Genomic DNA, 144179 nt, shown 5'->3' with positions numbered 1-144179 from the left:
TTCTCAGCATAAATAAATGTGTCAAATGAAATGAAACTATATGTAAGCGAAACATTTAATTATATGTTAACGAATCATTTTTGAAAAGCAATGACACGTAATTATTTTTTGCTCTCTATGGAGGGGAGGAGTAGATCAGTGTTTTAACGTCCCGTCGACAATGAGATGATTAGAGTTGGAGAAGAAGCTGTGCTTAGGGTAGGATGGGAAAGGAAATCGGCTGTGCCCCTTCAAAGGAACCATCACGACGTTTGTTTGATTTAAGGAAAACATAGAAACCTAAATCGGGATGGCCGATCATGAACGGTCGTTGTCCCGAATGCAAGTCCACTGTGCTAACCGCTGTGCCGCCTCGCTCCGTGCTTTCTATGGAACAAGAGAGCCGACTTCCTTCTCTTGCCTCGAGTAAACTCTCTTCTTAGGTGTCGTAGCAGAAGTATTTCGTCAATGTCTCATGTTTTCGTATTTTAATTGAATAATTTTGGTGGATTGTTGTAAAGAAGCCGTATCATTATTTCAATACCTCTTCCTAGCAGTGGCGGATACAGAAAAACCTCAAGGAGGGGACGCCAAAGATATCTTGTGCTACCTTTACTTTCACTGCAATAAAAAATAATCAGGTCACATGTGCAAAGTTTAAGAAAGTTTTATTTAAACCGATTATACACATATACAAGACAGTACCATGTTATGATATAAAAAATTTACAATTGTGGTGCTCTTCTTTAAATAATGAATTCTATGTGCCTATTCTTCCTGGCAAATTGGTTAATTACGTCGTTAATAGGACAATCAATATCAGCGTGAGTGTTCAACAGAGCTAAGCCATTAAAGCGATCCTCCTCCATTGCCGACCTCAGCCATGTCTTTGTACGCCGCAATACTGAAAAACTTCTTTCTACTGTAGCAATAGATGCAGGCAGATAAGCAAATATTTTGTACAGCGTGTGCAAAGTACGATAGTCTGATCTGGGACAAACAGACAACGCTTGCATAACAGAATCACGATCATTAATGGCGTTTATGCTCGTTTGCTTGTATTGAAGATTGGTTCAAATGGCTCTGAGCACTATGGGACAACATCTGAGGTCATCAGTCCCCTAGAACTTAGAAGTACTTAAACCTAACTAACCTAAGGACATCACACACATCCATGCCCGAGGTAGGATTCGAACCTGCGACCGTAGCGGTCGCGCTGTTCCGGACTGAAGCGCCTAGAACCGCTCGGCCACACCGGCCGGCTTTGTATTGAAGAATCTCTCCCATTAGCCTCTTTTTAATCACAAAGAGTGATTCTTCTTCGAAGAACGATAGTTCAGTTAAGCACTGATTCAATTTACGTGCCAGGTCATTGTCGTCATGTTTCAGTAGTTGTGAGGGCAAAAGTGTGTTGAATTTTAAATGACAAATATTTTCTTCAGCAAAACATTCTCTCATGTCAGTCGTAACATGGTCCAGTGTTGGAATAAAAGTAGTTCTTTTCCAATATGTAATGGCATCATCATTATGATCGCAGTTTTCCCTGTGTCTTCGTCTGCCTGTAAGACGACGAACACTCATCTCCACGTCTAACTCTAACTGCCTTCGCCTCTTCAACAATACGAGCAAAGTGGCTATCAGCATTAGCTCTCATGCCTTCGTACACCTTGAGCGTCGAATCTAATTTTGCTTTTGTCATCGCAACGTCCAGGCTAGGGTCTTGTAAGATTTTGCTGACTGAATATGTTATGCTCATAATGTCACTCATTGTAAACAGAGTGATGATAAACTCGCAATTAGTGAGAGCTCGAAGGAGAATATTGGCTTTGGCAGCCGTTGTTCTATCCTTCCAACACTGTACTTCTTTAAGAACTGCAAAATCTTCCGGGATCAGCAGCGAATTGAGTAACAGCATCATGTCGCTCAGCCCATCTCGTTTGACAATGTGACTTCAATGTTGCGAACTGCTTGCTAGACGCTGTAAATAGTACCGAGTGAGTTTCTCACACTTGTAACTTTGCAACTGCGAGAGACAGCGAGGTTGAGCTGGTGACTTCGACACGGAGCTACTTTCGCGTTGATAGTCTTCTTTCTTATTGTAGCCACAGCTCCTTTCAGTTCTGACATATTAACTGAGCAACCATTACAGCCTATACGCACACAGTTCTCCTGTGACAGAGAAAGGCTTTCAATTCTCCTTAGAATCGTACTACCTAATATTTCACCAGTAACGCTACGCTCTTCATCTTAACTCTCTTGAGGTTCGTCGTCAATGTTTCCACTACAATCATTGTCTTCATGGATGTTAACGAAACCCAAAAATCTTTCGTGTAATTTGCCATCACCATCAACATAGCTTGCAGCTAAACTCAAGTGGGCGATGTGCGCTATGTCCGTAGTGTCTTCGAAGATTATGCTGTAATAAAGAGAATCTTTGAGTTCCTCCGGTATACTCGATAACATCACTGTTTCACACCATGAAATAAGTTCGTTACATGTTGTTTTATTTATGTAAGTGGCGTTCGCTTTAGTGGTCTCAAGGTGATGTTTTAGTTGCTAGTTTCCAGCGTCAGTTCCAAATCTTAGAAGAGATCTAATGTTTTTCTCGTTACTCACTATACTTTGACAATCATTTTCGTTTTCTAATAGACTTCGATCATCTCTATGCCCTCGCAGAGGAATATTTTGCTTTCCATGAAACATGATTGTTTTTATTATAGGTACAAGATGGTCTCTGTTTTCCCTAATGCTTTCCATTCTCTGTCCTGACAATTGATTTACGACCCCAAGTTCGCGGTTGTCTCGTGTCGCCAAAAAATAATTTTGCATCTATTGACGCTTCAACGTGTACTTGATCTGAGAGTGGGTATAAAGGTCACCATCTTTACCAGTACGTTTGGTCAACTCTGTTAGTGGTTCAGTCACAAGTTTCTTGGCGATAATGGATTTCTTTCCTCCAACCATTTTATTATTCACAAAAACTGAGAAAAAGTGATAACACCAGCCATGGATACTGTTCAAAGTGAGTATCGTGCATTTGTCTGCATTCAACCCGTCCCCTCTTGTTGTGCCCGGAAGTGGGAAAGATATAACCTTTTTCAGGTTTCCTTGAAGCTGTGAGAAGCTTGTGTTTTATATCATCACTAATATTTCCTGACGCTAATATACCCAAATAATTTCCCATATCCGCGGGACTAAAGGAATCAGTCGAAGGACTTTGTTGTGGAAATTTCGACGAAGTGCTGGGCTCTGCCTGTACATCTGGTGGCGTTTTTGCGGCTGAATGATGAATGGAATTTTCAGGTGTTTCTATTTTTCTTTTTCCTATTACATCCATTTTATTATATTGTTACGACATAGGTAAATTAGATGCCAATTACTCTCGAATAAACACTTTATTCGTACTGAAAAATGCAACGCTAGTATACTTAGTTAGCACTAAAACACACACGGTCACACTCCGCGTATTTCTAGTATCACTAAGCACAACACTGACTGAAGTCCGTAGTAACAGCCAATTATCGCAATGGTTGTCTGCCCCGGTAGCTGAATGGTCAGCATGACGGACTATCGTCCTAAGGGGCCTGGGTTCGTTTCCCGGCTGGGTCGGAGATTTTCTCCGCTCAGGGACTGGGTGTTGTGATGTCTTCATCATCATTTCATCCCCATCCGGCGCGCAAGTCGCCCAATGTGGCGTCGAATGTAATATGACCTGCACCAAGGCGGCCAGACCTGCCCCGTAAGGGGCCTCCCAGCCAATGACGCCAAACGCTCATTTCCATTTCCATCGCAGTTGCTCACTTTTTATCACTCCCAAGTTATAGCGACGATTGTAGCTTTCAAACTGACTACCCGGCAGCGATACTGCTTCCCTTATATATGCGGTTCAGTTGTTTCGAGAACATTCGTTGCCAGAATGTTCGCTTCCAGGCTTTTATGGAGTGTGACCAAGTACCTATTGTAAAAGCGACAAGTCAATAGGTACCTTCTCCCTCTCCGTCCGAACAGGCCTAGGAAGGCCCAAGGGTTCCGACCGGCCGCCATGTCATCCTCAGCCTACAGGCATCATTGGATGAGGATATGGAGGGGAATGTGGTCATCACACAGCTCTCCCGGCCGTATGTCAGTTTCCGAGACCTGAGCCGCTACTTCTCAATCAAGTAGCTCCTCAATTTGCATCACAAGGGCTGAGTGCACTCCGCTTGCCAACAGCGCTCGACAGACTGGATGTTCATCCAACCAAGTGTTAGCCCAGCCCGACAGCGCTTAACTTCGGTGATCTGACGGGAAACAGTATCACCACTGCGGAAAGGCTATCGGCAATATTTATCTTACGACACATAATATAAAAGCAGGTTTCAAATGATGACGTCATAAGGTAATTTATGTGTGTGGAATTTCTATTGTCGATTCCGTTCCTTTCTAGTCCATTCGATAGAGGGCCTATATAGTAACAATGCCTTTTTAGGAATCTTCTCGAAAGTAGGGAAGCAGCCTACTCCCGCCATATAGAATTCATATGCTTTCCATTGTGTGCCAGCCTAGTCTGCTCTAACTAGCTATGATGTTACGAATGTTGCGCAGTACCTTAGAAGCAAAGTAAATAATCTGAAAAGTTTATAGCATGTAAGGAGTGATGCTAAAATAATATTTTGTTAAGTTTCAGTTTAGTAACTTTAACAGTTTTCGAAATTTGGACATTTTACATAAAAATCATCATCATAACAAATCAAAAATGGCTCTGAGCACTATGGGGCTTAAACTTCTGAGGTCATCAGTCCCCTAGAACTTTGAACTACTTAAACCTAACTAACCTAAGGACATCACACACAGCCATGCCCGAGGCAGTATTCGAACTCGCGACCATAGCGGCCACGCGGTTCCAGACTGTAGCGCCTAGAACTGCCCGGCCCCCCAGGCCGGCCTCAGCACAACAGGACAGAGCTAGAAACTCAACATTTATATTCAGATTCCTTTTTCATTGTAATTTAATGGGAACAGCATGCTGGATCTCACAAACTAATATTTTGGTTGAAATTCACGATTTTCTGTTTTTGTGCCCTGAAAGTACGGAAGCAAGATAGATTAAGTAAGTGATTAGATAAAGCTAGGATGTCTAGATTTAGGTAGAATGGAGATACGCTATAATAACAAAGATGTGAGAAGTTTCCAGAAGGTGGCTATGAAACTATAGCTGTAGCGACTCTCAAAGGGCAAGTTCAGAGCTCATCTATTGCGTGCAGTGCAACTAAAATAATTCTCTCGCCAAAAGTATTTAACATAGGCACATCAGAATTTTATTACCGATACTTACTTGTGTGCTGACAGCACAATTAAATTGAGAGCTTCATTGGCCTTCAGCGAATGAAGCAATTAATTATTTAGTAACTTGAAGTGGTGTTCTGCTAGCCCCAGCAGCTAGTCAGCAAGGCAAATGTTGTCGGCTGCGCCTTCGGCTGTCCACACCGCAGCTATATACTGTAAATAAGACTACGGCGAGCTAGAGTCAGGCCTCAGTTCTCTTCTAGATTCGTATCACCGCGCACTCCGTGTCGGAAGCCGCGTCACGTTTGCGCAGTTGCAAGGAACAGCCTTGGATGTCATATTATGTAACTCGGTACGCACGTAACAGTGAGGTCGCATTGTGGTAAAGTGTTAATTGCAGAACGACTTCAGTGATTTATTCTCAGTTTGCGTATGTCGTATTTTCACGTGTCGCCGCAGGAGAGACCTACAATTACTGGCGTGGCATTTGATGAGTATTAACATCGAATTTTGGCGAGCATCCACTTTGAACATTTACATCGATAACGGTTATTGAACAGTTTCGTTATCTAGGGATAATAGGATCTGCGCAAAAGACTGAACAGCTCTGATAGTACAATAGCTGATATGGGTAATCATTTGTCTGGAATTTTACTCGTCATCATTTTCAGAATATAGTGAAAATTATTATAGTAAACTGCATTTCCTATGAATCCCAGATATCATCCTAAATCCTCAGTGTAATGAACTTCAATGATCAATAACTTTATTTCTCCATCAGAGTAGGCACGGTGAACTTTAACTACAGGCATCCCGTTTTGCTAATCACTTTCTGGTCGCAAACATTGTAATTAGAGAGCGACAACAATAGACAAAATTTTCTACGTGCCGCCCCACAACTATTACCTCGTGTTACGTTACTAGTAAAAATATTATCATGAGTCTTTTAACAATGTCTTTACTGAGGAATTACTATGAATTACTATTATTAATACTTCACAATCGACTGATCACTCTCACTCTTGACTAATCTTCACACATGCACTTGCTACCACTACCAAATGGTTCAAATGGCTCTGAGCACTATGGGACTTAACTACTGTGGTCATCAGTCCCCTAGAACCTAGAACTACTTAAACCTAACTAACCTAAAGACATCACACACATCCATGCCCGAGGCAGGATTCGAACCTGCGACCGTAGCGGTCACGCGGTTCCAGACTGTAGCGCCTATAACCGCACGGCCACTCCGCCCGGCGCTACCAGTGCCACTTTTTACTTATTCATTCTTCAGTCTTAATGTTTCTGCTTCTGAATGTAAACTAGCTTCCTATTCGGCGAATAGTCCGCATTTATAATGCAACGTATAGAAGGTTCTCTGTACAAGAAAACAGTAGAATATTTGCGATTTTTCTCGAACAAATGTCAGACAGAATAACGTATCGAGATCACTAGAATAGCCGCGACTTTTCTCGCAGGTACGTGGCAGCTACAAGTATCTATGTGCCAGACAGAAACGTATAAAATACCGGTGATGCTGTAATGTAACTTATCACCACGGACTACAAGTCCATATTTAAAAAAAAAAAAAAAAAAAAAAAAAGTATAAAATACGATGACGCGGACACGCGTGCTATGTAGGAAAGTACAACTACTCGATAATTCGATTCAGTCACGCCGACTGACGAAAGAAACGAATGAATAGCGTGCGGGCTGAGTGTGGCGCGGGCGGCGCGGGTGGTAATGCGGTCGGGGGGGGGGGGGGGGGAGTTGCATTTTTATTGCATGTATTTTTAAAGCAATGTTTCAAGCCTCATTGGAGACAAGTTGTGGGAACATTGTTGGATGGTGACAAACAAAACCTGATAGCGTTCGTTCGTCACTTAATCCAGCATTTCAAATCCATACGTCACTGAGATGATTTTTTCCTATTTTTTCTATTCACGATCCGGGCTATGTTTCCACGTGAAAGGCGTACTGTTTTAGATCTGTTACTAGCCGCATCCTTAGTCTGATGCAATGACTCAGCTGGAGTGTAGAAATCGTCGCAATTAAATAAGGGGTAAAACAATCATAAAAATTTATCGTTTCATGTTTTATTCTGCTGAAGCAGAGTCTCCAGCGAAGCATTAAATTATGTTGTTTCACGTCCAGCCAGATTTACTTCTGTGTGAAGGTTTCTTAATTCAAATTCATACAAAATTTTCATAAGATATAAACTATATGAAATCCGTGAAAGAAACACTACAGTATGTTCATAATTTTGATCCCCATTCAGTTTCAACGAAGCTGAATATTGCTATCAAAATACCGGGTGATCAAAAAGTCAATATAAATTTGAAAACTGAATAAACCACGGAATAATGTAGATAGAGAGGTACAAATTGGCACACATGCTTGGAATGACATGGAGTTTTATTAGAACCAAAACAATACAAAAGTTCAAAAAATGTCCGACAGATGGCGCTTCATCTGATCAGAATAGCAATAATTAGCATAACAAAGTAAGACAAAGCAAAGATGATGTTCTTTACAGGAAATGCTCAATATGTCCACCATCATTCCTCAACAATAGCTGTAGCCGAGGAATAATGTTGTGAACAGCACTGTAAATCATGTCCGGAGTTATGGAGACACATTGGCGTCGCATGTTGTCTCTCAGCATCCACAGAGATGTCTGTCGATCACGGTACACTTGCGACATCAGGTAACCCCAAAGCCAATAATCGCACGGACTGAGGACTGGGGGCCTGGGAGGCCAAGCGTGACGAAAGTGGCGGCTAAGCACACGATCATCACCAAACGACGCGCGCAAGAGATCTTTCACGCGTCTTTTTTTTTTTTTTTTGTTCTAATAAAACCCCCTGTCATTCCAAGCATGTGTGTCAATTTTTACCTCTCTATCTACATTATTCCGTGCTTTATTAAGTTTTCAAATTTATACTGACTTTTTGATCACCCGGTACACTTAACAACAAAGTAGCTTTCGCATGATGTGTCACAAGTAATACAACGCGATGAAACTTGTACCACAGATGGAAAGAACTACTATAGTACAGTACAGAAGGTAACTGAAAGAAATACGCAATGAGACGGACAGAAATAACACATTTATTCAAAGATAGCAATTACAGTGAACTCACCGCAGTTTATGATAGTCCCCTGGTCATTACAAAAGACCAGAAGTGGTTGTTAACAGGGTGTGTGATTCCCACAGACAGCATCGTATGCTCTGCAACGGGCTCCCACGCTGGCAATGCGGTCACCGCACCCCACAAGTGCTCGATGGGATTTAAGATGAGGGAACGAGTGGTGCAGTCCATTTGCCGAACATCCACTCGTTCTAAGAGGTCCTCCACCTGCACTGTTCGATGCGGTTGCGTATTGTCATCCATAAAAGGGAAGTCTGTGTTGAAATTAGCTCTGAGGAGATGCACGTGGGGAAGGCGGAGAGTGTCACACTAACACTGACTGGTGAGTGTGCCGTGGTCAAACATCTAGGGGACAATACGCCCAACCAACATTACGCCTCCCCACACCGTGACATGTGGCTATGTTTGACAGTCTTCCTGGTTGCATTGCAAGTTTTCCACCTCTCGCCAAATGGGGGCATGGTCTGAATCATTACTCATACGGAATCTGCTCTCTTGTGAGAACAGCACTTGAACCTACTCCTCGTTGGTACAGTCCCTATGTTCTTGGCACCATCGTAGGAGGTGCTGCTGATGTATGGGTGTCAATGGAACACAATGCGCTGGTCGTCGGACAAAGTGACCGTCCCCATGCAGTTGTCATGTCGCCTGTGGAGGGTGAGATTGCGTGCCCTGCTGTCCCGGTAACGTGGCTACAACTACACCCGCTGTTTGACGTGACCTTCTTGCCTACTGCACACAGTAGCGGTCTTCGGAATTTGCAGTTGACCATGGTTGACCACCAAATTTCCTCTCATCCACCAGTGTACTGGACTACACTCGTCACACTTCGTCCTTCTTCTACTTTCCCGAGAATCTTCCCCATGTGAAGGCATCCTGATGCCTCCAGGCCATGATGTAATGAAGAACACCACCAAGGGTCACTGTAACTGCTCACTGATTGACGCAGATTGCCTTTTCCTGTTCCTCCAACAGTCTCTTAATGGGGGCGGCCCCATTTAGTGCTGTAGTCACACTGACCTCACAACATGTAATGTCCAGTTTTCTATGCACAGCTGGATTACCTCGGAAAACATAATCCTGCACTTCCATTCATTTCCACCAAGTATTCATAAATTAAGTCAGTAGGTATTTGCAATAAATTTTGTAATTTGAATTTTCTGTAATTACATTTCACTTTCAAGATAATGCACTGCACTCACCTTGTATTCTACAGACACTAAGAAACTACATTTTAATTAAAATAAGCAAATAAACAGAGTTATTACTCAAAATAAACAAATAAAGAGTCTTGTTAAGCATTATTGTCCAAGTCTTCGTCTTGTACATTACAAAGTATGTTAAATATATCTCTCTTAGCTTCCATCACCACAGTTTTACTTTTTATTTGCTATACAGAAACAGATACATATGAACGAAATTCTTCAACATCAGCTGGAGCAGTTTTTGGTTTATTTACGCTGGTCGGCATATTGTCAGCTCTTCTCAAAACAGCATTTTCTTCTTCTTTTTTTCATCTTGATCACACCATTCTCACGCTGTATGATGATGACGATGACGCTCTTTGAAATGGCTGGGCATCTTGTGCAACATCACATTTTTCTATAATTATGAACATCAACGGGAGAGTTTGGGATCTCACTGACAAGCGAGTCCATCCTAAAAGATAATGATAACAATTGTACACAACTTGCAGTGTGCGCTTTATACTTTTTGTGATTCGATCTTTATAGCGAATACGAGACAACGTGCAAGATCATGGATCACGAACTCTATTCACGTAATATTTTAAGTTACAAAGGAAAAAAAACAATCATAGTTCTTGGGTTCGAACCCACGTTCTTCGAATTTCGCGCCAAACAAGTGAGCCATTTTGACTCACTGTATGTATCCGAATAGTGTGTCACAAGCGTTTTGTGTCTTGTGCGTTCCGTCAAGAGAGATAAGTTGCCAGCCTAGATTTTTTCACCTACTATACTAACCCAGTTCTAAGCAAAGAGGGGAAAGCAGAAAGGTGGAAGGAGTATATAGAGGGTCTATACAAGGGCGATGTACTTGAGGACAATATTATGGAAATGGAAGAGGATGTAGATGAAGATGAAATGGGAGATACGATACTGCGTGAAGAGTTTGACAGAACACTGAAAGACCTGAGTCGAAACAAGGCCCCGGGAGTAGACAACATTCCATTAGAACTACTGACAGCCTTGGGAGAGCCAGTCCTGACAAAACTCTACCATCTGGTGAGCAAGATGTATGAAACAGGCGAAATACCCTCAGACTTCAAGAACGATATAATAATTCCAATCCCAAAGAAAGCAGGTGTTGACAGATGTGAAAATTACCGAACTATCAGTTTAATAAGTCACAGCTGCAAAATACTAACACGAATTATTTACAGACGAATGGAAAAACTGGTAGAAGCCGACCTCGGGGACGATCAGTTTAGATTCCGTAGAAATATTGGAACACTTGAGGCAATACTGACCTTTCGACTTATCTTAGAAGAAAGATTAAGGGAAGGCAAACCTACGTTTCTAGCATTTGTAGACTTAGAGAAAGCTTTTGACAATGTTGACTGGAATACTCTCTTTCAAATTCTAAAGGTGTCAGGGGTAAAATACAGGGAGCGAAAGGCTATTTACAATTTGTACAGTAACCAGATGGCAGTTATAAGAGTCGAGAGGCATGACAGGGAAGCAGTGGTTGGGAAGGGAGTGAGACAGGGTTGTAGTCTCTCCCCGATGTTATTCAATCTGTATATGGAGCAAGCAGTAAAGGAAACAAAAGAAAAGTTCGGAGTAGACATTAAAACCCATGGAGAAGAAATAAAAACTTTGAGGTTCGCCGATGACATTGTAATTCTGTCAGAGACAGCAAAGGATTTGGAAGAGCAGTTGAACGGAATGGACAGTGTCTTGAAAGGAGGATATAAGATGAACATCAACAAAAGCAAAACGAGGATAATGCAATGTGGTGGAATTAAGTCGGGTGATGCTGAGGGAATTAGATTAGGAAATGAGACACTTAAAGTAGTAAAGGGGTTTTGCTATTTGGGGAGCAAAATAACTGATGATGGTCCAAGTAGAGAGGATATAAAATGTAGACTGGCAATGGCAAGGAAAGCGTTTCTGAAGAAGAGAAATTTGTTAACATAGAGTATAGATTTAAGTGTCAGGAAGTCGTTTCTGAAAGTATTTGTATGGAGTGTAGCCATGTATGGATGTGAAACATGAACAATAAATAGTTTGGACAAGAAGAGAATAGAAGCTTTCGAAATGTGGTGCTACAGAAGAATGCTGAAGATAAGGTGGGTAGATCACGTAACTAATGAGGAGGTATTGAATGGGATTGAGGAGAAGAGAAGTTTGTGGCACAACTTGACCAGAAGAAGGGACCGGTTGTTAGGGCATGTTCTGAGGCATCAAGGGATCACCAATTTAGTATTGGAGGGCAGCGTGGAGGATAAAAATCGTAGAGGGAGACCAAGAGATGAATACACTAAGCAGATTCAGAAGGATATAGGTACTGGGAGATGAAAAAGCTTGCACAGGATAGATTAGCATGGAGAGCTGCATCAAACCAGTCTCAGGACTGAAGACCACAACAACAACAACAACAACAACAACTAACCACAATGGAAAACGGAAGGGTAAAATGTTATTTAGTTTGACGTTAGTGTCTTTAATGCAGTCGACGCTTTCTTGTGCGAATTCTGCGCTGCATGTCCCTTTCCTTGCCTGAAGGTGGTCTCCCAAAAACAGAAGTTTCTCAAAATACCACACTTTCCGTTCTTACATGTCCACAGATCCATTACCATTCTTCGTCGAAGATTTTATGTTATTAAGCTCCAACACAAACGTCGTTCATAAACTTTTCATCTTCTCTACATTTTCAGAATGAGACGAAAAACTAGCCTCCTTCAGTGAATCAGCTGTCGAGTGAGTATTTCCTGGCGTGTTGGTTATGATATGTGAGTGATTTTGTGTCATAAAGACATGTTTCGTGTCTGTATGCTTCAATAAGTATTTCTATACCTTCCTTAGACCACTCCATTCTCATACAGTTCAATACTGATAACAAAAAGAAACAGATCTACGCACTCAAATAGCAGCCATACGGCATAGAGTGCAGCTTCATTCGATTTCATGCCAGTGCGATGCCACGCCACCAGATGGTACGCAAGGTAACAGTTCACACGAAGCAATTTACTCGCTACGCCAGTCATGGCACAAGAAATATCTCCGTGTATACAGGGCTTTAGTGTGTCCCTCGTGTTCACTACCATTCGCTGTGGCCCTCTCGTCCTAAGTTGTCCCTGTCTCCAAATTACTCAGTCAGATATAATTCCCTACGGGACAGAGAATGCAGTTCAGGTTCTTCCTCTTGCAATACTGGCCCGCTACAAAAGTTTTGATGTGTCTGAAAGCTTTATAACAGAGTACACTGCTCTGCATAGTGGAAGTTTTACTCTTCTTTTTGAGGCCTCGTAACGTATTCTGCGGGTAGAAAACAGCTAAAACCAGTTAATATTTTATGCTGTGGCTTTTCATTTTCCACTTAATTGTTACGTAGTCTCACCACTGAACACTAAACGAAAAATGAAATTGCCGTCTTTCATTTCCACGTCGGTTATAAATTCCAAAAGCCTCTACACGCTGTCCTTCATTAGCATGATAAAGGGTTTGTAAAAACTGTATACTCTGTGGTTTAAGCACAAATATCGCTGCAAAACACGCCAGGCACACAAAGTTGATCACTAATTTAAGAGCCGGCCCCTGTGACCAAGCGGTTCTAGGCGCTTCAGTCCGGAACCGCGCGACTGCTACAGTCGCAGGTTCGAATCCTGCCTCGGGCATGGATGTGTGTGATGTCCGTAGGTTAGTTAGGTTTAAGTAGTTCTAAGTTCTAGGGGACTGATGACCTCAGATGTTAAGTTCCATAGTGCTCAGAGCCATTTGAACCATTTAAACTAATTTAAGAGCTTCTTTGACTAAACATGTAGCTTCATTGCTGACATAATACTAAATTTTTATATTACGGTGACCTTGGCGACATTTTCACGGTAAACGGAGACTCGGATATGAAGTTATTGATAAAATACGACTACAGTCATCAATATCTTATATTACTAGCCGCGCGACCGCTACGATCGCAGGTTCGAATCCTGCTCGTGCATGGATGTGTGTGATGTCCTTAGATTAGTTAGGTTTAAGTAGTTCTAAGTTCCAGAGGACTGATGACCTCAGATGTTAAGTCCCATAGTGCTCAGAGTCATTTGAACCATTTTTATTATTAGCCAAGGTACGTTTGGAAACGCAGGTTAAGAGTTTCTGAGAACTCTTGGAACACTTCCACTGCGATGTCAAGAGGACAGAAAGATAACCTTTCTTTTGTTTGGTATCGTAATGATATTACTTACGCTGCACACGTAAATTTTATAGGAACCAGTGCTATCATACACTAGTATTATTTTAAAGTCGATTTACTACGGCGACATCAGAATACCTTTTGGGTCCGAAAAGTCGCCGTATACACGGCATTCAACTTCCTGCTTCCTCGAATCACCTGTCGGTTAATGGGCGAGCCATACTTTCGACGGTATTTGGGTTACAGATTGGTCCTACCAGATAGACGGCCCGTTAATTTGTCGGAGAATATGGTTTCAGGATTCGCAAGGCAGGATATATGCTGGATATGAGACTTTTTGCGTGCCTAGAAGAACAACTCGAAAATTTCATGTTTTATCAGCACAGAGCACCGCCGCCGTTGCACCTGCGTGTAAGAGCATTCTTTAGCAATGACGTACCTCAACGGTAGAGGGGGCGTGAGCGGCGTAGAAATCTCACATTGAGCCACTGTTCTCGAAGATCACCTAACGGTGCGTGTTCTTTCTTTTGTGGGCGTTTGTAAACGCTGACAGAATACTAAACATAATCCCTGAACAACGAATCACACCAAATAGTTCTCCGTACCCAAGTATCAGCAATACAGATAGCCGTACCGTAGGTGCAACCAAAACGGAGGGGTACCTGCTGAGAGGCCAGACAAACATGTGGTTCCTGACAAGGGGCAGCAGCCTTTTCAGTAGTTGGCAGGGGCAACAGTCTGGACGACTGACTGACCTGGCCTTGTAACATCAACCAAAACGGCCTTGCTGTGCTGGTACTGCGAACGGCGGAAAGCAAGGAGAAACTACAGCCGTAATTTTTTCCGAGGGCATGCAGTTTTACTGTATGTTAAATGATGATGGCGTCCTCTTGGGTAACATATTCCTTAAGTAAAATAGTCTCCCATTCGGATCTCCGGGCGGGGACTACTCAGGAGGGCGTCGTTAATAGGACAAACAAAATTGGCATTCTACGGATCGGAGCGTGGAATGTGTAATCTTACCGTTCGACGTATCACTATGAAAATTCTCTGTCTCTGCACAAGTTTTGAAATCTTCGAGAGGCGTAAGATATACAAAAGAAAAACTTTTTACTTATCTTAATTTTCTCTTCTTGTTGTTGGCTGCAGTTATTGCGTCTAGGAGTACATTCTACTGACTGAAGTTTTGATTTTATAGGTTCTTGTTGAACTGAATAACTGATAGAATTCTTTTTATTTTATACCATTCTTCTATACCACATGGACTTCACAATCTCCATTTTCAAAAAACATCAATTACATTGTTGTAGATAAAATTAAAAAACATCAGAGGCCTGTCCACTACCTCTACTTACATTCTGTGATAATCACAATATTCCAAAGAGTTTATAAAGCCAAAGAGTTTACATACTTTCTTGACAAAAGAAGAATCATCACCAAGATATAACATTATTTTATAAATTAATCCAGAAATAAATCCAGTAATCAGCATTAGACTGCGTAAATAATACTAGCAATTTCCCATATGCCAGATATATCGCTATTTGAAATATGTTTAAAGAAAAAGTAATTTTAGCTGTACAAATTTCGATTGTAACAAATTAATTTATTTTTATACATTTAGCCTGAAACATAGTACAACATATACAAAATCAAATTAAATTCTTTCAGTGAAACAGCCAAGAATGTTCACCTATACCAGATTCGGAATTAACCCTGGTATCAGCTGCTTTCATAAGAGTGTCCCATTAAAAATGTCAGATGCCTTAATCGGGCAAGTAGGTTAGAAAATTTAAAAAGAGAAGTGGACAGGTTAAAGTTCGATATAGCTGGAATTAGTGAAGCTCGGTGGCAGGAGGGACAAGACTTTTGGTCAGGTGAATACAGGTTTACACATACAAAATCAAATAACGGTAATGCAAAAGTGGGTTCAATAATGAATAAAAAAATAGGCACGTGGATAAGTTACTATGAGCAGCATAGTGAACGCATTACTGTAGTCAAGGCAGGCACGAGCCCATGTCTACACAGTAGTATAAGTTTATATGCCAATCAGCTCCGCAGATGTTGAAGAGATTGAAGAAATGTAGGATGCGATAAAAGAAATTATTCAGATAGTTAATGGAGAGGAAAGTTTAGTATTCATACAGGACAGGAATTCTATAGTAGGAAAAGGAAAAGAAGGAAAAGTAGTTGGTGAATATGGAAAGGGGGTAAGGAATGAGAGAGGAAGCCGCCTGGTAGAATTTTGCACAGAGAATAAATTAATCACGGCTAACACTTGGTTTAAGAATCATGAAAGAACTTTGTATAAGTAAAGGGGCTTGGAGACACTGGAAGGTTTCAGATACATTATATAATGGTAAGACAGAGATTGAGGAACCAGGTAATTAATTGTAAGGCGTTTCCAGGGGCTGATGTGGACTCTGACCACAATTTATTGGTTACGAACTGTATATTAAAACTGAAGAAACTGCAAAAAGGTAGGAATTTAAGGAGATGGGACCTGGATAAACTGAAAGAACCAGTGGTTGTAGAGAGTTCCAGGAGAGCATTAGGAAACGATTGACAAGAACGGAGGAAAGAAACACAATAGAAGAAGAATGGATAGCTTTGAGAGACGAAACAGTGAAGCCAGGAATGGATCAATTAGGGAAAAAACCTAGTAGGAATCCTTGGGTGACAGAAGGGATATTGAATTTCATTGATGAAAGGAGACTATATGAAAATGCAGTAAATGAAGAAGGCGAAAAGGAATACAAAAGTCTCAAAAATGAGATCGACGGGAAGTGCAAAATGGCTAAGCAGGGATTGCTAGAGGACAAATGTAAGGATGTAGAAAATACAGGGTATATCGCTAGGGGGAAGATGGAAAAGGAAATGATCCTATGGCATTGCTGGCCGTGAGGCCCCATTCAGGCGAGTTCGGCCGCCGTATTGCAAGTCCTTTTTAGGTCACGCCACATCGGCGACTTCCGAGTCAATGATGATAAAGGACACACAACCCGTGCGTGGTAGGTGGCAAGGCTAACGCTACGCTAAGGAGGCGTACAGGAAGATAGATACTGGCTACAGGAAAAACTAAAGAGGCCTTTGTAGAAAAGAGAACAACCGGTATGAATATCAAGAGCTCAGATGGGAAACCAGTCCTAAGCAAAGCAGGGAAAGCGGAAAGATAGGACTATACAGAGGGTCTATACAAGGGCGATGTACTTGAGGTCATTATGATGGAAATGAAAGAGGACGTACATGAAGATGAAATGAAAGATACGATTCTGCGTGAAGAATTTGACAGAGCACTGGAAGACCTAAGTCGAAACAAGGCCCCGGGAGTAGACAACATTCCATTGTAACTATTAATAGCCTTATGAGAGCCATCCATGACAAACCTCTACCATCTGGTGAGCAAGATGTATGAGACAGGCGAAATACCCTCAGACTTCAAGAAAAACATAATAATTTCAATCCCAAAGAAAGCAGGTGTTGACAGGTGTGAAAATTACCGAACTATCAGATTAATCAGTCACGGCTGCAAAATACTTACGCGAATTCTTTCCAGACGAACGAAAAAGCTGGTAGACGCCGACCTCGGAGAAGATCAGTTTAGATTCCGTGGAAAGGATGGAACACGCGAGGCAATACTGACGCTACGACTTATCTTAGAAGACAGGTTAAGGAAAGGCAAACCTGCGTTTCTAGCATTTGTAGACTTTGGGCATGGTTGGCTGGAATACTCTCTTGCAATTTCTGTCGGTGGCAGGTGTAATGCAAGGAGCGAAAGGCTATTTACAATTTGTACAGAAACCAGATGGCAGTTATAAGTGGGGTATGGAAAGGAAGCAGTTGTTGAGAAGGGAGTGAGACAGGATTGTAGCCTATCCCCGATGTTATTCAATCTGTATATTGATCAAGCGGTAAAGGAAACAAAAGAAAAATTCGGCGTGGGATTTAAAATCCATGGAGAAGAAATAAAAACATAGATGCTTGCCGACGACATTGTAATCCTGTCTGAGACAGTAAAGGACCTGGAAGAGGAGTTGAACGGAATGGACAGTGTCTTGGAAGGAGGATATAAGATGAACATCAACAAAAGCAAAAGGAGAATAATGGAATTTAGTCGAATTAAATCAGGTGATGCTGAGGGAATTAGATTAGAAAATGAGACACTTAAAGTAGTAAAGGAGTTTCGTTATTTGGGGAGCAAAATAACTGATAATGGGCGAAGTAGAGAGGATATAAAATGTAGACTGGCAATGGCAAGGAAAGCGTTTCTGAAGAAGAGAAATTTGTTAACATCTAGTATAGATTTAAGTGTCAGGAAGTCGTTTCTGAAAGTACTTGTATGGAGTGTAGCCATGTATGGAAGTGAAACGTGGACGATAAATAGTTTGGACAAGAAGAGAATAGAAACTTTCGAAATATGGTGCCACAGAAGAATGATTAAGATTAGATGAGTAGATCACATAACTAATGAGGTGGTATTGAATAGAATTGGGGAGAAGAGGAGTTTGTGGCACAACTTGACAAGAAGAAGGGACCGGTTGGTAGGACATGTTCTGAGGCATCAAGGGATCACAAATTTAGCATTGGAGGGCAGCGTGGAGGGTAAAAATCGTAGAGGGAGATCAAGAGATGAATACACTAAGCAGATTCAGAAGGATGTAGGTTGCAGTAGGTACTGGGAGATGAAGAAGCTTGCACGGGATAGAGTAGCATGGAGAGCTGCATCAAACCAGTCTCAAGACTGAAGACCACAACAACAACATATTTGAGCCGTGCGAGCCCGTACCTCGATTAATTAGTACTCGATTATTTTTGCCGATCGATTTAAGGAATTTCTCTGTTCTCCCGAACGGCGGCAGGCGAGCGGTTCTGAAACATGGGTCACTGGCAGAGAGCTAAGGCAAGGGCTCTAAGGCGGTTGGACCCTTCTCCTCGTGCCGGGGGTGCAGCGTCAACGAAGAAGCTAGGGCCGCGTCGCGACTGTGTACAGAGGATGTTGGAGTACCTGCTGCGGAAGCGGAATGGATCTGTACTTCAGTGGGGAAGGATTCTAAGCTTATTTATATTAGTCGACCTTCGTTGCCCATACGAAATCTGTGGCACCGAGAGCAACGTTTCGGTGAGCAAAAACTGAATGCCTGACGTGATCTCAGCCGGAAGGTTCCAACATACCTTGTGTGGCTCCAAGTGACTGTTTACTTTGAATTATAACGTTCTTCCATGACGAACGTTCATAGTCCCTTGTCGGTGGATGGGTTTCAACATTGCAAAAGAATATAACTGTATTTGAACTGGCTAATTCCGTTTCTCCCGCATCGTTAACATGCTGCTCGTCAACCGTTTCCGTTGTGGTACTATTTAAGACTGAATATTTGCCTCCTATTTTATGTTGGATCTATCTGTTGTAGTAGTGACCAGTTTTAAGCTAACATACGATTGTACTTGTATTGCGAGGGGTCGGTTGAGCCACCCTGGGAGTCAGATGTAATTAGAGTGGGGGAAACCGTGAGGGGCTTTTTGGTCGGTATTTGTGTAATGGCTCAACTCAATTTTAGTACGAAGTACAAATAGCGTTATTAAGTCAATATTTGGTCGTGTGTAACTGTACACCATAAGATAATTTCTACAAAATTCTTGACTGGTATTTAATGATATTTTTAAAAAATATTGAAAATCTATTACCGGTATTTTGGTGCCGTGTCGTATTGAACTGTTTAGTTGTAATTACTCAGAAGTATGTAATGCGATAAATTACTCCTGGAATCGGCTGATTTCGCCTTTAATGGAAACTCAGTTAAAGAAATATTGTTTTCAGAAATCATTATTATTGCCATTTCTGCACTGTGTCTGCTTTTGCTAATTTTACAGCCACTTCTCATTATAATTCATTGCTGAGGTTTTCAGGTACTGTTTGACTTGCCTTAAGGAAAACTTTTCAAAAGTTTTTTTGCCATTTTGCTCCCGTGTTATAGTCCACAGTTTACCTTAATCCGGCGTGAATGAGGTGAGAAATTATTACACCAGCTATGAGGTGGGTATGAGCTACCCGAAACTGTGACGATGAATTTTAGATACTATAACCCTGTATTTTTTCCTTGAGATATTAATAATGGTGTCTATTTAACAAGATCAGTAAGTATAATACTATGTTTAAGATATAAAACCATTTTTTGGGTGAAATAATGAAGTGTCTATATTTTCTCAGAAAAATACAAGTTTCTGAAGTTTAAAATTTTTTAATACAATTAATTAACATTATCTTCTAATTATAAACAGAAAAATAAAATAAAAGGTCTTATGAGATCAATTAGCTCAGCACCAACATCACACCTACAAATCAGCAATTTCTCCGCACATAAAAATCGCGTGCTCCATACATATTGACTTCTCACACTTCGAGCAACAATGTTTTGTTTTCCTGTCATCTCTTTTGGATCTGGGGTTGAAGTTTCTCCCCGTTGATCAGCAAGCCTCTTTCGAATTTCCCTTGGAATACGTACGTTTTCTTGTCTAATCGGAAGACTGTCATTTATCAGAATCAAATCAAAATTACGAAAGAAATCTAGTCGCTTGATGCGTGTTTTGTCACCTTTGTTGTTTTCTTTGTAGAATGTGATGGCATTTATGCCAGCCATATTCAGTATACCATAAGAAATTGTCGTAGCCCAATCTTTGTTGTTGTGCGCAACCTCGTAAGTGGCACTCAGTTCATCTGCAACATCGACACCGGCTCCAGTTGCATTGTAATAAGTAATCATTTCCTGTTTTCTTTTATCACCTGTGGGTTGGTCAATGGTTTTATCATGGTGTGAAGTTGACATAACCAGCACAACTTTACTCTTTTTTAGGTACGTAGGACACCAATCCAACGTCATTCTGGAACCCATATCGAGAACTATATACTTCTGTTGCTTTTTTTTAACTGTCGGATACACTTGTCTTGTTTTTACGGACTGTGCCGACAGAAGTCAATTAATGTTCTCTCAAGAGATGGATCATAAGGGGGCAACTAGTAAACCAATTATCGAACGTCAAATTCCTATTTGTTTTCGTTATTGGCTCCACTAAGCGGTTTACAATATGGTATACTTTATTACTGAGCTGGTAAGGTCCTGGTGGTTGTTTTCCCAAGTATACTTCCAGTTTGAGGATACAGAATGTCTTCACATCTACAAGAGTACATATTTTTATGCCGTATTTGGCTAGTTTTTTGGCATGTATACACATACCTTGGGAAGATAACAGCTTCTCGTCAGTAGGAAGGTTCTCAGACGGCATATAGTGTTTTTGAATATTTTCAAAAAAATTTTGAAAAATATAGCAGCCAGATTGTCAGTCTTTTTCCTTTCATCCCGGGTGTTCTTGTCATCGAATCTCAAACAATTCTGAAGAAAGTAAAACCTCTGCAGTGACATTGTAGTCCGAAAGATTGCAACTCCAGTATCATCTGTACGCCATGAAATGTTCAAGTTTTGTCTATTTGAGCGGTTTAGGCCGGCTATGTACTAAAGTCGCATAAATGCCTTCAAATCCTCCAAAGTTGCATCGTTCATGTGGTACTGCTCTTTATTTTCTGGATATTTTTCCCTCATATTCCTTATTTAATTATTTATATGTGTCAGTATAGTATTCAACACACTGTCTGTTATAAAAAGATTTCAACATTCAGTCTCTGTTTTGGCGTGTTTTACAGCATCTTTTACGCCTGGAGAATTGGTAATAATATCCTCTGAACAAATACGAACACTTTACCTAGGACAGTCCTTCATCCATTTTGTACCATTTTTCGACGTATAAAAAATCCCACGTATCTCAGGTGACTGACTAGGAGCCGCTAACGCAGTTTTTGGCTCTTCCGAATCATCCAAAATAAACTATTGCTCCGATCACTTTCTTCGCTTCATTAAGAGTGTCAGTCTCTTCTTCGCTCTCGGAGTCCCAGGAACTTGCATTTGAACAGTTTTCTAAAAGTTCTTCTAGTAGTACTTGTAGCCGACGTTCATTTTCTTCATAAGACATCTTAAGAAGTATAAAATCTAATAATAAATCGAAGAGAACTATATATATATATATATATATATATATATATATATATATATATATACTCCTGGAAATGGAAAAAAGAACACATTGACACCGGTGTGTCAGACCCACCATACTTGCTCCGGACACTGCGAGAGGGCTGTACAAGCAATGATCACACGCACGGCACAGCGGACACACCAGGAACCGCGGTGTTGGCCGTCGAATGGCGCTAGCTGCGCAGCATTTGTGCACCGCCGCCGTCAGTGTCAGCCAATTTGCCGTGGCATACGGAGCTCCATCGCAGTCTTTAACACTGGTAGCATGCCGCGACAGCGTGGACGTGAACCGTATGTGCAGTTGACGGACTTTGAGCGAGGGCGTATAGTGGGCATGCGGGAGGCCGGGTGGACGTACCGCCGAATTGCTCAACACGTGGGGCGTGAGGTCTCCACAGTCCATCGATGTTGTCGCCAGTGGTCGGCGGGAGGTGCACGTGCCCGTCGACCTGGGACCGGACCGCAGCGACGCACGGATGCACGCCAAGACCGTAGGATCCTACGCAGTGCCGTAGGGGACCGCACCGCCACTTCCCAGCAAATTAGGGGCACTGTTGCTCCTGGGGTATCGGCGAGGACCATTCGCAACCGTCTCCATGAAGCTGGGCTACGGTCCCGCACACCGTTAGGCCGTCTTCCGCTCACGCCCCAACATCGTGCACCCCGCCTCCAGTGGTGTCGCGACAGGCGTGAATGGAGGGACGAATGGAGACGTGTCGTCTTCAGCGATGAGAGTCGCTTCTGCCTTGGTGCCAATGATGGTCGTATGCGTGTTTGGCGCCGTGCAGGTGAGCGCCACAATCAGGACTGCATACGACCGAGGCACACAGGGCCAACACCCGGCATCATGGTGTGGGGAGCGATCTCCTACACTGGCCGTGCACCACTGGTGATCGTCGAGGGGACACTGAATAGTGCACGGTACATCCAAACCGTCATCGAACCCATTGTTCTACCATTCCTAGACCGGCAAGGGAACTTGCTATTCCAACAGGACAATGCACGTCCGCATGTATCCCGTGCCACCCAACGTGCTCTAGAAGGTGTAAGTCAACTACCCTGGCCAGCAAGATCTCCGGATCTGTCCCCCATTGAGCATGTTTGGGACTGGATGAAGCGTCGTCTCACGCGGTCTGCACGTCCAGCACGAACGCTGGTCCAACTGAGGCGCCAGGTGGAAATGGCATGGCAAGCCGTTCCACAGGACTACATCCAGCATCTCTACGATCGTCTCCATGGGAGAATAGCAGCCTGCATTGCTGCGAAAGGTGGATATACACTGTACTAGTGCCGACATTGTGCATGCTCTGTTGCCTGTGTCTATGTGCCTGTGGTTCTGTCAGTGTGATCATGTGATGTATCTGACCCCAGGAATGTGTCAACAAAGTTTCCCCTTCCTGGGACAATGAATTCACGGTGTTCTTATTTCAATTTCCGGGAGTATATATATATATATATATATATATATATATATATATATATATATATATATATATATATATATATATATATATAAAAATCACAAACTTGCTGACACCTCAAAAATGTACACCGACTACGAGGTCGGGTCTGACGTACCCTACTCACCTTTGCACACGTGTACCTCCATGTGATGCGGGCGCAACAATAAACTAAACACATCTTGCTACCCTCTCTCTCTTACATCCAGCTACTGTGACAGCAAGTTGTGTGTGGCAACTATGACATTTAAAAATGAGCGCTTCAAAACACCTCGGGTATGACATAATCAACCTCACTCACGCTGAGTTAACGGTGACTACTCATTTGTGCTTAAGCTGATAAGCCACTGCCGAGAATGTAGAAGTACTATTTACCTTGCAGTAAAACAAATGTTTCTTCTAAATTTTTAATGTCATTTTCGGGCTGTGCTACATTCCATAGTCAAACTGTAATCATTCATTATTTGTGTTCTTTCGGATTTTACTAAAGTGTTGGGTCTAAGGCTTTCATCTGTAGGTATAAAGTAATTGTCAATGAACCCTGGTATTCCTATTAAATAAAAGATTATTCCTGGCACCTATCAATTCCCATACAGCCCTCCCCCCCCCCCCCCCCTCTCATATCAACATTAACAACTTGGTGAAAATAAAATGGAATTGCAAGAGCATGCTTCCCAAGGCAGTCCAGTTGTGCCCAGAAGCTGGATGTCACATGTGACGTCAGCGAGGCTATAGCGCCAAATGGGTGTGGCCCTAATAAGGGGCGGTTGAAGGAACGGGAAAAAGACAGTTTGCGCCAATCAGCGAGCAGTTATGGTGAACTGTGACGGTGTTCTTCATAATGGTCCGGAGACAACATCACGATGCCTTCAAACGTGGAAGATTCTCGAGAAAGTAGAAAAAGACGAAAGTGTGACAGTGTAGCGCAGTAGCTTGATGTTGCTCACGTGCGTGTGGAGCTTTCCGAACCATGGGTACTAATGCCTGAAGGAAAGGTTGGTAGTCGACCATGACCAACTACAGCAGGAGAAGACCGCTACTGTGTACTGCAGGCAAGAAGGGACACACGTCAAACAGCAGGTGCTGTTGTCGCCGCATTTAACAGGACACCAAGGCACGGAGTCTCACCCTCCACAGATGGCAGGCCACAGCACTGGGGTGGTCACTTTTTCCGATGACCAGCGCATCGTGTTGCATCTGCGGCATCGTCTGCGGTGGCGCCAAGAAGACAGAGGCTGTGCCAACGAGCAGCGGGGTCGCGTGCTGTCCTCACACAACAGCAGATTCAGTCTGACTGGTGACTCAGCCCATACCCCCATTTGGCGAGAGCTGAGAGAACTCGCAGTGCTTCCGGGAACACTCATCATCATTTAAGACTGATTATGCCTTTCAGCATTCAGTCTGGAGCATAGCCCCCTTATAAAATTCCTCCGTGACCCGCTTTTCAGTGCTAACATCGGTGCCTCTTCTGATGTTAAGCCTATTACTTCAAAATCATTCTTAACCAAATCCAGGTATCTTCTCCTTGGTCTACCCCGACTCCTCCTACCCTCTACTGCTGAACCCACGAGTCTCTTGGGTAACCTTGCTTCTCCCGTGCGTGTAACATGACCCCACCATCTAAGCCTGTTAGCCCTGACTGCTACATCTGTAGAGTTCATTCCCAGTTTTTCTTTGATTTCCTCATTGTGGACACCCTCCTGCCATTGTTCCCATCTACTAGTACCTGCAATCATCCTAGCTACTTTCGTATCCGTAACCTCAACCTTGTTGATAAGGTAACCTGAATCCACCCAGCTTTCGCTTCCATACAACAAAGTTGGTCGAAAGATTGAACGGTGCACAGACAACTTAGTCTTGGTACTGACTTCCTTCTTGCAGAAGAGAGTAGATCGTAGCTGGGCGCTCACTGCATTAGCTTTGCTACACCTCGCTTCCAGTTCTTTCACTATGTTGCCATCCTGTGAGAATATGCATCCTAAGTACTTGAAACCGTCCACCTGTTCTAACTTTGTTCCTCCTATTTGGCACTCAATCCCCCACTGACATTACTTTCGTTTTGGAGATGCTAATCTTCATATCATAGTCCTTACATTTCTGATCTAGCTCTGAAATATTACTTTGCAAACTTTCAATCGAATCTGCCATCACAACTAAGTCATCCGCATATGCGAGACTGCTTATTTTGTGTTCACATATCTTAGTCTCACGCAGCCAGTCTCTTGTTTTCAACATATGATCCATAAATAATATGAACAACAGTGGAGACAGGTTGCAGCCTTGTCTTACCCCTGAAACTACTCTGAACCATGAACTCAATTTACCGTCAACTCTAACTGCTGCCGGACTATCTATGTAAAGACCTTTAATTGCTTGCAAAAGTTTGCCTCCTATTCTATAATCTCGTAGAAAAGACAATAACTTCCTCCTTGGAACCCGGTCATATGCCTTTTCTAGATCTGTAAAGCATAGATACATTCTCCATTATTTGCCGTAAGCTAAAGATCTGGTCCTGACAACCTCTAAGAGGCCTAAACCCACACTGATTTTCATCCAATTTGTCCTCAACTAATACTCGCACTTTCCTTTCAACAATACCTGAGAAAATTTTACCCACAACGCTGATTAAAGAGATACCTGTGTAGTTGTTACAATCTTTTCTGTTTCCATGTTTAAAGATTGGTGTGATTACTGCTTTCGTCCAGTCTGATGGAACCTGTCCCGATTCCCACGCCATTTCAATTATCCTGTGTAGCCGTTTAAGACCTGACATTCCACTGTATTTGATGAGTTCCGACTTAATTTCATCTACCCCAGCCGCTTTATTGCACTGCAGTCTATAGATCATTTTCTCCACTTCCTCAAATGTGATCCTATTTCCATCATCATTCCTATCTGATTGTACATCGAAATCTGAAGCATAACTGATCGTATTTTCACCTACATTGAGCAATTCTTCAGAATATTCCCTCGATCTGCCCAAGGCATCAACAGGATTCACCAGCAGTTTTTCTGACCTGTCCAAAATACTTGTGACTTCCTTCTTACCTCCCTTTCGAAGACTGCTAATTAAACTCCAGAATGGTTTCCTGGAACACTGTGGAACATAATTGCATTGGTAGTCCAGATGTTACGATGTGGGGGTGGGGGGGGGGGCGTGATGTTGCTTGGCCGTACTGACTCCTTGATGTCTGAACAACATACACTGACCCGTCAGTGTTGTTGTGACACTCTCTTCTCACCCCGTGTGCGTCTTTTCAGGGGTGAATGTAGGCAAGACTTCGTTCTTATGAATGACCATACGCGACGGCATCGAACAGCGCACGTGGAGGACCTCTTGGAACGAGAGGACGTTCGACGAATGAAATGGACCACTCGTTCCCCCCAACTGAAATCCCATCGAGCACTTGTGGGATGCAGTGAGGAGTCGTACTGCAGCACGCACACATGCACCAACGACCATCCAGCTCTTGTTAATCGCGCTGGTTGAGGAGTGGAACGCCCTACCAGAAGAACTCGTAGACAGTACTGCTGGCTGTGGGAATCACACTCTATTAACAACTACATCCAGCCTTTTGTAATTTCCAGGGGACCATCACAAGTCACCGTGAGTTCAGTGTAATTAGTATCTTGGAATAAATGTGTTATTACTGTTCGTCTCATTGCGTATTCCTTTCAGTTACCTTCTATACTATACTGCAGTAGTTCTTTCCATCTATGGTCCAATCAAGCTATATTTCTTGCAGGTGAGACATCTCGCGAAAGCTACTTTCGTTGTTAAGCGTATTTTGACAGCAGCAGTCAGCTTCGTTGCAAGTGAACGGGGATCAAAATTATGAACATGTTGCAGTCAAACTGCGTCATGTTCAAAAAAGAATACTTGTCAGACTGATTCACGTTTTTTCACAACACATATTCAGGCACTGGTGGTACTGATAGACGTTTGGCCCATTGAAATAAAAGTACGGTATCTAGTACTTTGTCACTGACTGTGCGGATTCAGTGTAGCGAAGCTGCAAGACTTTTTTGGACAGAACATCGCTGACAATGAGCAATTAGAGGCGTGGATGCTCGCTGAATGACCACCACACTGGAGCATGGGAAGTTAAGCATGGATCTTCCAAAGAGACGATGCGTTTTGTGGAGGACGAGGAGGAGATTACTGTTTAACGTCCCGTCGACAACGAGGTCATTAGAGACGGAGCACAAGCTCGGATTGGGGAAGGATGCGGAAGGAAATCGGCCGTGCCCTTTCTAAGGAACCATCCCGGCATTTGCCTGAAGCGATTTAGGAAAATCACGGAAAACCTAAATCAGGATGGCCGGACGCGGGATTGAACCGTCGTCCTCCCGAACGCGTGTCCAGTGTGCTAACCACTGCGCCACCTCGCGCTCGGTGATGCGTTTTGTGAAAGGTCATTGTCCATATCCCTTATTTTTGCGTAGAATTAGTAAAATTCATCTTCAACATTTTGTATCCATCTTCTAGGTAATCTACTATTTTTTTTACTCAGCTGGTGTGCATTCATAAATTCTTTTTGGCTATCGGTTATCATCCATACCTTAGAGGTGGTCATATCATGTTAATATTTTGCTATCTATCGCGTCTTGAGTAACGGTTTTTTTTCTGGAACTGCCTGTATTCTTTCATATCGTTCATGATTCAGTCTAGAGATACAACTATTTCTTTGCCCGACAGAATCTTTCTAGCCAGTTCGAGAAAACGCTTAACTGCTCCTCCAATGAGTTCTGGATGTCTGTTCCTAGCTCCCACCATGAAATTAAACATGGATCTGCCAATGAAATACGCGTACACGGAAACTATAAACGAGTGTCGCCCCATTCCCACGTCCAGGCTTTTCTGAAAATATTGTTTAAGTCCGCACATCATTCCCACGAGAAGGGCAAGGGTTGGAAATTCGCGGATGCGTGAGTGGCTGCATATTATGCTTGAAGAACGGTGCCTCGAGGGTGACGTCAAGTGGGAGTGGTTTCCCGTTCTGCTACTGAGGGCGCCAAGCTTGCGCTGTGGCGCTCATGTCTGAGGCACCTCCACATGGTGGACAATCCCTGAAGGTCTCGCCTGGTTTCAGCTCTTCCAGAGCTAGCGAAAGGTCCGCCTGTTTTCGCGCCAGCAATAACAAGTTCCCCTAGTCAAGACTACATGCATTTGAGGGGAAAACTACTGCAGGTATGTGAGTTAGCTACATTGCCTAGGTTAGGTACAGAGATGTGAGTTACCTACATTACTGCAAGCTACGCCCTAACCACGCTTATAATCACCGCGCAATACAGTTGTAAAGTCGACATGTGAGAACCGAATCAGAAACTAAATGAGGTCAGAAAATCTCGTTTGCAAACTGGGTACCTCCAAAACCGTCCCCTGTTGCCATTAGCAGCCAATATTGGGGCTGAATGGTAGAGAATGTGGGGGCGTCGAATATCATAATCATTGGCCTTCTGCGACCTCGCGCTCACGAGGATCCTCGTAAGTGACTCCTTGCACTCGGCAGTGCTAATCTGCTGTTTAGTAGAATCACAATTTCTAGAACTGTACGACAATTCTATAATGAATAAAAAGCCTGTATCTCAGTTTCCAGGTATAGGGTCAATTACTGTTACGATTAAAAATGTTTTGCGGAAGCCGCATCAGGCAACAATTTAATTTTTAACAGCAGTGAAAAAGGAAATAAATATCTGGCAACTTCCCTATATTGTACAAATTTGCAAGGGGAGTTCCTTGCATGTGCCAAGCGAACATTATTTAGCTTGTGTATCTGTATCATGGAGACATTTCTTTGTCGAAGTTCTGTGAAAATTAGGCCGTGAATGTCGTCTGTACAGATGAGAGCGGTGCTTGTTAACTGTATTTGGTCCACGTGTGTCACTTGGCCAGCAGGACAGGGAAGAAAAACAGAATGTTGACTAGAGGCGTTCGTATGTGCTGTACTGCCGTGGGGGGGATCTGGAACCCCCTGGAATGTCTGTTGGGGGCTTAACCTCTGGGATTAGTCGGAGTGCGGCGCGCTGGTTTCATCTTTTGACAGACGCTGTCTGTCTGTTAATCTGAAGATACGGGTGATGGACGGAGCAAGTGAAAAACACAACAGAGCTAACGCAGTCCGCCAGATGAGCTAAACAAGTCGCCCTCTGACACTCACTTCTCAGATGTGTTCTCTCGAATATGCCAAGCAAACTCCCCACTGGAATAGTACCATGAGCCTCAAATGAAAGAAATGCCACACATGTCGGGGAATTTCAGCGATGTTCAAGGCTCAGAATAAACGAGAAGTAACTTGAGACAAGTCCCTCTGTAAAGCACCTTGGATGTTAACTATTGCAGTACCTGAGGCATGGCCAGGGTCAGTGTGGGACAGTGAGTTGACTACTAAACTGGAGAGGCTAGTCAAAGATGTCTTTGCCTAGAGAACTATGTTAGTCTTTGGTCGACTCCAAATGTAACGGTGGAGTAGTATTTCTTGTCATTTTTCTGCTCGTGACCTTAAAGTGATTCTTCCTCTTCTTTAGAATACATTGACAAGAATTGTGCTGCATACAGATGCAGTAACAGATACACGACAGGAAGTGCTATTCTGCTGCACTTGTAACATACATATGGTTATATATGTGGCAAAGGAAACGACATTCGAGAAACTCAAAAATACACTACTGGACATTAAAATTGCTACACCACGAAGATGACGTGCTAAAGACGCGAAATTTAACCGACAGGAAGAAGATGCGGTGATATGCAAATGATTAGCTTTTCAGAGCATTCACACAAGGTTGGCGCCGGTGGCGACACCTACAACGTGCTGACACGATGAAACTTTCCAACCGATTTCTCATACACAAACAGCAGTTGACCGGCGTTGCCTGGTGAAACGTTGTTGTGATGCCTCGTGTAATGAGGAGAAATGCATACCATCACGTTTCCGACTTTGAAAAAGGTCGGATTGTAGCGGTTTATCGTATCGCGACATTTCTGCTCGCGTTCGTCGAGATCCAATGACTGTTAGCAGAATATGGAATCAGTGGGTTCAGGAGGGTAATACGGAACGCCATGCTGGATCCCAACGGCCTCGTATCACTAGCAGTCGATATGACAGGCGTCTTATCCGCATGGCTGTAACGGATCGTGCAGCCACGTCTCCATCCCCCAGTCAACAGACGGGGGCGTTTGCAAGACAACAACCATCTGCACGAACAGTTCGACGACGTTTACAGGAATACGGACTATCAGCTCGGAGACCATGGCTGCGGTTTGCCCTTGAGGCTACATCACAGAAAGGAGCGCCTGCGATAGTGTACTCAACGACGAAACTGGGTGCACGAATGGCAAAACGTCATTTTTTCGGATGAATCCAGGTTCTGTTTACAGCATCATGATGGTCGCATCCGTGTTTGGCGACATCGCCGTGAACGCACATTGGAAGTGTGTATTCGTCATCGCCATACTGGCGTATCACCCTGCGTCATGGTATGGGGTGCCATTGGTTACACGTCTCTGTCACCTCTTGTTCGCATTGACGGCGTTTTGAACAGTGGACGTTACATTTCAGATGTGTTACGAGCCGTGGCTCTACCCTTCATTCGATCCCTGCAGCAGGGTAATGCACGACTGCATGTTGCAGGTCTTGTACGGGCCTTTCTGGATACAGAAAATGTTCGTCTGCTGCCCTGGCCAGCACATTCTCCAGATCTCTCACCGACTGAAAACGTCTGGTCAATGGTGGCCGAGGACCTGGCTCGTCACAGTACGCCAGTCACTACTTGTGATGAACTGTGGTATCTTGTTGAGGCTGCATGGGCAGCTGTACCTGTACACGCCATCCAAGCTCTGTATGACTCAATGCCCAGGCGTATCAAGGCCGTAATTACGGCCAGAAGCGGTTGCTCTGGGTACTGATTTCTCAGGATCTATGCACTCAAATTGCGTCAAAATGTAATCACATGTCAATTCTAGAATAATATATTTGTCCAATGAATACCCGTTTATGAGCTGCATTTCTTCTTGGTGTAGCAATTTTAATGACCAGTAGTGTAGTACAAAGACATCGAAAATCAGGTTACCCTCCATTGGGAAAGTGGCTGCACTCAGCGACTGTTATGTGATTTATAAATTTAAGAGCGCAGGTATCAGTCGTACTTTTTTTATAGGTTTTATTACGCAAATCCAGATTTCGGCTACTGCGTAGCCCTTATCAATGCAGCATTTTCTAATCTCGATGCATGTTAGTTCCTTGTTGTTCGGGTGTCAGTCACAATTATTTGAACTAACATGCATCGGGATCAGAAATTGTTGCATTGATAATGGCTAGGCACTAGCCGAAATCTGGAATTGCCTAATAAAACCTATAAAAAAAGGACGACTGATTGTTGCGCTCTATAATTTATAAAACATCTCAAATCTTTCCAGTTTTCGTCATTCGCGTCCGGAATTTTTAAAGAAATGAGTGCACACAGTGTGAAGGGAATACTGGACTTTATGGAAGAACAGCGTCATCTGCAGCGCTGATTTTACAAAGGCAGCCACACGTTTCGACCAAAAACTGATAGACAGCTGCTGAAGGATGATGGTGTGCCAAGTTTATTCAGTTTGCCGGACCATTTGCAACTGAAAATCAGTGCTAGAAGGCATTTTTTTCGGAATGAAGCGTCAGTTTATGAGGTAAAGCCACGTATGTAACTAGCAAAGAGGATGCACTTTGGTGATAATGTATTTTTCTGTTTTTGTAGCAGCTGGTAATTATTACTGATGGATTCTTTTCATTTTTTTAGGAAATTAATGAGATCCAAACGACAAATCCGTCGTCTGAATCTGATTTTAATCATGAGAAGTGTGATGCAAGTGTTCAGACTGATGTGTCTCATACAATTGTGGCCCTTAGCATAAAATTGAGACAATTATAAATAATACTTTAGCGGCTTGAAGAAAGGTGGAAAGTTGAGAATGTCCTGGTGAAAAGCAAGACAGACGACACATTAGCCCGCAGTGTGTATAAGAAACCAACACACACCTACTTATATCTAGAGGCTGACAGCTGCCATCATCGGGTGCAGAAGAACGGGGTGCAGAGAACACTTGTACCCCGAGCCAAGACACTGTGCGATACAGACGACTCGGTAGCAGAGTTAGAACATCTACAGCAAGTGTTTACAGACAACGGGTATTCAAACAGTGACATCCGCAAAGCGCCATATCCCACCAGACGATCTGACATAACGGGAGAAGAACAAGGAGACGGGACGATAAGGGTAGCCTTTCTACCGCACGCAGGGCCTGTAACTGGTAAGATCAGCATGATCCTGAAAAAACACGAAATCAAAGTGTGTTACGTCCGGCAAACAAGGTCAGGGCGCTCCTTGAAACGGTCAAAGATGATCTGGGGTTAAGGAAACCTGGTATCTACCATATACCATGTGAATGTGGTATGTCTTACATAGGTCAGACCACCAGAGCAGTTGAAATAAGATGCAAAAAAAAAAAAAAAACAAAGACATACCAGGCTACGACAGACCACTAAATCAGCGTTAGCAGAACATTGCCTGGAAATTCAACACATCGTGCACTATGATAAAACAAGGATCCTGGCTCAGACCCCTATATTTTGGGACAGTACGATTACTGAATTTATTGAAACTAAAATGACAGAGAACCTGATCAACCGGGAAGCAGGATACCAGATCAGTGCAGCGTGGAATTGCTAGAGAAACAACGGAAAAAAGTTCCATCCTCTGGTAACGAGCCTCAGACAACAAGGGGCGTAATTAACGGGATCGAATCTCTTATGGAGCATCAGGCGGCAGCTACCTCGTCGAGAGACAAATGTAGCGTTCATGGACAAGAGAGAGAACAACATCAACCACGCGAATCGTCAGGCGGCTGACATCCTAAGAACAGACACAGCACAGAACTCCAGACGGCGGCCACCGACGCGAGAGATTGCTTCGGCGTCCACGCACAGAATACACAATTCCGACAGCAGCTGGATTAGGCAGGCGGTCCATCTTCTAGCGGCGTACCGAACCAACACCGACTGAAAGGAAGGCCTCGGCGCTTGTTGGTGACGTCACGTCAGCTAGGCACGGCGAACGCCAGGTCTGTTGCAGGCAGAAACGCCTGGGCGTGCTTTCACTATAAATCACTTCTTTTTGGTCAAAACGTTTGGTATTGTTTTGGATTCTGCAGTTTCATTTAGATGAAAGATTTTCTTAGTATCGTAAAGCTATAAATGAAGATCATAGTTCTGTGTTACTGAATTCTGTCGAAACAAACGTAGGTCAATATGAGAAGATGCTTTGCCCCATTGCAAGCTTCGGAAATTTTACATTCATGTAACTATATTTACTTGATCCATTTTGTTATCGAAACTTACCCCAACCCCCTTACAATTAACTCGTTCCTTTTATTTATTTATTTATTTTCGTTTGAGATCGTCACTGGAAATGTGAACTAATTTACATGTGTAAATGTCCAACTGTTGCCAGTCATTAGATTACAGTCGTTTTAAACGAAAGGAATTCTAAACAGGAAACAAAATAGCTTCATACATCGAAAATACTGCTGAGCTTAAACTTTTTAAAACATGCACATTAGAAAAGATAAATATTCCTGTCTTGCAACTGAAAGGAGAAACCTTATAAGATAAAAAAATTTTATTTGATAAAACAAGTATCTCTCTTTTGCCTCTTCTTCTGTCCCCCACCCCCTTCCCCGACGTGTACAATCGCAAGATATTTCATTAACATTCAGTGCTCCTCACCCCATAGGCAACCGAGATACCTAAAGAAGAGCACCAATGTGTTCACAGTTTCTTGTAAAAGCAACTCAGTACAAACGTAACTTCCTCAGATTTACAAATAAGGTAAAGAAGCACGAATTCTGTTGCTGCTGGACCACGAAGTTGTTTTTGTATGTCAATCCTTAGAACAGGTGCAAATTTAAGTTCAGGAGTACACTATTTGTTAAGAAATGTAACGAATTGCACAATTAACTGATTGCAGAGATCTCTCAGAACAATGTGTGTTGGTCAACTACCGCCAATAGTTTCACATTTTCCTGTGTCAGAGAGGGACACACCATCATTATGAGTATGCCTGCAACAGACCTGGCGCTCGCCGTGCCTAGCTGACGTGACGTCACCAACAAGCGCCGAGGCCTTCCTTTGAGTCGGTGTTGACCGAACCCACGAGGCCAGGAGAATAGCAGGGGCACGACAGAAATCCGGAGCGGTCGCTAACAGCATAAGAAACGCCTGCAGCGTATCGACAGTGATGTGCCGGCCGTGGTGGCCGAGCGGTTCTAGGCGCTTCAGTTTGCAACCGCGTGACCGCTACGGTCGCAGGTTCGAGTCCTGCCTCGGGCATGGATGTGTGTGATGTCCTTAGGTTAGTTAGGTTTAAGTAGTTCTAAGTTCTAGGGGACTAGTGACCTCAGCAGTTAAGTCCCATAGTCCTCAGATCCATTTGAACCATTTGACAGAGCTGAGAACGCGTCTGGTGGGCGCAGAATACAGCGAAAACGGGCGCATACGGAAGACGGAACGCCTAGAGGTAAACAGCACCGCCAGAAACAGCCGCACCGGGCGTGGACGGCGTAGGCCGGAATACTAGACACAGCCGAGGCATAAATATGAGACACAGTCAGTTTGTCGACTAGTCACAGGAAACACCTGATCAAGACGCTGGGTTGCGACGTCGAAATGTTGTGTTGGGAAGACGTAGACCAACGGCAGTCACGAGATGACAATGGCAGAATTGATTACAATGCTGAAGAAAAAAAAAAAAAAAAAAAAGAAACTGTATAAATAACAATCTGGAAAGTATCCTTCAGGAGCATTTTAGTGGCTTTGCTTTAGATTTTGTTGTTATCCAATTGAAAAACAGTGGTGCAAAGAAGCAATCCAGATGATACAGCGAATTAACCAACCGATTTGCCCTAAAAAAAATGGTTCAAATGGCTCTGAGCACTATGCGACTTAACTTCTGAGGTCATCAGTCGCCTAGAACTTAGAACTAATTAAACCTAACTAACCTAAGGACATCACACACATCCATGCCCGAGGCAGGATTCGAACCTACGACCGTAGCGGTCGCTCGGTGCCAGACTGTAGCGCCTAGAACCGCACGGCCACTCCGGCTGGCATTTGCCCTCGCTCTGCATTTCTAATCCCATAGGACATGTAGATTCCTATGCTCTACGTTTCTTTTGTTCCAGCCCATTGAGCCTAGTTTACACGACGACACTAGGTTGCAGGCAACTGCGCTACCGACCACTACGCATGTGCGCCGCGCGATTGCGCAACTCTTTGGTGAAACTAAACACTTTCGACGTGTTCCAACTTTGGCGACACTAGTTGCACGAGTTTTGAGGTTATGTGTGTTCGTAGAGTGTAGACAAACTGAAGTATGAAGTGGGGAACGGAGAATAATGTTCGATTTTTGGATATCTATGCTTTGCATAGGTGTTTCTGAGGTTTCGGTGATGCTGATTACAAAAATAACCAACATATTACTGCCGCTGAGACCGTCATGGGCGATCATAACATAGGTGGTTTGACAATATCTGAGCTGCAGGGCAAAATTAGAGTTAAGAGCACATATACAACTGAATTAAGAAAAATACAAGCAAGTATAATTCTAGCTGTTGTAAGACGTGTATATTTCTATTGTCTATTGTCAAATCACAATTTATGAAAGATGGTTTATATTTTATTAATAGGATTAAGTAAGAATAATTAATATTTGTCATGTTGGAAATAATTATGGTAGCAGGGAATGTCTGCACCAAAGTATTGTTGGCAAGAGAGACCGCAAACTGATATAATTTTTGAAATGGGCGGGAGAGACCGCGTTTGGTTACATTTTAAGAAAAGAGCGGGGAAGACTGCGCATTGATACATTTTGTAGTGGTAGCAGGAATTGTCTGCACCAGAAAGCATTGTCGGCAGGAGAAACGGCACTTTAGCGTTCGTAGGAAGTCAGTAGTAAGCGAGATGCGAAGCGAGTCGGTAGCAGGTCTGAAGCGAGAGGTTGAGAGGAGCGGTGTGCCTGCCAGCCACCAGCTACGATTTATAAGAGATTATAAACGGATGTACAGAGACTTCAGCTAACTATTATAATAAGAGAAACTAATATTATTGAATTATTTTCTTTGCGAAACTCAAGACTACTGAAGGTATGTTTGCGCAATGCTAGTTGTAAGATTATTGTAAAAAGTAAGTCCCATTTGAACGTTTGTAAAATCATTTCATTACCAGGAGTAAATATTTGAAGAAACGTTTTCAGAATATATTTAATTTGTGCTAGCAATGTTGCATTAGTGATTACAATCCATCCCAAAAACCATCAACATAAAACTTTGCAAAAATTTTATTATTGTCCAGAAAAAGTGTAACTATGAATTACGTAACTTCAATCAAATTAATTAAAGAATAACGTCAGCTTTGCTATTAAAGAATAACGTCAGCTTTGGTAATAAATACAGCCACTTACTATGAGATCCCACCAGCAGCTAATAGAGTATAGTAAAACAGAGTAAGTATATTCATGTCGCAGTTCGATGTAGCAGTCAGACGGCGATCCAGTAACAATAAAAAAAGGTAAGGAACAGTTTTGGGTTATTGCAGGTAACGACTGAGGGCCACACGACGACACATTCTATGTTTCGTCGAAATAATCCGAAAATCACTTTTAAAAAGCAGCAATTAAATTTGTATGCGAAGATTGAGAAAGAGAATAAAAAGGGTAGATTTCATTTGTTGTTATTAAGCAAGAGATAGAAATCCTAAGGAAAGGTTACATAGGTTATTGTAAAAGGGAAGGTTATCAATAACAAAAGAGGTATAGAGGAGACGGGAAGGTTTCACTGTGGCAATGCTCACGTCTACAAGACGTGGCCACCTCTTTGTTAAGAAATGTTGTTGACAGGAGAGAAGGCTGTAAAAATTCGAGAAGCTGCATTCCTTATTTATTCATCTATTTAAAACGTCGCTGCAGTGCTCCCCATTCAAATATGTTAGAATTTTGAAATATTACCACTGTAAAGATCTATCTTCAAGATAGTACTTTGCAAACCATTCTCTTCTTAATGCGGCCTGCTTCGAGTAATTATTGTTGCTAATGTTAATAATTATTACTGTTAATGTTCATAATTATTGGTGTTAATGAAATAGCGTCATCACCGTCTCAAACCGTATCGTATAACGTGCCGAGTGTTCTCGATTGTAATACACGCAATATGACATATAATTTCTGTTCTGGCGACAATGCTTCATGCATTACAGTAGCTTTATTCCTTATCGCATAATTAACTCTAATTAGAAGAAAGGTGAACAGTTCTGGTGACGTTCTAAGATAATTAAAAGAACTTCTTGTATCTTCCGTTATCAATTATTGCAGCAAGGATCCTGAGCAACCGAGCTGACGTGTTTTCTTCATCCAGTCACGAATCGAAACACGTTTCTTGTATTTTTCTTATGCAGCGATTCCACGCAACAAGCTTTAACCTCATCACAACTCGTGCGACGTGCAGCTGCCAAAACTTTCATTTCAGGCACGACTCAGGGACCCACAAAACGACGAAACTGAAGTGCATACTGGCGTCGCCGTGCCTACAGTCATATATGAAACCACTTGCGTGCAACTCATTCCACGTAACGAGTTGCTCAACCCAATGTCGTCGTGTAAAGGAGGCTTTATTCTTCACGGTTGGGTATTACCAGTAAATTGTGAACCTGGCTATGTACAAGAGGCTTTCAACTACCTAAAACATAATATTCTTGTATTCTTGACAAACGATATCTTAAAGAGTGTGCACTTATTTTTGATGGTATGTCAATTAGGAAGCCGCTTCTGTGAAACAACAACAACAACAACAACAAAAATGTATGCAGGCTATGTTGATTTGGGAAACGTTATGAATACAGATGCCGAAGAGCTGACTACTGAAGTTTTATTTTTTCGGAGAGTGTCATGCAGTGAAAAGTTGAAGTGCCCAGTTGCATATTTCCTTGTGAATAAACTCATCAGATGTAAATACTGAAATTGTGAGAGTTTATATATTAAAATTGTTTTCTGTTTGTGTTCTTTTGACGTCAGTGACATACGATAGTTCTGCTGTCAACATTCAGACACTGGAGAATTTATCTTGGGCGCTCACTGAATCTGGAAAATTTCGGTCCTTACCTCAAGAATCCTGCCAATGACAATTACGTCCATGCAATCCTTGGTCCATGCCATATGCTGCAGTTAATTCATAATACTTAAGCTGAAAAGAAATTATTAGCTGTGAAGCTGGGGATGTGAAGCGAGACTTCATCTTGAAGTTACATTATCCGCAAGAGTTTGAATCTTCAAAATTTACCATTTCACTTTCTCGTTAACATATGAATTTCTATAACAAGAAATTGAATGTCTCTTTAGCGCCCTAGACAGTGAGCCCCACCGTTTCTGATGCCATTGAATTTCTAGACGGTTACCAGCATCCAGATTTTCAGGACATATCTGCCACTATAGAATTCATCAGAATTATTGATGAACTGTTTGATGTGTGCAACTCTACGAATGTTCATATTAAGGGCTCTAAACAACCACTGAGAGCTGAAAATATAAACTATCGTCGCGCAAAAAACATCCTTCAGACATTGACTGATGCTATGTACCGCTTAGAACATCCATGAAAGATATTTGCGCTGGGAGTTTTGATATGCCTGCATGGAGTTAGAAGACTCTCCCTGGAGTTATTGCTTCAGTGTACTGTACCTCTAAAGTATTTTTTAACATACAAACTCTCACAAGATCTTCTCCAATTCTTTTTTGCTTGTACTCGATATAGGTCTGGTTGCAACAATAACCACTTCACATTACAGTTCCAGTCTGCTCTGAGAACAATGTTGCTCAAGAACAACGTTACTGCAGACGACAAGAGTAATGTAGATGCATTGAGAAAGCGAGCTCTTTCAGTGTTCATGAATTCATGTGACAGAAGAAGCAAAGGGATAAGTTCATTCATGACAGAAAAGAAACTAGTTACTTTGAGGCTCTTGATTGAAAACTACTCAAGGCATGCCACGAGAATATTATTTGCTATATATCAGGATATACTGAGATAATTATTCAAATGTTAAGATGTGTTGAGTGCAAAGAACTTATTACTGTTCAATACACGTGCACAGATAATCACACATACTGCAAGATTCCTATGACAAATCCATCTGCCTTCACTATCACGGTTAACAGAGATGACGAGCTTCACCCATCTGTAGCAATGTTTAAAACAGTGCAACACACAAAAAAATGATTTCGTTCTGCTTTAGTGACATTTACCTCAAACTAAAACCAATTTTATAACAGAATTATCAATACTGTTTGTTGTCTCTGTGGTGAAGCTGGCGATGTATTTGGCAAAGCGCATACGCTAGTTTCTGCCATCGACTGTGAAGACACGCATGAGTCACAGTCGATGCGACATATTGCTACTGTGTACCTTCGAAGTAGATTAGAGGTCCACACAAAAGAAGCAACAGCTGCTCCAGAGGGTAAGTATTCTGGCATGAGGGGAATGTTGGGCTAGTTAATTACATTTGCCAATGTATGACATGTGAATATATATTAAATGAAGCAAACCAATAAATAAAAATAAAATTTGATGTTTACGTATTACTATTTTCACCACCTCCTTCCCTTCCCAAAAATTCTTGTTTGTAAATTGTTAACATAACAACCCCCTTAAGTGATTCATATTAGCGTTAACGACTGTTTCCTGTATTAGGAGCTGAAATGAGCAACAAAGCAATTGTTCAGCAAATTTGTTGCCTAAAGATTTGTACAGAACGTTTTTTTCGTTAGCTGTAGAGAGAAAAGCACTTTGCATCACATGTGCTTCTCTATGAAAGTTCACCACATATCTGATGAGATAACTACAATAAAAAGTTTTTCATGTCGCTATATACTTCCGTCATTCAGGAAATTGAAGGAATAAATCTCTTGCACACAGGTAAGATTTTTGAGAAGTATAATTTGTATCTTTAGCGACAGTACGGAAAATATTTATGCAAACAGAGGAGAATAATTGCGAAAGTGATTAGGATTAGCAGCACAAGACACACATCATATAGTATACGTAAAAGGTAATTGTTTTTTTTTCATATATCAGAAGAATTGGTGGGGAGGCTTGCGTGCCTCAGCGATACAGATGGCCGTACCACAGGTGCAACCACAACGGAGGGGTATCTGTTGAGATGCCAGACAAACGTGTGGTTCCTGAAGAGGGGCAGCAGCCTTTTCAATAATTGCAGGGGCAACAGTCTGGATCACTGACTGATCTGGCCTTGTCACACTAACCAAAACGGCCTTGCTGTGCTGGTACTGCGAACGGCTGAAAGCAAGGGGAAACTACAGCCGTAATTTTTCCCGAGGGCATGAAGCTTTACTGTATGGTAAAATGATGATGGCGTCCTCTTGGGTAAAATATTCCGGAGGTAAAATAGTCCCCCAATCGGATCTCCGGGCAGGGACTACTCAAGAGGACGTCGTTATCATGAGAAAGAAAACTGGCGTCCTACGGATCGGAGAGTGGATTGTCAGATCCCTTAATCGGGCAGGTAGGTTAGAAAATTTAAAAAGGGAAATGGATAGGTTAAGGTTAGATATGATAGGAATTAGTGAAGTTCGGTGGCAAGAGGGAGAAGACTTTTGGTCAGGTGAATACAGGGTTATAAATACAAAATCAAATAGGGGTAATGCAGGAGTAGGTTTAATAATGAATAAAAAAATAGGAGTGCGGGTAAGCTACTACAAACAGCATAGCGAACGCATTATTGTGGCTAAGATAGACAAGAAGACCATACCTACTACAGTAGTACAAGTTTATATGCCAACTAGCTCTGCAGATGAAGAAATTGATGAAATGTATTATGAAATAAAAGAAATTATTCAGATAGTGAAGTGAGACGAAAATTTAATAGTCATGGGTGACTGGAATTCGAGAGTAGGAAAAGGGAGAGAAGGAAACACACTAGGTGAATATGCACTGGGGGCGACAAATGAAAGAGGAAGCCGTCTGGTAGAATTTTGCACAGAGCATAACTTAATCATAGCTAACACTTGGTTCAAGACTCATAAAAGAAGGTTGTATACCTGGAAGAATCCAGGAGATACTAGAAGGTATCATATAGATTATATAATGGTAAGACAGAGATTTAGGAACCAGGTTTTAAATTGTAAGACATTTCCAGGGGCAGATGTGGACTCTGACCACAATCTATTGGTTATGAACTGTAGATTAAAACTGAAGAAACTGAAAAAAGGTGGGAATTTAAAGAGATGGGATCTGGATAAACTGAAAGAACCAGAGGTTGTACAGAGTTTCAGGAAGAGCATAAGGGAACAATTGACAGGAATGGGGGAAAGAAATACAGTAGAAGAAGAATGGATAGCTTTCAGGGATGAAATAGTGAAGGCAGCAGAGGATCAAATAGGTAAAAAGACGACGGCTAGTAGAAACCCTTGGGTAACAGAAGAAATATTGAATTTAATTGATGAAAGGAGACAATATAAAAATACAGTAACTGAAGCAGGTAAAAAGGAATACAAACGTCTCAAAAATGATATCAACAGTAAGTGCAAAATGGCTAAGCACGGATGGCTATAGGACAAATGCAAGGATGTAGAGGCTTATCTCACTAGGGGTAAGATAGATACTGCCTACAGGAAAATTAAAGAGACCTTTGGAGAAAAGAGAACCACTTGTATGAATATCAAGAGCTCAGATGGAAACCCAGTTCTAAGGAAAGAAGGGAAAGCAGAAAGGTGGAAGGAGTATATTGAGGGTCTATACAAGGGCGATGTACTTGAGGACAATACTATGGAAATAGAAGAGGATGTTGATGAAGATGAAATGAGAGATACGATACTGCGTGAAGAGTTTGACAGATCACTGAAAGACCTGAGTCGAAACAAGGCCCCGGGAGTAGACAACATTCCATTAGAGCTACTGACAGCCTTGGGAGAGCCAGTCCTGACAAAACTCTACCATCTGGTGAGCAAGATGTATGAGACAGGGGAAATACCCACAGACTTCAAGAAGAATATAATAATTCCAATCCCAAAGAAAGCAGGTGTTGACAGATGTGAAAATTACCGCACTATCAGTTTAATAAGTCACAGCTGCAAAATACTCACGCGAATTCTTTACAGACGAATGGAAAAACTGGTAGAAGTCGACCTCAGGGAAGATCAGTTTGGATTCCGTAGAAATGTTGGAACACGTGAGGTAGTATTGACCCTACGAGTTATCTTAGAAGAAACATTAAGGAAAGGCAAACCTACGTTTCTAGCATTTGTAGACTTCAAGGGGAGGCCGCCAATTGTGAAATTCAGATTCGATTCATATTGCGCATAATAAAAGCTTATGGCCAGAGGTGTAATGTGGCAAAGCACCAAGATGCACTTCTCAGCCGTTGTCGAGGAAATCGACAATTAAAAGAAACCGTTGCGGTGAAATACTCTCTACGGTTAGTGGTTTTCAACAGCGTCGTGGCGCAGCGGTACGCGCTCGGGTTCGTAATCCGAAAGTCGCCGGATCGAATCTCGCGCCATGCAATGTTTTTATTATTAGTTTTTTGTAATTCAGATATATATATATATATATATATATATATATATATATATATATATATATATATGTATAAACTATTAATGAATTGCTTATGCATGTTGGTGAAGGCGGATCGCTCTCCAATTGTACCGCCTCCATTTTTCCGTTTTTTTAACAGGGTGTACCAAAACTCTCCCGTCAGCACTGATTTTCGACGATGTTATAAGTTGCGCTAGGGACCGCATCTACCTTCTTTCGAAGTTAGCAGGCAACTACGCTGTTGTGCGGCGGCTCGTTTCGGCCCATTCAACATCTGTCCTTCAAGTGTAACGAGCGAGTAACGGTGTTTATATTTCATACCTGCCACAGCGAATTTGTGTTCGTGGGGTCTCATTTCTAATTCGAACGTTTGACTTACGTTATACGTATTCGTTTCGGAATATCGTTTCTACGTCTTCCGTTAACTATACGTGGTTAACATTATGAAGACAATTAATAACATTTGTGAAATACAACTTTGTTTGCGGAAAACATAATGATGTTCGAAGTCGCCAGTTTTTCCACGACAAACGACTTTCAACAACTTATTACATGCATAATTGTTGCAACTGATTGCCGGGAAATATATATATATATATATATATATATATATATATATATATATATATATATTTCAAACCCGAGCGCTTACCGCTGCGCCACGACGCTGTGGAAAATTATTAACCGTATAGAGTATTTCACCGCAACTGTTTCTTTTAACTGTCGATTTTCTCGACAACGGCTGAGAAGTGCATCTTGGTGCTTTGCCACATTACACCTCTGGCCATGAGCTTTTATTATGCGCAGTATGAATCGAATCTGAATTTCACAATTAGCGGCCTCCCCTTGTTAGAGAAAGCTGTTGACTATGCTGACTGGAATACTCTCTTTCTAATTCTGAAGGTGGCAGGGGTAAAATACAGGGAGCGAAAGGCTATTTACAATTTGTACAGAAACCAGATGGCAGTTATAAGTGTCGAGGGACATGAAAGGGAAGCAGTGGTTGGGAAGGGAGTGAGACAGGGCTGCAGCCTCTCCCCGATTCTATTCAATCTGTATATTGAGCAAGCAGTAAAGGAAACAAAAGAAAAGTTCGGAGTAGGTATTAAAATCCATGGAGAAGAAATAAAAACTTTGAGGTTCGCCGATGACATTGTAATTCTGTCAGAGACAGCAAAGGACTTGGAAGAGCAGTTGAACGGAATGGACAGTGTTTTGAAAGGAGGATATAAGATGAACATCAACAAGAGCAAAACGAGGATAATGGAATGTAGTCAAATTAAATCGGGTGATGCTGAGGGGATTAGATTAGGAAATGAGACACTTAAAGTAGCAAAGGAGTTTTGCTATTTAGGAAGTAAAATAACTGATGATGGTCGAAGTAGAGAGGATATAAAATGTAGACTGGCAATGGCAAGGAAATCGTTTCTGAAGAAGAGAAATTTGTTAACATCGAGTATAGATTTAAGTGTCAGGAAGTCGTTTCTGAAAGTATTTGTATGGAGTGTAGCCATGTATGGAAGTGAAACATGGACGATGAATAGTTTGGACAAGAGAATAGAAGCTTTCGAAATGTGATGATACAGAAGAATGTTGAAGATTGGATCATATAACTAATCAGGAGGTACTGAAAAGAATTGGAGAGAAGAGGAGTTTGTGGCACAACTTGACAAGAAGAAGGGATCGGTTGGTAGGACATGTTCTGAGGCATCAAGGGATCACAAATTTAGCATTGGAGGGCAGCGTGGAGGGTAAAAATCGTAGAGGGAGACCAAGAGATGAATACACTAAGGAGATTCAGAAGGATGTAGACTGCAGTAGGTACTGGGAGGTGAAGAAGCACAGGACAGAGTAGCATGGAAAGCTGTATCAGACCAGTCTGAGGACTGAAGACAAAATTTGTTAACATCGAGTATAGATTTAAATGTCAGGAAGTCGTTTCTGAAAGTCTGGAAGTGAAACGTGGACGATAAATAGTTTGGACAAGAGAATAGAAGCTTTCGAAATGTGATGATACAGAAGAATGTTGAAGATTGGATCATATAACTAATCAGGAGGTACTGAAAAGAATTGGAGAGAAGAGGAGTTTGTGGCACAACTTGACAAGAAGAAGGGATCGGTTGGTAGGACATGTTCTGAGGCATCAAGGGGTCACAAATTTAGCATTGGAGGGCAGCGTGGAGGATAAAAATCGTAGAGGGAGACCAAGAGATGAATACACTAAGGAGATTCAGAAGGATGTAGACTGCAGTAGGTACTGGGAGGTGAAGAAGCACAGGATAGAGTAGCATGGAGAGCTGTATCAGACCAGTCTAAGGACTGAAGACAACAACAACAACAACAGAAGAATTTGACTGCTTGACCCGGTTTAACACGGCCACTGTGGCGTTGCTTCGTGTAGTAGTCCCGCAGTGTAGTATTGAGCTCAATGGTGTGAAAATGTAGTGTCTTGGACACTTGTAATCTTTGGCTGAGCATGTGATAGCCGGCGAGAATTTTTGCTTTTATTTTTTGTCTAACGATAAGACATGGTCGTGTTCCGCTGACAGTGGTTGCAGTAGTGAGCATGCGGAGTAAGTAGTATTACATTTGAGGTTAGAAGCTGAACGATTAACATCTGGGCACAAACACGGGAAACTGGCACGTGAAAGTAATGGTGGGAAGTATTATATCGAAGATTATCTTACTTGATTTACAAAGGTTATTTGGCAGATGTGAATATGCAGAATCATTTGCATTAAGCAGAGGTACTCACGTGAATACGCGTCGTCAGTATAGAAAAACTTACGACTGACCTTACAGTGACTGTAATCAGACTCGTACGATATATACATGAATAAACTACGGTTATTCTAGAATAAGCAGATTTCGATGTGTAACATGTCAGTGTGAATTAGAAGGGCACAGTTACGCGTGTTCTGTCATTTGAAGATTAATAAACTAAGCTAAAGTCCATCGTATTTTATTGAAGTGGTTCCTTGTGATCACTAGTTGCTAGTTTTGTGTAGCAGTTAATTACAGAAACGTTTCATTATTTTTCCAATCATGTTCTGTTTGTAAGTTTCTGACTTCAAAAGATTCGATTTCAAATTAAATGCGCTCTGGCGCTTCGAAAAAGGAGATCAAGCTTACATCCGACAGTGTGGTTGCAGTGAAGGCAGAGGACACAGACAATCACGTGCAGCAGTTGATGAGAGTAGACCTCTATTTATCCATGCAGAGACGACTGGAAGTCTTTCTACGAAAATTTTAAAGTACACGAACTGCGTGTAATCGAACTTTATGATGTTTTCGAAGCAGACTATGCAGAATCTTTTGTATTAAGCAGAGGTACTCACGTGAATATTTTAAGTTACTATAGAGCCACTGTTCCAGTGACCACGGCCGGCCGCTGTGGTCGAGAGGTTCTAGGGGCTGCTGTCCGAGACTAAGCGGCTGCTACGGTCGCAGGTTCGAATCCCGTCTCGGACATGGATGTGTGTGATGTCCTTAGGTTAGTTACGTTTAAGTAGTTCTAAGTTCTAGGGGACTGATGACCACAGATGTTAAGTCCCATAGTACTCAGAGCCATTTGAACCATTTTCGGCGAATACGGTTCTACGTAAAAGTGGTCGCTGTCTCGTCCTTTTTACACGGCAGCACTGCTTTGCGTATTAATAAAATGCATCTAACACGCCGCCCACTCTCTACTCGAAAGAAAACTGAAGGCTTACGTCGTTCAATTGAGAAGCGACATTAAATCTGCACTATACAACTGTTACTGTTCTGATGACACTAAGAATATTGTCCAAAAGGTACTGAGTACCATCGTCACCTTTGTGTAGTGGTTATGATCCTTAGACGATTGCGCGGAGGGGCGTGGTGAGTTCAATACTCACCTAAACTGTAAAATTTTATTTTCTATATTCGGTTCGAGTACAATCTAGAAGTATCCACAAACCGCAAGAATCATTGTACTGGAATGTTCTGTAACTGTATATATACCGTATGTGTTCTGGCTGGAGGCAGTTCGCTCCGCGCTCTTGCATGTGCAAGTGCTGAATAAACCTTCGTTACGTGAAGTTAGTGTTCGTCATTCATCCAATTACACCTTCTTCTACGTGACATTATTCTGGTGGAGACGCTGGATATTGGACCTTGTGACAGCGCACATTATCGACGACACAGTGGCTCCCATCAGGCCACGACAGAGCCGCCGTTTACGTGGCGAGAAACCCGAGTTCGAGCCATATTCAACAGATCGCAATCTATCGGAGACGGAAGAAGAAGAGGACGTTACGATGACAGCAACTGTGTGCCACCACATGAGACATCCTTCCGGGTTCTCTGGTGATGACGACCAAGATCCAGACAAGTGGCTGAAGGTATATGAGCGTATAGCCAAATTTAAGAAGCGGGATGACACCATGTGTTTGGCTAACGTATTTTTCTAGTTGGAGGGCACTGCCAAGCAATGGTATGAGTACAATGGAGAGAAGTTCAAAAGCTGGGAAGTATCCCAGGCGGAACTGCGCAAGTATTTCTGCGACACACAACGACGTATGTGCAAGGCTGAAGATAAATTAAAGTGCTGTGCACAACGTCTATGAGAAACTACAACATCCTACATTAAAGACGTCTTCGAACTGTGTAAAATAGTGGATCCTCGAATGAAGGAGGAAGATAAAGTTGCACATCTCATGAAGGGTGTTGCTGAGGACATGTATCAAGCCCTAATCCTGAAGGAGGTTTCGACATCACACGACTTCAAAAATGGTGCCAGTATATCGAGACAATGCACCAAAAAAGAATTACACACAAGAAGTTTGAACGGCTTCCAAACGTCGTATCGATGTCTGTGATGGAGGAAGGAACTGATTTCACAAGTGTTCGTCAGATAGTGAGAGAGGAAGTTCAGAAGGCACTTGGATTGCACGGCGAGGAAAAAACCGAGACGCTTCAAGAGCTCATAAGGGAGAAAGTGGAACAGACATAGAACCCAATCTCTCGGCCTTCATTTCCCTTCAAAACAGTGAAAAAGTCGAGACCCAGACTAAGTTACGTTCCTACAATGCTGCACGAGGAACCTGTTTGGGCACCAAGGAAGACTGACTTCTGGAGGCCCCAGGATAATCAAGCAGTATGTTTCCACTGTGGACGACCGGCACATGTGGAGCGCTAGTGTCGAGAAAGGCGGCGGATTTTTGATTACGCCCGCGCTAGAAGACAGCAGACCGATCTTAGCCGACGCCAACTGAGGGACGACGAAGATGAACAAGAAAATGTGGGTGCAGGACGACGTTGGTCACCATCGCCGCAAGCTAGCCGCTGAAGAGGACGCTCCCCAACAGGCCGATCAAAATCTCCATCGCCATTTAGAAGCTCCAGCCGCCGCAACCTGGAAAACTAAAGGGTGTGACCTTCCTTGGAGGTGAGGCCGCCGAAGAGAAAAATCCTCCGCCGTCGATCACTACAAAAATGATAGGAAACTACGTCGATATCCTCATGGATGGCCGACCAGCCCAAGCTCTTGTGGACTCTGGAGCACCATATTCAGTCATTTCGGAGAAGTACCGTCGCCAGTTGTAGAAAACCGTATTCGTCGACAGCGAAACATTTCTGCCGAAGGTGGCTAATGGGAAATATGTAAAACCTACAGGAAGATGTGCCATTCGAGTGGGTATAAGTGGCCATACACAACCCTTAGAATTAATCGTCTTACAGGAGTGTAATCATGACGTCATTCTCGGATGGGATTTTTTGAAAGCTTCTCAGGCAATTATAGATTGTGGTAGCTCGAAGATTATGCTAGACGAGGTGAGAGACTGTGGACAGGAAGATGTGCATCTGAGTGTGTGGAGACTATGTGTGCTGGATGAAGTGATCATTCCTGCAGTCAGCGCTAGAAAGGTAACTGTCGTGTGTCATGCCATGCATCAACTCATGGATCTTGTAGTGGAATGTAAGAGAAGCATACCACTGAAGAATAACTTCGTCATCCCAGCCTCTGTCGTCTCGTTTAAGAACGGGTTCGGTGAATTGTGGGTAGTTAACTGTCGCCGAGAACCGCAGATCCTTCCAAGACGCATGTGCGTAGCAAACGCTGAGCCGTTAATTGCCGAACAGCTGAGCGTCATAGAAACCTCCCATGCCGAGTCTGTGGGCGAAATTGGCGCTAGCTCGACTATCACCAGATCTCACTAAGGAACAATAGAAGAAGCTACTTGCCATTCTTCAAGAGTCCTCTGAATGCTTCAATCCACAGGTGAAGAGCAAATTAGACAAATCGACGGTGAAGCACCGGATTAGCACTGGAGACCATCAACCAATAAGCCAGAGAACATACCGTCTGTCAGCAACGGAACGTCGAATAATGACATCATTCAACCTTCGCAGAGCCCTCGGTCATCACCAGTGGTTCTTGTCATGAAGAAGGATGGCAGTTGGCACTTTTGTGTTGATTACAGGGAGCTTAATAAGATAACTAAAAAGGACGTTTACCCCCTTCCACTAATTCACGATACACTAGATTGTCTGAAGGCGGCAAAGTTTTTCTCAACCATGGACATGTACTCGGGATACTGGCAAATCGAAGTAGATGAGGCTGACCGTGAGAAAACTGCAGTCATCACCCCTGAGGACCTGTATGAGTTTAAGGTGATGCCGTTTGGTTTGTGTAATGCACCGGCAACACTTGAACGGATGATGGATAATCTTCTAAGTTACCTGAAGTGGACGATGTGTCTTTGTTATTTAGATGACATTATAGTGTTCTCAGAGACATTTGATGAACACGTGAAAAGATTGAGGGCCGTTAGTAAGTGTCTCCAACAAGGTGGATTGAAACTTAATCCAAGAAAGTGTCTCTTTGGAGCGAAATAAATCAAAATACTTGGACACCTTGTGTCAAACGAAGGTGTGCGGCCAGACCCAGAAAAGGTGAGATCTATAACGGAATTTCCAATTCCTAAAAGTATTAGAGATGTGAAAGCAAACACCAAGATGCCGACTGTCTCTCAAGAAACCCTGTGCAAGACCATCAAGACTTTGATGGTGACTGTCTCGCTGCACTCCAAGATCTCTCTGCTGAGCAGAAGAAGGATGCCAAGATATCTCAAATTATGCTTGCGCTAAATCGCTCAGAGAATGTGAAAGGACAATTTAAGGTAGTTAATGGATTACTTTGCAAGAATAGCTTTGATCCGTTTGGAAAGAGGTGGCTATCAGTGATTCCTAAACACATGCGCTTAGACGTTCTACAGAAATTCCGTGACACACCTGAGGCCAGACATTTAGGATTTATTAAGACATACGATAGGATCCGCAAGAGATTTTTTCTGGCCGGGTTTATTTAGCAGTGTCCGTCATTATGTGTCGCACTGTCGAGACTGACAGGGGAGAAAGGCAGTTCCTCAGAAACCACCTATCTAACTCATACCAATTCCACCAGCCGAAACGCCTTTCCAGCGTGTTAGGATTGACCTCCTCGTGCGATTTCCAACATCTGCTGGTGGCAGTAGATGGATTATTGTTTGCACTGATTATCTGACACGCTACGCCATTACAAAAGCCGTGAAAACAGCCTAAGCATCCGAGGTAGACAAATTCATTGTGGAAGACATTGTATTAAAACACGGTGAACCAAGGTCGTTAATTACGGATCGAGGGAAAGTTTTTCAATCGAATCTTGAGACAGAGATAAACCGTGGGTGCAACATTGCCCATCACATGGTGACTGCCTACCATCCGCAAACTAACAGGCTTACTGAACGCCTTAATAAGACCTTGGCCGACATGCTATCAATGCTCGTCAATGTCGAGCGGAGCAACTGGGATGAGGTGCTGGCTTTCGTGACGTTTGCCTACAACACCGGCAAAGAAGACACCACAAGATTTACGCCATTTTTCCCGGTGCATGGGAGTGAGGCGACTACGACGATGGACACTGTGTTTCCGTTACATCCTGATGACGTGGACGACGACTACATCGGCCAAGTGTTAAGCAGAGCTGAGGAAGCTCGGCAGTTAGCTCGACTCCGCACGCTGCAGGATCAAGAAAACCATCGCCGAAGGTATGACGCGAGCCACCGCCCTGTTGCCTACCAGCCTGGTGACCTCGTCTGGATCTTCACTCCTGTTCGGAAGGTTGGTCTCTTTGAGAAGCTCCTCGGGCGCTACTTTGGACCTTATAAGGTTGTAAAACAGTTGCGTGATTGTACTTATGAAGTTGAAGATTTCGACCCCGACACAAGACGACGAAAGATCATAGATACGGTCCACGTCTTTCGAATGAAGCCCTATAAGGATCCTGCAACGCAGGGTAAATTCTAAGCTCCAGCGACAGAAAACAAGCGGAAATGTGACGAAGAGCGTAGCGGCAAGGGAAGTTCTAAGAAGATGACCACCAGGGCGAACATCAGTCGTCAGGAGTTGGAGTATGCATGTCCGATGACTCGTCCGCGGACTAGGACGACGCAACTCTGAGACTCTGTTCTCTTAAGGAGGGAGCCATGTCGCAGAAGAAACAGAGCAGCACAGTCACCGTGGTTGTGATACTAGACTGTTGCATGGAGGGTGGTGGGTTCAGAGCTCCCCTCGAGTGTAAAATTTTAATTTCTATATTTGGTTCGAGTACGTTCTAGAAGTATCCACAAATGTCAAGAATCATTTTACTGGAATGTTCTGTAACTGTATATATACCGTATGTGTTCTGGCCGGAAGCAGTTCGTTCCGCGCTCTTGTAGGTGCAAGTGCTGAATAAACCTTCGTTTAGTTTAGTTATTGTTCGTCATTCATGTAATTACACCTTCTTCTATGTGACATTATTTAATTACCTGCTGACCAAGTGCAATTCAGCGGAATACAATGTTAACTTTTAGGCAACTGATTTTATGTTGGACTCCTCTCGAAATCGTGATGAGAATAACAGGGAGCGATCTCCAATAATTTCGGCTCACAACCAAAGATATTTCACAGGATAAGCACTTCACTGCCTATCTTATAGTTTTGTCCTCATCACAGTAGTGAATGGATTGTAGACTGGTACAATATTACTGTACAGCACTACCTCTTTCAAGATATGTGGTCGTCAGCTCAGAACAAGCAATTTAACTTTATTCTTTCGCAAGCTATTTAACTCTTACTTAAGTAAATTTACTTTAGTGCAGTTTATATTTTTGTTTTACTTGGACCAAGATAGATGCAAGCTGTGTCATTATGACGTAGTTCAGTGTCCATCACTTTTAAATTTAGCAGTTAAGAATTAATGAAAATTAAATAAGTGCAAAATAAGGGAAATTAAATCTCAAAATAAATATCTGCAAGTGCTTTAGCGGTGCAACCGGTAAATTTCAAGCAAGCGTAAATAAATTTGAAAATGTCTTTTCTAGCAGTAACTATAGTAGCATTCGAAATTTGTTGTGATTCTCGAAAAAATAAAACGCTCTTTTGACCGTTTTGATCTGCATTAAATTATTTCAAAAAGAGACAAGGAAGTAGGATACGTTTGAATCTTTATGACAATGAATTTACGAGAGAATTTTTATTTGTCTGACTCTGTACAATAACGGCATATAAAGTTTGAACCATAATATTTAGTACATTTCTATGTAGTTAGATTTAATATAAGTTCTTTTTTACCACAGCTATTGTGGTGCCGTAGATGAAGAATGCGCAATGATAATTCACCAGGCTCTTCATGTCTGCTTTGAGATGGAATTAATTTAATACTACCATGTTGCTTGCAATAAGCATTGTTCTTGATGTGGTATTGACTTCAGATTCCACTGCAGAGTAATGTTAAATAATCTTGCTTTCCAAACCCGCAATTTCTCGAGACGACTTTACGAAACAAATGCCATTGCCACAAAGACTTTCACATGAGTATGCACACTTTAGAACTCAAAAAACATCATTAACATCACCAGGCACCATACAGGTATGTATGCACTACAGACTACCATGCCTGCGAGTGTCACCTTTTCGTTTCATTCCGTCCTTTCTGAACCATTTAGCGCGAAGGTCATCAACACAACGCAGTTTGAAAACCCAAAGTGGAAGCCCGACTTCCTTATTAGCTCTGACAAATATATTACACATTTTCAAGTAACCTCTGAATATTACACTCGCTGTAATTGTAACAGACACTTATTACTATACCGTTAATTTCTATGAATAATATTTATTTCTTTTAACAGATAGTATAACACATTTAACATAGTAAGAAGACGTAGATATTTCAAGTATCGGTTTCAATTGGTAATGGTTAATCGAAAAAATTTTAATAAATTTTTGTCAAACTTAAGATGTCACGTTTTACACGACCCAAATTTCGTTGAATTATCCTGTATCTAAAGATACTGTAACTCTTATTGAATCACAATTTACTTCCATTATTATCTCGTTTTTCAAGAGGATAACATATATATACACACATATCAATAAAAGTATTGCATCACCTCCATTCCCAGAGTTCCGGAACCTGTACAGAAAATTGGAATAGATTCAACATAAACATCATTTCCACCCTTTCATTTCTCATGAAAACCATACATTGCAAGTTGTACCACTATACAGCGAGACTTTTAGAGGTGGTGGTCCAGATTGCTGTACATACCGGTACCTCTAATACCCAGTAGCACGTCCTCCTGCATTGATGCACGGCTGTATTCGTCGTGGCATACTATCTACAACTTCATCAATGCGCTGTTGGTCCTGATTGTGCCACTCCTCAACGGCGATTCGGCGTAGATCCTTCAGAGTGCTTGGTGGGTCACGTCGTCCATAAACAGAACTTTTCAATCTATCCCAGACATGTTCTTTAGGGTTCATATCTGGAGAACATGCTGGCCACGCTAGTCGATCGATGTCGTTATCCTGAAGGATGTCATTCACAAGATGCGCACGATGGGGGCGCGAATTTTCGTCCATGAAGACGAATGCCTCGCCAAAATGTTGCCGATATGGTTACACTATCGGTCGAAGGATGGCATTTACATATTGTAAAGCCGTTACGGCGCCTTCCATGACCACCAGCGGCGTACGTCGGCCCCTGATAATGCCACCCCAAAATGGACAGTGCGTCTAAGGCGTTCAGCCTGACCAAGTTGCCTCCAAACACCTCTCCGTCGATTGTCTGATTGAAGGCATATGCGACACTCCTCGGTGGATCGAACGTGATGCCAATACTGAGCGATCCGTTCTGCATGTCGTTAGGCCCATCTGTACCGCTCTGCATGGTGTCGTGGTTCCAAAGATGGACCTCGCCATGGACGTCCTGCGTGAAGTTGCTCTTCATGCAGTTTATTGCGCAGTTGGCGTCGTAACAAAACGTCCTGTGGCTGCACGAAAAGCATTATTAAACATGGTGACGTTGCTGTCAGGATTCCTCCGAGCCATAATCCGTAGGCGTCGGTCATCCACTGCAGTAGTAGCCCTTGGCCGGTCTGAGCGAGGCATGCCATCGACAGTTCCTGTCTCTCTGTATCTCGTCCATGTCCGAACAACATCGCTTTGGTTCACTCCGAGACGCCTGGACACTTCCCGAGAGCCCTTCCTGGCACAAAGTAACAATGCAGACGCGATCGAACAGCGGTATTGACCGTCTAGGCATGGTTGGACTACAGACAATACGAGCCGTATACCTCCTACCTGGTGGAATAACTGGAACTGATCGGCTGTCAGACCCCCTCTGTCTAATAGGCGCAGCTCATGCATGGTTTTTTTTACATCTTTGAACGGGTTAGCGCTTCGCGGGATTAGCCGAGCGGTTTAGGGCGCTGCAGTCTTGGACTGTGCGGCTGATCCCGGCGGAGGTTCGAGTCCTCCCTCGGGCATGGGTGTGTGTGTTTGTCCTTAGGATAATTTAGGTTAAGTAGTGTGTAAGCTTAGGGACTGATGACCTTAGCAGTTAAGTCCCATAAGATTTCACACACATTCACACACACAATGGGTTAGCGACATCTCTGAACAGTCAAAGGGACTGTGTCTGTGATGCAATATCCACTGTCGACGTCTATCTTCAGAAGTTCTGGGAACTGGGCTGATGCAAACCTTTTTTTGATTTAAGTAGATAAAAAACTTTACACATAACGTACATAGATAACAAACTTATTAAGCAGTTACTTCTCCAAAATAGTGTATATGATGTGACATTACCGTCAAATGGTTCAAATGGCTCTGAGCACTATGCGACTTAACTTCTAAGGTCATCAGTCGCCTAGAACTAATTAAACCTAACTATCCTAAGGACATCACACACTTCCATGCCTGAGGCAGGATTCGAACCTTCGACCGTAGCGGTCGCTCGGTTCCAGACTGCAGCGCCTAGAACCGCTTGCCCACTCCTGCCGGCCCATTATCGTCACATATCATTTTTTGAGAATAAGTGAACTAGGCAGCTTAATGTTCTTAGCGGAGCAGGAGGGAAATACATCCTTTGTGGCTTCCGGAGTAAGGTTCGTGAATTTCTCTTCCGTTAGGTGAGCCTGAGACGATATGCGATAGAACTGGGTGATCTCGACGCTTTCAATGCGTGATGGTTCAAGACCGCCAAGTGGGCAACTGATTCTCAGAAGTGCTGGGACCACAAACTGGCTGATTCCCACCGCCTGTGAGTTGAGACAGGCCTTGGAAGTTACAGCAGAGCTACCGCTAGTCCCCTGAATATTTTTGGCATGCCGAATCTGCATTTCCTGTTTGCGGTTGCAAATACACGGGTATTTTGCAGTGATTAGTGTGGGAAAGTCCCAGAATCTAACCACCCGGATGATATCAGCCCCTCAGAAGAGTCATCAGTGTAGGTGCTCTAGTATGAATGTCTGAACCAGTAGGTGGTGACAAAGCATATAGTGTACCAACTTCTGGCCAGTGAATGGGCATATTGTAAGTGATAGTGGAGAAATTTTGGCAGGATTCTGAGGCGTTGCAGCGTGTTAAGTGTAATTCTTGGTCGTCACTGCGACAGAAGTTGTGAATCCTCTCTTCCAAGCCATGTTTTCCTGGGAGTGAGGAGGATCGCTAGTAAGATGGTGAGGACAAAGTTAGCCATAACAGTCACACTCCGAGAGATAGAAAGAGAGAGAGAGAGAGAGAGAGAGAGAGAAAGAAAAAGAGAGAGAGATAGACCTGGTAGTAGCATTTGCACAGATTACACTGAATAGATCACGTATGAGTCGCGTTTTAACACTAGTGTTGCCATTCCTCTGAGCGGCTCACAATTTGCGAGGCCAGTTCAGCAGCTTGCGTTGCTTTTTCAGTGTCAGCTTATTTCGATCTTGGCTCTAGTTTTAACTTGCATTTGCGAGCAGGACAGAGTTTGAAAAGCCGTTAGTAGTTCCATAGCAGCCTTCTGCTCAGTTAGAGGCACCTACCATTTGTTAGTAGAACAATTTTGAGCACATCAGCGTGCATTTCATTGTGGAATGTGATTTATTAGATTCTTTCAGAAACAATTTATACCTTATTTGAGCATCAAATAAGAATTGTTCATAGACTCTGTCTGAGAAAACATTCATCTAACTGTGATACAATTTGAAGACAGTAAACTCATGGTTTAAAAGAATCAGTTTGAATTCCCTTATCTTTAGTCTTACAACAAATTAGGTCAGGCTACCTACAAACAATGACTCTGACTGATTTCCTCTTCATAACTAAATTGAGTAATCGCTGTGGCGGTGTTCCCTTGTAAAGCAGGAGCAATATATGTGTGGTAGGAAATTTAATTAATTTGCATAAAAATGATTGACATTAATTGCTCTAAATCATATTTAACACTTTTGAAATCACCGAGCAATTTCAGTTAATGTGATTAGCAGATTACTGCATTTCGGCAATATCGTTTGTCTGTTGAGCACACAGGTGTGTCAAGCAGATAGCGCTCTCCACTGCCGAGCCCCATCACATCACACTCACAGCAACGAGCACTATACGGAGCACATTTCAGTGTTTATCATTACACTATGTAACATCTTGCACGTAAATTTTATTTATCATTTAACTAACGAAGTATCCATCACAACTTTCAGTTTTAAAACTTAGTGACTAAATTGCTTGCTACATACTCTGTTTACTTATTTCCAAACGCGAACGTTTCACAATATAAAAAATTATTGTGTAGATAGTTTTTCACATGAAAGAGGACAATGCACGCTAGAATGTCCGTCGCAGACACTTCCTTTTCTTTTGTGCTTTCACTTACGGTGAATTTAATGAGTTTCTTCTCGCTCCCTTTGACATCCACTTTCTCAGTGTATTGTGAGTCTTTCACCACGACTCACTCTCCATTCTTTTTCATTTTCGGCCATTTTAATAATAATAATACATTTATTGCACCCAACTGGCCATTTAATGCCTGAAGTACAGGAATTATTCTCTGTTCACTATTATTATTCTTAGCCACTACAGATATTCACCAGCGATTCTGTTCTCATCCTACAGGTTAGCACATGATATCTCTCACACTGGTCACGGCACCTCGCACATACACAGCTTGTGCTGGGCTCGTGAAAACTCGGGGTGTTGCACAGTTTGTGGTGAAATCCGTGCACGGATAGTCTTGTCACTACGTGCCGGAGTTCGTATCCTCCCTGTGTCCATTCACGTATTGTCATGGCGTCTGTAACATGGAAATCCTTCCATATCTTGCGTTTCTTCTCATGTAGTTTCGTCAATAAGTCCCGGTAGGCTGTCGTCACCGGTAGTAAGTGCTTCAGTCGCAGCTCTTCTAAGAAGGGCTCCCTGGCCAATTCACACACAAGCCGCGACAGTGTGTATTTGGAGAGATATAGTACCCTTCTTATGTAAGTAGCCTTCAGCTTCTCTATTTTTTCGAGATCTGTCTTCTTCGGATGAATCCATATGTTTTCCAATCCGTAAATTGCAACAGGTTCAACTTTGAGTTCAAACGGCCGTACGGCTTTTTCCAGGGAGAGTTTGTCTATCGACTTGACATCATTTATGGCTCTCGTTGCGGCACTGGCTCTGTGGTTTATGTGGCGTTTAAATACTGTTACCTGTGACTGAAAGATAACTCCTAGGTACGTAAAACCGGTGACTGACTTAAGCGGTGTCTCTCCAACATAGGAAGCGCCAGGTCTTCCTCCTCTTCTGAAGGTCATGGAGACTGCCTTCTCTTCATTTAAGGATAGGTCGTTTTTTCGTGCCCAGTACACCAACTGGTTGAAGGTTCTCTGCAGACCATCCTCAGAAACTGAGGTTAATGCCATATCATCTGCATACATGAGTAGATTTACATTGTCGGGTTTTATTGTCTCAATGATGTCTGCCGTAGCTAAGATGAAGAGCAAGGGGCTCAGCAGGTCACCTTGCAACACACCAGCTGTTTGTTGTATCAGGCTGGACTTACCTAAACCATCACGTATTTCCACCCAGTTGTTGGTGAGAAGATATCTAATGGTTGGCAACATGTAATGTCTTGGACCTAAGCTGTTTCCAGTTTCTTCATTAGAATGGGTCTATTGACTGTGTCGAACGGCTTAGTGTAGCCTATGAATATTGCATGAAGCTTTCCCCCTCGGCTCGCTAAGGCCATTTCTATATCGGTTTGGAGACAGTGTACAGCTTGTGTCGTTGGTTTCCCACATCTGTAACCAAATTGTGAATCGGGGAGTTTCTCATCGATGATATCTCTAAGACGCTTGCACAGTAGTGCTGTGAAGATCTTGAATATGGTTTTCTCTAGTGCAATGCGCCTGTACGCATTTGGGCCAGCCGTGTTACCTTCTCCCTTGTGCAGCATTATCGCCTTTGAATGTTTCCACTGATCCAGTATAATTCCTCGTTTCAGTCACTCATTGAGGAGTACAGGGAGCGTAGTTTTCAGGTGCTCGTTATAGATGTTGTCTGGGCCACATCCTTTGTTGTTCTTTGTGCTCATAACTGTGTGGATTATTTCTTCTTCTGTGAAAAATTCAATCTCCTGCATAGGGGCTGGTGTCGCTGTGGGGCTTCCTGCCGGCAGGCGTGTGTTGTTAGCCTGAAGGGTTGAGTTAAAGGTCTTTCCCACACTGCCATTGGGATGTTCCCTGGGAATTTTCGTTGCTTCAGTTGAAGAGCCTTGTACAGTTTCTGTCTCGCTTATTCTATTAGACGTTTTTGCTCTTAGGCCCAGAATACCCTTTGCTCTTCCTTAATCTTGTTTGTATAATCCCTCCTCAGCTTACCATAGCTGTCCAAGTCATCCCGTGAATGAGTTCTTCTGCCGAGATGCGTGGCATTGGTGGCTTTCTGTCTGACTTCGTAACATTCTTTGTTGAACCACGGGTTAGCTTTCCGTTTTACGATGTCTACTGTGTGAGTTGTCTTTAGGATGAGTCCTTCTATCCATGATACTGCTTCATTGAGATTCTCTCCTTGTCGCAATGTTGTTATTGTACTGATGTCGGCCCTTTTTCCAAAGCACAGTCCTTATTGTTACATTTTACATGATATTAGTTTTTTTTTAAACGAAAAATCATATTTGGGTATTGTCCTTTATAATTAACATACACAAAAAAATATTATACTGACGAAACATTAATTAATTAAACTGTTGTTGCTTAGATCAATTTAGATGCACATTTATTTTAGACTCTGTTTCATTTCAGTACATTATTATTTTGAACTCTTCGTTTTTTTTTAATCTACTATGTTTCTTATACCTAGACTCTTCTTTGATACTGGGAATTCCAAAATGGAAGCAACAGCATGAGGAATATTTACAATTTTGTAAGGCTCGTTGTAAATGAATTTGCTAATCTCGTGATAAATTGTATTCGATTTCTCATGAGTCTTCGTGAGGACCAAATCACTTGCTTTGGACTTTGAAAGTTTAGGAATGTTGTAGTGCTGACGAATACTATCTTCAGCTTGTTTCGTCATCTTTTTCTGAACTAGTTGTTTTTCCTCGTCTGGAGTAATTTCCTTATGAGAAGGAAAATCTAGTAAGTCTTCCACTAGACTTTCTGATTTCTCCCTCTTTAATATTAAAAACTGGTACCTTCATGATTTAATGTGTTCATTATTTGTCCAAATTCTGTTACATACTTGCCCCAATATCGATTATTTTCGTGTCAGAAACTTCGACATAACTCCCCAATTTCCCATCTAAGTCTAATTTCCTACTAAAGTCCTGTTCTTCACACTCTCACAATAAATCCTTTTCAATAGCGAGGTCTCGCCAAAAAATCTGATCTGTCCCATTCCTACCTCCCGTCTTTTATCTGGAGGTTTTTCCTCCTCTTCTCTTCTACGATCTTGACTACTTTCTCTCCTCTGTTGCATATCCTCTTCCCCTTCCTTGTCATCTACAGTGTCATCCCTTACTCTGACATTTGTGTCACTTGGTGTTACAGTAACTTCGTTCATGACTTCCTTCACTAACGCTGTCTTTATATTGTTAGCTTCATACATATCATTACTACTTGCAATGTTGGTATCTATGAAAGGAAAGATAAACTCGCTGTCGCAACGCCTTTCAAATGCATCGTTCTTTAGATGTATCTCTGTTTTATTTTGCTTTAGCTTGACATGCTGCTAGAAATTGTGCCGTTAGTCGATAAATCTCTTTATCTTCTTCATCCACTGTTAGCAAATTCCCCTTGGATTCATTCGTGAAATCTTCTTCAATCCAACATTAATATTGTAGTTTCCAGACTTTCCACGGATTCAGCAAAAATACTGTTGCTCCCTTATGCATTCGTTTTAAGGGTACGCACCTTATAATATCACTACTATCTTTGGAACCACTTCCATCGTGACGAATATATGCCTCTACTGAATATACATCACAAATCTTCTGTATTTTTGTATCCCATTGTTTGGCATTTGAGTGTCTCTGTTCCGAAACTTGTTCCCAGCTAGTCCAGTCTCTACTTTTGTGACCCTTTCCTCATCGTTACAGTATTTCTGCTGTACTCTTTTCTTGAGCCAATTTCTATTTTCCTCGCACAACAGACTCGAAATTTGAGTGGATGGTGGTTTTCCTCATTTTCATACTTCTTGCAATTTTGAAGATATTCTTACCTCAGGTACCAAACCTTCCTCCACCACATCATTTCATATTTATTTGGTGCCTCAAACGAACCGCAAACGTTTGGCTTATTTTAAGCACCCACACATTCACTCACTATATCACACGTAAATGTAAGCTTTTTACAGCATGCACCAAGTGTTTGATAATTGCATACTACCAGATGACGTGTTTTGTCAGAAGATATAGCTATGCCTGGCCCTGCCTCTCTCAAGTCTATTACGAATGCGTCTACTGATTTACAGGGAATGGTGACAGGGAATGGAAAGAAGCATTCTTTTATATCCCGCTGAAATCCATCATCTGCACATCATAGACTAGTTGAGTAAACTCTTTGTGCACGCCTCTTTGTTCTTCGTGAAACCACTTACTTAGTGTTTGCTGAACTAACTGCAGAACTCTGACAGTGCAGTGTCATGTAAGCTATTACTTGTCTGCAAGTACTTGTAGCGAGTGTAATTCACTGCATCTAACTTATATCCATATCTTCAGGATACAGCTCTTGTGTATATAATATACTTAAATATGTCGCTATGAAGGTTGTACCAAGAAAACATTGTAGAAGAACTTTTAGACAAGTTGTGATACCTTGTAAATGATCTTCAATATTCATAGTCTGTCACATTCATCCACATATTTACATAATATAATTACCCATACTGCGGTATAGCCCGTTTTCTTTGGTACTAGCTATATGAATTCTGCTTCCTACCTTTAGCAGGGTGTGTCCTTGCATCGTTACCTGGAAAATAAACTTAATAATAACGTATAAACTAAGAATGTAACTAACGTATCATTTTTCTCCTCACACATATATATCTTTTTGCTTTAAGTACGTGGATGTGTAAATTCATAAAATCTTTTTCAGTTCTCAGAACCAATCCTTCTTTTGTAGCAACACAAATATTCAAACCATGTCCATCGTTTTGACTTACCTCTTTCAGTCCATCCATATTCATACTACGATTACACCTGCAATTAATAAATGCAATAGTCAGGCACAACCTCATTATCTTCCGTACTTTGTCCAGAATATGACCATTCTTCTACAGTCACTGATTATTTCGTTGTATATGGATACTTTCCTTACAGTGATTTACACATTGTGAAAATAACTAAGTGTAAATTTGTGTATACTGTAAATAGTAGTAGCGTAGCGTGTAGATAGGTTTCTGTAGTTAGTCATTCTTTCTTTCTCTGTATATTTTCTTTTATTTTAAACCGCCTTTCTGTATTAGTTTTTTCTTTATAGTGTAGATTCCTTCATTTTAATAGGAATTAACTTACACTAAAACCTTCAGACTATAGCTTATTTGGCGGCTAGGTGCCAAGTTTACGTTGCATCCAGTGTGCAAAGCAGCGTGCTGTGCTCAACTATTCTGCGCGTGTGCTGTGGTTACTGATCTGTGTGTTAGCTCCTACTACGGCTACACGTCCTCTCCCTCTCATAATGCTACATGTCTACATCTCAAGCGCATTATCACACTGCAGTTGGGATATGCACGCACTGTAAAGTGAATCGGCATGAGAGCGATCGTATTTGATTTTCAGGCTTCATATAGCCTTTTAACATTAAACAGAACCTTAAATTACTACAACTTAGCTTGCTTCCTCTTAAAAAACATATAAAGAAATAAAATGAATACTTTCTTGAAACTAAGCGAACAGTTACCATATACATATTGTATTTAAATGTTTCACTTGCTCATGTACGGTACTTCAAGTGTGGTTTGATCTTTGTCCAACCCTTTCAGTGCACAAATTCTCTTAGATCCTTGTCTGGATGAGGCACGTGAATGTAGGATTTTAGTAACAAAAAAATTATCCAGTGTACAAAAGCTGCCATTTTCGATTGAGCTGCATTACTACAGAATTAAATAGTCTTCATAAATGCCACCCTTTATGGACGATCTTAGGTCCGCCATATTTAACACTGCTATGCTTCCCTGGGTTTCCCTAGGACGTACGTTCTCGCCTGTCTCACTCGCACACTACAGCGCTTAGGCCTGATCAGCCTCACCTCATTCAGCACAATAGACGCCCGTGGACTTTCCCCATCTTGTGGCGAGTCTGCGCTCTTTGTGACAGTTTCTTGGATGACAGGAAGAGCGAAATGCGCGTTAACTCACACACCTCCACTTCACAACATGCTGGTGTGCCATATATGTTATGAAGTAACGCCCAAATTTACAAGACCCAAACTCATAATATAATAACATAAATACCCTAAGCGCCAGATCAATAGTGTAATTATTTGTAGTGGTGTTGATGCAGCATACTTTAAATTTAAAGAAACTTATATCTAATATAAATTATGAATTGTGGCTTATTTATTTAATGCCAAATAAAACTATACATTTATCAAAACCGACTGTCTGTTGAAACGCCGCAGAAATATCAGCGCCACTGCACTCACGTTCACAGAACCTTTTTGTCACAACGAAGTTTGCAGCGGCGCTCCACAGATTCGGATCCGAGTACCCCACTGGCTCTGCATTCCATCGCCAATGTTTTTCGGGAACAAATCTGTTGAAAGTCGAATCGTGTGTGGATACCAAAAAACAAACACTTCCCGAAACCATCCAGCATCAGCACTGTACACTTCTCCCAGTGGAATCGTTACAAACAGATCCAAACTACACAGCAAACAATTGATTTACAGTGTTTGCAAGATGCTCGTAAATTCTTCAATGATTCTGACACATTATTCAAGTCCAACTAGAGAGATGCATCTCGTGACATATTCCCAATCCACTTCATCAGCAAATTAATATTTTCTGTTAATTTAAATAACTCCCTTAGACTCAAAAATAACAACAAATGTGAACCAATCTCACCCGTCGTTTACTTCCGTGCAGTGAAGCTGTGTACACAAATCTATACTCCATGCAACAATACATTATTCCCCCACAATATTCTGAGATAAGTAGATAAACATACATCTGTCTTACTAGGTACACATTATTAATTTTCATTTTCCAAATTTCTCCGACCTCTACGCATCCAAATTGGTGTGACAATTACTTATAACTTGGAAATTACAACTAACATAAAACCATTCAAAAATTTAGGCCTAACACATACATACATATAAATAAATCTCTTATATACTCCCAAAAACCTAATTTATACGCATACTGTGCACTGATTTTTGACTTGATACCGTTCACCAAATAACCGAGTTCTCCAACCTCCTGGCACTCAAATGAGCATCTACACTCTCTCTTTATAATTGCACATACCTTATGCCAAGAAAATCCTTATGCGACAAGAAAACAACAAAGCTACAATAAATCCTGAAATAGAATATTGCTAATTACCCCTCAATTTCTTGCTGCAGTCTGGAACCGCAAGACCGCTACGGTCGCAGGTTCGAATCCTGCCTCGGGCATGGATGTTTGTAATGTCCTTAGGTTAGTTAGGTTTAACTAGTTCTAAGTTCTAGGGGACTAATGACCTCAGCAGTTGAGTCCCATAGTGCTCAGAGCCATTTGAACCAACCCTCAATTTCTTACTCATCCCAAAATAATTCATTAAATGCTTCTTTCGCCCCAATTTCATTTTTTCTCCCTTCTAGACCTCTCGCTATCTTAAACTTCTCTCGAGTCCACAAATGGGGCAATAACGATGGTAATGTTCTACCGTACTATCGCCAATCAGTTACAGTAAAATCATATTCCTCCTTAAGATACCATTCTATCCAACTATCACTTTCTATATTAGAATCAAACTCACTGTATTCTCCCTTAAAATTATCGACATTAGTAGCTACTTCATTATTATGCAATAAAGCATTACTTTTTACTTCCTCGTCATTACAAACACCTTCACAAACAACACTTTCAACAGCCGCTGATACATCATACATCTCACTACATAAAACCCCATTTACCTCAGTCGACAAATCATCAGTATAAGAACCGTTAATAGTTTCACCATCCTCTGCTGTTACTTCACATAAATTGTAGCTACAGTGTCGTGCAATTTCAGAATCAACAGTACTATTAAATTCCACTGCTTTTTGATTTAAACCTGAGTATAATACCTTTTCCTCTCCTACTCTCTCCTGCGCCACATTAATTTCAGATGTCACATCAAATTCAAATCCATATTCATTCTCAAACAAACATTCAAGATCCACAGATCCATCCAGACTTTCGGGTTCACCTCCATTAGTAGAGAGATACGCACAAATTCCTTCCTCTGACGTATCAATACCAGCAGCTTCAACTTTCGTAACTTCAGCACATAAAACATCATTACTACCTTCCTTCAAAAATAATTCAGCAATATCCGCCGATACACACACAAATTCATCAACAACTGACGAGACTAATGCTACGCCGTCCTTATTAACCCCCTTAACAACTTCTGCCGTCACAGTATCATATGAAACATCATCGTTACCGCTAGTTAGTACCTCTTTAGAATTTTCTGTACCATCTAACTCCACCAAATTCAGCTCCGCCTCGGCCTCCTTTTGGCACATAGAATCTTTCACTGTATTAACATTCACACACTCTTTTGTCTCACATTCATAAAACAAATCATTTAGCCCTAAATCGTCGTCATCGCCTTTACCGTTATCTTTCATTATCTTAGAATTACGCCTTTTATGTACGGTCTGATTTGAAAATTTACCTATTTGATTCTCATCTCTTACTAATTTCATTTCATTATTATGACGCCTTTCTGCCGATTTATTAACACCTGTCACATTTCCATTTGCTCTCATCCTATTCATCGCCGGTTTATTTTGCCATCTCCGGGCCTGCGACGAAACTTAGTTTCCCGATCTCCTACGGCGCTGGTTAATTTCGCCAGGTGGCCGTCCCTCAAATCTGCGTTCTTGGTGTCGATCCCTGTCACGCAAGTATCCGTTCCCATTACCGCTTTGAAATTTATCATTGGATGTGTTCCTGTTACCATTTCCCTTATCAAAACTGCTGTTTACGTTCCGTTGATAACTTTCCGGATGTCTTTCATAGCAGTTACGCGGACTGCAGTTTTCAAAATATTTGTCTGCTCACTTTGCGGTTTAAGTTTCAACCCCCATTCTAAATTTTTTACAAAGTACAAAAATTCGTCTATTGAGTTGCTAGGACTGTGCACTAGATCCCACTGCAAATTTTCCGCTAACCGCCTTTTCACATGCATTAGTCTAGCAAGTTCACGTTTACAAATTCTCGCATCGATCCGTTACCGTATTTATATGTAGGCCCTTTCAAAAACTCTTCTTGGAGTCGCGTTTGCTTCGCTTCACTCCAGAACTTGTTCAGGAGCCTGCTTTCAGATATTTGGTAGGTAGTGATCGCATCACTGTGTATATTTGCCCACGATTGCGGCTCACCTTCCAAATGTCTTTTCAAGAATTTTATCTTCGCCTCGTCGGACATTCCCCTTACAAAACCATCCCTGGATACTGCTATAAAATTTACTGGGTGATATTTCCCGTCGTCTCCATAACATTTGACCGATCCCTAGTTCATCCGCGGAACACTGATCACTGAAGAGGTTTGATGTGCAGCTAAAGAATTCATTTAGCTTTTTATTTAATTGATTTGCTTTTTAACTTCACTGTTTTCAACTTTAATGCCAGATTCTACTTGTTCCTTTATTTTATATCTACTTCTTTCTCCCCTTTACCTGTTCCAACGGATAAGTTGCTAATAGCCTCTGTCGTCTCAGGTATTAGAGCAATCTTGCCTACTCATACAATTTCTTATGTTGCCTCCCAGATCTGCCTGCAACTTCTCCACCTTATCACTGACATTTTCCTCCGCTTTATCTACCTTAGCCAAATGTCCCAACTTAATTAGAAATTTTGCCCATTTCATCCCGAATGGTTTTTAGTTTTCCGTCTATCAGTTTCTCGATTCCACTAGCCATTTTACCTAATTCGTCTTTCACAACCTAAGCTATTTCGGATTGAACCGAATCAATTTTTAAATTACGTCAACCATATCGGTTTTAACACAATCAATTTTGGATCCAAATCTTCTCGTCATTTGCATTAATTGCGGCACCATGTCTCCCCCAAATTTATCTCCTTTTTCTGATTTCGGACTATTGGCCCTACTAAATCCACCGCCGATCACGCTCTCCGCTCCGACTTCCGGCTCGCTAGTATTTTCGGACCCACACAACGTGGCCGACTGCTTAATATTAGCGACATTATTGGTGACTGAACTACAGAATCATACATAATCTCGCTATCAGCGCAGGTACTTAGCTTTGTCGTGCTGGATCCTCCGGCCATGGAATTGTGGCCGACGTTGCAGTTGAAGCCGACGCTGAAGATTTCGTAGCCTCTGTTGTGGTACTGCAACCACCGCTGCGCGATGAATCGCTATTGAAGATGCCGCTGCTGAGTGGAACTACGTGCTTTCGATGTCGCCTCTTCTTCCGCGTTACTATTTTATCACCCCTAACCACCGATAGACTCGATGCAAACAACTGCTGCAAAATTCGTAGTTCCGAGCCCCCACGCAAACCACCAAAACTGCCATAGACTTGGGACCTAGATCACAAAATGTCGATAACTGTGAGAATTACATTTGTAATTTCACAACTCTTAAGGAAATCTAATATTCAGTCCTCAACCCATGTTACATTCAACTTTTGCGAGAGGTCCTGCCTATCGAAGTTCAGATAGTACTTTTGGAAACACTTTGCAGAATTCAAATCCAGTTCTAAACTTTCCAGAGTTCATACTTCGCAAAACACTTTCCAAAATCCAACCCTATTCCAACACTTTGCACGATTGTTATCCCTCAAGTAAAGCTTTCCAAGTTCCTATCCCGGACGAGCCCCCAACCGCGAGGTAACACCCCAAAGATGTTGGGGCTCACATGCGGTCCCCCTTCATCGAAACGTCTTGGCTCAAACTCGTCTGCGGGTTGAACCGCACGTGTCGCATTACTTGCCCTAAATTAGACACTTGTGTCCCTTTGGTTAAATTGTCTGACTGATGGCAAATTTGCAAAATACAAAGTTAATATATCATATAATAACAGTAATAATAATATCGGGAACTAAATTCACGACCCATAAACGATGTAGGCCACACAGCTGCGGTTTGGTTAGAGTCATGTTTATTCAGAAAGTCCCGCGATACCACACAACGCGAAATTTTCTAAGTCGTTTCACTTCCTAGCTGCCTAAAGACCGACTGCCCGCTTTCGCATCTCAATCTGAACTGTCCCTTTGGTGTCTCCAGCCGAACTGTCCGCTTTTGCGTCTCTACCAGCACTGTATCCTTTGGTGTCTACACCAAAACTGTCTCTCTGCCCGTCTGCGGCCGCGTCTTTCGCCTGTGGAACATCGTCGCTCAATTGACTACGGGAGTTTCCTCTCCTGAAGCCGTCCATCTGATTGGCTACAGTTTATTCTACATTATTTTACATTTTAACAAATTTAAATAATCAAAGCTTGACCACTTTCACATTATAAATAAAGTAACAATAAAATCCGGTGTTAAATTCTTTTACATAAAACCAATACAATTTCCTTCTTAACTTTGAATGTCACAGCCAGTATGCATGCATCAATGTGCTTTCTGATAAATAAATAAAGAACAAAAGTAACTATTATGCGATAAACTTAACAACAAATATTCTATTATCTAATGATTCAATACGGTGTCATGCTGTCATCGTTCAATGTGTTTTGTATGGAGGAAATGATGATCTGATGCTTTACTAAAAATACTGATAATTTAAATTTACTATATCTTTTAAAGAATTAAGTTACAGAGTTCACATTAACAATATTTGTAATTTTAATGATGCGCTTCTACATGAAATGTCGATCGTTAAGATGAACTAAAGCGTTCCGATTTTAGCATTCAGGTCTTTGATACAAATCTTGTGAATTTCACTTCAACGGTAAATCCTAAACTATTATAGATATGATCAATATTCAAGTTTTATTGGGATCACCATGAAAATTTATGAAGGATGGTAGATTAAAATGACCGTTGCTTCATTCCCTGCATTACTACAGAATTAAATAGTTTTCATAAATGTTTCCCTTTGTGGCCGATGTTAGGTCCGCCACATTTAACGCTGCTGTGCTTCCCTGGGTTTCCCTATGACGTAGGTCCTCGTCTGTCTCACTCGCACACTACAGCGCTTGGGCCTGATCAGCCTGGCCTCATTCAGCACAACAGACGCCCGTGGACTTCCCCCATCCTGTGCCGAATCTGCGCTCTTTGTGACAGTTTCTTGGATGACAGGAAGGCTGTCTCTTTCGGACATATATTTAAATGAGAGCGAAATGCTCGTTACCTCTCATGATCAATAATGTGACATCAAGACTCGGTAGTTGTAATTTTTTTTCTACATAGTTCACGTCACTGTGAATGGCTTTTGCATATCAGTCCTCAAAGCAGAAGCATTGTTCCCTATGAATATACGTGGATTTTCGTAAACCTTTGCGATTTCTGTCTTTCCGAAATGTCAAATGACTTGAAAAAGTCTCCTAAAAATTCTGAAGAATACTTCCATCCGATATTCTGCCATTTGTTTCGAAATCGAACCAAATAAATCTATATATAAGCGAGTAGAAACATACCATGGATATGTTTATAATTAAAATATAACGAGCAGCCGCACGAACTATCTCTGCGCGTTTTCTATCCAGCAGTACGATAATTCCATCTCTTTGCAAAATCGTTCGCTGTCTCGCATCAGTCATGCGAGCAGATCGTCGTCTGCACTCGACATATTTCAGGTACGAACTGATGCTGTGCAAGCATGCTTGAGCCGTGTGAAGGCGTGTGGGATTTGTGTACGCTTGTGCAAAACGCGTGATTATGCGTGCTTGTCAGGCTCGTGGTTATGGGTGTAGTCACCTCAATGTGTACGCAAGCAGTCAGCCTGCCTGACTAGGATCCAGAGGACCTTCGTTTTGGATGACGGGAATAAAGCTTATCCATCGACGTATATCTAAGGGAGGCACTTGGAGAAACTGATTCTCTCAAATGACTCACTGCTGAGGTACAAGAACAGGACTACCTGCCATAGGGAGGGCTATTTGTTGCACATATGGGGCAAGGACCCGTCAAGTCGAATCTCCATCCCACCACTGAGACAAAGACATCCATTTTGCAAGGAATTGAACTCTATCCTTTGACATACAACTGCCTTTTTCAACAAAAGATGCATGTGATATAGAAACATCAGCAAAATAGATACTGACAGAGCGCAGTTTGTTAGATACTGTTTTTTAGTTAAGGTTACAGCATGTTATAAATTTTTCTTGGACGAAGCAGCTGTTTTCCCATATGTTAGTTCCTTAGGACTGCACTGACAGCCATCTCGATATTATTCAACGTTATAGTTATTTGTACTATTACTAGATTCAATTTGTTAACTTAATTCCAACAAAAAAGAATACTACCAACTTATAGCACCTGAAGCATTGCTTGGCTAACAAGTTATATCCTATATAAACAGCAGCAGCATAAAGTTCATTGAAGTTCCTCGCGCGTTACCGAAAAATGAGGCTATAGAATGAAGTGTAGTGATTTAGGGTCTAGCACGGGAAAGAAATGAACAGAAGATCAAGCGGAAAATCGAGTTTCTCGAAATCACTTAAGGAATGTGCTGGCGTATTTTCTTCGAAAGGGATACAGCCTTTGGGATAATTTTCATAGGACATAGAACAGGCACGTTTTTGCACATAAAAGACATGTCGCTTATTAAGTTAACAATCATTTTGGTACAAGAAACTTGTCTCAAAAACTATCACACTGTCACGAAACATTATCCATTGCTGGGGCGACCTTTTAGTCACTGAACATGGCCTGTCGCACGACCAACCACTGAAAACACTGTGCACACACTGTCGCGACCGCTGCATACTCTGCCTCTGACATATTCTGTGGCCCAGGCGACCGCTACAGACACTCCACAGTCCATCACTGTAGCGACCTCTGAAATCACAGCAAATTGCGTCACACAATCCATGACCCTGGTGATCACTGAAGTCAGAGCATTTACCAAAGCTCAAGCACAGTGACAAAAACACATAACGAACCGGCATGCTCTGACGCCCGTCCATGAGTGTGTAGTTGTATATGGGTCCAGTGAAGTTGCATCAAAGGGAAAATATTAAACTTCTCTGCTACATAGTTCTGCTGAACTCTTAAAATTAAACACGCTGTGGGACGACATTCGAGGTGATAGGAATTGGATGCCACACTCGCAAATTCTATCATTAAAGTCCTGTATTTCTGTTTTTTTGTCGTTTGGCATACCAGTCCGTGTACTGGCAGTGCTGCGCAGTGGTCTCCACTGGCGTGTATCTAGGCTTCGCCTTCGACGCCGCAACCCGCAATGCATCTGTATTGAGCGGGTTATCGTCAGCCCATCCCCTGTGTTCTGGCTGATTTCCGCAGTATCCGGCTCAGCCCGTAGCCTCCTGGTAAGCAGTCAGAGGGCGCAGAAGATAGAAAACAGCAACAGGGGTCTCTCCAGACATGCACCTCTTGATGCACCGCCATAATTTCGACAGCCAGTATGAAAATTGTTAACTACCCGCCACGCGAATATTTCTGCCCGAGCAGAGCCACCTACAGCCACTTCCATCTTCTTCCAGCCAGCGACTGATGTACTGTCACCGTTTGGACAGCTCCTCGGACCGGCCGTCGCCTTCATCACCAGCACGGCACTACTCCCTCGGCGTGAGCTCCGAGCCTTTGTGTTCTGCGCCATAGACAAGTGTGCTGCTCGTAGTATAGAACACTGATTACGTACTTTGTTTTGAAGACGGACTTTTCATTCGTCAAGAGAACGTAGTCTATGCTCTCAAGAATCTGTTTTATTTTCGTTGAAGAGGAGTAGTTTGTGACGAAAATTTCCCTCACAATATTAATAAGAATTTCTGGAGAACGATTATTTTCTTCTGTTGTATTGCATAAGAAACAGCAGAGTGTTTATGTTCTAAGTTCACTTGTTCCAATAAACAAAGTTTGGTTACATCTACTTCCGATGTTGTGGAAGTATTCCCAGTGAGGAATACTTCAGACATTGTAAGATAGTATGTTTGCTAAGCCTATTAGCAACACTGTGTTGCAGCCTGTGCTGTAAGTTCGCACACTGACGGCAGATGCTACTGGAACTGGTAGTACCTGGAAAACATGGGTAGTAGTCACCTCATGGCCGATCATCCTTCTCACATTCTCCAATCCGAGCTCGCACTTTGCCTCCAATAAATTCGTCGTCCTCAACTCACATTCCGTGGAAGAGGCATAATCATTGAGCCATGAAGCTTCTTCATACTGAACTGCAAACGCTATCTCGAATTCTAAAAATACACCTAAATTGTCCCCAGACTAGACTTTCCTCCATTTTGTTCTCCGTTCTTTTAAGATTTTTAGAGTCATCTTTTCTGTATATATAATAATGCTACTTGTGCTATGTTCGCCAGATTTCTTAGTTCCTTCTTTTCTGAACTTTTGATCATTGCAGTCTGTTCACTCTATAGTTTATATTTGTTCACTGCATTAATTTCACTGCATTAATTTCTCTGCATATTATGTTGTATGGCTCTGAGCACTATGGGACTTAACATCTGAGGTCATCAGTCCCCTAGACTTAGAACTACTTAAACCTACCTAACCTAAGGACATCACACACATCCATGCCCGATGCAGGATTCGAACCTGCGACCGTAGCAGTCGCGCGGTTCCGGACTGAGGGGCCTAGAACCGCTCGGCCGCAGCGGCCGGCTATGTTGTATGAAACTGACCTTCGAAGCAGAACACGACAGTACGGTGCCTCTTGCGGATTGCAACCGCACTCACCCTGAGACAGTGGATGCGGCCTGTGTCACTGAGCACACCAGGATGATCCGCTCAGTCGTTCTGCGCGACGAAGATGAGGTAACCAGGGTAGGAGTCGCACACCCAGGAGTCCTCATGGAACATCCTGAAACAATGTAGGGAGCTTTCACGTACAGCTAGTTCATAGAGACGATCAGTGAACTATCATGAAAGAACAAAAGTTTTGGTGACAGAAACATCTACGTATTGAGTTTCTCACAGTGATCCAGTAGCTGGTAGGATAGCCTGAAATGGTGGATGTTACGACACCAGCGTCGTGCAGCTTGGAAGGCTCATGGCCACTGCTCCTGGAAGTTATAAAAGAGTAGTAATGATTCAACCCAAAGAAGTCAGCCGTGCCTGTGAATCACACAAGTTCTTCAGCTCGGTATATGGTATGGCTCTTCTTATTTATTTTTTAAAATCTTTGGTCATTAGTGGGCCTTATGGAAGCAAGTAGGCTGTCGCAGTTTATCTAATTTAATGGAGTAGTTATATTTGCAGCCATTCTTCCTCAGTTGCTTTTACAATGATGTTTATCCTGTAGATAACAATACTGTTCGTCTTTTGCTACTGATCATTTATAACTGTTTATCTTTCATGTAATTGTCTTTGGCACTTTCAGTACTGTTCACCGTATTTGCTACTAGGTTCACTGATATTACTAATTACATGTAGGGTCCCACAAGGTCCAATTTTAGGGCCCTTACTTTTTCTTGTATATATCAATGACCCTTCATCAGTAACATTACCAGATGCCAAGTTCATTTTGTATGTCGATGACACGAACATTGCAATAAACAGAAAATCAAGTGTAGTCTTAGAAATATAGGCTAATAAAATATTTGTGGACATTAATCACTGGTTTCTAGCCAATTCTTTGTCACTAAACTTTGAAAAAAACACACTACATGCAGTTCAGAACTTGTAAGGGGTGTCCCACGAGTGTACACCTAACACATGATGACAAGCAGATAGAAGAAGTGGACAGTGTTAAATTCTTGGGCTTACAGCTTGATAATAAATTCAACTGGGAGGAGCACACCACAGAACTGCTGAAGCGTCTTAACAAATCTCTATTTGCAATGCGAATTGTGTCAGACATAGGGGATATAAAAATCAGAAAGCTGGCATACTATGCTTAGTTTCATTCCATAATGTCACATGGGATCATTTTTTGGGTTAATTCATCAAGTTTCCCGGGCACAAAAACGTGCAGTAAGAGTTATATGTGGTGTGAACTCAAGAACATCCTGCAGAGGGCTATTTAGGGAACTAGGGATACTAACTACTGCTTCCCAATATATTTATTCCTTAATGAAATTTGTCATTAAAAATATATAACTTTTTCAAAGCAACAGCTCAATTCATGGAATCAGTACTAGAAATAAGAACAATCTTCACAAGGATTTAAAGTCACTTACTCTTGTACAAAAAGGTGCGCATTATTCAGGAACACACATTTTCAATAACTTGCCAGCAGCTGTAAAGAGCTTAACAACCAATGAAATTCAGTTTAAGAGAAGCCTAAAGGATTTATTGATGGCCAACTCACTCTACTCTATTGATGAATTCCTCACTAGCACCAACTGATTTTTATATATATATATATATATATATATATATATATATATATATATATATATATATATATACGATGTAACTTCTGCACAATTTCAGTGCAGTAATGTGTTCATTGTAAATAAGTATTATAGTAGATCCATTACGTGTTTATTACTTTATAAATAAATAAACATTTTTTTATTTTAAATTCAGTGCATTAGTGTTTGTAAAATGATTCTTTCATATAGTGTTCATTAAAATAAATGACGATCATTCCACTTGGGACATGTGGAAGGTACATTAGCTTATTTGTTTCAGTTGTAAATATTTGTCATGCATTATTATTTTTCTGACATGTTCTACATCCTGGAGGACCTCCTCACTACAGAGCAATTGCAATGAAAGTAAATCTAATCTGATCTGACATTTAACAGGCCCATAACACACAAAGGTATGTTCTTCAGTAGCACTAATTCCAATCACAAGAATATACACAGAAGTATATGAATGTCGCCAGATGGTAAGACAGCCCTGTTTTCATATCACATCGAATTTGAAATAAAAGCAAGGAAATTGGGAACATGTTGGAAGGCTGAACGGAGGTGCAGCACACGAAGTCATGTCTTTCTGACCAGATGACACAACGATGTTCCACAGATAAAGGTTGCCGAAGGAGAACCATAACAGAAATAAAAAGAACTTCTCGACCCACGAACCATTGATGGATATTTGAAAGTAGTCATCACGAGGAAATGTATAAGTAAGAAATATCTTTAAGGGAAGATTGCACTTCGGTATTCACAAATATCAGAGACGTCAAATGTAATGTTACCTATTCCCACATTGTTAATTTTTGCCATTTTAAATTTAAATAATAAGGTAAAATGTTGGTGAAGGAGGGAAACATTAGATTGCCAGAAAGTAAAGAAAACATACAGTCGTGAAAATTAAGAGGTTGTGTTACAGGTTTATTCCGTACTAATGTGAGGCTTCGTACAGGCCAAGAGTTCCACGCCGGCCGTGGTGGCCGAGTGGTTCTAGGTGCTTCAGTCCCGACCCGCGCGATTGCTACGGTCATGGGTTCGAATCCTGCCTCGGGCATGGATGTGTGTGATGTCCTTGGGTTAGTTAGGTTTAAGTAGTTCTAAGTTCTAGGGGACTGATGACCTCAGAAGTTAAGTCCCATAGTGCTCAGAGCCATTTGAACCTAAAGCTCACTGAGAAATTTTGGAGGTGTACCAAAGCTGTACAGGTTATTTACTTGGACGTCAGATAGGTATATGATTGTTTAAATCAGTTCATTTCCATCACCGAGTATACTACTATTAGGATATGCGATATTGTATTTTCGACCTGAGATCGTTTTCAAATGACTGCAGCTGCAACCAAAATACACATCAGTGTTAGAAATGTCACTGACAAACACACATACATGTTTCGCAGTACTGTCATGAAAAATCTGCATTAAAAATAATCTAATAGTTACTCATGTGCTAGTAAGATAGTCAACATTAATAAAAAAAAATAAAAATGATGTGAGCCTCTATGGTTCCATTGTCACATACTTGATTCGCATAAAGTACGAACTGCGACATCAGTACTTGACACAAGCCGTTTTGTCAGTGGTATGTCTAACCTTTACTTTATTTTGATTTCGTAACCACTTAAAAATGCCCACTCGTCTCTTATAGGGTGCCTAATGTATGCTGCCTTCTCGGGAGCTACACAACAACTCAAGCAAATCACATTAACAGTGTTTATTACAATCAAGCAGATTGACATTACTTAACTTTGTATTTATGATGGGTTGTCGCAAGCGATGGGCGACATGCAAACAGGTCAGTGTCCGTCACTATATACAATGTGCATGTAAGCAATGGATATGGATCCCTAACAGCTGCTCTGCTGGTGCTGGTCTACTCCTGTGCACCGAGGCTGGCAGGATCGGCGCTTACATTCTATTCGTGTGGAGGCCGCTCCTGCCGTGGTGGCGTCCTACTGAGCGAGCTAATGGCTAGCGTCGTCTCACAGCCCTCTCTGCTCTTGCATTCTTCATATTCGTACCAGCGCTTGTGGTTACGCCACAACAACGTCAAAATTGTAATAGCGGGTATTGTATTAAACAGTACACTCGATGGCTATTATGACGTCATTTAAAAAATTCTACGATACCTTGATTCCACAACAAACACAGTTGTGTAAAGTATATGATTTATTCACTGGGAAAGCTCAGACATGTGGCTCTGTTATGCCAGTCCCTCCTGGTTATCCGTCCCCCCCCCCCCCCCAAATTGTTGAAGTCCCTCCAGATCCTCGAGCGCCATGCACTCCCCCTCGCCTTCTTGTATGCGCCTCCCGTCCCCCACGCGGATCCTCTATAACGTGATTCCTTTCCCCCATCTGCTCCTATTCCTCGAACATATCTGCATACTCTACACCTCCCACTGCCTTGATCCCCCTCACCCCCTGGTTGATCTTCTCCTCTCCCATCCCCACCGTCTGCCACGCCTTTAGTGTTGTGTCCCCTCTACCCCCCCCCCCCCCCTGAGTCCTTTTGTATACCCCTCCTCTGCCTTTCCCCACTCCCTTTCGCGTCCGCCCAGCACCCGCCCCCCCTCTTATGGGTCCTCATCCTCCATCGGCTCCTTTCCCCCCTCCCCCACTTCGTTTTTTCCTCTCCTTCCCCCCTTTCCTTTCTCCTCATCTGTCCAGGTTCCCACCATCTGCCGTCGGCTGTTGTATATCATATTTGTGCCAATTTTTTAGTGCAGTGTTCAAGTGAATGTTCAGTGCTGTTCGTCTTTCCAAAGTGTTGCGAACAGAAACCATGTTGTCGCTGGGTGTAAATTTTATATCTCTTGCGAACAGGAACCAGACTGTCGCCGTGTTCTTTTAATTGTATGTCTATTTTTTACCTGTCTGCTTCATATGTACTTTATTAGTATCATCAACCCTTTGTTTTATGTTATAAGTTCCACGATTTTCCGCCGTTTTACCATTTAAGTCACCGATTTTATCGCCTGTTTTTATTGTTTAGTATCTTCATCTTTCTAAAACAACTTCTGTGGGCTGAAGAGCGGCGTACTAAGCCGCTGCCAGCCCGCCCCCTTCGAGGGGCATCGAAACTCAATAAAGGGGGAAAAAAATCAGACATGTGGGTGATCAAGTTCGGAACATACGAGAAACTCGTCTCATTCACATCGTTACATATGGCCTGAGTGACGCAAAAGAAAGAAAGCAAAGCGAGAGTCTGCAGTATAATTAGATATTTGGTCCAGTTGTGGGGCAAAGACAAGTAGATGGTGAATCAAAAGGATTATTCAACCATGCACTTGAAAATACAGGGAAAGAAAAAGTCAAGGAGAACTCTGATTTCAAGTCGGGATATGAACATTAGTCACTTCGCAGACGCTGCCGATGTTATCATTTTGTCGACATTCAGAGAAGAACTGGTACGAATGAACGAGGTTATGGAGAATTCAGCATGTAGTATCATCGGGAATAAGTCAAGAACAGAATATCCCGTCATTAGGAATGAAAAGCAGTGGCAAGGGATCTACTAGAAGCACTGACGGTGGGAAGATGGACCTACGAATAGGTCAGAAAATTCAGGCAAATGGAAGCAATTTCAACCTAGAAGGCATCGAGCATCTTAATTTTTTTTGCGGTGTAATGACTGCTTCATTAAATTTCGGGCGTGCAGCCACGTATATTTCCCATCTTCTTCTAATGATTCGGCTGTATAGTGTTCGAGTTTCTTCGGAGTAAGTCGAAAGACGACTGATATTTGTAAAATGTTATTGCCTAAATTGCCTTTGAACTGTGAAGGATCGTCTTGTATCTGAAGCATCGACGTATTGAGCACGTAACTGGGACGACCTTGCCCCAGGTTTGATCGAGGTTCCATATCTCGCAGCCCCGATATTAGAGAAACTCTGGTGTGTCTAGTCTTAAAAGGGCACATAATATGGCGCTGACAGCCCGCCCGGCCGACCGCGCGCTCTAACGCACTAATTCCCGAGTGGGAAGGCGTGCCGGTCCCCGGCACGAATCCGCCCGGCGCATTAGTGTTGAGGTCCCGTGAGCCGGACAGCCTGTGGATGGTTTTTAAGGCAGTTTTCCATCCACCTCGACGAATGCGGGATGGTTCCTCTTATTCCGCCTCAGCTACACTTTGTCGGCGATTACTGTGCAAACTGTTTCCACATACGCGTACAACATAATCACTCTACCACACAAACACTCATCTGGTATGAGACGTTCCATTGGGGTCCACTGGAGGCCGAACCGCACAATAACTCAGGGTTCGGTGTGGGGTGGCAGTGGGGTGGGTGGACTGCTGTGTGGCCTGTTGTGAGGTTGCGAACCACTGAGGGCTACACCGGGACGAAGCCTCTCCGTCGTATCTAGGTCCCTGGTTAAATACAATACAATACAATACAATGGCACTGACAGACAGGCAGACAGAGGAAGGAGGGAGGGACAGACATTGAGAAGGAGAGAGAGAGCCCGACCACAGAGTGAGGGCGGTGGAGCCACGGTGCAACTGGCCGTATGCAGAGCCGTTGTACGTGGTGTCCTGTGTGGACAGGCGATGGTTTTACTGCAAAGTCTTGCGTGGATACGAATTTAAACTCTCATGGTTTCGCACGTAAAAGAAAGCTTTCCTACAGTCCAATACAGGTCAGTAATTGTGATTTGAAATTATCAGCCGTTGGGTATGTAGTAAATAAGTTTTTTTTTAAAATTAATGCTTAACATTCATTGTCCCACCACCTCTCCTACTCCACAAGCTTGGTAATACTCGTTTGCCCAAAATGAATCAGTATTTGTCTGATTAAAACTGTGTGGCATAATTTAAATTTTAGTACGGTGTGTCATTAATTATCTTTACAATTTGACACTTTAGTACCGTTAAAACTATACTAGATGTTAACAAATGGCTTTATACATTTGTCATGGCGATGGGAAGTGCATATGCAGTGAGAAGCGACTTGTAACATGGTGGATAATATGTTGTAAACATTTCGAAAGTTAAATTCCCTTGATTACAGCACATTTCTGTAGAAACCGGTCGTCCAATAATATGATTTTTTATTTACCGATATGGGCTTGTGAAGTTTACTTGAGTTATCACACATTACAGATCCCCCCACCCCCCCTCCCCCCCACTAACCATGTCACGAATATATGTATCAGATGACCTGAAAGTAAATGTGCTGTAGATGAAACTCTAATGTTGCGAAACCGACAGTACTTTGAAAGGATCACACATTAGCTGTTTGTGATTTATTTTTCAAGAATGCGTTCCGTCAGCTGCGGATGCCAATATTCTAAATTTTGCTGCTAACTGGGATCGATTGTAAATTGAAATGATAGTTAAATCAAGAACCCAGGCTGTCGACAGGCGTTGATATACATCAACGGGGACTGTTGAAAATGTGTGCCCCGACTGGGACTCGAACGCGGGGTCTCCTGCTTACATGGCAGACGCTCTATCCATCCGAGTCACCGAGGACACAGAAGAATAGCGCAACTGCAGGGACTTATCCCCTGCACGCTCCCCGTGAGACCCACATTCCCAACATTACATTCGTAGTGCTCCTGCTGCCCATTACACTCATTACTCGCGGCAGACAACCTTACCGAGTCCCGTAAGAGTTCGGGAAATGCGTGTGCATCCAGCACAGAAGAAGAAGTCAATGGCCGGTTAGTCTTAACTATATGAAGATGGTATCTGTTCTTTCCTGAATATTGGTGTGACCTGTGCTACTTTCCAGTCTTTGGGTATGGATCTTTCGTCGAGCGAGCGATTGTATATGTTTCCCAAGAATGGAGCTATTGCATCAGCATACTCTGAAAGGAACGTAATTCCTATATAGTCGGGACAGGAAGGCTTGCTTTTAAAAAGTCCCTTCACTATTCCGAGGTTATCTATTTCTCAGTTTCTCATGCAGCTGTTCTCGGTTCGAATCCGGAAATATTTACTTCGTCTTCTTTGATGAAAGGCTGTGTTTAGTAGCACTGATTTTCGCAGCACTGTCATCGACAGTATTTCCATTGCTATCGCGCAAAGAAGGCATTGACTGTGTCTTGCCGCTAGCATACTTTACATACGACCAGAATCTCTTTGGATTCTCTGCCAGGTTTCGAGATAAAGTTTCTTTGTGAAAACTAGTATAAGCATCTCGCATTGATATCCGCGCTAAATTTCGAGTTTCTGTAAAAGATCCCCAATCTTGGAGATTTTGTGTTCGTTTAAATTTGACATGCTTTTCTCGTTGTTTCTGCAACAGTGTTCTGACCAGTTTTGGGTACCAATAAGGATCAGCTCGGTCGTTTGTTAATTCATTTGGTATAAATGCTGTCGATACTATTTCTTTGAAATCAAGGAGACATGTGATCTACACTTGTATTGTTAATTTGAAAGACTGGAAACTGCCTCTTAAGAAGGCGTCAAGTGAACTTATATCTGCTTTTTCGAAAAGATATATTTTTCATTTATTTTTGGAGGATTTAGGGGTTACAATATTCAATCTCGCTACGATTGCCCTGCGTTCACTAAACCCTGTATCCGTTTTGACGCTCGTTATTGGCTCAGGATTATTTCTTGCTAAGAGGTCAAGTGTTTACTATTCGCGTGGGCTCATGAAGTAACTGTTCGAAATAATTTTCAGAGACGTTCCCATCTTCGTCACGGAGAACGGCTGGGTGGACCCTCCTGGCGTACTCAACGACACGGGCCGCGTCCATTACCTCAGGGTGAGTGTGGATGCTCTCCACAAAAGGTAGCGTACTTTCGTGTTCTGCTCCGAAGATCAGTTTCATACAACATAATGTAGAGAAATTACTGCAGTGAACAGATAGAAACTATAGAGTTAACAGACAGCAATGATCAAAAGCCCAGAAAAGAAGGAACTAAGAAATCTGGCGAACATAGCACAAGTAGCATTATAACGTATACAGCAAAGATGATTCTAAGAATCTTAAACAAAAGAACAGAGAACAGAATGGAGGAAAGTCTAGTCTGGGGACAATTTAGGTGGGTTGTTAGAATTCAAGAGAGCGTTTGCAGTGCAGTATGAAGAAATTTCATAGCTTAATGATTATGCCTATTCCACTATATGTGAATTGTGGACGACGAATTCGTAAGAGGTGAAGTGCGAGCTCGGAATGGAGAATGCGAGAAAGGAAATCGCCCATGTGACGACTATCACCCATGATTGCCAAGCACAGCCAGCCAACCAGCCAGTACCATCTGTTAGCCAACACGCGAACTTACAGGACAGGCTGCAATGCCAAGACCCATAGCCAACCTGCGAGCTTACAGTGTCTGAAATATTCCTTACTCGGAATGCTTCCACAAGACCACAGGTAGAGGCAATTAAATTTTGTTTCTTTGAACAAGTGAACTTCGAACACAAACGTACTCCAGATATTCTTCTTATTAATTTGAAGGAAAGTTCGTCAAAAAACAACTGTTCTTGAACGACACGAAAATAGATTCTTGAGAGCGTAGATTATGTTCTGTCGGCCAATGAAACGCCTGTCTTCAAAAGAGAGTACATATTCAAAGTTCTATCCCACGAGCAGCACGACTTGTCCATGGCGCAGAACACCAAGGTTCGGAGCACCGGTCGAGGGAGCGCAGCAGTCTGGTTGGAAAAGGCGACGTCCGATCCGAGCTGGTGTCCAAATGGTGGGCGTACATGAGTCACTGGCTGGCGAAAATGGAACTTTCTCTACGTGGCTCTGCGCGGCCAGAGAGATTTCCACTGCATAAGCTTACTTTTTTCCTACTGACTATCAAAAATGCGGCGGATGCAACAAAAGGTACATGTCTGGAAAGACCCCTCTTGCTGTATTCTGCAACCACTGGCTGTTTACCAGGAGACCCTCTAGACCAGGGCCGGCCAGAAATTCTGCACGCGTGCGGTGCTCCTGCACATGTGCAACTTCCGGGTCACAGCGTGCGCGCCGCAGCCGTCAGCGTTCACGTAGTGCATGTTTCTACGCACAGATGTCGCTTTATCCACTTGCTGGGATACTCTGTACCGGCGCATTCTAGTGCTCATTCCACAGCTTGCAAGCCAACCATGGGAAGGTATTTCGCCTATTAAACATTACTGTCACAGTCTGCTCATTGAGACGTCTACTTTTATGTTAATAGTTTAACCCAGTAAGACAAGCAGTACAGTTAACAACCGTGGGTTTTTATTAAGGCAGCTTGACTGACGGCACGTAAATACGTGTAATGTTTTTGATCTAGTATTTAAGAAAGAGAGCATTTAGCGACTTGCAACGAACCTTATTCATGATTTCAAATAACATTAAACTAATGCACCCACATAATTTCTGTCTTACTGATCTCTGAAGAGAATGACAACCGCAGACCTCTCGATGATCACCTGTTATTTCCATACCATTATTGCTATATCTTTCATCAGGTCCGTCTGAAATCTGCATAATAACCGACAATTAGATGAATGTTATGTTTTATCGACTTCAGCTGAGCGTAGCCCTTCACACATTAATAAAAGCCTCTAAATGTAAGTATACATTGGAACAATCGGTTTAATGACCAATTTTCCTGATAATAATGTAACATGGAGCAGAATGAGGCAATAATGCACAATTAGTAAACAATAATTTTTAATTATGAAAGGAATAAATCCGAACACATTTATCACTGGTCATGAGAAATGATATAGTTAAAATCGTGCGCAAAAGCACGGCTCATAGACAAACGCAAGCAGTTGCGAAGATTTTCATCACTTATGCTTGATCGAAACCTTGACTTATTCATTTTCATCAACGAGAAAAATCTTTCACAAAACAAGCTCTTGCTTGTACCACATAAACAGGGAAGTGGAGCCGCCACCGTTCATTTAGGACACATGTCTAATAACAGATGTCGCTGTCGCACATGTGCAGCACTTCCGCACGCCTGCACACCGTGCAGCGTTTGGCCGGCCCTGCTCTAGACTGTCTAGGAGCTGACCCGGATACCGCGGACCGCAGGGGATGAGCTGACGATAGCCCGCTAAGCATAGATGCGTTGCGGGTTGGCTGCGTCGAAGGCTAAGCCGACAGAGGCGCCTGTGTGAACCACTTGGCAGCACTGCTAGTATACGAATGGGTACTGCAGCCGACAAAAAAAACAGAAATACAGAACCTTAATGACAGAATTTGCGAGTGTGACATCCAATTTCTACCACCTCTAATGTCGCCCCACGGCATGCCCAATTTTGGGAGCTCAGCACAACTATGTAGCAGAGAACACACACACACACACAGACAGAGCACAGAGATACATACGCCCATCAGAGTATGCTGGTTCGTTTTCGTTATGTGTTTGGCCCCGGCACGTGAGCTTTGGTAAATGCTCTCACTTCAGTTACCAACCGCATGATGGATTGTGTGATGCAATATGCTGTGATTCCAGAGGTTGCTATAGCGAAAGATTGTGGGATGTGTGTAGCGGTCGCCTGGGCCACAGAATATGTCAGACACTGCAGCGGTCAGGATCGACTGTGCACAGTATTTAATATTTTTGTGGGATCTAAAATTTAAAAACCTCTCTCACACCGGCCTGATTTAGCTTCACTGATCAGGATAGTAAAAAAAAAAAGCGTATATTAAGGGAGTTTTCATTCACAATGCAGGCTTATCAAATTCACACAGTTCAGTACTGTTCTATCCTGATTAAATTGAGCTTAACTTAAATTCCATAAGGCAGTGAAGCAATTTCGAAGTCTCGGTGCGACGAAAATTGTCAGTCGATCTCCTAAAAACATTTGTAATAATTATTAACTTTCGGTGATCACATGGGGAAGACCGGAGATCTGCTGGTAAGACCGTGTTAGCCTATTTATTGGAAGTAATAAACTGGATATCTTGAGCATACAAAACGGCAGGTTCGTCCAGTGTAAATCAGACGTTCCCCACTGATCCCGTGCAACACAGCGTAGTAAGCAGACACTGTCAATAATAATCAGTTAAATAATACGCGAACACACTTACTTTAGTTTAGTTCATGTATTCAATTCCTTCTCATACAGAATCTCATCAAGATGGCGACTAGCTCAACAATACATACATATACATCCTCCTTCTTTCACGGCTAATCGGCAAGCACTCCTTCATTCCTTTCATAAGAGGAAACATAGATAGCAGAGAAGCTATTCCATGGAGTAAATAGACGCTCCAAGGAATAATAGGGCTTGAAACTACTTTGCACTGATAATCATCGTATATTAAAGTTTAGGAATCGGTAAGATAAGAAGAGATATTTCGAGATATGTACTGAGTTATATAATTTATAAAATTTCTGAAAATATCGCGGAGAGACAGCTGCAAGAGACATTACAAGTGTTTCCAGTTGTTGCTCGTGCTACAAGCCATGTTAAATGACTAAGTGGTCGCCCCAGCAATGGATAATGTTACGTGACAGTGTGATCGTTTCTGAAGGAAGTTTTTGTACCAACATAATTATTAACTCGATTAGCACTTGTGCCTTTTATTGCCAGAACATGCCTGTTCGATGCCCTATGTAAATTATCCCAAAGGCTTTCGAAGGAAACATGCCAACACATTCCTCAAGTGCCTCACAGAAACTTCATTTGCCTCTTGATATAACAGGAAGAAAGAATATTGCAGACAGTAAAAGTACGGTTCGCGAGAAGATGAACAGGCTACATGAGCTGAAACAGGAAAAGAAACGTAGAAATGAGGGGAGGATTACAAACACAGATCTACAGAACAAAACGCAAGGAAGACTTATCAAAGGCCACCCTCTTACTGAATAAGTTCAGAGGCTGGAGAACGCTGGGATGACCAAAATCGACAATAAGAAGCCGGAATAGTGTCGTAATTGTAAAAGGCTAATGAAATAACAGGAAAGATATTGGCATTCCGACGTACTTCATGCCATCTTCTGTTCATGTCTTATGCATCTTTCGTTAAAAAGGCAGTTGTATGTCAAAGGACTGAGTCCAACTTGGCAGGTTAGTGTCCCACATTTGCAGCCACTAGTCCTCCCTCTGGCACATAATCTTGTACCTAAGCTGTGAGTCACTCAAGAGCATCTATTTCTTCTTCAAGTACCTCACTTAGATCTTCGTAGATGAACGAGCTCCATTCCAATCCACCCAAAGGTCCTCTGAACCCACGCCAGACAGACTGACTGTTAACGTACACATTAAGGTGACTACAGCCATAGCCGCATGCCTGACAACCACGCATAATCAGGCGTTTTGTACAAACGTGCACAAATCCCACACGCCTTCACACGGCTCAAGCATGCTCGCACAAGCATCAGTTCATCCCTGAAATATGTCGAGTGCAGACGGCTATCCGCTTGCATGACTGATCCAAGAGAGCAAATGATTTTGCAAAAAGGTGGAATTTTCACGGTGCTGGATAGAAAACATGCAGAGACAGTTCGTGCAGCTGCAAGTTCCTCGTTATATTTTAATTATAAACATGTCTATGGTATGTTTCTACTTGCATATTACGGATTTATTTGGTTCGTTTTCGGCACAGATGGCAGAAAATCAGATGGAGGGGTTCTTCAGAATACAGACTTTTTAGGAGACTTTTGCAGGTCATTTAAGATTTGGAAGAGACAAAAATCGCAAAGAGTTCATGAAAATGTCACATAGATTCATAACGGGCAATGCTTTTCCTTCGAGAACTCGTATGCTAAAGTAATTCTGAGTGACTTGAACTTCGTAGAAACAAAAATGACGACTACCGAAATAGTAAAAGCAACGGTTGCTTTACACAATTATTTAATGATCGTTATGAGTCAAACCTGTTCTCAATGTGATTCTCTAGCTTCTGAGGTAATAGAATTATGCGTAATTCATACTGCCATAACATCATATAATTTGAATGTATTGCCATTATAAAGGTCTATCACTGGGAGCATTTTCAGATCGCTCGACAAGGTGCCTACGGAAACTATTCACGGTACACCCGATCTCACAACTGATGAATGCTTGCACAAGTCTCACTACACGTGGTAGACACGGTCAAACATGTACGTACTTGCATGCTTGTACAATCCTGCATAACTGAAATTCGATCAAGCAGCTTGTACAGTCCAGATGCTTGCTCAGATTTATCCTATACATGTTCAGACACGCTTGCACAAAACTCTAGCACATGAGTCTTCATCAAACATGTACTTATAGAGTGCAAGCGCCTTTTGCAAATTTTAGTGGGGAACCCTCAATTGAAACTTCCTGGAAAATTGTAATTTCTACCAATATTTGGCAATGGCATGTCAGTAGCATTTCTACATTATACGACAGATTTTTAAAAAAAGTGATGACTGATATTCATCATTCAATTATAGTGAATACAGTAATTTCGTTTTTAATGACATTATGATGAGGCCCTTCTTTGTTGCAGGGCTACGTCTCAGCTATCTTGCAAGCCATCAATGAAGACGGCGTGCCAATGGTCGGTTACACAAACTGGAGTCTAATCGACAACCTGGAATGCATGGACTGGTACACGTGAGTATCACAGATAGCAATGACGTAAATATGGAATTCAAAAGGAAACTGCTTAACAGATAACGCCACATTGTTAGTATATTGGTCTCTCTCTAGCACTGATGAGCCGCCTGGAAACTTTTCCTGGAATTTTCTTCTTTTGTCCCCCTTCTTGCATGTGTTGGCTACATCTCACTGCCGTTGACACGATTATTATCACAGTTTTACCTGATTCACCGTGCAACTTGCAGGAGTACCTCTGATCAATTCTCCCTCACAGACATTCATCATTTGAGATCTCGAATCACTGGCGATTTTACGAGATAACGGAACTTTTCAGTAGCTCTCTGTCATTTCCTCATTGCTCTTCAGTCATTGTCACTTTCCAGCCACTGCTATGTTGTATTTATCTCTTAATATCTTGTCCTCTGTTGATTTCTGTCGGATAATTACTGCTGTCTTTGTATGTGCTTTCGCTCAAATATACTACAACAAGTTTTCTCAGACACCAGTGACTATCTGCTGTGTTATTTTACCTGAATTACGTCATCCAGCCATTTGACATTCACCGCTGGAGAAAGACTGATTTCCAATGTTCCATTTTGATCCCACATGTTTTCTCTTGTCGCAATCCAACTCTTCTTGAACTTAGTGTCTCTGTATTATCTCTCCTCCTGAAATCCCACAAATAACATCCATCCTCCATCTATCATCGAGTCATATGGTCACTTGTGCCAGTAACATCCATTTCATTTTACAGTCACAATTACACCTTCTCCTCCAGTTATTTCCCCTGGTGGATCTGTTTGCTTTCTTGTATCCCCCAGTATATCCCAACACACATGTCTCCGTTGCCAACACTGCAATTCTTAATTTTTGGATGATTTCCATACCGAAAGTCCACATCTCTCAACCGTAAACTTAGTGAGATTAAGCAATAAGCACTGTATATTGCTCCGCTCTGTCCACAGAATGAAGTTCGGACTGTACTCTGTGGACTATAATGACCCCGAGCGACCCAGGATGCCAAAGGCTTCAGTGGCCGTCCTGGCGGACATTTACAAGAACAAGGCGGTGCCGTGGAAGGACTTCGAGAATGCCAACACCACGCCACCTTCTTAGTGCCCCACACACTTACATGATATGTGCAGCACAAGTGCCGAATAAATATTGATTTTTGAAAAACTCAATACTGTTTATTTTCTTGAACCACGACCAATCCACGCCCAGTCACAACAGGTACCAATTATAAGCACTAGCACTGGTAACTCGACATGATGATTTGTACTTACATCATAGCAGAAAACTCACTAATTTTGTCGTAGGCTACTGCAAGCTTCATGGCCTGTACATTTTCATTTGTAAATGCACAAGAACTGAGAGAAATGTAGATTAACATGACCCGAGATGGGCAAGCCTGTTTGAGAATTTTCTTTTTACTTGAGAGAATGTTGTAACAAGGCTTTTTTGGTTTTCAGTTAGTAACAAACAACCATTTGAGCACAACTTGAATCAGCTACAAATACGCTTGGAAAGGTACACACTGCTGCAGGACAATTCATTCTGGAATCAATCGGTACATAATACTGACCAGTGTTTAAGATAATGGACTTGCACTGGAAAGGATATCCAGAAGTAACACTGACAGAAAAAAAGATGGTACACCCTTCTAGATGCTTCCAAATCACGCAAGGTTTGTTTTTGCATCAGTACATAAGCCCCCCCATGAACCATGGACCTTGCCGTTGGTGGGGAGGCTTGTGTGCCTCAGCGATACAGATGGCCGTACCATAGGTACAACCACAACGGAGGGGTATCTGCTGAGAGGCCAGACAAACATGTGGTTCCTGAAGAGGGGCAGCAGCCTTTTCAGTAGTTGCAGGGGCAACAGTCTGGATGATTGACTGATCTGGCCTTGTAACATTAACCAAAACGGCCTTGCTGTGCTGGAACTGCGAATGACTGAAAGCAAGGGGAAACTACAGCCGTAATTTCTCCCGAGGACATGCAGCTTTACTGTATGATTAAATGATGATGGCATCCTCTTGGGTAAAATATTCCGGAGGTAAAATAGTCCTCCATTCGGATCTCCGGGCGGGGACTACTCAGGAGGACGTCGTTATCAGGAGAAAGAAAACTGGCGTTCTACGGATCGGAGCGTGGAATGTCAGATCCCTTAATCAGGCAGGTAGGTTAGAAAATTTAAAAAGGGAAATGGATAGGTTAAAGTTAGATATAGTGGGAATTAGTGAAGTTCGGTGGCAGGAGGAACAAGACTTTTGGTCAGGTGATTACAGGGCTATAAATACAAAATCAAATAGGGGTAATGCAGGAGTAGGTTTAATATTGAATAAAAAAATAGGAGTGCGGGTTAGCTACTACAAACAGCATAGTGAACGCATTATTGTGGCCAAGATAGACACAAAGCCCATGCCTACTACAGTAGTACAAATTTATATGCCAACTAGCTCTGCAGATGGTGAAGAAATAGATGAAATGTATGACGAGATAAAAGAAATTATTCAGGTAGTGAAGGGAGACGAAAATTTAATAGTCATGGGTTACTGGAATTCGTCAGTAGGAAAAGGGAGAGAAAGAAACATAGTAGGTGAATATGGATTGGGGGGAAGGAATGAAAGAGGAAGCCGCCTTGTAGAATTTTGCACAGAGCATAACTTAATCATAGCTAACACTTGGTTCTAGAATCATAAAAGAAGGTAGTATACCTGGAAGAATCCTGGAGATACTAAAAGGTATCAGATAGATTATATAATGGTAAGACAGAGATTTAGGAACCAGGTTTTAAACTGTAAGACATTTCCTGGGGCAGATGTGGATTCTGACCACAATCTATTGGTTATGAACTGCAGATTGAAACTGAAGAAACAGCAAAAAGGTGGGAATTTAAGGAGATGGGACCTGGATAAACTGAAAGAACCAGAGGTTGTAGAGAGTTTCAGGGAGAGCATAAGGGAACAATTGACAGGAATGGGGGAAAGAAATACAATAGAAGAAGAATGGGTAGCTCTGAGGGATGAAGTAGTGAAGGCAGCAGACGATCAAGTAGGTAAAAAGACGAGGGCTAATAGAAATCCTTGGGTAACAGAAGAAATATTGAATTTAATTGATGAAAGGAGAAAATATAAAAATGCAGTAAATGAAGCAGGCAAAAAGGAATACAAACGTCTCAAAAATGATATCGACAGGAAGTGCAAAATGGCTAAGCAGGGATGGCTAGGGGACAAATGTAAGGATGTAGAGGCTTGTCTCACTAGGGGTAAGATAGATACTGCCTACAGGAAAATTAAAGAGACCTTTGGAGAGAAGAGAACCACTTGTATGAATATCAAGAGCTCAGATGGAAACCCAGTTCTAAGCAAAGAAGGGAAGGCAGAAAGGTGGAAGGAGTATATAGAGGTTTTATACAAGTGCGATGTACTTGAGGACAATATTATGGAAATGGAAGAGGATGTAGATGAAGACGAAATGGGAGATATGATACTGCGTGAAGAGTTTGACAGAGCACTGATAGACCTGAGTCGAAACAAGGCCCTGGGAGTAGACAACATTCCATTAGAACTACTGACAGCCTTGGCAGAGCCAGTCCTGACAAAACTCTACCATCTGGTGAGCAAGATGTATGAGACAGGTGAACTACCATCAGACTGCAAGAAGAATATAATAATTCCAATCCCAAAGAAAGCAGGTGTTGACAAATGTGAAAATTACCGAACTATCAGTTTAATAAGTCACGGCTGCAAAATACTAACGTGAATTCTTTACAGACGAATGGAAAAACTAGTAGAAGCCGACCTCTGGGAAGATCAGTTTGGATTCCATAGAATTGTTGGAACACGTGAGGCAATGCTGACCCTACGACTTATCTTAGAAGTTAGATTAAGGAAAGGCAAATCTACGTTTCTAGCATTTGTAGACTTGGAGAAAGCTTTTGACAATGTTGACTGGAATACGCTCTTTCAAATTTTGAAGGTGGCAGGGGTAAAATACAGGGAGCGAAAGGCTATTTACAATTTGTACAGAAACCAAATGGCAATTATAAGAGTCAAGGGACATGAAAGGGAAGCAGTGGTTAGGAAGGGAGTGAGACAGGGTTGCAGTTTCTCCCCAATGTTATTCAATCTGTATATTGAGCAAGCAGTGAAGGAAACAAAAGAAAAATTCAGAGTACATATTAAAATCCATGGAGAAGAAATAAAAACTTTGAGATTCGCCGATGACATTGTAATTCTGTCAGAGACAGCAAAGGACTTGGAAGAGCAATTGAATGGAATGGATAGTGTCTTGAAAGGAGGGTATAAGATGAACATCAACATAAGCAAAACGAGGATAATGGAATGTAGTCGAATTAAGTCGGGTGATGCTGAGGGAATTAGATTAGGAAATGAGACACTTAAAGTAGTAAAGGAATTTTGCTATTTGGGGAGTATAATAACTGATGATGGTCGAGGTAGAGAGGATACAAAATGTAGACTGGCAATGGCAAGGAAAGCGTTTCTGAAGAAGAGAAATTTGTTAACATCGAGTATAGATTTAAATGTCAGGAAGTCATTTCTGAAAGTATTTGTATGGAGTGTAGCCATGTATGGAAGTGAAACATGGACGATAAATAGTTTGGACAAGAAGAGAATAGAAGCTTTTGAAATGTGGTGCTACAGAAGAATGCTGAAGATTAGATGGGTAGATCTCATAACTAATGAGGAAGTATTGAATAGGATTGGGGAGAAGAGAAGTGTGTGGCACAACTTGACTAGAAGAAGGGATCGGTTGGTAGGACATGTGTTGAGGCATCAAGGGATCACCAATTTAGTATTGGAGGGCAGTGTGGAGGGTAAAAATCGTAGAGGGAGACTAAGAGATGAATACACTAAGCAAATTCAGAAGGATGTAGGTTGCAGTAGGTACTGGGAGATGAAGAAGCTTGCACAGGATAGAGTAGCATGGAGAGTTGCATCAAACCAGTCTCAGGACTGAAGACCACAACAACAACAACCAGTAGTGCTTAAGGGAACTCGGTGGTAAAAGTAATCTCGAATGAGTGGACCAGAGCCAATTGGGCCAGCCATGAGGATATTTCATTCCAATGTTTAAGGATAGTCTGGTTAAGGTGATCTGAGGGACCAGGTCTTGTTAAGAGTGACGGCAACCTAGTGCACTGACTGTATCTGGTCATAAACTTCCAAAGTAAGAAGTAGATTACAGCAGATCCAGCCACAGTCGAGTGTGGATGTTATGCTTCACAAAACACAACATACCCATCACACTTTGCACGGTGAGCCAGGGAGCTGAAGTATGCAAATAGTTGACGCAGCAGCACCAAGCAGAAGAAGGCAGAGGCCGCTACACATCAGCGACCATGGAAGTATTTAGTATACGTGCCTCAAAACATGTAAAGCCCAAGGAAGCACAGCCCATGAGAGTATAAACAACAAACCCACATTTGTGCTGGAATCATCTGGCGTTAGTATCACAGCACTACCACCATGGTACTGTGTCACTTAGGGCACTATCCAGACTGCTATACAGGGTCCACAGTTTGACCTCGCATCACGTCAGCCTGCCCTGAAACAGAAAACTCAGAACCACTGCCACCAGCTTAGCCGTGGGGCATAGCAGTGGCTCATAGTCATTGTGTCACCAATTGCCACCAGCCAAGCAGTGCTGGAAAACGAATATGGGTGATAATAGCCATCTTTTATATGTCCTTTTGAATTTGCAGATAAATCTTTCTACAGTTCAACACAATAAGCACAGAGGTACCTGCTAAATTATTAATAAAGTTCTGAATATTCAGGATTGTATAAGTGTCTGTGATTGTGCAGGCATTAAAAGCATGATATCAATGCATGTATATATGTAGCATCCTTTTTGGGTGCAAGATAAATGGGCAAGACACAAGAACTATCAGATGGTTTGCTGATAACAAGTTGTAATAGCTTATCTACAGCCAACTTGGCCAAATGCAATTTATCAAGTAGTAGCCCGCATGCCTTGAGACAGACTGGAGGGTCTGGTGTGATGATAATATTATTAACTCTTCCACTGTGGATAACACTGACTGAACAGCCCATGTGAATCTAGTGGTGTAAGGAGAACATACACAGTAGATGCACAGACATCTGTAGAAGGATACACTATACTAACCTGATGACGGTACAGATGCTGCAGTTTTTTTTTTTTTTTTTTTTTTTTTTTTTTTAGGCTGCCCCACACCCACTGTAATGTTCATAATGACAATGTTGGCAAGATGAGGCTGTTCTCAAGTAAGATGTCCCAAGTATGAATGTGCAGCAGTGAGCTCACCTGCAGACATGCAAATTTTATAACATATGGTGTGATCCTCTTCATGTAGGCAAAATGTTTCTTGTGTGATGTGACCTGCTGCGATTTCAACACTGATAACCGACAACCATAGGGAATCTATCAGCCACGATTGTATGTGTCAATGAAGTAAATGCTTCGTGATCCCTTGCTTGTGGAAAGCCGCTTTGTGTATGGTGGTGGAGCACCAATGATTCTGGTTACAGAAAGTCTGGTTTTGGGATGTAAACAGTTCAACGTGCCACATCGGGAGATGAAAATGTCTGAGGAAATTAGCCCCAGCTCAGGGATTAGATGACACTGGTGATGAAAAACTGCCATAGGAATATGTCTTCTGCATCCAGGTCCACAGTTCAATATGTGATTCCTTGTACTGCAGTATGTGAATTACTCACCACACTGAGTTTGAAGACGGATAAAGTTCTTTCTGGCAATGTTTGCTAACAAGCTGTGGTAGTACAAGTGTTATCTAGAGTGCAGACTCTACTGCCCTCACATGGGAATGGTGTGCAGCTGGCTTGGGGCATTTTTTGAGAAGGTTGGTGACTTGTGCTGGTGCAATGATCTGGTGAGCCCTTCTTGGGTAGCTCTTCTCATTTGAGTGATCACTAGGTTATGTACAGTTGTGTGTTTTGTCATGGAAATGTACATGAACCCAACAGAAATGTGGCCACTTCCGCTTGTCTGAGAGTGTTGTTCTCAGCTGACCGTACATTTGTTTTGACTGAGGTTGCTGCTCTGGCAGTTGCGAGATGGTTCCATTGCATTCATGTATGAGGTGAGACAAAGACTGCAGGATAATACACAGTAGATGCTGATGTTCGGTGCGGTGTCACCAATGGGCAGAGGATTCAGGTGAGGATGCTCGCGGTAAAATGACTGAAGCAGAAAATGTGAAATACATATGCTTTATTGCCCACAGCCATATGTGAAAAAGACACATGTGCATACAGCAGAAACTCAGACTGAACAGCCACAGAGATAGTCCTGCAGCATAGAGCAGCACCACTGACCAAGGAGTTTTGCTGTATTAGCTGGGTTGCCTTTCATTTACTATCTATTATGTGATGACCATATGCATAAAGTTTTATAAATATTAGACTCATGTTTTATTAACTGTGTAATGAGGAGTTAACAGTATACTTCAACATTTTTTATTCTTAACATATCATGCTTCATAAAAAATTGGCAAATTTAATTTAAGGTCTTATACAATATCTGGCATGTATATTAATCACAAAATGAAAGAGAGGGAGAAGAGATTGTGTGAGAAGCTGTAAGTAATAATGAGAGGCAGGGAAAAGGACAAATGGTTAGAAATAGAGAGAACTCAGTTTAAAGTAGGAAGGTTAACTGTAGTGAAAACTTGAAAAATCTAGATTAATGACTATAGAACAATTTTTTTATATATTTACATAGGTCTTTTGAAATCTTAGAGAATCCACACCCTATGTTTGTTGTGGTCTTCAGTCCTGAGACATGTTTGATGCAGCTCTCCATGCTACTCTATCCTGTGCAAGCTTCTTCATCTCCCAGTACCTACTGCAACCTACATCCTTCTGAATCTGCTTAGTGTATTCATCTCTTGGTCTCCCTCTACAATGTTTACCCTCCGCGCTGCCCTCAAATACTAAATTGGTGATCCCTTGATGTCTCAACACATGTCCTATCAACCGATCCCTTCTTCTAGTCAAGTTGTGCCACACACTTCTCTTCTCCCCAATCCTATTCAATACCTCCTCATTAGTTATATGATCTACCCATCTAATCTTCAACATTCTTCTGTAGCACCACATTTCAAAAGCTTCTATTCTCTTCTTGTCCAAACGAGTTATTGTCCATGTTTCACTTCCATACATGGCTACACTCCATACAAATACTTTCAGAAACGACTTCCTGACATTTAAATCTAAACTCGATGTTAACAAATTTCTCTTCTTCAGAAACGCTTTCCTTGCCATTGCCAGTCCACATTTTGTATCCTCTCTACCTCGACCATCATCAGTTATTATACTCCCCAAATAGCAAAATTCCTTTACTACTTTAAGTGTCTCATTTCCTAATCTAATTCCCTCAGCATCACCCGACTTAATTCGACTACATTCCATTATCCTCATTTTTCTTTTGTTGATGTTCATCTTATACCCTCCTTTCAAGACACTATCCATTCCGTTCAACTGCTCTTCCAAGTCCTTTGCTGTCTCTGACAGAATTACAATGTCATCGGCAAACCTCAAAGTTTTTATTTCTTCTCCATGGATTTTAATATGTACTCTGAATTTTTCTTTTGTTTCCTTTACTGCTTGCTCAATATACAGATTGAATAACATCGGGGAGAGGCTACAACCCTGTCTCACTCCCTTTCCAACCACTGCTTCCCTTTCGTGTCCCTCAACTCTTATAACGGCCATCTGCTTTTTGTACAAATTGTAAATAGCCATTCGCTCCCTGTATTTTACCCCTACCACCTTCAGAATTTGAAAGAGAGTATTCCAGTCAACATTGTCAAAAGCTTTCTCTAAGTCTACAAATGCTAGAAACATAGGTTTGCCTTTCCTTAATCTAGCTTCTAAGATAAGTCGTAGGGTCAGTATAGCCTCACATGTTCCAATATTTCTACGGAATCCATACTGATCTTCCCCGAGGTCGGCTTCTACTAGTTTTTCCATTTGTCTGTAAAGAATTCACATTAGTATTTTGCAGCCGTGACTTATTAAGCTGATAGTTCAGTAATTTTCACATCTGTCAACACCTGCTTTCTTTGGGATTGGAATTATTATATTCTTCTTGAAGTCTGAGGGTATTTCGCCTGTCTCATATATCTTGCTCACCAGATGGTAGAGTTTTGTCAGGACTGGCTCTCTCAAGGCTGTCAGTAGTTCTAATGGAATGTTGTCTACTCCCGGGGGCTTGTTTCGGCTCAGGTCTTTCAGTGCTCTGTCAAACTCTTCACGCAGTATTATATCTCCCATTTCATCTTCATCTACATCCTCTTCCATTCCCATAATATTGTCCTCAAGTACATCGCCCTTGTACAGACCCTCTATATACTCCTTCCACCTCTCTGCTTTCCCTTCTTTGCTTAGAACTGGGTTTGCATCTGAGCTCTTGATATTCATACAAGTGGTTCTCTTTTCTCCAAAGGTCTCTTTAATTTTCCTGTAGGCAGTATCCATCGAGTGAAATATATAATAAATAGCGTATACCTTCGTTGTTTTAATACAGATCTCAGAAAAACAGCGGAATTTTAAATCAGAAACTTGCTTATACACGTTTGTGAATAGGCTTAATTCTTGTAACGTTTTTTTTTTTTTTTTTTTTTTTTTTTTGATTTTCGGTAATTTAATTGATTTATTCTAGCTAAAGTATTATTTTTGCCATGAGTGAGAAGTGATGGATGCAGTAGTTTTCTTCACTGGGGGGACTGCAGTGGCGTGGGTGTTGGGAAAGTGGATCAGGCTCATCAGTGGTTATGTAGGATTTGCAGCAGAGATAGGAAGATAGTGGAACAGGAGGGGAAAATTGCTGCCCTTCAGGCTGAGCTAGATCAGGCTAGGGAAGATCTGGGAGGTTAAGGAGGGAGAAGGGCAAAGAGAGGTGGGAAATGGCAACAGGTAGCAGAAGGAACAGGCCTAGAACTAAGTCTGACAGTTTTGTGGTGAATGTCAAAAATAAGTTTGACCTGTTGCTTCAGTTAGAAACTGATGAGCCTCAAGCAGAGGTAGGTGTAGACAGGACACAACAAACTTTCAATAGGAAATTGAAAAAGAATGTAGGAAAGTCATCGAAAAGGAAGAAAGTTTTGTTGTTAGGCAGTTCTCATGCCAGAGGTGTAGGCCAACTTCTGCAGGAGGAATTAGGACCAGAATACCAGGTCACAAATTTTTTCAAACCAAGTGCTAGTCTGGATCAGGTGACAGAGGATTTAGGTTCACTCTGTAAAGGATTTACCAGGGAAGACACCGTGGTTATTGTGGGAGGGCCAGGGAACAGCATCGACAGAGATCCTGGGTACAGTATAGAGTGTGACCTGGTGAAGATTGCGTCGGCATCGAGACACACCAATGTTGAATTTGTATCTGTCCTGAGACGCCATGACCGGCCTCATTTGAACTCTTCTGTTGGGAGAGTTAATTTGGAGTTGGAACGGCTGCTTGGGTCGGGTGGTTCCTGTTGACTATCTCAGTAGGTGGGACTATACCAGGCACGGCCTACATCTCAACAGGAAAGGGAAGGGGAAACTGGCTGGGGTAATAGCAGGAAATTTAAGGGGGGGAGGCACTGCCATGAATGGTAAAATACCAGTGGTTACAGGTGTTGGAGCAGCACCTTTTTTAGGATAGGTAAGACAGAAAGATGTCAAGTTCTACGAGAGGTCAGGATTGAAACAAATCTTCAGTTTAGGAAAGAAATTAAACAGCACAATTCTAGCACATTGGATCACCAATCACAGCTATCAATTATAAATTTTCACCAATCACCAGAAATTTTATCTCCACCAAGTTGTATCTCAGTCCTAGGTAATTGCATTGATGAATTAAAGTCACCCAACCCAGTTGACATAATCTGCCTCTCTGAACACCATGTGACCACTGGTATAGGAACTAGGCCTAAGCACAATGAGAAACTCAGACAGGAGAGTACTGCAAATGTTAGAATAAGGAAAGGTTCTCATAAAAGTATAATTAAAAATAATGTAAGTATATTTCATGAAAATATTGGGAGTTTAAAGAATAAAGTAGATGAGCTTCTGGTTTGTTTAGAAGATTTAGAAGCTGAGAATGAAATAGATATACTATGCCTGTCTGAGCATCACATTGTTACTGATATGGATAAGGTAAATGTAAGTGGTTATAAGCTCTCTGCACATGTAATGAGAGAAAATATGGAGAAAGGAGGAGTTGCCATATATGTCAAAAGTTATCATTGTGCAAAAAGTATAGAAACAAAAAAGTTTTGTGTAGAGAAACATATAGAAGCATGTGCTGTGAGCTTAAATTAAATAAAGGCACATTTATAATTGTAACTGTATATAGGTCCCCATCAGGAAATTTTCATCTATTTCTGAAAAATTTGGACTCCTTGTTGTGCTATCTGTCAGACAGGGGGAAGCAAATTATTATTTGTGGGGACTTCAATGTAGATTCTCTGAAAGAGGGTAATAGGAAAAATGACCTTGAAGTATTACTCGGTTCTTTCAATTTGACACCCGTTATTGATTTTCCTATTCGGGTGGTAAAGGATAGCAGCTCACTGATAGATAACTTCTTTATAGACCAAGATAAGTTTAACCAGATAAATGCTCAGCCTGTTGAGAATGGTCTTTCTGATCATGGTGCACAGCTAGTTACAATATATGACATAGCTCCATTCAGCAATACTAAACAGTCCTCCAAAGTAGTACGTTCAGTCAACGATTTAACAATTGCAAATTTCAGGGAAAGCCTACAGCAGTTAGACTGGGATGAGGTGTACCGTGAACCTGATGCCAATTTAAAATATAATTTATTTCATGACATTTTTGTAAATGCATTTGAAAACTGCTTCCCCAAGAAAATAGTTAAATATACTCGTAAGAAACCTTGTAACAAACCATGGCTTACTAAGGGTATAAAAATATCTTGTAAGCGGAAAAGGGTAATGTATCTGACAGCAAGAAAGAGTAGTGACCCAGAAACTATCAAAAATTATAAAAACTACTGTGTTATATTAAGAAAAGTTATTAAAAAATCCAGGAGTATGTGTATCATGTCTGAAATCAGCAACTCTGATAATAAAATTAAAACAATTTAGAATATTATTAAAAGAGAAACAGGTCAACCAAGAGCAGAGGAAGACAGTATTACCATCAAATTGAATGAAAACTTTACGAACAAAAAGTCAGAAGTCGAAAATATTTTTAATAATCATTTTCTAAATGTTGTGGATATAGTAGGATCCAGGTGTTCATTAGAAGATGCTAGGCTGTTAATGGAAGAGGCCATACCTATGCAATTTGATACAATTGAAATCTCACCCACTTCTCCCTCTAAAATTAGGAAAATAATAAACTTGCTTAAAAGCAAAAACTCACATGGAATTGATGGCATTTCCAGCAAAATACTAAAAGCTTGTTCTCAACAGATAAGTAAGATTCTCAGCCACCTGTGTAATAGCTCTCTGGAACAGGGCATTTTCCCTGATAGACTGAAATATGCTATTGTTATACCTTTGCATAAAAAAGGGGATAGATCTGATGTCAACAATTACCATCCAATCTCCCTTCTAACAGCTTTATCCAAAATTTTTGAGAAAGTAATGTATTCAAGAGTAGCTTCACATATCTGTAAAAATGAAGTACTAACAAAATGTCAGTTTGGTTTCCAGAAAGGTTTTTCAACAGAAAATGCCATATATGCTTTCACCAGTCAAATTTTGAATGATCTGAATAACCGAGCACCACCCATTGGGATTTTTTGTGATCTCTCAAAGGCTTTTGATTGTGTAAATCATGAAATTCTGCTAGACAAGCTCAAGTATTGTGGCATGAGTGGGACAGTGCACAAATGGTTTAATTCGTACCTAACTGGAAGAGTGCAGAAAGTTGAAATAAGTAGTTCTCGTAACATGCAAAGATCAGCACATTCCTCAAACTGGGGAACTATCAAGAATGGGGTTCCACAAGGGTCAGTCTTGGGTCCTTTGTTGTTCTTATTATATATTAATGACTTGCCATTCTATATTCATGAAGAGGCAAAGTTAGTTCTCTTTGCTGATGATACAAGTATAGTAATCACACCTGAGAAACAAGAATTAACTGATGAAATTGTCAATACTGTCTTTCAGAAAATTACTAAGTGGTTCATTGTAAACGGACTCTCACTGAATTTTGATAAGACACAGTACATACAGTTCTGTACAGTGAATGGTATGATGCCATTAATAAATATAGACCTTAATCACAAGCATATAGCTAAGGTAGAATATTCCAAATTTTTAGGTATGTCCATTGATGAGAGATTAAATTGGAAGAAACACTTTGATGATCTGCTGAAACGTTTGAGTTCAACTACTTATGCAATAAGGGTCATTGCAAATTTTGGTGATAAACATCTTAGTAAATTAGCTTACTACGCCTATTTTCACTCATTGCTTTCATATGGCATCATATTTTGGGGGAATTCATCACTGAGGAATAAAGTATTTATTGCACAAAAGCGTGTAATCAGAATAATAGCTGGAGTCCACCCAAGACCATCCTGCAGACATTTATTTAAGGATCTAGGGATATTCACAGTAGCTTCTCAGTATATATACTCTCTTATTAAATTTGTTATTAACAACCAAACCCAATTCAAAAGTAATAGCAGTGTGCATAACTACAATACTAGGAGAAAGGACGATCTTCACTATTCAAGATTAAATCTAACTTTGGCACAGAAAGGGGTGAATTATACTGGTACTAAAGTCTTTGGTCACTTACCAAATAGTATCAAAAGTCTGACAGATAACCAACAAGTATTTAAGAAGAAATTAAAAGAATTTCTGAATGACAACTCCTTCTACTCCATAAAGGAATTTTTAGATATAAATTAAGAAAAAAAAAAAAACAAAACAAAAATATTAAAAAAAAAATAATAAAAAAAATAAAGAAAAACAAAAAAATAAAGTTGTTATATTAACTTAAATATGTTGTTAAATTAACCTAATTATGTCATGTATTGGAAAATTCGACTCGTTCCACATCATTATGAAATATCGTATTCATGATCCATGGAACTAGTATTAATTTAATCTAATCTTACCCCTGGTGAGACAAGCCTCTACATCCTTACATTTATCCTCTAGCCATCCCTGCTTAGCCTTTTTGCACTTCGTGTCGATCTCATTTTTGAGACGTTTGTATTCCTTTTTGCCTGCTTCATTTACTGCATTTATATATTTTCTCCTTTCATCAATTAAGTTCAATATTTCTTCTGTTCCCCAAGGATTTCTAGCAGCCCTCGTCTTTTTACCTACTTTATCCTCTGCTGCCTTCACTACTTCATCCCTCAAAGCTACCCATTCTTCTTCTACTGTATTTCTTTCCCCCATTCCTGTCAATTGTTCCCTTATGCTCTCCTTGAAACTGTGTACAACCTCTGGTTCTGTCAGTTTATCCAGGTCCCATCTCCTAAAATTCCCACCTTTTTTCAGTTTCTTCAGTTTTAATGTACAGTCCATAACCAACAGATTGTGGTCAGAGTCATCATCTGCCCCTGGAAATGTCTTACAATTTAAAACCTGGTTCCTAAATCTCTGTCTTACCATTATATAATCTATGTGAAACCTGTCAGTATCTCCAGGCTTCTTCCATGTATACAACCTTCTTTTATGATTATTGAACCAAGTGTTAGCTATGATTAAGTTGTGCTCTGTGCAAAATTCTACTAGGCGGCTTCCTCTTTCATTTCTTCCCCCCAATCCATATTCACCTACTACATTTCCTTCTCTCCCTTTTCCTACTACCGAATTCCAGTCACCCATGACTATTAAATTTTCGTCTCCCTGCACTATCTGGATAATTTCTTTTATTTCATCATACATTTCTTCAATTTCTTCGTCATCTGCAGAGCTAGTTGGCATATAAACTTGTACTACTGTGGTAGGCGTGGGCTTCGTGTCTATCTTGGCCACAATAATGCATTCACTATGCTGTTTGTAGTAGCTCACCTGCACTCCTATTTTTTTATTCATTATTAAACCTACTCCTGCATTACCCCTATTTGATTTTGTGTTTACAACCCTGTTTTCGCCTGACCAAAAGTCTTGTTCCTCCTGCCACCGAACTTCACTAATTCCCACTATATCTAACTTTAACCTACCCGTTTCCCTTTTTAAATTTTCTAACCTTCCTGCCCGATTAAGGGATCTGACATTCCACGCTCCAATCTGTAGAACGCCAGTTTTCTTTCTCCTGATAACGACATCCTCCTGAGTAGTCCCCACCCAGAGATCCGAATGGGGGACTATTTTACCTCCAGAATATTTTACCCAAGAGGACGCCATCATCATGTAACCATACAGTAAAGCTGCATGCCATCGGGAAAAATTACGGCCGTAGTTTCCCCTTGCTTTCACCTGTTCGCAGTACCAGCACAGCAAGGCCGTTTTGGTTATGTTGCAAGGCCAGATCAATCATCCAGACTGTTGCCCATGCAACTACTGAAAAGGCTGCTGCCCCTCTTCAGGAACCACACGTTTGTCTGGCCTCTCGACAGATATCCCTCCGTTGTGGTTGCACCTACGGTACGGCTATCTGTATTGCTGAGGCGCACAAGCCTCCCCACCAACGGCAAGGTCCATGGTTCATGGGGGGATCCACACCCTAATGCATGCAGAATAATGTATCTAAAATATAGGAAACTCCCTTCTTTGGTCACTATAAAATGTTTGAAAACTTTGTCACAATACAAATTCAAAATTTTGTACCAAAATTTAATACGATTTCTGAAAGTCAGTATGGATTTCAAAAAGGCAAAAGCACAGTATCTACTGTCTACAAATTTGTAGACACAATTAGTTCCTCTCTAACAACTCCCTGCAAACCACTGTATTGTTTTAGACCTATCGAATGCTTTTGCTAGTGTGAACCATTGCTTGCTATGCTCTAAACTGGAAAATTATAAAATTGGGGGTACTGTATTAGAATGATTCATGTCCTACCTAACTAATCAATGACAAAGAGAGGTTATAATGTCAGATATAGAGAGTTATGATTTCAGAATCGTTTCACAAGGAATCTCCCAATGTCAAATCTTAGGCTTCTGTTTAATGTAAACGATCTGTCACTCAGTATTGACTGTCACTCAGTTTTATATGCATTTGCCTCATCTGCAGCCATTGAGACTAAAAGTATTGATCAGATTCTTTAAACTATCATGAATACCCTAGAAAAATAAGATTACTGGTTCAATTTAAATGGGTTCAAATTAAGCGTGAAAAAACCTCAGTTACTACAGTTTAAAACAAAACAAAAAAGTTGAATGATTTTCAAATCCATCACAAATACTAGACTTTACAACAAGCTATCTGTGTGGAAATCCTTAGGATGCAATTTGATAAAAACTTGTCATGGGTCTAACATACACAATATCTCACAAATAAATCAAATACTCTAGAATTTTCACTGGTGATATTATACAATGCAAGCAGCATGAACATCCGCTACTTCAAATCAGTAATAAACAACAGAATTATATTTTAGGACAATTTTATCACTAACTTTTGAATATTAACACTCCAAAAACCTATCATTAGAAATATTAGTATGTACAAATCAAAGTCAAGAAAACATGTTGTCTACTTCCAAAAACATTTAGGCATATTGTGCTCCTCAATCATATACTTATAAACTGATTACCTCTGTACACATCAACCCCAATTTACTTGTAGCAAATCAATTTTAACATGATTACAACATTAGGAATCAAAATAATTTTATGCCGCCCACCAATCATTTTGCTCAAACTCAGCAACAGAGTTGGGAAAGTTATTTTTTGAAAGCAGCTACGTTACAGTTAAAGTTATTTCCCCAGAAAAGTAACTTACTTATGGTTCCAGTTACTATACATCTAAAGCAAGTAACATTATCAGTTACAACTTTATCACTACATTTAGTTTAAGAAAGTATAATAGTAACTTATCTGTAAATATGCAATGAACTCTACACATGTAGAAAGGGAACAACTATTAACATCAATCACTAACTAAATACATTGTCCGCAGCCCCTTCTACCACAGTGCATCTCAGTTGAACTGCTTATTCATTTTCGAAAAAAGTTGTTTTTCAAATGTTTCACATTCCAATTTGCCCTCATCACACTCAGTACAACACACCATACAACTCTCTCTACCGTGCACTAGTTGCTATGCCTGTATTATATTTAACAAATAGGGTCTTGAGTGTGGGAAACACATTGAGCTTCTGTACATCTGTTCAAGAATTCTGTAAAAATTGACGTCTTATTGTGCATGTGTGGTAAGTGTATTTCAGATCACACTTACTTCATGTATTCAAAGCACAAAAAATGTCCCTCCTGTCCTCTAGTATTTCTGCTTCATACCTAGCAATGTCTCTTCACAGTTGTTGTTTGCAACACAGCTTCCACCATATCTCCCTCGGCTACACAGACTGTAACATTTCCATATCTTCTCAAAAGTCACATTCATTTACACTGTCAATCTAACCAATGTGTTGGTGCTGAACACAACAAAATCATATCGGCCTACTCTGAAGGAGTATGAAATGACAAACCCTACTTGACAACATCCTGTTGGACATAACTCACTGTCACAGTAGGCAGCAGTTTAGAGTGATGTGTAGCTCTACGTTGGTACTGACCTGCCTATCAGTTCTGCGTCCTTGCAAGCCAGCCGCAATATATCCACCTGTCAAACTAACCTGACCTTACCCCTAGTGCAATTATTAGTATGAGGTGATCCAAAATGTGAATTCTGTGTAATTAACATCTCAGCACAACCACACATGGGGGATTTGAATACAACTACCAATAAATAAAAACTAATTCTAGTGGAACTGTATTGTAGAGGCCCAGTGTTCTCAAATTAAGTGGTTGTACACTCATCATTGCATTGGAACTAATTCAAGGATGGCACCTACCATAATTCACAGAGCTTGCTCAAATGGGAGTGTGCTGATACTGGTGCTACAAAGCCACACACAAGACTTCACTCACATACAAGTTTATGTTTTATAAATATTAGAACACAGACAATCTATGTTGGAAAGCTGCAATTAACACTCTTTCCCACGCAGGATTTCTCGCACCTCGACAGAATAGTTAGGAAAACTGTAAAAAAAAATATATATATATCCTCCAAGTCAATGAAGCCCACTAGTTGCTACTTGCAAGCAAAGGGTCATTGGCGATGACAATACCACAAGACTTGAGTAGTTAAAAGCTTGCCAGTATGCCATGCTCAACCTGCTTTCACACACAGGAGTGACGTATTGCACCTGTTATAAGCTTCACTCATTGACTACCAGTGTCTAAACCTCAGTAGTTTGTCAGCAGCAGAAACATACTTCAAACACATACTTACAGTTCACTGCCTGTATGACTTCACGTAGATCACAGTACTAGCACAGTATGCGGATCACCAGAGCTGAGTGTACAATTAAGACAGAGCAATCCTCAGCACATGTTTGTCCTGTTCAACTATTGAGCCGTATTTCTCCTGACAATGGCATGCCACCCCATTGCTCACAATCCTTGGTGACAGCAACATCAGACACTACAGTTTATCAAATATTATCTCTGCTTGTAATTATGTGATTCTCTACTATTCACAGACATGAAAAAAAAAACTCTTAAGGATTTTTTAAATAAATATAGAAGTCTCTACTGCCTGTCACAATAAAGTGTAAGGTGGACTATTTTTCCTTTTTTTCCTTTTAACTGGGTTCGCTGATGGACTTGGCCACAGGGCCACAGGAACCAAAGTGAAAGAGTGTCCACCCTCAATAACTGTGTCTGAACTTTCATTTCAAGTCTTTTCACAGAGTGCGTGCCCCTGCTGCTGCACTTTACAGCCCTTGCTGGCTTCGCCCACAATGCTCACTGGCAATGTTAGGGTATGTCATCTGCATCTGCTACCAAACACGTTATCCAGCATCACCGCAATCCGATCAGTTCTGAATCAGTTCTGCAAGACTCACTTAATTAAAACTTCTGTATCTCCATGCTACATACACCAATCGTTATATTGTTTCTACCATGCTTATTGTAATAAAATTCTACACCAAGTGACATGTTTTCCAACTAATTACATTTCTCAACTGTCATTCCCAAAAGTATAAATTGACCACATGCAGTGTTACAACTGCCATCTTTCAAGGTATGTGCTAGATTCATACAGATGGTTCTGCATTTTTGATGAAAGCATGCAGACAGGATTAGATCTTTATTTTCAGATGCATGTTCAAAGCTCGTGTGCAATCCCAGAAGGACTGTGTCAGGCAGAGGTCTGCACTGTGTCAGTTTAGTGGATAACTTATGCAGCTTTTGTTTCAAACTGGGAGAAGGAAACACATGAACATGTTGTATTCACACTGTAGAAATATCAGAGCCTGTGTCAGTGAACTCATTATGTCACAATATTATCTAAGGAAAGAAATTTCCTCAAAGGTTAGTTGTGCAATGGGCACAGAAGGACTGCATTCCTATCAAACTCAATGAAAATCTTGTTAACAAAAAGCCAGCAGAAGTAATCATTTTGATAGCCATTTTTAAGTGTTTTAGAGAAAATAGGATCCAGCTATACATCAGACAATCCAAGGCAGTATTGGAATACCTATACAATTTGATAAAACTGAAATTCAACCCACCTCTCCTACTGAAATTAGGAAAATAATAAATTCACTCAAAAGTAAAAGCTCACATGGAATTGATTGCATTTCCAACAGGGTACTAAAAGCTTGTTCCCAACAAACAAATAGGATTCTCAGCCACATATGTAGTAGCTCACTGAAACAGGCCATTTTTCCAGATAGACTGAAGTACACTACTGTTAAACTTTTGCTTAAAAGGGTGATAGGTCTGATGCTAACAACTATCACCCAGTCTCACTTCTGACAGATTTATCCAAAATTCTTAAAAAAGTAATGTATTCAAGAGTAGCATCACATATTTGTAAAAATGAAATACTTACACAATGTAACTTTGGTTTCCAGAAAGGCATTTCAACAGAAAATGATATATATGCTTTCACTGATCAGGTATTAAATGCTTTGAATAACTGAACATCACCCATTGGGATATTTTCTGAATGGGATATTTTCTGATCTCTCAATGGCTTTTGACTATGTGAATCATGAAATTCTTTTACGTAAGCTGAAGTATTGTGGTATGATTGGACAGTGCACAAATTCCTTAATTCATATTTAACTGGAAGAATGAAGAAGGTAGACATTAACAGTACAGGCAGTCTGAAAAAATCAGCAGAGTCTTCAAACTGGGGAGGTATCAAGAACCCCACAGGGTTCAGCCTTGGGCCCCTTATTGTTCTTAATATGTTCACTCTATATTGTGAGGACGCAAAGTTAGTTCTTTTTGCTGATGATACAAATACAGTAATCACACCCAACAAACAAGAATCGTATGAGGAAATTGTAAATAATGTCCTTTAGGAAATTATTAAATGGTTCTCTGCAAATGGACTCTTGCTACATTTTGAGAAAACACAGTACATACAATTCTGTACAGTAAATGGCTCAACACCATTGATAAATATAGACTTTGAACACAAGTCTATTGCTTATAAGTCAGAAAATACAGAATTTCTGGGTGTGTGCATTGATGAGACACTGAATTAGAAGAAACACATTGATGATCTGCTGAAACAGATTCTGCTACTTACGCTATTAGGGTTAATTTTGATGACAAACGTACCAGTAAATTAGCCTACTGTGCCCATTTTCATTCACTGCTTTTGTAAGCCATCATATTTTGGGGTAATTCTTCATTAAGAGAAAAAGTACTCATTTGCACAAAAGCATGTAATCAGAATAATACCTGGAGCCCACCCAAGATCACCTCCAAGATATTTATTTAAGAAACTCAGGATATTCACAGCATCTTCGCAACACATATATTCACTTAGGAAATTTGTTATTAATAACCCATCCCAATTCAAAAATTATAGCGAAGTGCACAGCTGCAATACTATAAGAAAGGATGATCTTCACTATTCTGGGTTAAATCTGACTTTGGCACAGAAAACAGTGACTTATACTGCCACAAAAATCTTTGATCATTTGCCAAATATCATTAAAAGTCTGATAAATAGCCAACCAACATTTAAAAACAAATTAATAGAATTTCTGAATGACAACCCCCTCCACTCAACAGATGAGTTTTTATATATGAAGTATTGACTGTAAGTAGTAATAATAAAAATATTTATACTGTGTAAAGATAACTTATGTTAAACTGACACATTCCACATCATTACAAAATGTCGCATTCATGGTCTATGGAACAAGTATTAATGTAATGTAACATAATGTAATGTAAACTGTTTGCAATTGTCAGTTTTTTTCACTGTCACTCTCCATCAATTTGCAGAACTATTGGACAGTGTCATATATTGAGATCCATCTCATAATTACAGGTGATAACAAATAGACCCCACAAGTATCTTTGTTATGGCTTGCAACTTGTGTTGACTGATTCTGTTTTTTCCAAAGCTTGGAGCACTTTGCTATGGAGTTCCATGAATCCTTTTTGAATTTTGTATTTTCAGAGCCAGTATCTTTCACAGCAATCAAATTTAATGTATGACTCACACAACATTGGTGAGGGAGCAATACTATCTCTTGTTCAGTACTTTCCATTTCACTTACTGATTCTAATATACTAAAGGCATTTATAGATTTCAGATCATCACAATAATCACCAATTGCACCATTGTCTTTTTGTTAATCAGCAATATTTTGCCTCTGGAACTATCTAAAAACAATGCAAAAGTTTGTGCCCTCATCTGTTATGGTGCTACATACTTTATCTTTTATCTACATCTATAGCCTGCGAACCAGTGTGAATTGCATAATGGTATCAATTATTAGGGCTTCTTACCATTCCATTCCCATATGAAGCATGGGTGAAAATGATTTTTTAAATGTCTTTGCTTGCTGTAATTAATCCAGTACCTAGGTGAGCAATATGTAGGTGGTTGTAGTATATTCCTAATGTCATCATTTAAGCTGGTTTTTGAAATGTTGTTAGTAGATTTTCTCAGAGTAGTTTTTGTCATCTTCAAGGATCTCCCAGTTCAATTCTTTCAACATCTCATTGAGGTACTCCCACATGTCAAAGAAAACTGCAGCTATTCGTACTGCCCTTCTATGTAAATGTTCAACGTACCCTGCTAATCCTACTTGGTATGGTCGCACTCACTTGAGCAATGTTCTAGCATGGGTTGCATGAGTGATTTGTAAGCAATCTCCTTTGTAGATTGATTTCATTTCTTTAGTATTCTGCCTGCTTTACCCACAACTGAGCCTATGTGATTGTTGCACTCAAGTATTTGTATGAATTTACAAATTGAAACTGTGACTGATATTACATTTGTAGGATGCTATGTTTTTTTTGTTTTCTGAAGTGCACAGTTTTACATGTTTGAACATTTAAAGCAAGTTGGCAATGATTTCAACACTTTGAAACCTTATCAAGGTCTGCCTGAATATTTGTACAGCTTCATTCAGACTGCACTTCATTATAGATAACTGCATTGTCTGCAGAAAGTCTGAGGTGACTATTAAGAGCACGCACAAGATCATTAGTGTACAATATGAGCAGCAAAGGCATTTCCCTGAAGTACAACCAAAATTACTTCTTCATCTGTCAATGACTCTCCAATCTAAGATAATATTCTGTGTCCTCCCTACCAAATCCTCAATCCAATTGTATATTTTGTCTGATACCCCATATGAACATGCATTTAATAATAAGCATAGGTGTGGTACCGAGTCAAATGCCTCTCCAAAACTCAGAAATACTGCATCTACCTGACTGGCTTAATCTATATCTTTCAGCATATCATGTGAGTAAAGTGTGAGCTGGGTTTCATATCATCTATGCCTTCAAATTCCACGCTGGTTGGCATAGAGGAGGCCATTCCATTCGAGATGCTTCATTGTGTTTGAGTTCAGAAAATATTCCAAGATTCTACAACAAATGGATACTGGGCGGTAGTTTTGTGGATCATTTGTGCTACTGGTATGCTTCTTGTACCCATGTGTGAACTGTGCTTTCTTCTTGCTGCTGGGCATGCTTTTTGCCTCATGGATCTACTATAGTTTACAGCTAATAGACAAGCTAACACAGCCATGAATTGTGTGTTGAATCTGATAGGAATACCATTGGGCCATGGAGATTTGTTCATTTTTAATGACTTCAGCTGTTTCTCAATGCCGCTGATACTAATATCTGTTTCACTCATATTTTCAGCAGCATGAAAATTAAGTTGGAGCAATATTATCGGGATTTCCTTTGGAAAGAAATATTTGAAGGCAGAGTTAAGCACTTCTACTTTTGCTTTGCTGCTATCAATTGCAGTTCCTGCCTTCTCCATGACTGAGTGGCTGGACACTAACTTTGGCGCCACTAACAGCCTTAACATCTAGCCATAATTTCTTTGGGTTTTGTGAAAGATTATTCGACAACAATCTGCTGCAGTACTCACTGAAGGTTTCATGCATTGCTCCATTCATCACCAAATTTGTTAGAGTTAATATCTGCAGTCCTATGCTTTGTTTTATACATATTGTTCAGTAGTCTTTAGGAATTCCTTTACAGTGACTATATACCACGGAGGATCTCTCCCATTATGAACTGTTCTACTGGATACACATCTATCCAGTGCTTGGTCAACTATTTGTTTAAAGTTCAGCCATTGCGTCTCTATATGCTCCTACTCTGACCTAAAAGTTTCATTGAGATATGATACTACCGTTTCTCTGTCCAGTTTGCTGAACAAATATGGAAGATATAAATCTTTTTGCTTGTTTTAATTGCCATTTTTTAATTTGGTACTCATTGTCACTATAATTTCTCATGGTATCTGATACAAATTTCAATATGAAATTCCTGAAAGAGGTCAGGTCTGTTTTTGCCATTGGATCCAATATATTTCCATTATGTTATTCAATCTGTATATTGAGCAAGCAGTAAAGGAAACAAAAGAAAAATTCAGAGTAGGTATTAAAATCCATGGAGAAGAAATAAAAACTTTGAGGTTCACTGATGACATTGTAATTCTATCAGAGACAGCAAAGGACTTGGAAGAGCAGTTGAACGGAATGGACAGTGTCTTGAAAGGAGGATATAAGATGAACATCAACAAAAGCAAAATGAGGATAATGGAATGTAGTCGAATTAAGTCGGGTGATGCTGAGGGAATTAGATTAGGAAATGAGACACTTAAAGTAGTAAAGGAGTTTTGCTATTTGGGGAGCAAAATAACTGATGATGGTCGAAGTAGAGAAGATGTAAAATGTAGACTGGCAATGGCAAGAAAAGCGTTTCTGAAGAAGAGAAATTTGTCAACATTGAGTATAGATTTAAGTGTCAGGAAGTCGTTTCTGAAAGTATTTGTACGGAGTGTAGCCATGTATGGAAGTGAAACATGGACGATAAATAATTTGGACAAGAAGAGAATAGAAGCTTTCGGAATGTGGTACTACAGAAGAATGCTGAAGATTAGATGGGTAGATCACATAACTAATGATGAAGTATTGAATAGAATTGGGGAGAAGAGGAGTATGTGGCACAACTTGACAAAAAGAAGGGACCGGTTGGTAGGACATGTGCTGAGACATCAATGGATCACAAATTTAGCATTGGAGGGCAGCGTGGAGGGTAAAAATCATAGAGGGAGACCAAGAGATGAGTACACTAAGCAGATTCAGAAGGATGTGGGTTGCAGTAAGTACTGGGAGATGAAGAAGCTTGCACAGGATAGGGTAGCATGGAGAGCTGCATCAAACCAGTCTCAGGACTGAAGACCACAACAACAACATGATTGGGGTTCTTAACTACCGGTTCTAGGCAATTTTCAGAGACGGTATCTAGTAATGTTTCACAAGATGTCACACCCATCACTAACAAAACTATAATTATCCCAGTTGTTTGTTAGATGTAAAGTCTTTTTCATGATTGCAGTATGAGTAGGGAACTTATGTACAAGTGAACTAAGATTTTCTCCAAAGTTTTCACTTACATCAGGAGGTGAGCCTGGTGGTCGACAGATGGACCATATCATAATTTTGATACTGAGTCTTGCCCAGACAGTCTCACTTACAGCATCAATTTCTATCATGGTGAATTTGAGTTGTTTGTCAACTGTGACTAATACATCACCTCCATTCTCCATTTCCCTATCCCTCTGGTATACATTCAAATTTTCACCAAAGATCTCACTATTGACATCTTCAGGTTTTTTTTTCGAGGCCTAAAGTTATGTGAGCCATGGTGCTTTTTAGAAGCACTTCAAACTCTAGCACATTGTTGTGAATGCTTCGGCAGTTAACCACTAGGCTTTTAACACTCTCATCAGCAGGAGGCATTTATTTTGACCTTACACTGAGTATTAGTGACTGACACTTCTGAGTGTACTACATCTATAATTATGTGAATTGAATGGAAAGTCACCTAAGCCAAAAATCCCTTGTGTGCACCCCACACAGTCAGCTTCTTGGGTAGCTGCCTCTGATGTATAGTGCACACTTGATCCTTTTTGGGGAGCACTACAACTCTCTAATCTATGGCATAAGTGTAGGAAATCACAGCCTAGCTCGGATTGTGCAAAATTTCATAACATTTTTCCAGAAATTTAATAAACGCAATAGATACCCGTAACAGAGACTTTAGTAATTAATAATATATTCTCCTTCATTGTTTACAATAGTCTGTCAACACTGTGGTAACTTTCCAAGTCCATGACTGTAAAAGTCACATTGTTTTGAGACAAAGAACTCAACAAGCCATGTCCAGAGCACTTTTTCATCCAGAAAGGAAGTTTCGTAAAAGCTCGTTGATAGTGTGTGGAAAAGATGACGATCTGCAGGTGCAAGATCAGGTGAATAAGATGGGTGTGGAATGACTTCCCAACCCATCTCCTATTTTCTGTTTCGTGTCCGTCTAGCAGAATTTGGATGGACATTATTGTGAAGTAACATCATTTCATGCAGTCTTACTGGTCTTTGTTCTTGGACTATGTCTGCAAAACACACACACACACATAAATAAACATATATCCAGTCACAGGGGTATGATATGACTTTACACTGAGGCAAAAAAAGTAATGGGATACCTACTAATATCATGTCAAACCACCTTTTGCCTGACGTAATGAAGCAACTAGATGTGGCATGGACTCAACAAGTCATTGGAAAACCCCAGCAGAAATATTGAGCCATACTGGCCTTATAGCTGTCCATAATGCAAAAGTGTCACCGTGCAGGATTTTGTGCACAAACTGACCTCTTGATTGTGTCTCATAAATTTTAAATGGTATTCACATCAAGTTATCTCTCGGTGACCAAACCAAAACCTGAAACTGTCCAGAATGTACTTCAAACCAATCATGACAAGTTGTGGCTCAGCGAGATGGTGCATTGCCATCTATAAAAATTCCATTGTCGTTTGGGTACATGAAGTCCATGAATGGCTACAAATGGCCTCCAAGTAGCCAGGCATAACCATTTTCAGTCAATGACCAGTTCAGTTGGACCAGAGGAGCCAGTTTGTTCCGTGTGAACATAGCCTACACCATTCGGAACCACCACCAGCTTGCACACTGCCTTGATGACAACTTGTGTCCATGATTCATGGGTTCTGTGGCGCACTTGAACCCTAACATCAGCTCTTAGCAACTGAAGTTGTGACCTGTCTGACCAGGTCACAGATTTCTAGTCTTCAGGGTCCAACCAATATGACCACAAGCCCAGAACATGCACTGTAGGCGATATCAAGCCGTTAGCAGAGGCAATCATGGGGTCTGTCTGCTGCCACAGCTCATTAATAGCAAACGGATATGTTTGTTGTACATCTCACATTGATTTCTGTGGTTATTTGATGTAGTGTTGCCTCTCTGTTAGCACTGACGACTCTACAGAAAGCCGCTGCCCTCGGTCGTTAAGTGAAGAGATACTGTCTGAAATCCGGTATTCTCATCACACTCTTGACACTGTGGATTGTAGAACACTGAATTCCCTAACAGTTTATGAAATGGAATGTCCCATGCATCTAGCTCCAACTACCATTCCATGATGTCTATTAATTCCCATCGTGCAGCCATAATCATGTTGGAACCTTTTCACATGAATCACCTAATTACAAATGGCAACTTTGCTAATCTACTGCCCTTTCATACCTTGAGTACATGCTACTACCCTCACCTGTATAGTTGCCTATCACCATGCTATGACTTCGTCACCTCAGTGTGTGGTGATGTTAACTTGATGTTCAGATTAAAGAAAGGAAACTCCAAGTAGGACTATCAACAATGTTGGAAAACACTGATTGGTACTTACTGTACAGAAGACATGTCACGTTGCAGACAGGCACAATTAAAGATACTTACATAAAGCTTTCAGCCACAGCCTTCATCAGTAAAAGAGAGAAACACACAATTCACATTACCAAGCAAGCACACCTCATGCACACATGACCACCAACTTCAGCATCTTGGGCTAGAATGCCAAGTGCCAAAATGTCATAATGCCAAATGAACTCTGGCCCAAAATGCTGGAGTTAGCAGTCATGTGTGCATGAAGTGTGCTAGCTTGTGTGTGTGAATGGTGTGTGTCTCTTTTACTGATGAAGGCTCCAAATGTCTTTTAAATGCACCTGTCTGCAGCTTGATGTGTCTTCTTTATGGTAAGTAGTAATCTGTCTTCTCCTACACTGTTGATGTTGAGGTTACTATGTCAATGTATATTTAAGCTACTGGTTTTGTTGCTGATGGTACTGTAAGTGTGAGGTAGCTATATGTGATGCTCCTGGCACTGCTTGCAGTTGACTGCCAGTTCATAGTTTTGTCACGGGCTGAAGCCTTGAGCTTTGATGCTTCGAGGTGTAAGTGTTTTAGTGGAAGGGTGGACTAGATGCTGGAGCTGTAATTCACTAGAGTATATATACTGAAAATTCACAATGAATGTACATGCATATTTTGAATTGGCAAGGGCTTGCACTGAAGCATTATAAAGCTATTATTATGTTCCTTAACCATCCCACAGCTGCAATTGTCCTTTGCTCTTAACACGTAATAAGTTATGTTTTTAATCATCTGGATGCTGGAATCAGAAGTCTGTGTAATATTAAGGAAAGTGGTCGTGCACAACTAATGCCATCTGCTGTTAGTGATGACAGTATTCTGTGTAATATAAAGATGCCACCTAAAGAAGGTGTGTTCACTTCGCTCATTATGCATCTTGAAAGGTGCATTAAATTTTGAGTTTAATGTAACTTAGAAATGTTAATAAAAAAGGAAATCTAACATAATTAAATATTAAAAAGCCAACAGAATATGGTAAAACAAAATCATCAAGTATCATGATAATTTGCATACCTTAATCAAATTGAAGACTCATTTTCAAAATATCCATCCAAGGTAAATAAGTTCAGTGCCTTAATATTTTAGTTTCTCTGGTAGAATATTATCACATATACTAATGAAAGACTTAGCTAGATTACAGAAAATGCAAGCTAGGTCATTTTTCTTATTTTTTTCTATCATAAACATGTTTGCAAGAAAATATATTGGTTTATGGAGGCCTATGAAGCAATGGCACTTTGTTCCATTTCTTTATGCCCACACTACTGGTTTATATATGTGGACTGTACATTTAGTATATGGCCCCCACAATGAGACAGAGCTACATAGGTTTCACAAATATTTGAAGAAAATGCACAGGATGACCCAGTTCATGCTCAAAGTAGAGAAGAATGGTGCAGTTCCATTCCTAGATGTGAAAGTATATAGGACAACAGTTGGCACGGTAGGACATAGAGTATATTAGAAGCCTACACATAAGAAAAGGTAACTGCTTGCTGATTCCACCCACCACACATTACAGAAGAAATCAATCATCGATTCTGTAGCCATCTGCACACAGCAGCTAAATCAGGCCCAGAACAGAACACCTATGCTCAATAGGCTGCAAACAGTGTATTTGGCCAATGGTTATAACCATAAATTGATCCACACAGACATTTAAACAAACAAAAGAAAGCAAGGTAGGTATTAAACCAACAAAGGGCATCCAAATAGGTGCTTACCCTATGTCAAGAATGTCACTGACCCGATTGGCATATCGGCATGAACATTAGCTTTTGCTTTTGTCGGAAATTAGGTTGTACACTTCAGTTGTCTGCTGCACATCACCACATAATGCAGCTGACAATTTGAGTCCGAGTAAGTTAGTCAACTCAGTAAGTTATGCAGTGCTCTTCATTGCAGGATAAACAGTTAGCAACCAGCAGGCAATGGCATGATCTCATGTCGGCATCAATTTTTAAAAGATGCATTGATGTATAATGACACAAGTTACATAACTGCTTTGCCAGTAGTCTTACTTGGTCTTCACACCACTTCCCAACTGGTCTTGGATTCACTGTCAGTGGAGTTCATGCACGATGAAACACTTCGACTGCCCGGTAAATTCATTGATCCAATTTCCATATAGCTATCTGATCATGACAAATCAGTCTTCGTTTGTCACCTGAGGGAATGTATCAAACACACGTTCACACTCTCCAGCAGCGACCATAAAAGTGGTGAAGCAGTCAAGAAGAAAGATAACTTCCAGGCTGCAGGAGGATTTTTGGTATCCTTCAATGTAGAGGAAGAGGATATAGCAGAAGTTCCGAAGCTCAAAGCAACAGTAGGCCTACATGTCCACAGTGAACGTACCCTGATACCAAGTAAGCCTAATCGTAAAAATGCTGCAGATTTAAGAAAGACTAAACCACTCACAATTTTCTATCACAACATTGGAATAAGATGACATAAAAATTCAGTAGACCACCTACTAATAAACATAAATGATATTGAAACAGAAAAGCAACCAAATATAGTATGCTTCACTGAACATCATGTCACTTGTGGTATTTAGATGTTGTGCTTAGACAGATTCAGTTTAGCATCTCAATATTGCAGATCCAACATGGAGAGGGGCAGAACAGTGATTTATGTTAGAAATAATGTAGTAATTAGAACTCTTGATGTAAGCAAATTTTGTATTGAGCAGCACTTTGAAGTGTTTGGTATAGCACTGGCAACAAATAGTGTATCAGTAGTCATATTATCAATTTATAAAGCACCTGCAGGGAATCTTGGAATCTTTCTCAAACAGATTGAAGCAATGTTATCAAAATTGTACAGAAAAAACATTTCAGTCATAATACTAGGCGACTTTAATATAAATTTCCTGAATAAAAGTGATGACAGAATGGAGCTGGAGCAACTAATGAGCTGTTAGAATCTAATGCAAGTAGTTGAATTTCCCATGAGGGTAACTGACCACTCCAGTACTCTAATTGATAATGTGTTTGTTGATAAGTCTAGGCACAGTGGCTTGACAGACAGTCAAGTCCTAAATGGGCTGTAAGACCATGATGCTATATTTCTGAGAATCCCCCATTTAAATCTTAACAGAAAGCCAAAAGCTATCTGGAAAAATGTGAGACCAATAAATAAAGAAACAATGGAGACACACAGGCAGAAGCTACAGTTAGTTGACTGGTCTGAAGCATTCAGCTCAGCAGATGTCAACACAAAATTTAATGTATTTATTAATTTAACATCAAATCTTTTTGAGGAGGTATTTCCAACTAAAAGAGTCTGAGAAAATCAGTGTAACCCTGCATTTAAGCCCTGGATTACCCAGGGCATCAAAATTTCATGTAAAACAAAAAGAGAATTGTATGCCTCAGCCAGACAATCTAACAATACTGCAGTGATGGGGCAGTATAAAGTGTACTCTAAGATATTAAGGAAGGTGATCCAGAAATCTAAAAGTATGTATCTAAAAAAGTAAATTGACAAACCAAATAACAAAATGAAAACCATATGGAAATATGTTAAAAGCGAGACAGGGAAAAGCCTATCTGCCAAGGAAGTGATTAGCTTAAGAACTGGGAGCCTTTCGGTGGATGCTCCCGAAATGGTGGCTAATATCTTTAACAATCATTTCCTAACAGTCACCAACCAAATGGGATGCCAGGGTTCTGTAAAAAAAGCTATAGAATACTTGCATAACAGCTTAACTAACAATATAGATGACATGCATCTTCGAAAAACTACAGTGATAGAATTAGAAAAATAATTATGTCTTTAAAATGTAAAAATTCTGCTGGAGTTGACAACATTTCCAGCAAGTTACTGAAATACTGTTGTAAAGAAATAAGTACAGTCCTCTGCCATATTAGTAATATGTCATTGGGAGGAGGTGTTTTTCCCGACAGGCTAAAATAAGGGCTTATACGACCAATTTATAAAAAGGGAGAAAAGACTGAGGCTACAAACTATTGACCAATTTCATTATGCTCAGTTTTCTCCAAGGTACTAGAGAAATTGATGCATAGCAGAATGGTTGAGCATCTTAGTAAATATAACATCCTCAGCAGTAGCCAGTTTGGCTTTCGGAAATGGGTATCAACCGTGGATGCAATACATGCCTTTGCTGACAATGTTATGGAAGCCATAAATAATAATATGATAATATGATGATGGTTGGAATATTTTGTGACCTGTCAAAAGCTTTTGACAGTGTAAGTCACCATATTCTCTTGAGTAAAGCCAAGACCCTAGGAATGGGTGGAATCGTAGGCACGGGGCTTGAATCCTATCTGTGTGGTAGAAAGCAGAAAGTAATCGTGGAAGGACCGCATGGTGGCCAGGTATCTTCAGAATGGGGCTCCATTACTGCAGGAGTACCTCAAGGCTCAGTATTGGGCCCACAGCTCTTTCTAATATTTATAAATCACTTAGCACTATGTACAGAATATGGGAAAATACTCATGTTTGCTGATGACACCACTTTATCAGTTAATAATCTCTCAGGGAATGTGTCAAATGAGGCTGCAAATTAAGCTTTTGCAGATTTGACAAACTGGTTTGAAACCAATGGCCTTACAGTCAAACTAAAAAAGACAAATTACATTCACTTCTCTTCTAACACAAATGTTAATAATGAAATGAACCTAAAAAGTGGTGAGTACGAGATTTTGAAGGTTGAGTCCTCCAAATTCTTGGGTCTGCATATAGATAGCAAAATGAAGTGGCACCACCATATTCAAGATCTGTTCAGAAGGCTAAGCTCAGCAACGTTTGTCTGAAGAATAATTTCCGACACTAGGGAAATAAGAATTATGTGTGGAGTACATCCTAGGCACTGGTGCAGGGATCTGTTTAGAGCTTTACAAATCCTTACAACACCTGCCCAATATATTTTTTCCCTGATGTGCTTTGTTTCAAAAAATAGCAACTTATTCAAAATCAATAGCTTATACCACAGTTATAACACCCGAAGGAAACTGGATATCCATTATGAGCTAAAAACGACAAGCATGGTCCAGAAGGGGGTTTTATACAGTGGCACCAAGATTTTTAATGCCCTCTCACTGCACATTAAAGAACTGGTTGGAAACATGCCAAAGTTTAAAGAAAATCTGAAGCAGTTCCTTTTAGATGAATCTTATTACAGCATTGATGAATTTCTTAGCAAAAATGCATAGAATCTCTTGTTTGTGCTTAAACCTTACTGTGTGACCTTTACAATTGATTAATCATACTCTGTAAGCACAGTGTAACTTAATACAATGCCCAAATTTATGTATGTCTGTATATGATGCCTGTATAACTTAAGAACAATACCCAGACTGTATATTCTTTCAGATATGTCCTGTATCTTAACTAATATGTAAGGGTATATGCTAAACTTCACAGTTCCTTTAATCTAATGATAAGATCAATGTATCTGTGCACAAAACAATAATCTGTAAAAACCTTGACTCGTTCTATATCCAGGGATATGTTCCCATATGGCTCTATGGAACACAAAACAAAATAAATAAAAATACAAATAAATCATCAAGCATCTAGATGTGGAATGGCACCTACTTAATTGCATTGTACTTGCAGACATTTATGCACATAATTTTACATGCAGATGGTGCAAAACCATCATTACAATCTTCGTACACAGGTCCAAATCGGGTTGTATTACTATTCTCTCATTTAACAAAGTTAAACCTGCATACATGTTTCCAGAATTGCCACCTACACTAGTAACGCAAAACCCACATCAGGCACAAGCACAACCAACCAAAGCAGACTTGCTACCCAAGTTTGACCGAATGCTTTGTTTGACAGTCTTTTTGTTGTGCTTATCTGCAACTCAGGATCTCTGCTGTGTGGTGAATAGCAACTATCCTTTTTATAATACTGCAATTATTTCATGCTGGATTTTCCACTGTTTGCTACTACATGGATACTTTCACCTCACTTTTTGTGTATTGTTAACAGGTTGTTTAGAGTGTAAGCCTCATGACCATTTACATATAGTTATTGCTGTAATAATCTGACACAATCTACAGTCTCACAAAAAAACTCACATAAAAGAACCACAGAACTCGAAAATAAATTAAATAAAAATAAATACATAAAATATTGTGGATTCCAGAGGTAGTAATTATTGTTTCCCAAGATAAATGGCTTAAACTATGTCATAGCATAGCGTTGTTGTTTGCATATCATAATCTCTTCTGCTTGTACACTTTATCTGGCTTGAATTTGATGCTGCATTTTAATACATGTATGTGACTTAAATGATCTGAATGGTGGCCATTTATTATGTCTGCTGAGATGATGTGGTCATAATTTGTTATAACATGATCTACTGAACTACTGTATGTGTCAAGTATTCTAGTGGATGCCAGTCTAGCTAGATTTTTAGTCCCATAAGATAAGAAATCTGTAAAACACATCCTTTATTGACAGTCATGTGAAGTGTTAAGATCACAAAATTGATGAGATTTACCCTACTACAATCTGACATTAATTTACTCAAAACTCTAAAAAAAGTGACTTCAGCAAGGTATCAAAATTTTCAGAGGGAGATCTATCTATGCCTACAGCAAGGAAGGGAACAGTGAAAAATCTGAGAACTGAAATTTTGAAATCTTTGTGAACACAAAACTAGTTCACATGCACCATGTTTTCTGCAGTGATAATAAGTTTACTTTTTCTCAAGTAACTGGAAATACAGTCACCTTTATTATGTGGTCTGCTGTAAGATGTTGTTAGGTTATAACTTTCTAACTTGAAATTGTAATGCATGTTAGCTGCTGATTATTGGTGTTCTGTAACAACTACTCTACGTGGACCAATCTGTGATAAATGATTCCTAAGCTTCTAATTTGTTCCCTAAGCCTTGTACATTGTAATGCAAAAATGATGGATTACCCTTGTCTGAGTGTAAGTTTGTGGAAGGCAAAAATAAATCAAGTAAATAGGACTCAGATACTGCTGAACTTCGCTAATTCCTACTATATCTAACTTTAAACTATCCATTTCCCTTCTTAAATTGTCTAACCTAACTGCTCGATTAAGGGATCTGACATTCCACACTCTGATCCGTAGAACGCCAGTTTTCTTTCTCCTGATAACAACGTCCTCTTGAGTAGTCCCCGCCCTGAGATCCGAATGGGGGACTATTTTACCTCCGGAATATTTTACCCAAGAGGACACCATCATCATTTATCCATACAATAAAGCTGCATGCCCTCGGGAAAAATTACGGCCGTAGTTTCCCCTTGCTTTCAGCCGTTCGCAGTGCCAGCACAGCAAGGTCGTTTTGGTTAGTGTTACAAGGCCAGATCAATCAATCATCCAGACTGTTGCCCCTGCAACTTCTGAAAAGGCTGCTGCCCCTCTTCAGGAACCACATGTTTGTCTGGCCTCTCAACAGATACCCCTCCGTTGTGGTAGCACCTACAGCATGGTTATCTGTATTGCTGAGACATGCAAGCCTCCCCACCAATGGCAAGGTCTGTGGTTCTTGGGTGGGGCGTGGTGGGGGGGGGGGGGGGGGGCTTGTAAGTTATAGTGCCAAAATGATAGATTACCCTTGTGTGAGTGTAAGTTTCTGTGTGACAAAAATAAATCAAGTGAATAGGACTCAGGCACAGCTGAACTACATCCCTGAACATTAATGTGATGGTGCTTCCTTGATCCCAAAAAGACTTGTGGTTGTAGTCTAGTGCTATTGGATCCTCCTAGTTACAAGCGTCTGTCACATAGTTCTGCATCTACATCTACATCCATACTCTGCAAACCACTGTGAGGTGCATGGCAGAGGATGCTTCCCATTGTACCAGTTAGGCTTTCTTCCCATTCCATTCACATATTGAATGCAGGGATAATGATTATTTAAATGGATCTGTGTGCTTGTAGTAATTATTCTAGTCTTGCCCTCAGGATGCCTGTGTGAGTGATACATGCGAGGAGAGTGCAAGCTGTCTTTCACATGATCGATGTTTTTGGATTCCATGTTGGCTGACGTTGAGGAGATCATTGGGTTCAAAGTACCTCATTATATTCAAGCTCAGAATATGTTCTAAGATTCTGCAATAAATCGATGTCAAGGATATTGGATGGAAGTTTTGAGGATCACTGCTACTACCCTTCTTGTAGACAGGTCTGACCTGTGCTTTCTTCCAAGGACTGGGCAAATTTTTTGTTTTTGTTTGAGGGATGTAAGATAGATTATAGTTTGAAGAGGGGGTAACTCAGCCACAAATTCAGTATACAATCTAACAAAGATTCAGTCAGGACCTGCAGCTTTGTTCAGATTGAACAATCAGCTGTTTCTCAACATCACTGACGCTAATACTCATTTCATTCATCTTTTGTATGGTGTGAGATAAATTGGGAAAATTCTCCTAAATTTCCCTTCATAAAGGAACATTTGAAAACAGAGTTAAACATTTCAGCTTTTTCTTTGCCACCTTCAATTTCAGTTCCTTTCTCATTTGCCATGCACTGGATACTAACTTTGGCACCACTAACAGCCTTTACATATGACCAGAACTCCTTTGGGTTCTGTGGAATATCACTTGACAATATACTGCTACGGCAGTCATTGAAGGCATCACGCATTGCTCTCTTAACACCCTAATACATTTCATTCCCCATCTCCCCATGTCTAGCTTTATTCTTTGTTTTACACCTATTATTCAGTAATCTCTGTTTCTTTAGAAGTTTCTTTACAGCAACTGTACACCATGGAGATTCCCTCTCATTGTGACCTGTTCTGATGGGTACATTTCCATCCAGTGCATGGTCAACTATTCGTCTGAACGTGAGCCAGAGTTCCGCTATAAGCTCCTGTCCTGTGCTGAAATTTTCAAGTTTCTCACTGAAATATGACATTCTTTGATTTTATATCTAGTTGTTTGCACATGCTTGTTTTCCTTATTCATTATAGTTTGGTAATCATTGTTGCCACAACCACATCATGTCAATGATACGAGTTTTGATGTTGATATCCTCACAGAGGCCAGATCTATTTGTTGCCATTAGAGCCAATATATTTCCATCACAAGTGGGGTTCCTAACTGTCTGTTCTAGGTAGTTTTCAGAGAAGGCTGTTAGTAATGTTTCACAGGATGCCTTATCACACACACCAATAACGAAACTGTAATCTTTCAAGTTAATTGTTGGATGATTAAAGTCTCCACTGATGATTACAGTGTCATGGGGAACTTACATACAAGTAAGTTAAGGTTTTCTCTAATGTTTTTGGTTACATCAGGAGATGAATCTGATGGGGGATAGAAGGATCCAATTATCATATTATGCCCACCCCTGACACTGAGTCTTGCCCAAACAATCTCACATGCAGCTGCAATTTCTATCTCAGTAGGTTGAGTTTCTTTTCTACGATGACAAATACACTACCTCCATTTCCCATTTGCCTGTTCTTGTTGTTTTTGTTGTGGTCTTCAGTCCTGAGACTGGTTTGATGTAGCTCTCCATGCTACCCTATCCTGTGCAAGCTTCTTCATCTCCCAGTACTTACTGCAACCTACATCCTTCTGAATCTGCTTAGTGTATTCATCTCTTGGTTTCCCTCTACAATTTTTACCCTCCACACTGCCCTCCAATGCTAAATTTGTGATCCCTTGATGCCTCAGAACATGTCCTACCAACTGGTCCCTCCTTCTTGTTAAGTTGTGCCACAAACTCCTCTTCTCCCCAATTCTGTTCAATACCTCCTCATTAGTTATGTGATCTACCCATCTAATCTTCAGCATTCTTCTGTAGCACCACATTTCGAAAGCTTCGATTCTCTTCTTGCCTATCATTTTGATATACACTCAGATTTTCTCCACTGCTATCAGTTTCAGGTGTTAACCAGCTTTCTGTTCTAGCATTGTGTGAGCTTCACTGCTTTCCATGAGTGCTTCAAACTCTGGCACTCCATGGTGAATGCTTTGGAAGTTAACCAGTTAGATTTGAATACTCTCACCTGTGGGAGGCATTTCTTTCGATCTTACATTAATACTTCCATGTTTTGTATAGCTATCATTATCTGTATTGGATGGAGAGCCAGCTAATCTAAGAAAAGCTTGTGTCCACCACTCACACAGTCAGCTATCTGAGTACCAGCCTCTGATGTGTAGTGCACACTTGACCCACTTGGTGTGACCCTACAGTGTCAAACCCATGGTGCAAGTCCAGGAAGTTGCAGCCTAGCTTGTCACAGAGCCTTCAAAGTCTCTGGTTCAGTCCTTCCACATGACTGAAAGTCACATGAAACCAACAGATTGAATGGACTGGGAGGGGAGTAAGTCATTGGTCTCCTACACCATCCGTTGAGCTTCATTGGAGAGCTGCCATGCGATTGGGTGAGGGTTATGTGACCCCTGCCAACTGAGCGCATTGGATATGGAGGAGAGGGTGGGGAGTAAACACTATTACCAACTTTCTTGCCTGCCAAATAGCTTGCAGTTGGAAGTAGCTGTTGACGACTGATGATTCTATGTGCTTGATCTGCCATCAAGAGTTTAGCTTTAAGAGGTCCACTGAGAGTGAGGACAGCAACGTTATAGGCCACCTAGTAGCTTAACATGCCACAATATCCAAAGGCCAATGTTTGGCATGACCTCAGGGGCAATCTGTGCCCAGGAGGTGTTGCCACAGCTGTAAAAGTGGTCTGTCACCAAGTGGTGAATGGTGCTTCTGTGGGCTGACACGATGGGTGTTCGATGATAATCGACTTCATGATAGCATATTTTGGTTGTACAGGAGGGCTCAAAATCAGGTCACTAATGATGTCAATATGACCATGAAGGTTGATGACCAAGCTTATGAACTGTCATCATTTAGGATGCCAGGTATGTTGAGAATCTTATCCACTATGGCGAACCACATCCTCAGATTTTCCTTCTAGCACCGTTTAACTTGGGGAATACGCCTGTTGGGACATGCTGCATAGAAGATGATTGGCTAAGTGTATAGTAGAATAGGGGCAGCAATGTGTCAGGTTGTGATGATATCTCCACAGCAGCATGTGAGAAAACTTGATTGAGAAAGTCATGTGAGGGAGGAGGTCAGCGCAGCATGTAACCCAACGTTCCCTTGTGAGGGGGAGGGGGGGGGGAGGAGGTAACAGGTGATGCATACCTCACGTGCTATTCAGTGCAGCAGGTATTGCAGTATGGAAGTGAAACTGACCAACGCATATGGGTCAACTGTGCTTGTTGAAAGGTGAGATGGAAAGTTCATGAAAAACTATTTGCAAAGTCTGATACAAGATTGTGACACATGCACATAATAAGCATCAATTGCCTCTTATGGGTGACACAGCAGCAAAGCTGGTAGATACATAAAAGTAAGGGGTGAATTCTTGCTTCAGATCATGTAGACATCGATCAGTGTTTGCGGACAGAGCTTGGCAGCTGGTGTATACTGCAGTGTGAAATGGCATGACTGTAGGTGGTTCCCCCCCTGGTGGTGCAGTTATGGTTAGATTATTCACATGTCAGCCGATATTAAAAGAATGTACATGAGCCTATGAAAATGGTACTTGCGCTGTTGACTGTCTCTGTGCTTCAAAATCAATTTCCAGGGTGTAGGCAGTGAATGTGGAGTCGAGTGTATTCCACAGTAATTTAGGTTGACACTAAATATCCGTGACACAAAAAAGTCAGTATTAAACAAAAAATAATTTGGGTTCACCAGTGTGGGTTCTTATCCTCTATACTCATCAGAAGTAAGAGAAATAACCTAACTGGTACAAACAAAGTGAACTTTATTGTTGAATATACTCTATACACAAGAGCACATGTGTACATCACAACAGCATAGCAGACTGAAGTCCAAAAACATTAGCGTTTGCCACTGTAGAGACTTGGTGGACTATCAGTAGTCACCACAGAGATTTCTTCATTTCCCACTTTCTGATGTATGCCTTGTCTTAAGGTACAGTGAAAAATTTTGCATCAGTTTCTATACATCAAGGTTTGGGAAAGACAACAAGTGCCAATGCTCTCAGGCTGATATGGCAGGAGACTGTTTACAAATAGCTGTAAATAGTTTACATGGTAATGTCATTATATTAATATGCATAAAATCATTATTAACAGTGTTTAAAAGTATTAAGGTGGCAATAAATATTTTATATTTGGCCAGATTGTGAACCAGCATAGAAATTAAAATTGTAAAGTAAGAGCTGGAAAGAAAGTGTAAGACTTTTGAAAAGGGCTATGTGACACAGTGGTTTGAGTAAATTCAACCTGGCTGATGAACATGGTAGTTGTTTTGAACCCAGCTTGACCCATTTACATTTTGAAATTTGTGATCCTCTGAACAATTATAGTGTTGTGTATCATAGTAACAATCTAAAAACCAAAACAGAATTCTGAAGTTAGCAATATTACAAATTGAGTGTGTTTTGCAATTATGAATGTTAACAATTCAAGTATTATATATTTTGATAACAACTCAATCCAGCAAATTTAACAAGAAATAAAATGTGTTATAGATACCGGTACTCTATATTCTACACTTTGTGGTTTGATTTGATTTTTTATTTGGTCCTGTTGATTACATAGTGCACAAAGGGTGCACCAATAATACAGGACTAGCCAAGTGAAATAATACAAAATTATGTGAGCATTTTATATATCATTGTTGTTGTTGAGGTCTTCAGTCCTGACACTGTTTGATGCAGCTCTCCATGCTACTATATCCTGTGCAAGCTTCTTCATCTCCCAGTACTTACTGCAACCTACAGTGTTCTGAATCTGCTTAATGTATTCATCTCTTGGTCTCCCTCTATGATTTTTACCCTCCACGCTGCCCTCCAATACTAAATTGGTGATCCCTTGACGCCTCAGAACATGCCCCATCAACCAGTCCCTTCTTCTTGTCAAGTTGTGACACAAACTCCTCTTCTCCCCATTCTATTCAATACCTCCTCATTAGTTACGTGATCTACCCATCTAATCTTCAGCATTCTTCTGTAGCATATATATATCATACATGAACGATTGGTTGCAGACAATATTACAACCTGCATTTTATTGGTACAAGTTCAAGTGAATGTTTTACTGAATGAAAGCACATATTTTTATCTCAGTGCCATAAATAAATAAATAAGTAAATTTACATTTTGTCTTTATGATTTAAATTAAATCAAATACTTTTTTCTACATCACATAGTAAGTTCAAGCATAGAATAAGTGGTAGTACACATTTTAACATATGATATAAATAAATTTACATTTTATCAATATAATTGATGTAAAGAATAAACAGTTTTGTTCTCCTGACGTAACTAAAGATTATCTTTTAAGAGAATTTTTTTGTCTACGAGGTTTCCTCTATTTTTACTAGAATGATGCCGTACCGTAGGTGCAACCACAACGGAGGGGTATCTGTTGAGAGGCCAGAATTACACATAGTTTCTGAAGAGGGGCAGCAGCCTTTTCAGTAGTTGCAGGGACAACAGTATGGATGATTGACTGATCTGGCCTTGTAAAACTAACCAAAACGGCCTTGCTGTGCTGGTACTGCGAACGGTTGAAAGCAAGGGGAAACTACAGCCGTAATTTTTCCCGAGGGCATGCAGCTTTACTGTATGGTTAATGATGATGGCGTCCTCTTGGGTAAAATATTCCAGAGGTAAAATAGTCCCCCATTTGGATCTCCAGGCAGGGACTACTCAAGAGGACGTCGTTATCAGGAGGAAAAAAACTGGTGTTCTACGGATCGGAGTGTGGAATGTCAGATCCCATAATCGGGCAGGCAGGTTAGAAAATTTAAAAAGGGAAATGGATAGGTTAATGTTAGATATAGTGGGAATTAGTGAAGTTTGGTGGCAGGAGGAACAGGACTTTTGATCAGGCGAGTACAGGGTTATAAATACAAAGTCAAATAGGGGAAATGCAAGAGTAGGTTTAATAATGAATAAAAAAATAGGAATGCGGGTAAACGACTACAAACAGCATAGTGAACATATTATTGTGGCCAAGATAGACACGAAGTCCACACTTACTACAGTAGTACAAGTTTATATGCCAACTAGCTCTGCAGATGACGAAGAAACTGAAGAAATGTATGACGAAATAAAAGAAATTATTCAGATAGTGAAGGGAGACAAAAATTTAATAGTCATGGGTGACTGGAATTCGTCAGTAGGAAAAGGGAGAGAAGGAAACATAGTAGGTGAATATGGATTGGGGGGAAGGAATGAAAGAGGAAGCCGCCTGGTAGAATTTTGCACAGAGCACAACTTAATCAAAGCTAACACTTGGTTCAAGAATCATAAAAGAAGGTTGTATACATGGAAGAAGCCTGGAGATACTGACAGATTTCAGATAGATTATATAATGGTAAGACAGAGATTTAGGAACCAGGTTTTAAATTGTAAGACATTTCCAGGGTCAGATGTGGACTCTGACCACAATCTATTGGTTATGAACTGTAGATTATAACTGAAGAAACAGCAAAAAGGTGGGAATTTAAGGACATGGGACCTGGATAAACTGACTAAACCAGAGGTTGTACAGAGTCTCAGGGAGAGTGTAAGGGATAAATGGCAGGAATGGTGGAAAGAAATACAGTAGAAGAAGAATGGGTAGCTTTGAGGGATGAAGTAGTGAAGGCAGCAGAGGATGAAGTAGGTAAAAAGACGAGGGCTAGTAGAAATCCTTGGGTAACAGAAGAAATATTGAATTTTATTGATGAAAGGAGAAAATATAAAATTGCAGTAAATGAAGCAGGCAAAAAGGAATACAAATGTCTCAAAAATGAGATTGACAGGAAGTGCAAAATGGCTAATCAGGGATGGCTAGAGGATAAATGTAAGGATGTAGAGGCTTATCTCACTAGGGGTAAAATAGATACTGCCCACAGGAAAATTAAAGAGACCTTTGGAGAAAAGAGAACCACTTGTATGAATATCAAGAGCTCAGATGGAAACCCAGTTCTAAGCAAAGAAGGGAAAGCAGAAAGGTGGAAGGAGTATATAGAGGGTCTATACAAGGGTGATGTACTTGAGCACAATATTATGGAAATGGAAGAGGATGTAGATGAAGATGAAATGGGAGATATGATACTGCATGAAGAGTTTGACAGAGCGCTGAAAGATCTGAGTCAAAACAAGGCCCCCGGAGTAGACAATATTCCATTGGAACTACTGACGGCCTTGGGAAAGCCAGTCCTGACGAAACTCTACCATTCTGGTGAACAAGATGTATCAGACAGGCGAAATACCCTCAGACTTCAAGAAGAATATAATAATTCCAATCCCAAAGAAAGCAGGTGTTGACGGATGTGGAAATTAGCGAACTATCAGTTTAATAAGTCACGGCTGCAAAATACTAACGCGAATTCTTTACAGACGAACGGAAAAACTAGTAGAAGATGACCTTGGGGAAGATCAGTTTGGATTCCGAAGAAAGATTGGAACACATGAGGCAATACTGACCCTACAGCTTATCTTAGAAGGTAGATTAAGGAAAGACAAACCTACGTTCTAGCATTTGTAGACTTAGAGAAAGCTTTCAACAATGTTGACTGGAATACTCTCTTTCAAATCCTGAAGGTGGCTGGGGTAAAATATAGGGAGCGAAAGGCTATTTACAATTTGTATAGAAACCAAATGGCAGTTATAATAGTTGAGGGGCATGAAAGGGAAGCAGTGGTTGGGAAGGGAGTGAGACAGGGTTGTAGCCTCTCCCTGATGTTATTCAATCTGTATATTGAGCAAGCAGTGAAGGAAACAAAAGAAAAATTCGGAGTAGGCATTATAATCCATGGAGAAGAAATACAAACTTTGAGGTTCGCTGATGACATTGTAATTCTGTCAGAGACAGCAAAGGACTTGGAAGAGCAGCTGAACGGAATGGATAGTGTCTTGAAGGGAGGATATAAGATGAACATCAACAAAAGCAAAACGAGGATAATGGAATGTAGTCAAATTAAGTCGGGTGATGTTGAGGGTATTAGATTAGGAAATGAGGCACTTAAAGTAGTAAAGGAGTTTAGCTATTTGAGGAGCAAAATAACTGATGATGGTCGAAGTAGAGAGGATATAAAATGTAGACTAGCAATGGGAAGGAAAGTGTTTCTGAAGAAGAGAAATTTGTTAATATCGAGTATAGATTTCAGTGTCAGGAAGTCGTTTCTGAAAGTATTTGTATATAGTGTAGCCATGTATGGAAGTGAAACATGGACAATAAATTGTTTAGACAAGAAGAGAATAGAAGCTTTCGAAATGTGGTGCTACAGAAGAATGCTGAAGATTAGATGGGTAGATCACATAACTAATGAGGAGGTGTTGATTAGGATTGGGGAGAAGAGAAGTTTGTGGCACAAGTTGACTAGAAGAAGGGATTGGTTGGTAGGAAAAGTTCTGAGGCATCAAGGGATCACCAATTTAGTACTGGAGGGCAGTGTGGAGGGTAAAAATCGTAGAGGGAGACCAAGAGATGAATACACTAAGCAGATTCAGAAGGATGTAGGTTGCAGTAGGTACTGGGGGATGAAGAAGCTTGCACAGGATAGAGTGGCATGGAGAGCTGCATCAAACCAGTCTCAGGACTGAAGACCACAACAACAACAACAGGTACTGCACTCATACAGTAATAGTTGGTGGTGACTTCAATCTACCCTCGATATGATGGAAAAATCATATGTTTAAAGCTGGCAGCAGGCATAAAACATCATACTAAATTGTACTGAATTTTTCTCAGATTATTATTTTGATCAATTAGTTCATGTGCTCACTCAAAGGGTAAATGGTTGTGAAAGCATACTTGACCCCTTAGTAACAAATAATCCTGGACAAATAGCGAGTATCGTGACGAATACAGGGATAAGCAACCACAAGGCAGTTGTTGCTAGGCTGAATACTGTAACATCTACAACCATCACAAAGAAACGCAAAGAATATCTATTTAAAAAAAGCTGATAAAATGCTCTTAATGCTCTTTTAAGGGACAGTCATCACTCCTTCCGATCTGGTCATGTAAGCATAGAAAAGTTGTTGAATGATTTCAAAGAAATAGTATCGACAGCAATTGAGAGATATATATCTCATAAATTAATAAGTGATGGTACTGATCCCCTATGGTATACCAAACAGGTCAGATCATGGTTGCAGAAGCAGAGACAAAAGTATGCCAAATTTAAAAGCATGCAAAATCCACAAGACTGGCAAAGTTTATCTGAAATATAACATGTACTTCAATGCAAGATGCTTTTAATAATTTCCACAACGAAACTCTGTCCCAGAATCTGGCAGAAAACCCAAAGAGATTCTGGTCATACATAAAGCACACCAATGGCAAGATACAATCAATGCCCTCACTGCGTGATAACAGCAGTGAAGTCACTGATGACAGTACCACTAAAGCAGAGTTATTATATACAGTTTTCAGAAACTCCTTCACCAAAGAAGACAAAGTAAATATTCCTGAACACCAATCAACAACAACTGCCAAGATGAGAAACATAGATTTAGATATCCTCAGTGTCACAAAGCAGCTTAAATCACTTAATAAAGGCAAGGCTTCCGGTCCAGATTGTATACCAGTCAGGTTCCTCTCAGAGTATGCTGATACGATAGCTCCATATTTAACAATTATATACAACCACTCGCTCACAGAAAGATCCATACCTAAAGACTGTAAAATTGCTCAAGTCACACCAATACCCAAAAAAAGAAGTAGGAGTAATCCACTGAATTACAGGCCTATATCACTAACGTCGATTTGCAGTAGGGTTTTGGAACATATACTTTATTCGAACATTATGAAATGCCTCAAAGAAAATGACTTATTGATACAGTCAGCACAGATTCAGAAAATATCATTCTTGTGAAACACAGCTAGCTCTTTATACCCATGGCATAATGAGTGTTGTCGACAGGGAATGTCAAATTGATTCCATATTTTTAGATTTCAGGAAGGCTTTTGACACGGTTCCTCACAAACATCTTCTAACCAAACTGCTTGCCTATGGAATATCACCTTAGTTGTGCGACTGGATTTGTGATTTCCTGTCAGAAAGGTCACAGTTCGTAGTAATAGACGGAAAGTCATTGAGTAAAACAGAAGTAATATCCGGCATTCCCAAAGGAAGTGTTACAGGCCCTCTCTTGTTCCTGATCTATATTAATGATATAGGAGACAATCTCAGCAGCCGCCTTAGATTGTTTGCAGATAATGCTGTCATTTACCATCTTGTAACCTCATCAGATGACAAAAACGAATTGCAAAATGATTTAGATAAGATATGTGTATCGTGTGAATGGTGACAATTGTCCCTGAATAAGTGTGAAGTTATACATATGAGTACTAAAAGAAATACACTAAATTTCGACTACGCGATAAGTCGTGCAAATCTTAAGGCTGTAAATTCAACTAAATGCTTGGGGATTACAATTACAAATACCCTAAATTGGAATGACCACACAGATAATGTTGTGTGTAGAGCAAACCAAAGACTGCGATTCATTGGCAGAACACTTACAAGGTGCAACAGGTCTACTAAAGAGACTGCTTACACCTCGCTTGTCAGCCCGACTCTGGAGTACTGCTGTGCAGTGTGGGATCCACATCAGGTGGAACTGACGGATGACATCAAAAAAGTACAAAGAAGGGCAGCTCGTTTCATATTATCGCAAAATAGGGGAGATAGCGCCACAGACATGATCGTGAATTGGAGTGGCAATCATTAAAACAAAGGTATTTTTCGTTGTGACGTGATCTTCTCATGAAATTTCAATCACCAGTTTTCTACGCCGATTGTGAAAACATTCTGTTGGCACCCACCTACATAGGGAGAAATGATCATCACAATAAAATATGAGAAATCAGGGCCCGCACAGAAAAATTTAAGTGCTCGTTTTTCCCGCATGCCGTTTGAGAGTGGAACAGTAGAGGGACAGTTTCAAGGTGGTTCATTGAATCCTCTGCCAGGCACTTTTCGGTGAATAGCAGAGTAAACACATAGATGTAGATGTAGTTGATCAATTTGCTCTTTCTATCTTAGTTGGCTGTCTATTCGCATGCCTAGGAATTTTGTATGTGTGTCTTCACAAATTTTTGTTTGTTGATCTTCATTGCAGAAACTTGAAGTTTTTTATTTACTGTCTGATACTTTATGTCACTTCATCCACCTGTCCTAATACCGTTTGGGTATGAATCAGATGCCAGTAAGGTATTTAAAATTGGACAAATAAAGTGGAGAAGGCATAGCTGAATTAATTTGTTCTTAGCTCTTTGGTGTAGTTGGATTTTTGGGCAATGTCTCCCAGGCTGCTGCTGCTTCTTGTGCAAGTCTATAAAAATAGGTTCTATTAAGAGGTTTGGCGTTTGTCTTTAAATAAAACGTCTTGGCCATGGCGTCATTTCCCACCAGGTGGTTTACTTCCAAATTCTGATTACACATTCACTACTGGTTACAATATTCACATGTATTAATGATGACAATAGTTTTTAGATTGACCCTCAAAACATGTCCACTTCCTACCAGTCCTGACAACCAAGTATGTTGTCTGCCTCGAGATGTCAAATACCTTGTAAAACCACTAGGTTCAGGCTGGAGTTGTTAATCTATATTTGGTTTGCGAGCTTTTGACACAGGTTAATACTATTGCAAAATCGAGAAAAATGCGGAACATGTGGGTTGAGAATAATTCTTAGTGACTATTGGTAATTATTTACAAGAATATGATGTTTATATGTTGACCGTGATATACTTATTTTGACTTTGACATGTTTTCCACTCTGACTGTCAAACATGTGTTTTGCAGTTTCATGTTCTTCTACAAATAGGTTATATCTGTTTCATGTTCGATATCAGGATTTAGAAATAATATTTCAAATTAGGTACTTTCTATTTGGGATAGAACTTCATGTTTTCTTGATAATTTTTGGTTACAAATTTGGTTGTAAGTCTACAATGAAGACCAATTAGGAAAAGCTGTAAAATCCATCCTGTATTTCTTGTCTAAAGAAATTATAGGGTGTCTACGAATGTTATCTGAAAAATATTGTGCAAATGGTTCCAACAGATTGTAAGGATAAACTAGAAAGTTTTAATTAAATCTGCCAATACTGTCTCCATAATGTTACAGGTTATTGTTTGTGAACCATTTTTGTACTCAGTTAGTAGCTGTCAGGGCTATATCCTGCATTACAGACTTGGGGCGCTTGATCAGAATACTCAAATCGTCTGCAAACATGACTATTTTTGCTCTGTCATTAACTGTGGCTGGTAGATCATTAATGTAGATCAGGAAAATCAGTGGCCCAAGGATCGAGCCTTAGGGGCTCAGTATTTTTTACATATCCCCAGTAAGAGTTTACTGCTACATCTGTCTCCATTAAGATAACTCTTTGCTTCCTATTGTGTAGATAAGATTCTAGTCATGTCAAACGTTTGTCTTTGATGTCATATTGCGGAAGCTTTTTTACCATTGTGTTATGATGTACACAGTCAAAAGCTTTATCAAGGTCACAGAAGATCCCTATTGGATACTCTCTGAGATTTGATTCACTCAGAGTTTCATTTGTTAGGCTAAATATCCCTTACAAAAGCCAAACTATATAGCTATCAGTAAGCCATTTGCATCATATGGCTACAAATCCTGTCATACACTACTCCCTCAAACACCTTTGAGAACACTGGCAGCAAACAGATGGTCCAATAATTGGATACTACATTCCTTGCCCCACTTTTGTGGGTAGTTATCACTATTGTTAAATGGAAATATCCCAGTTTTCATTGACTGGTTACATAAATAGATAAATAGCATAATATATGACTGATTAAGTCTGCACATGATTTAAAAATCCTATTGGATATTCTATCATATCCAGAATATCCAATGATTTAAAATCATTTTATGATTTTTCAATTACTTTAGTAGTTATGCTTTTGAAATCAGGTGCTATATTTGGTCTGATTGGTTTCTGATTTATTAGCTCTATGGCTACTGCAGTGACTGTTCATTATGGTTCCCTGTTTTTTCATCTACAGTGAGAAAAAAGTTATTAAAATCTGAGGCTGCCACTTTTTTATTGTCCTTATCTGAGGACCACCAGAGAATTGTTAAGTCCTTTCTTGTTCAGATTTTATGTTCTTATTTGTCTCATTTTTTATGTCCCCTATGGTTTTTCTTTATTGTTTGACATGGTAATTTTTTCTGCGTAATGCATTTGCTTGGCTTCCTGATTACACTTGTTAGAGGTTTTTTTTTTCACTACTAGGTTTGTACTAGCCATTTGTTCTATATATAGGTCTCAGTTCGTAGCACATGATTATTTTGATGCCAGCTGTTATCCATTCTTTTCTTCCACAATGGGTTGAGTTTGTTTAAATTTGTCTTGGGAGAAGCAGACTACAAAATGTTTGATAAATAAGTCCAGGAATGAACTTAATTTCTCATTAATTGTGTCTGCCTGGTACACTCCCTCCTATTGTTCATGGTGTAAACTGTTTCTAAAGAAACTGGTATATTCTGAGTTTATTATTCTAACATTGGTGTGACCAGTTACTGTTTCTCTCTACTGGCTTAATTTTAAGGTTGTCAGTTGACAATCATGGTCAGACAGACCATTTATTATGCTTGTGTTCTTACATCATTGTAAGTTGTGGGGTCCAGGAACAGATTAACAGGCTAGGTCTAGATGTTTGTTGAGTTTCCCCAGATAATTATTCCTTATTGAATTACAGTCTCAAAGTAGCTGTGGTTAACTATCTTCCTGGTGTCCATAAGGGTAGAACCAGATAAGACATTCATTGCACAAGCTAGGCTGTTTAGTCTGTCTGCTATGTAGTCTACATGTGCCTTCCTATTTAAATTTTGATCAAGATTTACACCTAAAAATTTTATATAGCTTGCTTCAATCATCTCCTGATCACCATGCACTACTTTTATGGGAGATACTGATGTTTCAGCACTGAACTGCACTACTTGTGTTTTTGTGACACTGTGCTTTAATCCATTATGCTGAAACCATAATTCTAGGTTTCCCATTATATTTTCCAGAGTACCACGAATTTATTCTAAATTGTAATTTTCAATTAAAACTGAGGTGTCATCTGTGAATAAAATGGAGTGAACATCAATGCTTAAAGGTAAATCATGCAGAAAAAGATAAGGCCCTAAAATTGAGCCCTGTGGGACACCTGTACATATCATTTTCCGGTCCAAGAATGATTTTTTTCCCATTTGAATTTAGAGTAACTCTGCTTTCTTTCTGACAAATAAGATTTCAACCACTGCAATGCCCTGTCCACAATCCCATCTCTCTCTAACTTGTGTAGAAGTAGTAAGTGATTGCCAGAGTCAAAACACAAAAAATACAAAGACCTTTTTACCCTTATCTAAAGCAAAGCTTATCTTTTCACTGAGTTCCCTGATAGCATTTATTGTATTTTTCCCCTTTTGAAATCCAAATTGATTTTTAACTATAATATCATTTTCTATAAGAAAGTTTTCAAGATTTTTGCAACAATCCTTTGTATCACCTTAGAAAAAACTGGCAGCAGGGAAATAGGGCAGTAATTTCCCATGTCATCTAGTGAGCCTTTCTTGAACAATGGTATAATTTCAGCATATTTTAACATATCCCGGAAATATCCTTCCTCAAATGACTGATTTATAATTTTAGCCGATGGATGAGAAATGATGTTATAAACAGCCTTGACTACAGTGATTGGAATTTCATCCCACCCAGCTGATTTCCTGTTTTTTAAAGACACTATAGCATCTTATACATCTTTTGGGATAATTCTTTTGCATGTTTTAAGGGTTACATTTTGCTTTATATCCTATAAAGAAAATAGCTAATTAGAAATATGAAAATCGCATCAGAAATTTTAATTAAGAAGCTTCGTTGATTCACAAAACTGCTCACACAAAATTTACTTATCACTAAATGGTGATATGGAACCTATTTGTAAAAAAAAAAAAAAAAAAAAAAAAAAAACTGCATAACATCTGTTTGACAATCAGAGTAGAAAACCTACAAAAGTCAAATTAAGTATACCAGTGTCAGCATATAAACATCATATTCTCATATATAATTACCAATAGTCACTGTAAGAATTACTCTCAAATTATAAGTTCCACATTTTTCTAGATTTTGTAATAGTATTGACCTGTCTTTGACAATTCGTGTCAGACAACACACTAGGTTGTTAGGAATGGTAGGAAGTGGATGTGTTTTCAGGGTTGCTCTAAAAACTCATTAATACATGTGAATATTGTAACCAGTAGTGAATATGTAATCATAATTTGGAAGTAAACCATCTGGTGGAAAATGACATTATGGCCAAGACTTTTTGCTTAAAGACAAATGTCAAACTTCTTACAGAATCTATTTTTATAAACTTGCACAAGAAGCAACAGTAGTCTGAGAGGCATCACCCAAAATTCCAACTACACCAAAATGCTAAGAACAAATTAGTTCAGCAATGCCTTCTTCAATTTATTTCTCCAAATTTAAATACTTCATGGAAAAGGATGAGTACTGGAATCTGGCCATACAGGAATGGTATTAGGACAGCTAGATGAAGTGACATACAGTTTCAGACAATAAATAAAAAAACTCCAAGTTCCTGAATAAAGATCAACAAACAAAAAATTTATGAAACCACACATACAATATTCCTAGGAGTGGAAACAGACAGCCAACTAAGATGGAAAGAGCAAATTGATCAACCAGTCAAGAAACTTAGCACAGCGTGTTTTGCCCTCAGAGCTACTGTTGACAGAGAAATATTGCTTTTGTCATGTATCTTATATTCCCATTCTGTACTTTCCTACAGTATTATCTTCTGGGGAAATGCTGTAGGAGCTGCAAAAGTCTCCAAACTACAGAAACAAGAGAGAGGTTAATATGTGGGGTCTCTAACAGAACTTCTTGCAGAGATCTCTTTAAGACTCTCATGATATTTACTGTTACAAGCTAATATATATACTCACTGATGATATTTGTAGCCAGCAAAAGGAATTATTCTAGATAAAATATGACATTCATGAGCATTACATGAGAAAGGAGAAAAATTGGTACCAAAGCTCTACAACTCTCACTTAAGTCCATAGGGGAGTAACTGCATTAGGAATAAAAGTTTGCTACAAGCTTCTCATCAGTATAAAAAAGGAAATTAATAACATACAGGTATTCAAAAGGAAACAAAACATTCCTGAGAGACAGAACTTTTTATAAAATGAATGAATTCCTAAGTAATAAGGCATCATTCTAGTAAAAATAGAGGAAACCCTGTAAAAAAAAAAAAAAAAAAAAAAAACTCTCTTAAAACAAAATCTTTAGTTATATCAAGAGAACAAAACTGTGTATTCTTAACATTAATTAGAATGATAAAATGTAAATTTATTTATATCATATGTTAAAATGCATGCTACCACTTATTCTACACTCGAAGTTACTTATTTGATAAAGATAAAAAAATTTTAATTTAATTTAAATCATAATGACAAAATGTAAACTTATATATCTATTTGTTTATTTATGGCACTGAGATAAAATATGTATTTCTATTCAATCTGCTATTTTAAGCATTCACTTGAACTTGTACCAGTAAAATGCAGGTTGTAATATTGTCCGCAATCAATCATTCATGAAAAATAAGTATTTGTATGATATATAAAATGCTCACATAATTTTGTATTATTTCACTTGACTAGTCCTACATTACTAGTACACTCTTTGTGCAATATGAAATCAACAGGACCAAATAAAAAATCAAATCAAATCAAATCACAAAGCATAGAAGATGGAGTATGCAGAACACATTTTATTTCTTGTTAAACTTTCTGGATTGTTTTGTTATCAAAATATGACATACTTGAATTGTTAATATTTATAATTGCAAAACACACTCAATTTGTAATGTTGCAGCATCAGAATTCTGTTTTCCCATCATAAGCTGAGACAATTGATCTAACCTCTTGCTTTTATGTATCTAGCAGTTTTATCGCTTTGTCACCCTTAATAGGCATTGGACACTTATTTATGTGCTAGTGCCACAGTCTTCCATCTGGCCAGCATGATATTCTTCATGAACTTTCCATCCTTTCCATCTGTGATAAACCTTTTGCATTTCTTTTATGTTTTCTTCTTCTTTAAAGGGAAAGAGAAAAGATGAAGCGGTAGCCCATCATAGAGCCTATGCCTACCGTCAGGTATTTTTGATTTTCAGTTGTTAAAAAACAGAGGAGATTTTCTTGTACTAGCATTAGGAAGGGAGGAGTTGCGTTCAGCTAGTGAACGAGTGCGAAGCATGCCATTTTTAGCGAGTAATTGTAGACCGCCATTTTGGGGTCGTTATGAATAAGTGAGGAGTATGTACTTCATATGTGCACCATTTAGAAAAATACAGTATTGTTTTATTAACAGAAAGGTCGTGTGAGTTGTTATTTCAAATAGTACGATAATTACAAAAACTGAAGCCCACCAGTGTACTTTGCAAAATTACGAAGATCCAATAAGCTTAATGGGAACACGGTCAAGACTTCAAAGGTGAACATGGCGACCAAACGTAGCATTATAAGGAATGGTAAGCACAAATCTAACAGGGGAGGAAGAAACTACTTCGCCCTGCAAAATAATATGAACTAACATGAACTTATTTGCAGGCATAGCTCAGCTTATTGTGCTTGTCATTCATGCCGAAAAATTAATCTCATTAATTCAATACATTTTAAAAAGCCACCCATTTCAACATTTTATTATCATCTGTTCCATTATTTTATTATATTATACATCTCACCTTTCATCAACCATGATCAACCCATCTGTATTGGTCAGTTTCACTTCTGCACCTGTCGCACTGAATAGCACTTGAGGCCTATGCTCCACCTACCTTCCCCCCTCACAAGGGGACCTTGGGTGACATGTTACACTGACCTCCTCACTCACATGGCCCTCTCAATCAACTTGTCCCACATACTGCTGAGGAGATATCATCGCAACCTGACACATTGCTGCCCCTTTCCACCATATACTGAGCCAATCAACTACTATGCAGCATGTCCCAACAGGCAGATTCTATACCTTCCGCAGTGTCAGAAGTAAGATCTGAGGACGTGGTTCACCCTAGTGGATAACATTCTGAACATACATGGCATCCTAAATGATGGCACTCAATTCATAAACTTGGTCAGCAACCTTCATGGCCATACTGATCTCATTAGTGACCTGATTGAGCCCTCCTGCTCAACCAAAGTATGCTGTCATGAAGTCGATTATCACTGAACACCCATCGTGTCTGCCCGTAGAAAACCCTGTAACGCTTCGCAGAATAGTAATAACGCCAGAGGGTGTGATCAGCCGCCTCGGCAGTATCCGGGGAGCGTATCTGCTGGGACGAGACAGGGAAACCATTAGCCGCGCCGATGAGGGGCCGACCGGGCGTGGAGAAATTTTGGCGGCCCAATAACAGTAGAAAACCGAGGTGTCGTCGTTATGAAAATTCCGTATGGAATAATCAACGGCGGGAGAGTGTGCCAGTGTTAAGAGAAAGGAGTGCGCCCACAAGTAGTAGATCAGCTGTATACACGGCAGTAGAAGGTAAATTCACTGTCAGTGAGAACAATTGAAGTAGTGTTCCGGAAATCGATTATAAGGTGCCAGCTGTAATATCCACAGCGGAACTGGAGATTGAGTTGAAGAATGATTCGCAATTGTTGAGAGAAGATCAGATGTCGGATAAAACGTCCGTCATCGAGCGAGGGGATGCAGGGAGGGATGAGGTCTGGTTAAGGCAGTTCGGTCGCTTATACGACGAACTAAGAGATTATAGGGGTCTGTATGGGAGAAGTGTTTATGGGGAGCGCGTGCAGTATTTGCCACGTCTCGTCCCGCAGGAAGATAGTGTTTGTGAAATGATAGAAAGTTGTGGCCCTAACCGGTAGACTTTACTAGATATAGTTGATGATAATGGGTAGCACGAGCAAGATTCGTCGTGTTTCGTCCCGCAGGAGTTAGATGTTGAAATAGTAACGGAAAGTTCTGGCCCTGACCGGCAGACTTTACCGAAAGTTATAGTGGTAGAAGTAGCCGACCCATCCGACGCAAACCTCCAGTTTAAACATTGCGAGAGTATTAAGGAGAAAGATTATGAAAATTTTAGTGATAGCCGGACACGATTGGTAGAAAAGCACGCAGATTACAGCATGTATGAGGTTAGAGCTGACGTTATACAGTCAGACGATAACAGTGTGGGTTGCGCAGATGTAGAGGAAGTAATTGCAGATACTACTGGGCACATTTCTCCAGGTAGATTGGCAGATGAGATCAATCTGACTAAAGAGGAATCAACGAAGGTGACAATTAGTGAATTGATAGCAACGCAACACTCACTAGTTGACGAGTTACAGGAAAAGGTTTCGGTATTGGAGGCGAAGCTACAGACTAAGCCTCAGGACAGACGTGTTGAAATTAAAACTGTATGTGAACAGAGGCTGAAAAAGCCGCCAGATAAACCAGATTTAGGATCAAAGCCGGATGGTTTTTTCTGGAATGACCTGGATATAGACGAGGATTTACTGTGGGAAAATAAAGAAACAGTCGAGGACAATTGTAGACAGATAGTAGTGTCTGTTAATATGCACGACCTACAACTAAACGTGTTGATTGACACCGGTGCAGAATTGAGTGCTGTATCTGGGAAAATATTTGAGTTACTGAAAGACAGACCTGGCATCGTAGTTATGCCAGTAACAGGAGTGAAAATTATCGGGGCTACTGGGAAGGCCAGTAAACCGGTCACAAAACAGATTTTTGTCAACTTCGAGATATGTGGGGCACGATTTGAACAAGAGTTTGTTGTCGTGCCAGACTTAACTACGGAAGTAATTATTGGGTTAGATTGGCTATTAAAGTGCCGTGCAGTGATTAATTGCGAAAGCAAAACTTTGACATGTACGTCACAAGATAAAACAATAGTAGTTAGTTTTGACGAGGCAGGAGACGGTGTGCATAGGCAATACCAGCCTATACACATTGTTAACTGGCCGGATGACATTGACGTAGGAATGGGTTTGAACTGCCGTAACATGAGGAATTTCGGCATTGACAAAAGTGTAGAAAGTGAATTGGGAGAGATAATCAAATTCCCTCCACGGATTAACATTAGTATTGGTGTGAAAAAAGATCGTTTGCGAGAAGTAATGAAGCTAAAAGCCGATGCTCGCATACGTCGTCATGACGCTAAAGCGCGTTTTGCTAAGTTTGCAATCGGAGACGTACTACTTGTAAAAGCTCATGAGAAATCGAACGAGATAGACCATGAAATCTCTAAATTTAAGTTTGTTTATAATGGACCATATATAGTCATTGGTATACCTCACACAAATGCTTATTGCTTAGAGTATTCAAGCTCTGGAAAACTATTAGGTATGCGAAACATTGTAGACTTGAAATTGTACCGACCTAGGATCGATTAATACCACACAATGGGTAATTTATACAGTATGCAAAATAGAGTGTAAGATTTAACGATTTGCTAGATTGCCATGCTTTTGACTGACCAAGGTCATTAAAGAAGTTGTAATTAATAAGTAATTAATTTTGATTAATCAATTTACTTTTAATCAATTTAATCATGATCTAATCAACTGAAAAATCCAAGCTGCTAGTTTAAGTTTTCAGGTGAGTCACAGTAGATTAAGGAATGTAAATATGATTTTGTAAATAGCTGTAAGATTTCATAAATATGTGATTTACTAGTCATTGCCGATGTACTTAGACGCTGTTTTAAGTTTCAGGCTAACACATGCGTGTGATGATGGACAGTGTTGAGTTATCCACTGTGATAGTGTTTATGGACGTCTTGAGATTCCTCGGGAGTGAGTTTTTCCCAAAGAATTCAGTGAAACGGACGTTCTGGAAACGCCGTTACAAGGGCGAGTGAGATCAAGCGTGCCGCACAGGCGGGTGCAACAATACTGGCGAGGCGGAGCCGCTGTCGGCTCTTGTGCCGCTGTTGGCTCTTGTGCCGCTGTCGGCATTCTTTGTACTTGCGAGTACAGAAGGTGGAGTTGTTTTTTCTTCCTGGACAGCTGAAAGAATTCTGCTGTTAATATTTATGTTTTTGTCGATCTGCTGTACATTATTTTCTTGTTTAGCGTTAAATAGATTCTCGTGACGAGAATATTAATTATGAAAAGGTTATACAAAATGTGTAGTCTATTTAATTATTTATTTGCGTATTTTGATCTACCTGTTTTTATGACCATGTACTCTGATTAATTTTGTAAATGGTATTCCATTTCTTGATAGTGTTACGGATTTTGACGATTTTGGAATAGCTAAACCATTTTCTATATCTTCTATGAATTTTAATATGTTGTCAACCTGTTTTATTTTGTGCAAGATGACAGAGTGAAATAAGATTAGGAGTGTCTCCACTCAATTATTATGGTCTAAAAATTGATTTATGGTTAATTAGACGAATGCTAAATTTTGTTGATGTTTTGAGCATATGCATTTCCACTGTTTCTTTTTTGGGACATTTTCTGAGTCTGTTTACATTACACGAACATCCTCAGACAATGTGGCGCACGTGTAATGCCGGAAATGCATATCCTCCTATTTCCATCTATTGTACTATTATTTTTTTTCCTTGTTTTGTTACCTCAAGATATGACATTTCTGTCTGTTTATATATTGTAATTGTTTTACTGTTTGTATATATATATTTATGCACTTATGTCAATGTATAATTGGTTTGTTTCGTAAATATTATTTGTATTTTTACGCTGGGTCTTGCCTAGGGAAAACTGCTAAAGAACGATTACATCGATAGGTCGTGTGAAGAATCAAAGTGTGTAGGATCTTTGGTAGTGTTAACTCTGCCGCGTGGAGCACGGGCAGAGCAAGAGAGAGTCTGGCT

Source organism: Schistocerca serialis, chromosome 7 (assembly GCF_023864345.2).
Source record: "Schistocerca serialis cubense isolate TAMUIC-IGC-003099 chromosome 7, iqSchSeri2.2, whole genome shotgun sequence".
NCBI lineage: Eukaryota > Metazoa > Arthropoda > Insecta > Orthoptera > Acrididae > Schistocerca > Schistocerca serialis.
The sequence above is the reverse complement of the archived record's forward strand: the minus strand, read 5'-3'. Positions refer to the sequence as shown.